The sequence below is a fragment of the Camellia sinensis genome, chromosome 7 (assembly GCF_055761805.1).
Source record: "Camellia sinensis isolate YWXY chromosome 7, ASM5576180v1, whole genome shotgun sequence".
Classification (NCBI taxonomy): Eukaryota; Viridiplantae; Streptophyta; class Magnoliopsida; order Ericales; family Theaceae; genus Camellia; species Camellia sinensis.
In genome coordinates, this window is record NC_138967.1 from 124324759 (window position 1) to 124468937 (window position 144179).

Sequence of the window (144179 nt, forward strand, 5' to 3'; positions counted from 1 at the left end):
ACTAATTAAAAAAGACATAATTATTATGTGAATTAAAACAATAAAGTAGATTAGTGTAATTATATTAAAAATATGATGGCCACTGCATTTTCACCTAATCTCAAGGAATGTGAATGTAATTTATCCTAAAAAGTAGTATCTAAATGTAATTTACCTTAAAAAATACTATCTCTGTTATAAATTGTTGGGATAATTACAAAAAAAATCCTCAAAGTTAGACCCTTATAACAAAATAAACCATGATTTTTTAATTTTATCAATTTAAACCCTAAACTTTTGACTTGCTTTCTATCTAAACCATTTGTCTATTCTTGTTAAGTAAAATTGATTGAAAAAATATTTTTTTAATCATTAAACTCTATGAAAAAGAGTATTTTAGACATTTTATATATACCTACATTGAGTTTAATGATTAAAATACTCGTTTTCCATCGGTTTTATTTATGAAAAATAGGTTAATGATTTAGATTGAAGGTAAATTAAAATATTAGGGTTTAAATTGATAAAATTAAAATTTAGGGTTTATTTTGTTAAAAAAACTAAAATCTACGGATTTTTTTTTTAATTGTCCCTAAATTGTTTGACCAATACCAAAAAGAACTTAAAAATAATATAATTTTTATGCAAAAAATTTAATTTGCTTTTTTCATAAACTAAAAGTACTTTATAAAATCTTTTAATTGATGAAAAACTAAAAAAATTCGACACAATAATACATATATTTTTTGGTTCTTAATTTTATGTCAGCTAAATAATTTGGAATGGTGTAAGAGTATATATATTTGACTAATCTCACTAATAGTATATGCATTAAAAACTTAATTTTGAATATATTATTATGGTGCACATGGTATTGCCTCTCTTATTTATCTTTGGATGACTTGTGTTTAATAATCTGATTCAGTACATAAAATAGAATGTATTAATTGATAATCAATTAAGTCTATTTGATAATTATAATTGATATCACTTAAAAATTGAAATACCACTTAAAATGTAGGTTAAAACTTAAGCAAATTTTAAATCATATGAAACTTACCTAATTCTGACTGAATTTTTAAATACTATTATAACCTCACTACCACCATTACCACCACCGTTGCCACCACCACCACCATCATCATCATCGTTATTGCTACCACCACCACCATTGCTACGGCTACTACCACCATGCCATCGCCACCGCCGTTGTCGTTCCCGCTGCCGCCACCATCACCTCATCACCATTGTCATGGTCATCATATGTATCACCATTATTTTACTACCACTACTATTGCTATCACCACCACCACCACCACCACCACCACTGCTATCAATACCACCACCATCACAATATAAAAATTAAAATATACAATTTGATAATAATAAATTTTAAATTTGATTAAAATTTAGGAATCTTCCATCGAAGGGTCATAGCGATGACGTGGCAAGGATGGCTAAAATAGCTGACGTAGCATGAAGTGGGACTAAAAAGAGAAGGCTACGAAAGATGATAACAAAGAATCTAGAAAGAAATCAAAAAACAATTCCTAAAATACGGGGATAAACATGAAGAGAGGCAGAAAATCAAGGAAGATCAAAATGAAAAGCCAGTCCATGAGTCAAATACAAAAGGAAACTGGAATGAGGATCAAGGAATCATCAACCATCAACCACACTTGTGAAGAGTTATTTAGGAGTGGTTCTAGATTACCTATTTTAGGAGTACATTAAACTAGCAGTACAACAAAAAAGGATTTTTACGGCGCGCAATGCATGCCGTAAAAACCCTTCTACGACGTGCAGGCGCGCGTCATATTATGACCAGTCATGGAAAGTCATTTACTTTCAATGACATGTTTCGTACGCCGTTAAAAACTATTTAACGGCAGATTTTGTACGTCGTCGTTACTTTTTCTACGACATGCTATAGTACGCCTTTAAAAACTATTTAACGACAGATTTTGTGCGTCGTCGTTACTTTTTCTATAACTACTTTTGCACGCCGTAAATTGGTTAGACAAATAACGACACTGATTGCGCGCCGTAAAATATGTAATACAACGACTTATTATGCCTGTCATAGAATATGCAATTATTTATTTTTTATTTTGTTTTAAAATTCAACAAATTCTATTTGACCAATTTGGTATAATCTAACAAATATTACAAACAAGCATTACAAAACATCAATCAACCACCAAAATATTGTTTGAAACATTAAAAAAAAAACTATATCCATAAATTATAAACATTCAACAATTGTCTATACATTCCAAACATTCGAAAACTATATCCTTAAGTTCTAAACTGCACAAAAAAATTTAAACCATCCAAAACTATGCATATCTAACTTTCTAAACATAGCGACAACTATTAAGAGATTATCTAAAACTACCGACAATAGTTCCTATAGTAGTTGCAGTTGCAGTTGCAGCTGTAGCAAATCCACTTGCTCCTATCACAGGGACGAGGGTGCCCAATGTATGTGTCACCTAAACCCGCGTCAATAGCTGGAGCAACTAATCCTATTGCATTTCTTGTCTGCAAAACTTTACATAAGTACATAAACCAACAACTCAGGACAAAAATATTTTTGAGGTATTAAGAAATGATGAAGAAATTTTAAAACAACAACAAAGCATTTCCAAAATTAATAAGATAATTCAATGGCCCCATAAAAGCAATGTCATAATGAAAATTAGCAAAAACTCAATATATCAATAGTCTCAACGTATATGCAAATAAAATCCACATAAAGTAAAACCTTTTTTTTCATACCTCAAATGAAGTTACATCTAATGAAGTTACATCTTTTGTTGCAATGTTTCTAGAGGGAAATGAGTAGGAATCTTCAAACAAACCATTAAGTTTGTACAAGAATAAATAGTTTGCTACTAAATCCAGACCATAAGAAGCTCAAGAGAAAAATTAAATTTAAAAAGAGGAAGAGGTGGAATTAATCTACTTCAATGCAACATACTTGGGACTTACATAATTATGTTAAAGGATCTCTACTTTTCCAACCCTTAAATCCTACAATTCATTGTTAAGAGTTTCATCAACAATTAATTTTAAAAAAATCAAAATCAAAACCAATTCTTAAGACCGTGTGGTATTTATAACCCATTCCTTTTCGGATAGGCATGGAAATTGTATAATTAAGATCAATCACAGAAGATATAAGTTTAGCATCAGTCCATCCACCCACACTTGGGTCCAAAAGCAGCCTTTTTACCACATCCTATTCTACTTTAGATTTATCAGCAGAAATTAGAACCATTCCTTGTCCATGAAAAGCTCGGTTTGAAGTGTCAACTCAGTAAAAGACGAGGCAGGATGAGAAAAAGTCACAGGGAACCCTGTCATTACGAGGCTTTATAGTCATTACTAGGGTACATGTCATTACTAGGGTTGGCAGGGGCCCATGTCATTACTAGGCCATGTGCTTAAAGTTAATAGGGTTTACAGTCCCATTTTTTACTGCTGATGGTCTAAACATAAAGCTTATCAATATTTCATGTCAATTGTTACACATAATTTACAGTAGCTGTAGGCCTACAATGCATCAAGTTAACATGTCATACTACTGAATATGCTGCAGAAGCCTTACAGACATAGCAGTGTCAAATGGAGATCTAAAACTTTAACCATTCAAGGCAGTTTAATGTATTGTTTGCATCACCAAAATATACCAGAAAGAGGATAGTTAATATCAGCTTATTTGACCAAAACTATTTACAAAAACATCAGGTGCAGCTTTTGCTGTGTAAACCTTATGGTAAATATTTTCCCCACTTCCCCCTGATTAGTACATAGTAAACCTTACAAGAGTGTGAACATGCATTCACAGAAGAGCTTGCTTACCTTGCACTTATCCCACAAAGAAGGCAATACCTCCTCTGAGGTTAGGTTCTTTTGCAATTTCTTATACATCGCAGTGATGGACTTGTCAACCTGAACAACACTAGTCTTGCGTTACTGAACCATCTTGATACTAAAGGCAGGAGATACAATAGGTTACACAATGACTTACCCCAGATAAACTGGATTTCACCACCTTCCGTAGATCCAATTTTGACAATCCAAGCTGGAATGGGATCTGCAATTTTTACAAAAGAAAACAAACTATGGGCACAGCATGTAATCCTAATAAATAGCAAGTGAATAAAAATCTTCAGGCAAATACTCATATCAACAATTACTGCAGTACTTATACTGAGTTTAGTGTAAAACAAGTGCTACACCCATCCAATCTCCAAAAAATTCATTACCCAAACTTAAAATGTCAAGACTTGGTAAATGCCTGGGAAAAGAAGGCATTGGCTCTGCTGATGGCATCCAAGCAATCACCAGAAATACAGGCAAAAGAACATCGCCAACAAAGAGAAGAACATCATTTTGGACGGACAGAACATCGCCAACAAAGGGAAAAGATACATGACACTTTTTTTATTTTTTTATTCAGAGGATGTATGTCTGAAGGATCAAAAAGCATAACAACGATGACATATTCAATGGACTTCAAGATCTAAGCTGCCTAAATAAATCCCCAAATGACCACAGCAGCATCAAATTTACTATTTGTTCTTCTAGAAATGTTTCTACCCAATTAAAATTGCTGCAAATTTCCAGCAATGTAAAATTTACTGTTAAGCATTTAACTAGTGGTTAAAATCTTGTAGTAACACATATATTTTTCCAAAGAGTATTATACAAATTAACAAAATTTACATACTTCTGTTACTCATATAAGTTGTGCCTAACATATTATTCTAGTGGGTCCCGCTATAGATACCAAAGTGTCATTACTATATGCTACATGTTTAAGTAAGAAAAGTTTTTTGAGTTTTGTTATTTTGTGTAGCATTTTTCTTTTCCAAAACACTTAAAACACGTTCCACTGAAATCAATGCTAATCCTAACTAAACTGCAAGAAGCTAAGCCGTGGCACAACAGGATCATGGCCGAAGAGCCAAGGAATATTCTAACCGTCTGGCAGAACATCAGTATTACTCATGGGAAGTAAGGAATTATATTCAAAAATAAGAACACTAACCTCTTCTTGGGTGATAGTGTACATCAAATCCTCAATTCTTCAAGCAAACTGGAAAAGCCGTTCAAATTGCTGCAAACAAATTCAATCAAAATGAGCAACTTCAGAAACACACATGTACTATTGTATGCTATTACAGGAAAATTTGTTAAGCTTTTAATAGAAATTAAAATTACTTGAAAAATTGGCAATGACAACAAAACCTTAATTTTTCAATCAAAACCCCCCAAATAAAAACCCAAAATTCTCAATTTAAAACTTAACTTCTCAAAACTTTTTTTTTTTTTCCAATTGAAGTCCCCAAATCACTAAACATATACATGAAATAGAACAAATGGTGATAGAAAAATCTGAACAGAGTTTGGCTAGATACAGAAAAATCTACCTTCGTTCAATCAACACCTCTTGACTGTGGTGGCTTCGAAACCCTAGCTTCATAGAGAGAGAGAGAGAGTGAGTGAGTGAAAGAGAAGTAGTAACAAAAGTAAGAAACTACCATCTTGTTAAAACCTACCACTACACCTACTCCACCCACTTCACCTACTCCACCTACTACTCCACCTACTACATACCTACCTCCTCTAATCTTCTATATATAGGACTCATTGTAAACATAATCAATATAACATACATCAATCAATAATACATCATTTTTAACATGGTATCAGAGCAAGGTAAAACAACTTTGTAATTCCGCTTCACCAGCGGGCGGCAACCTCGCCTTGGCCGCCCGCCAGACAAACCCAAATTTCCTTCATTTCTTCTTCAATGGCAGATTCTTCAACAACACTTTCAATAAACAGATCAAACTGCATAGAGGATCTAAGGCCACAGTGGTGCTTCCAATCCCAAGTCACCAACCCAAAATGGCAGACCAAGCAGCATGGTCTTCAAGGAAGCACATACAGTGATTCCTGCCCACATAATAGCAGAAGCCATATCGACACTCCATGGTCTTGACCTAAGATGGTCAGGCCCAATCACACCAACTGAAATGCAATCTGTTGACCAATATGTCCTAGCCAAGTACCCGGAGTACTCCAATGCTCTAGTTGAAGGAGGAGAGAAGACTGACCTCTACAATCTTTGTATCAAAGAAGAGCCATTCAATCTTCTAATCGATGACAAACGGAAGTCGCCCCGGTGCAGTCTCTCTGCTCATCTTTCTTCTGGTCTCGCTTGTGGCCTCGCTGGCCTCTCTGCTGGAATGGCGATTGGGATCGTCGGCGATGCTGGTGTTAGAGCTAATGCACAGCAGCCAAAACTTTTTGTTGGAATGATCCTCATTCCCATCTTTGCTGAAGCCTTGGCCCTGTATGGTCTGATTGTTGGCATCATATTGTCTTCTCGAGCTGGTCAATCCAGAGCAGACTGAGAAGATGGTTTTCTCAACCCCATTTTCCTTTTCTTCTTTTATTCCTTTTATTCTTATTTTTGTACAAACCAACCCACTGATTTTATATTTTATTTTATCACATACCCATCATGTACCCCACTCTCTCTCTCTCATCTTTCCACTTTCAAACCCACAATCCTTTTTTTTAATCAACCCACTCCCTCACTTTCTTTAAACCCCTCCTTCCCTCACATGGGCTTGTCCCCTCTCTCTCCTCCGTTTGATTTCAAAATCCATTATTTTTATTTATTTTCTCCAAATCACTTTCCTTATTTCCCCCATCTTTCATTTTGATTTCAAATATATTTTTATTATTTCTTTCTTTATTTTTCTTTCACATTATTTTTAATCGTTTTCAAATTACATTCATACCATATAGCTTTGCACACCGAACCATATTTTATTCCTCTCAGGGATAAACCCCGATCACATTTTTACACACAAAAAAAAAAAACAAAACAAAACAAAACAAAACAAAGAAAAAAAAAAAACAACAAAAAAAACAAAAACAAAACGATTTGTTTTCTTTTCTGCAGACCGACCTCACTTCCTCTACTCTGCCGCCGGTCTCTTCTTCTTGCCTCCATCCTGGGCGACCCTTGCCGGTGCTGCCTCCGTGTTTCCCACGCCACCGAGCACGTTTCCTCCCTCCTGCTCCTCCATTACAGCATATGGCGGACCTCCAAATCGGAACATCACGGTGGCCTTCCGCTTCAGCTCCTTGTTTTCCGCTTTCAGCACACATATCTCTGCTCGCGCATCCTTATACATGCGTTGGAGCAGAGCCAGTTGGGCGTTTAACTGCTGCACCTCATTTGTCCTACTCTGCAGCCGGTGCGACAAGTTTGTGACCGCAGTCATGGTTTCCACACATGACTTCAATGTATACTGATTAGCTTCAATATCCGTTTGCACTGCCATTTTTTGCTCCACCGACCGCATCGGAAAGTTCAATGGAGCAAAACCAGAGGTGTTTGGTTGAGGTTCACGGGCCACCGCACCAGTTATCTCTCTTGTTGACTCGTTGAGGTCGGGAAAGAGAGTGAGCAGACCACGGGAAGAAGAGGCCATGTTCTGGGTAGCTGAACGGGAAGAAGAGGCCATGTTTTTGGGTTGCTGAGTGTTTCAGCGAAGCAGCGATTTCCGACTGGTACTTTCAGAGAAGGATTGGTTACAGAGTGTTTACAGAGTATTTCAGAATGCAAATGTTCGGCGGTTTCAGACTGGTTTGCACAGCCTCTGCCTCAACCTTGGTTAAATAGCCAAGGCAGACACGCGCATCATGCGCCGCTCGGCGCTCGACGACAACATGGGCGCGCCTTTTGATGGCACGCCTTTTTATGGATTGGGCACGCCTTTTGATGGCACGCCTTTTGAAAAATTGGGCGCACCTTTTGAGAGTGCGACTTTTTAAGGGGTCCGACAAGACTCTGTAAACTGTCCCGACATTGATTCCGGTTAGTTTCTACAAGGGTCTAGCAAGACTCCGTAAACTGTCACAACAACTGTCACAACATTGTCTGCTACAACGGTCCGACATGACCCCATAAACTGTCTTCTACATCGGTCTGACACGACCATACAGTGTCTCCTATCCTCTTTTCTTTTATGTATTCGTCTATTTTCTTGTTTTGTTACTCTCTCCAAACTCAAGTTGGTTAGTTCCTATCCCCCTTGAGTTTGCGGGGGGCTGTTAAAACCTACCACTACACCTACTCCACCCACTTCACTTACTCCACCTACTACTCCACCTACTACATACCTACCTCCTCTAATCTTCTATATATAGGACTCATTGTAAACATAATTAATATAACATACATCAATCAATAATACATCATTTTTAACACATCTCATATTGCATTATTGCCCCACAGTGAGTAACCCAAGAAGCACGAAACTTCTGGGGGTAGCTGCAAGGCAAGCGTGCACAGAGTAAGTGGGTATCCAATAGATGGCTTTGATTGCCTGCCAAAATCTTATAAATCGTACGCTAAAGATAATAGAAATTAAAATCAATGTGAAAGTTGATTCGTTTTGGCCAGCTTCATTTACCTGTATAAAATAAAATAATAGATCTTCAAAGTTCAAACACGGTGAAGACTAAGTAATTCAATTTCATTTAGCACCCTTTGAACTTTTTTAAATAAAATATGGCAAGTTCCTATTTCTTGTATAAAAATACAGTTAATTCCCAAATTTTGGATTTTATTTAGGTTTGCCCAAGACATAAAATGTAATTGATACAGCAATAAAAAGTTCATAAGCAAAAACCATCCGCTGATCTCGTTCAGGATCAACCTCCGTCTCTACCACTTCTTCCTTTTTCTCTTTATACCGTCTGCTAAAGGAAAAAAAAATCTGAAGTATTATCCCAACTTGATCCATAAATAACAATAAATCTGCTTCAGTTAAAGAAGGGTAAGTCAAAAGAGTTGAACAAACTAAGGCACCATAACTAAGGAAAATACATTTGGTCTTGGAAATAATTAAAGTACGTAAGCAGCAAAATTCCTTGAGTTACTATGCAAAAGAGGAAAAAAAGAATAGAAAAAAAAAGGAAGAACAGAAAAGAACAATCCAAAAAGGGTAGCAAATTTTCTCCAGTATGTGTATAATGAAAGGCCGAACCCATTTAACATAACCCTGTAGGGAAGTGCACCAAGTTAAAATGGTGGGACCAATGTATGCAGTTGTGAAACCATAAACATCTTCTATTAAATTTACTGAGAACCAACCTGGAAACAATTAAAAGAAATTAGAACATTGGGACCAAGTAGTAAACTATGTAATCCAACTTCAGGCAATGAATTAATTACAGATTTGTCCCCTTCTACAAACAACCTAATCTTCAATGGGAAGAACATCATGGGGTCATACAAATGGCACTGTCAAAGGAGGTATTATTAGTTGAAAGCACACCAATGTGGAACCTGTTAAAATTTTGTATTTAATGAAAAGAGACACACTCTTAGCAAGCAATAAGAAGGCCAAAAATTGAATGTAGACATAAAAACCAAAAAGCCAAACATCACTTGATGTGTTTGACTTCTCACCAACCACCACCATAGTGATGTAAAATATCACAATATGAGCAGCTCAACTAAAGGCATCCACCATATTTCCCCTGGATAAATTATTGGAGTCAATAAACAAAAAATCAAAATAAAAATTACACAAAATTAAGCCATAAAGTGAAATTCTTTGTCATATAACACACAACTATTATAGCATCAAGACAATAGAATTAATGAAATTAAGTTCAGAATATCATAAGGAAAATGACCATTGACATTTATGGGCACAATGTAACACAAGATACAATTCTAATCTAATGTTTTATAAACATAAAGAATAACTTGATGCTTGAAAACAAAATGGAAGCACACCTTACATGGGCGCCGGAGGGGGGAGGGGGAATAAGTTTCTTTAAAGTAGTAACCTGACAATTGTAAACCAACTAAAAGCATGCCTTCCAAAATAGTAAAAGTCTCTGATTAAGTTTTGTTAAAACCTATCACCTACTTCACCCACTTCACCTACTCCACTACACCTACTCCACCCACTTCACCTACTCCACCTACTCCACCTACTACCTATTCTTCTCTTCTATATATAGGAATCATTGTAAACATAATAAGATATCAATCAATAATACATCAATATATACATAATTGATTAAAATATATATATATATATATATACATAATTGATTATCTCTCTCTTTCCCTAAACATCAATTTTTACATGGTATCAGAGCAAGGTTAAGAAGCTAGTAATTCTGCTTCACCGGCGGGCGGCAGCCTCGCCTTGGCCGCCCGCCGGACCTCTACACATGCCTTCACTCCATCTCTTCCCTCTCTTCTTGGAGAATTGCAGCCACTTGATCCTCCATTTGGTCAATGATCTGAGACCATTTAGTTGTTGATTGCTCTGTCTCTCTCCAGCGAATTGGAGGGAAGAGAAAGGTTGAGATTAGCTCTCTGGTTCGCATCTCACCCACCCACGTCTCTCTCTCTCTCTCTGTTATATATCTAAGTAAAATTCAGTCTCGACCAACCACCACTGTAGTTTGTCGCATCCGACTTCTCTCTCATCAATCTTTTATGTATATTTGTGTTTATTGTCCTTACATTTCACTTCTACAAACCTCATTTGCATCCAAGTCCTCTCTTTTCTATTCTGGGTTTCCATCACAATGACACACTGATTCAATACCTGATTGCATGGTAGAGAGAGAGAGGGAGTTCAGTTCGATCTTGTTCTTTTCCTTGCAATTTCAACCCGCGTCAAGAAAAATCGGCTACGATGGGTGACGTATCCAAGGACCTAGTTGCTGGGACTGTTGGTGGGGCAGCGCAGTTGATTGTTGGACACCCCTTTGATACGATCAAGGTCAAACTCCAAAGCCAACCCACACCACTCCCAGGTCAACCTCTGAAATACTCGGGTGCTATGGATGCTGTCAGAAAAACGATAGCATCAGAAGGCCCAAGTGGTCTGTACAAAGGTATGGGGGCACCTCTTGCCACTGTGGCAGCCTTTAATGCTCTCCTATTTACAGTTAGAGGACAAATGGAATCTTTATTGAGATCTGAACCTGGTGTGCCTCTTACCGTCAATCAGCAGATAATTGCTGGGGCTGGGGCTGGAGTTGCCGTCTGCTTTTTGGCTTGCCCCATTGAATTGATCAAGTGCAGGTTGCAAGCACAGAGTGCTCTAGCAGATTCTGGTTCAGCTGCCGTGGCAGTGAAGTATGCAGGACCAATGGACGTGGCAAGGCATGTTCTCCGATCAGAAGGCAGTATGAGAGGTCTCTTCAAGGGCTTAATTCCCACTATGGCACGAGAGGTTCCTGGAAATGCTGCAATGTTTGGCGTCTACGAAGCCCTGAAGCAGTACCTTGCAGGAGGGCAAGACACATCCAAGTTGGGAAGAGGTTCTTTGATTATAGCAGGAGGCTTGGCTGGAGCTTCCTTCTGGGTTTCTGTCTACCCAACCGATGTTGTCAAGAGCGTAATTCAAGTTGATGATTACAAAAATCCCAAGTTTTCTGGCTCGATTGATGCTTTTAGAAAGATTGTGGCCTCGGAGGGAGTGAAAGGCTTGTACAAGGTTTTTGGACCTGCCATGGCTCGAAGTGTTCCAGCAAATGCAGATTCATCTCATATTTCCACTTTCAAACCCACAATCCTTTTTTTTTAATCAACCCACTCCCTCTCTCTACTCAAGGACATCCACCACTTTGTCCACTTTCCAACCCTTTACTTCACCTTTTGCACCCCACTCACAGATTCACACACCATCACTGGTTTTTCAAACTATTATTTTATTTTTTATCTTTTCTTTTTGAACATTACACCATCGCCCCTAACATCCTCCACTCAAAAATATTCTCTCTTTTCTTTATCTATTTTTTATTCTTATTATTATTATTAAACACAACAAAACAAAAACAACACCAAACACATTCCACATCTCACAATCTTTGTTTTATTTCTGTTGGGATTAACCCCGATCACTATTTTACACCACAACCCAAAACAACCAAAAAAAAGAGGGCTTTTTTCTTTTCCCTTCTCTACTCTGCCGCCGGTCTCTTCTTTTTGCTTCCGTCCTGAGCGGCCCTTGATGGTGTTGCCTCAGTGCTTCCTCGTCCACCGAGCACATTCACTCCCCCCTGCTCCTCCACTGCAGCATATGGTGGACCTCCAAATCGGAACATAACGGTCGCCTTCCGCTTCAGCTCCTTATTTTCCGCCTTTAGCACACTTATCTCTGCTCGCGCATCCTTATACATGCGTTGGAGCAGAGCCAGTTGGGCGTTTAACTGCTGCACCTCATTTGTCCTACTCTGAAGCCGGTGCGACAAGTTTGTGACCGCCGTCATGGTCTCCACACATGACTTCAATGTATACTGATTGGCCTCAATATCCGTTTGCACTGCCATTTTTTGCTCCACAGACCGCATCGGAAAGTTCAACGGAGCAAAACCAGAGGTGTTTGGTTGCGGTTCACTGGCCCCCGCACCAGTTATCTCTCTTGTTGACTCGTTGAGGTCGGGAAAGAGAGTGAGCAGACCACGGGAAGACGAGGCCATTTTCTGGGCAACAGAGTGTTACAGAGTTTCTCTCTCAGACAACACAGAGTTTTTCAGAGGTTTTTTCACAAGTTTTTTGTCTTCTCCTCTGCCTCAGCCTCAGCCTCCGTCTTGGTTAAATAGCCAAGGCAGACATGCGCATCGCGCGCCACTTGACGCCAGACGACAACACGGGCGCGCAAGCCAATGTGGTGACGCGCCTCGCCATCATGTCCGGCACACCTTTTTATGACTTAGGCTCGCCTTTTGATGGCACGCCTTTTTATGGATTGGGCACGCCTTTTGATGGCACGCCTTTTGAAAGATTGGGCACACCTTTTGAGGGTGCGACTTTTTAGGGGTCCGACAAGACTCTGTAAACTGTCCCGACATTGATTCCGGTTAGCTTTTCCAACGGTCCGGCATGACCCCATTAAACTGTCCCGACATTGATTCCGGTTAGCTTCTCCATCGGTCCGGTGTGACCTCGTCAACTGTCCAGACTTTATCTGCTCCAACGGTCTGCCACAACCATACAGTGTCCTCTACAACGTTATGACACCACCATAAAGTGTCCTCTACAACGTTATGACACCACCATCCAGTGTTTTTACCAACGGTCTGACACGACCATAAAGTGTCTCCTATCCTCTTTTATTTTTATGTATTTTCTTGTTTTGTTACTCTCTCCAAACTCAAGTTGGTTAGTTCCTATCCCCCTTGAGTTTGCGGAGGGCTGTTAAAACCTATCATCTACTTCACCCACTTCACCTACTCCACTACACCTACTCCACCCACTTCACCTACTCCACTTCACCTACTCCACCTACTACCTATTCTTCTCTTCTATATATAGGAATCATTGTAAACATAATAAGATATCAATCAATAATACATCAATATATACATAATTGATTATCTCTCTCTTTCCCTAAACATCAATTCTTACAAGTTTCTTTGGAGCAACAACACAACAATCTAGGGTTCAAGAAAGCACATGTCCCTCTTCCCGAAATAGTCACAGCTAAACATACATAGATGATAGAACAAAAGCTGCTACCCATTACAAATCCACACTTTTTTCTTAAATGATGGCGATGCTAAGGATCTCTATTAATAAATATGTATGTCAATCCGCATCAAGGAAGTCAAATATATACTCAATGCAAGTTATTCGTCATATGTAATTCATACATTTCAAGCATATAAACCTATAATTGAATAAATATACATATAAATATATATATATATATATAGAGAGAGAGAGAGAGAGGAGCTGACCCAACATCGTCGCAGTAGAGACGATTGATGAGGACATCCCCGTGGAGATTCAAAAAGTATATGGCGTAAGCAGCCACTGGCATGGTCTCCGATCCAATGGATCCAATATTCAGAATGCTGAGGCCGATTGAAAACGGATCAACTCAGATCTAGGGTTTTGCCTTGCAGATTCGACAGCCAATGGAGACCTGTCTTCGTTCGATTTTGTGGTCTCGCAATTTAGAGCTTCGCAAAGAATACGAAGAAAATACTACTTACACTGTTTCTTTGTGAAATGAGAGAGAGAGAGAGAGAGAGAGAGAGAGAGAGAGAGAGAGAGAGAGAGAGAACTTTCAAGTCGATTTTTTTTTATCTGCTTCATGGTTTTGAATTAGATTCGAAACAATGGAACTCATATTCGAAATCCCTTATTATAAATTTGGGGAATATCTGAAAAAATCAAAATCAAATAATTTTCATATAAAATAAGGTAGGGAGAGGAAGAAGCAATCTATGAATCTACACAAATATGAGGGGGAAAAAAAACCAAAACCAAAGATGAAGATGAAGATGACTGACTTACAAGTCAGTGAAATACAATCTCAATCGTTGCTTTCAAGGACTCCTTACAAGAAGAACACCATGAAGAAGAGATGGATAACTCTGATTTCAGATACACAAGAGAGATCGATTCGGTCTTACAGAGATTGAAACCCTTCCCCCTCTACGTTCCCTTTCTAAATTAGAACCAATTAGAAGCCAAAGACTTATTCTGGGGGAAAAAAAATATAAGGCATATAAGAGAATTCATTTTACTGCTTTTTTTTTTTCCGAGAGAATTTATATTTTCTCGCTTATTTTTTTTTATCTTATTATTAACGACTTAGATTATGCATCGTAAAAAGTTTAATATTTTTAACAGTTGACTTTTTGTGCGCCGTGAAAAGTGTAATACTTTTTACGGTTGGCCTATGTGCGTCGTGTGTAATTAATGTATTAACGGCACACCATATGCACGTCGTAGAAACTTTTATTATTTACGACATGCATTGCAAGTCGTAAAAAAATCATTGTTATTATCATTCACGGCCTACACAATAGACACGTCGTGGTTGGAAAAGTATTTACGACGTGCAAAAAAAGCAAGTCGTAAAAGTGAGAAACTACGGCGTACATTTATTGTATGTCGTTGATGTGGTGCCGTAAAAAGTCAGTTTTGTTGTAGTGTAGTAGCTTTTCCAACCCCTCATTTCTCTTCTTTTTGTCGATTGCTGTATTTATTCAATTCTATGTTCTTCAAGGGTGAGGTCACCCACATCAGGACCTTGGCCAGCCCCTGTGCTTGGGCCAGTTTTGCTAGCCTTCTGTGAGGTAGTTGGTGCCTTGGAATGAGAAGGAATTTGGTTGGTTTTCCTCCTCAGAGTCTAAATCATAGGCTTTGAAAGAGGAAGCCATGAAGGAGTCATTCAAGGGATTCCTCCTTTTAGGCTTCTTGGCATAGACCTTGGGAGTCTTGTCCTTAGCTTTACCAGAGGTCTGAGCTAGCAAATGAGGCAGTGGGTAAGGGATATTAGCAGCACCAAGCTCTCCTGGAGTATCAGCTGATTAAGAAATAAAAAGAAAAAAAAAACTGTGAGCATGAATAAAAAGAAATTTCCTATAAACAAGGAAAAAAAAAAAAAAGATCAGAGAAAACATGAGTGACTTACAAATTTAACTTTGTCGATGGGAAGGCAAAAGACAGGACAAGTACTATTGGGATGTCCCAGGTCTTGGACTTGATCGGTATTGTGTAGTAAGATAGTTTATTTTACTTTCGGCGTTTTCATTATCATATTAGGTCGCTGAGATTTCTTTTCTTTTATTAATTAATCTCTTTTAACATTTCCGGGTTATAATTTTGAGTTTTAAACGTTGGAACTTGTTTTGGGATGCGAAATCAATTTTTGGATTTGGCTGGCAAAACTGCTCGTGCGGATTTTGTGACGACCAGTTTCGTTGTGCGTTTCTTGTTCCTTTTGTTTACCTTTTGGTTACCTTGTTAGGGTGACGAGTTCCACTTGGGGCATTATTGTTCATTGGAGTTTGTTATGTTTAAAAGTTGTTCTCAAAAGGTTAGTCCTTGTTTGCTTCCATGTCAAGTTTCACACGTCTTGGAGTGTGCGAGGTCAAGCTCGGAGGATCGGGAGTTGAGTAGAGATATTCCCGGGCTGAGGACCAGGGCTGTACGTGCGGATTTCAGGGGTGAGGTGTGCAGCACACTGCTTAATAAGCAGGTGCGGCTGAGGTGCGGGGGGAGGAGGGCCACACGTGCGGGAATAGGCTCTGCACATGCGGGAGGTAGGTGGATCTGAATTTTTTTTCTCTTTTCTCCTCTTTTGGGCTGATTGAGTGTCACTTTTGTGTATTTCTCTCTCTAAAAGACATTTCCTCTCCCTTCTCTCTACATTACCAAAAACCTCACAAGATCTTTGATTTCTCCAAATCCATTGGGATTTAGATCCAAGTTCTTCATCAAAGTTGGTTATCTAGGCGAGGGCTACGTTGTGTGCGGTGGAGATCGAGTTTCATCGTCGTTGATTTTGGGATTTCCAACTCATTTCTTCGTCAAACTTGAAGTAGGGATTTTCTTTGAGTTATATATATGTTTTTGCAAGATCAAGATAATTTTCGAAATCATCCTTTGTTTAGTTTTGAAAATTAATTGTTGACTCAAGAAAAGGAGTGATTTTGAAAGTGGGTTTACTAATTGATCCTTTGAGATAGAAATTGGGGGTTTTGAACCATGTTGATGAAAGAAAGATGTTTTGATGAGATCTTCTCAAATACTTGAAGATGAATGGTTTTTGGTAAGAAAACCTAGAAATTAGGGGGTTTTTAAGAAAGATGTTGAAAATCTTTAGAATATGTTGTTCTATTTATTTTGTGTGCCAAAATAAATGATGGTTGAAAATTGTTTATTTATTACATATAAATGATGGTTTTCCATGGAATAAGATAATTGTTGAAGTTTTGGAAATTATTATTTAAAAGTATTGATATAGTCTTGAAATGACTAAGTTGTTGGAAATGTTTGAAATGTGGGAATTATGTTATCCCTTGGATGAATTGAAATAAAAGTATTTATTCATATTGTGAAATTACATTGAAAGGAGTAATGAGAATTTTGATAACAATGGTAGTATTGTGTGGAAGAATTGGAAATGGAAGAATTGTTGTAATGTATTGATTATTGTTGCATTGGCATATCAATTCATTTGATTATATTGAACTTTGAAAGTTGATTTGAAAACTTGCATTGAGAAAAGAATGTTGGGAAACAAGTTTTCATGAAATGGTTTTGGGGTAAATATAGTGGTAAGTCTTGAAAGGTAGTATAGAGAATAGGTGTCGAGCCTTCCAGTCAATATTGGTAAGAATGACAGATTATGGGTGTCGAGCCCTCCAGTTGATACTGGTAAAAATGACAAATTGGTAGTACTTGTATAGTCTACTTGCAGACACTGACCTAGGGATTACCAGAGTTGTATTTACCGCCCCTCGAATAAAGTTTGATAAATGTTGAGCAGTTGAAATGACATGACATCACTGAGCATGTTGATTTTCAAATGATGGTGTGTTTTACTTTCAAAAAGGCATGGCATGGCATGGAATAAGCATTCCATCTTTTGAGACTCGTGTAAAATGTATATACTTTGTTAAGAATTCTCTACTGGGCTTTATGCTCACCCTACGGGATTTTTGTGCAGGAAAGATGTGGTGATTCCGCCTAACTGAAGGCGTAGAAGTGTGTACAGAGAGCATAATGTGCTCATTTGTTGTGACTCTAATTGCAAGCTAAGGGCTTTGTATGTGTGGGGTTGAATAAATGTTTTGTGTAACCAGGCTCAAGCCTTGGAAACTTGTAAACCCTAGGGGATATTTGTTGTTTAATTAATTGTTGTTGGATTAATTGTATTATTGCATGAAGACTATTTACATCATGTAATGCAAGTATAAGGATTTATTATCAGTTTTACTTTAAAGAGCCATGACTATTGTATTACCATTTGGGCATGAAAATTGGGGCGTTACAAATTTAGCAACCGCTCAAGTGGAATCACATAGGGGTTTTCTAGGTAGAAATCGCTCTTGCGGATTTTAGATCCCGCTCGAGCGGATTTTTGTGAAAAATTATGGGTTTTCTTTGGAGCAAACCGCCCGTGGAGGCACAGAATCCGCTCATGCGAATTTGGGATTCCGCTAGAGCGGAATTTGAACCTCTCGTGCGAATTGCATTATGCATAAGAATTTCAAAAGATAGAGATATGTTTTTTGAGCATGACATGCCATATGCATTCATCTCAGGAGACTATATAAAATGTATATATTTTGTTAAGATCTTCCTACTGGGTTTTGTGCTCACCTTATGGGATTTTGTGCATGAAAAGATGTGGTGATCCCACCGAGTTAAAGGCGTAGAATGTATTTTCAGGGCACAAGGCTCTTTACTTTTGTTGTAAAAATTGTTAACAAGTCAAGGGCTTTACATGTATGAGTTTGACAACCATTTTGTGTAACCGGGTATAAGCCTTGGAACTTGTAGCCCTTGAGAACATTGAATTGTATTTGACTACTTGTGCCACATGCTGTAGATTCATATTCTGGGAATGTTGAATGCATAATTGCATGTGGTAATAATTTTGTAAATCTCTAGAGTATAATGAATACAAATATTAGAGATTTGATGATGATGTTAATGATGTGGCATTATATTCCTTACACATTTATGCAATGGAAGCTATTAAATTGGAAACAAGATTGTTGGTGGAATATGACTGCACTAAGAATAGTCCACCAGTCCTTAAACCTGTTGCTCATACTCGCATTAACAACAAAAGCAAAGAAACTAGGCTTATGCAAAAGCTTTTGGTTTTTTGCCAAAATGGCATAAGCAGAAGGTTGTTTAGTGATTTGGACCCTGGCATTCACATACTCATGAATAGTAGGTGGGACATAAGGGAGAGGAATGCCTTGGATAAGGCCAAATTGCCTGGCCCATTGACTAGGGTTGTAACTCTCAAAACCACAGGTAGAGTGCCTATTATTAGAATGGGAGCCTCCAACTAAGATGTACCTAGGGGTGAGGCAAATGCTCCAGACTGTCTTTTGAGCTTGCCTAAGGTCATCATTCAAAGTGGTAGGATCAACATACATGTAAGATAAAGAGGCAAAAGAAAAGAGGAAGGATTGAAAAGGAAGGGAAGGAATCCTGTCGATGGAAAGGTTCAAAAGAGTAGAGAAGTACTGGGCAAAAGTAACAGTAGGAGAAGGACGATGGGAAAGAAAGAACTCAGCATAGGTTTCACACATGGGTGTATAATCTATTCTCCTATCTGATCTGATCTCTGGAAGATAAGCAAGAAGTCAGGCTTGGGGAAGCCAAAAAGGGCCCTCCATACTATGACTTATTCTTTTGTCATGGAGAGAAAAAAGACCTTTGTACATGGTGGCCAAGAGAAAACGGGCAAAAACCAGTTGTTTGCCCTCTTGGATTAGGAGGGCAAGAGTGAGGTATTCCTTGGTAATTCTAAGGCCACCTACACAAAAAAGAAATTGGCACAACCAACACAAATAAAAAGCAATTTTCTCAGTAACTGAAGGAATGCTAGTTTTCTTTGAGTGATCCGAAATGAATTTGCCATAATTGCCTACTTTGACATCATGCTTAACCTCAGGGGTTTGCAAAATGGCATTGATGTCCAGGCCATAAGTAGGAAGGCCAATCAGGTGTATAATATCAAGGATAGTGGGAGAGGCCATACTAGATTTAAGCATCAGAGAATTGCAAGATGTGGACCAGAAACATATGGATGCACCAATCAGCCAGGAGTCTACCTCAAAGGAGATGGTAGACAATTGAATGGTGTGGTAAATACCCAAATTATCCCACATGTGCCTCTCAAAAGCAGTCATCCTCTTTACCCAAGCTATCCAGGCATTAGTGGGTTTGGGCCATGATCTGGGGCCCGTCAACCAGTTCAGCCATGAAAGGGAAGATTGGTCTAGGAGAAGGGTCTCACCATTAGCAATGGGGTAGTATGGAGGCAGACCATTAGGAAAAGTGTTCAAAACACGGGCCAAGTTCCCTAGCACCGGCAATAAGACTGGCCGTGATTTGGGAGTCGAACTTGTTGCTCTCGATAAGTTGAATGATCTCTTGTGGGAATCGACGAACTAGGTCGGAATCTGAGTCGGAAGACATGGCTGAGAAAGTTGGGCTGTCTTGGTTTCAGGGGAAGAGGAAAACTTTGCAAGAAGGAAAAAGTAACGAAGAGGATGAATTTGAAAAACTTTCAGTACCTTCGTGTGAGGCCCAAAATAAAGAAATAAAAATAGGGAAACTGAAATCCTAATAGGGCTGTGAACTGCTAAGTGGCCCAAAGAAGTTAAAAAATTAAAAAAAACACTAGACCCAGAAGCAAACAGAATTCGAGACCAATATCATTCAAGGCAAAAGATTTTCTTTTTACCTTGAATGAAGGGGGCATTATTGGTACTAAAATTCAATAATCTTCCATCGACGGGTCATAGCGATGATATGGCGCAGATGATGTGGCAATGATGGCTAAAATAGCTGACGGAGCATAAAGTGGGACTGAAAAAAGAAGGCTACGGAAGACGATAACTAAGAATCTAGATTGAAATCAAAAGACAGTTCCTAGAATAGGGGGATATACATGAAGAGAGGCAGAAAATCAAGAAAGGTCAACATTAAGAGCCAAGCCAGGAGTCAACTATAAAAGGAAGTTTGAATGGGGATTAAGGAATCATCAACCATCAACCACACTCGTGAAGAGTTATTTAGGAGTAGTTCCAGATTACCCATTTTAGGAGTAGATTAAACTAGTAGCTTTTCCAACCCTCAATTTCTCTTCTTTCTGTCTATTGCTGTATTTATTCAATTTTTTGTTCTTGCTTAAGTTCTTGTAACTAGTGACAAGTGACAATTTATTCGAATTAATACATATTCTGTTATGTTCTATTTCTTCTTTACTTAATTACCTCTAGGGAAGTCCTTAATCTGTTTAAGGGATAGAACTCAACCACAAAGTTTGATCTTTTTGTGTTTATTTAAAATCTGTTTAAGTCTGTCCTTCAATCACTGTTGATTGGGCCTAAACTGAATTTTTGCTAACATAAATTGGCACGCCCGGTGGGACCATTCTAACTTGGAGTAATGGTGAAGAAGAAAACTGAAAAAATTGAGACTACTGACGCCAGTAGGAAAATTGCTGACGAGTCAGGCCTTTTTGGAGAACCAAGTAAGTGGCCTGCTGAAGAAACAGGTGTCCCTACTGCCTTTCTTGAGTTCGGGGAAGACATGGAGGTCATTGCGGATAGCCAATCAATGGCAGCCAGATACGGTGTAGGACTAAAAGATGGTCAGGACACAACCAATGGAGACCATCACCATGGCCTGGCGGTTGAACAGATGGAGGAAATGATTGCCTAGCTTGGCCATACCTTCGAGGTGAGACCAGAACACCTCACGAAAAGTATGAGGGCCAAGCTCAGGATGCTTGGGGGGTTCAGCCTTACCCCTAGTCCTCCACCACCAGCCAAAGTGGAAGCACAGGCAACTAAGGTACAATTTCAAACTCCTAAGGCAAGTAGGATTCACTAGAGTAGTGCCTCTTTTTATAGGCCTCCAACTCTCCAAGAGGAGGAGCAAGAGAGGTTTCAAATGAACCCTAATCAGACATTTAAAGAAACTAAAATTAACATTAATTATGGAGGGCAATTTGGTCCCTCTAGGCTTGTCGCTCGAAGAGAGACCTTGGAAGGGAAAGCACATTATAACCCAACCTTTGAAATGAATAATAGAACTAAGCAAGGGGGGCAGAGTTGGCCCTTGGAACAGGAAGAACCAATGCACGACATGGTCAAGGCTATGCCAAGGGGCAGTTGAGAACCCCTGAGTTTGAGGAACTCGCCGTCGATAGACCAACAATAGGGCAGTATAACTTTGTTGACCAGAGGCCTATGCGAGGGGGCAGTTTAGAGCCCCTAGATATGAGGAACCTGCCGTCGACAAACCAGGACTAGGACAATACAACTTTGCTGACCAAAGGTTTAGACAACCAAACTATGATAACCCAAGACCAAGGGTCAACCAAAGACCTAGGCAGCATGTAATACCAAGAACAAGGTTTTAGAAATCACGAGCCACAACGAGGACTTGGACCACCCCCTCGACATTTTGAAGAAGAAGGTGTTGGTCTGCACCATCCTCGACAGCAGCACTTCCAGCTATATGAGGGATTTGCTAAACCAAACTTTCAACCACAAATAAATGAAGGGATGGGGTATGGCACTTATCATGAGGAGCCAAATTTCGAACCATCCCAGATCAACAGACATCAGATTATGGAAATAATTCAAGAAATGTATGGCCCAGGCCTCAAGAGGCCTAACAGGCCAATGTTTAGAAAGCCGTACCCTTATTGGGTAGATGAAACCCCTCTTCCCAGAAACTTTAAAATGCCTGAATTCTCCTTATTCACTGGAGAAGAAAGACAATTGACCATAGAACAAATAGGAAGGTTTACCATGCAATGTGGAGAGGCTAATTCAGATAATCTTAAGCTGAGGCTTTTTCCACACTCATTATCAAAAGTGGCCTTCACATGGTTCATTAACCTGCTAGAAAACTTAGTACCCACATGGTAGGACAAAGAAGGCAAGTTCCATGCACAATTTTACAGGATTGAGCCAAACATTAGTATGGTGGATTTAGCCAAGTTTAGTCAAAAGCAGGGGGAGTCTGTAGAACAATACATCGACAGGTTCAAAAAGGCTAGAAATAGGTGCCCTGTCTATATGCCTGAAATAGAGGTGATAAGGTTGGCCCAAAATGGCCTTCACTTCAAGTTAAGAAAGACGTTTGAAGGAATGGAATTTAGAGATTTGTTTGAACTTTCATCTAGGGCAACTAGTTATGAGTCCATCCTTAGGGAAGAGCAGCAAATGAGGGCTGCTGTCCTAGGAACATATTACTAGGACATGGAGCTGGAAACAAAAATAGACATAGATATTGCTCAAGTAATTGGCAAGACACCAATGACTTGTGAAGCCTTGAAAAAGGCAGAAAACCAATAAACATGCCATTTATTCAGTCAGCTAGGAAAAATGTGCCAATAACCCATCAACAGTACTCCTTTGATTTATCAAAGGTAGATGCTTTGTTCGATGAGTTATTAGCTGGGAAATTTTTAACATTATCCCCAGACCATAGCATCCCAAAAGAAAAAGATAGGATTGGCAAAGAGTACTGTAAATGACATAATTCATTTAGGCATTCAACTAATAATTGTGTAACTTTTCACAACTGTATGCAGGACTTGATTCAAAAAGGGATGTTGAAATATGCTAAGAAGGACAAAGGGGTTATGGCTATCGAAGGGAATCCTTTTCCAGAGGAAGTGGACATAAACATGGTGTCTATCAGTCTGAGAGATCAAACCAAGAACCCAAGAGTGCTACTGAGTAAGTTGCAGAGAAGGAACTTCTGGCTGAAGGAAAAAAAAGCCAATGGTCCATCAATCAGGACCACTTTGTATGTTTCAGGTGTGAGACTGAGAGAAAAAGCACAGGCTATTGTGGCCAACAAAGTACAGAAGCAAATGAAGGATTGTTGCCTAAGATTTAATACCATGGGCCAAGATGACTTGCCAATTTTCAATGGTGCAGAATTGTTGTATAACAGGGTAGACGTAGGAGTTTACACAACCAAGATAGCGAATTATGGGGAGCAAGATGGGCCCTTCCTTTACCAAGGGATGCCAATGAATCCTTGCTTGGAAGGGCTAGTGTAGTCAGAGCATATTTGAGACAGTACAAACAGTAGCAATAGAATAGCAAGCCAAGAAGTTTTAGGGCTTAGAGGTCCTACAATCAAAAGGCTAGGACATATTCACATGGCTTGAAAAAAAGGTTAGAGGAAGGCATGGTTGCCAGGCCATACAGTGGCCCAGTAGAACACATGCCAAATAGGGAGTCAGGGCTGGAGTAGCCCAGAATGATCATGCCCCTTGTGCCACCGCATTTTGGTTGGCAGGGGGGGTAGTGCATCCAAATTTCCTAGGGGAGGTTGGAGACCTATGGTTGAAACCAGAACAGAAAAAAGAAGGGAGCAAAGGAAGTTCCATGCAATGACGTCTAGATTGAAGAACCAGGGCTTGAAACCACCAAGGGCACAAAACGTAACTTGGTCCAGAGAAAAGTGGGATAGTGAAACCTATGCACCGAAAAATGCAGTAGTATTAACACCAGGGAACGGCACCAAGGAGGTCCCCAAGCCGTTGATGGCATGTGAGGAACCTATACCAATCACGGAGGAGGCTTTGCTCAGACAAAGAATTAGAGAATTAGAGAAGGAATTACAAGTTGACGATGAGGCCATGAAGGGTAGCCAAGAGGTGGCCCAGAGGTCAAGATGACGAGGCCTGTCAACATGGAAAAAAATGAGCTTAAGTCAGAGAGTTCTGGGGATTTTGGAGAGAATGGCCATCCAGTTTGGTAGTTTTCTCCTCATGGATTGTAATGTGGTGATGGCCATTCCCAAGAGTTTTTCAGGCCAAACCAGACCAACCAACAAACTTGATTAGTGATGTGGAAGACTTCACAGAAGTAGTGGCCCAGATAGCAGAAACTAAGGCCAAAACAGTAAGGTCAATCGAAGTAGTCAAGTCGGTCAATGGAGACCAAGTAGTGCTGCAAAAGCCTGGGGAGGAATTGATTAACCATTTGAGACCTCTATATGTACAAGTACACCTGGATAGAGTGCCTGTCGATAGGGTTTTGGTCGATAATGGGGCCATTGTTAACATCCTTCATTCTAAAACTCTAAGGATTTTAGGAAAAATAGTGGATGATTTGATGCCTACTGACATCTCAATTAGTAACTTTGCAGGAGGCTCGTTCGAGGCCAAAGGAGTAAGTCTTAAAATTGAAAATTGGAGCAAGGGCCATGGGCATAACTTTCTTCGTGGTCGATTCCACCTCTGACCATAATCTATTGCTGGGAAGAGAGTGGATCCATCTGAATGGGTGTGTACCATCCTTATTACATCAGGCCCTCATCTTCCTAACCAGCTAAGAAGGGAGCAAGCCACATGATGGCATGGAGGTTTACTGGGCTGATGCTAATCCCTTCATAGCAAATGTTCATAACATTGAGGCAACACTGTATGAAAAAAGCCTGAAACCAATGGAGGTGGTTTCTGAAGAGCTGAAGACACAAGGGGCATTATTCCTGAAGAGTTTCAAGCCTACATAGACGAGGGATTTCAACAGATTGGCCAAGACATGGCCAAACCCAGCCTGATGCAAAAGATGCAGGGTGAACCAACCATTGAATTGGTGGCTAAACAAGATGGTTGAATAATGAATACAATGGTCGATGATGTGGAGGACATTAGTACAGTTAGGTCTAATTTCTTTAGATTGTTTTGTTTCTTTTTTGCAAATAAGGTCAGTCCTAGAATTTTACCTTTATGTTCATGGGCTGAATGTGTGATTGACAATAGCCCTCTTAGTTATAGAGAAGTCCAGTTTGAACATTTGCAGGCAGCACCTGCTAAGTTAGATGATCTTAGAGCTGATGTACAGGATCCCTTAGAGGAGTTTAACTTAGGGGACGAAGCCTATAAGAGGCCCATTTTTGTCAATGCAAAATTATCTAATAAATACAAGGAAAAGCTTATTGGCCTTCTTCCTGATTATATGGATTGTTTTGCATGGAATTATGATGAAATGTGTGGTTTAGACAAATCATTAGTTGAACATAAGCTCCCAACATGAAGTAATCATATTCCCCATAAGCAGCCTCCAAGAAGAATGACTAATGAGGTAGGGCTGTTAGTTAAAGAAGAAATTGAAAGACTGCTTAAAGCAGGGTTCATATGGACTGCCAGGTATGTTGAGTGGCTATCAAATGTGGTTCCTGTCATGAAAAAGAATGGCAAATTGAGAGTCAGCATAAACTTCAGGAACTTGAATATTGCAACTCCCAAAGATGAGTACCCAATGCCTGTGGCCGATCTGTTGGTTGATTCAACAGCCAAGCATAAAATTTTATCTTTCATGGATGGACATGCCGGGGTAATCAAATATTTATTAGCCCAGAAGACACCCACAAAACAGCTTTCAGGTGTCTTGGGGCTGTGGGCACATTTTAGTGGGTTGTTATGCCATTTGGCCTAAAAAATGCAAGTGCTATTTATTAGAGGGCCATGAACTTAATCTTTCATGATCTAATTGGAAAATTTTTAGAAGTCTATATAGATGATATGACCATCAAGTCAAAAAGTTTTGATAAACATTTAGACCCCCTTCGACAGACTTTTCAAAGGATGAGGTCTTATAAGTTGAAAATGAACCCTATGAAGTGTGCATTTCGGGTGTCTGCTGGAAATTTTTTAGGCTTCCTGGTTCGTCAAAAGGGTATTGAGGTGGACACAAATAAGGCCAAAGCTACACTAACAGCACCACCGCCAGCTAACAAAAAAGAAATGCAGAGCTTTCTAGGGAAGGTAAATTTACTAAGGAGGTTCATAGCCAACTTGGCTGGGAAAACTCGGGCTTTTTCACCTTTGGTAAAAGCCAAAGCAGATATAGGTTTTAACTGGGAAAAGCCTCAACAGGAGGCTTTTGATTTAATTAAGAAATACTTAATGAATCCACCAATCCTAATGCCCCCCATCAAAGGGAAGCCACTAAAGTATATATTTCAGCATGAAGGGTCCATTGGGTGTGTTAAGTGTTAGGGGTAGTTTGGTCTTTATGTATTATTCTTATTAGTATAAGTAGTTGTGTGTAAGGGGAAAACCCTAAGTTTTGAATCAATAATCTACAGAAGCTTTCTCTTGTTCTATTCCTTCTTCTTCTTCTTCTTCTTCTTCTCATCTATACATTTAACATGGTATCAGAGCACTATCTTCCTCCTTGAAGATTGTTCCTTAGAGCCCCATATTGTTCCTGGTACGTCTGTTACATCCAGAAAAAAAAAAAAAAAAATTTACAGTATGCTCGAAATTTAATGGGTAATCACCCTATAATCTCATTTTGATTGTTTGGTCATTATTGATTGAATTTTCTAATTTTTTTGATTTTTCGTCAAAATTGGGTGATTTTTCGAAAATCACTGTTTGACCCTTTTTTTTTTCTGGTTTTGTCCCTTCTTCTCCTATCCTTGGGAGCCGACTGGAACCCTAAGGGGGTTTGTTGTCCCTGGTTTGATGTATTTTGGCCCTATCTTGGATTTTTATCGCTGTTTAGATGCTCTGCTTCGGTTTTCTAACTTGTAGTTGATCTGGTTGCTCTGTTCTGGGCTTCTTTTGGACTGTTTTAGCCTTAAAAGGTGTTTGGTGTGCTGGTTGGGTGATTTGTGAACTTGTTTGATATCCGGCTTGTGTTTTTTGCACCCTCTTTTCTCATCTCATGGCTGACAGCTTGGGTCAGGACTCTAAGGGCAAGGAGGAGAGTGGACTGAGTCGTGGTCTGACTCTTGGTGATAGTCCTTCTCTCCAGATTAGTCCGGTCAAACTTAATGGTCTTAATTACTTGATTTGGTCCCGCTCCTGTAGTCTTGCGATTGCCGCCCGGCGTTTGACTGGCTATATTACTGGTAGTAGTTCCCAGCCACCTACTGAGGATAGTACTTTATCTGCTCAATGGATTTCTGAGAATGCTTTAGTTATGACATGGCTCATCAATTCTATGGAGCCTACCATTAGTCGGACTTTTCTCTTGATGGATACTGCTCACAAGATCTGGATAGCTGCCTCTCAAATGTATTCTCAACAAGGGAATGATGCACAGGCCTATGAATTGCGTAAGACGATTAGGGGTTTGGATCAGAAGGATCGCTCTCTGGCAGTCTACTATGCTGAGTTGAGTGGTTTGTGGCAAGAGCTAGATTTCTACCAGAGTTTCCAGCCAGTTTGCTCCAAGGATGCCACTATGTTTCAGCAGGCTGTGGAGAAGGAGCGGGTGTATGACTTTCTTGCTGGTCTGAATTTGGAGTATGATCAGATACGGGTTCAGGTGTTGGGTCGCTCTCCGTTTCCTACATTGCGTGAGGCTTATGCCCTGGTTCAGCAGGAGGAGAGTCGTCGCAGTGCTATGGTGCATGCTCCTGTTCTGGATCGGTCAGCGATGGTTGTCGGCCCCAGGTCACGTGATACTCCACCTTTTTCTGCCTCCAGGTGGTGGTAAGGGTCCATTGGTTGATCGGGACCGGTTGAAGTGTGAGTATTGTGGGAAAGATAGACATGATAAAGAACACTGTTGGAAGTTGCATGGCCGCCCTACTCGAGGCCGTGGTCGTGGTGGTGGTGTTCGTCCTCAAGCACATGTTTCTGAGACTACTGCTAGTGCCTCGAATGATGCTAGTTCTCTTTCCCCGGATGAGCTTCACACTCTCAGACGTTTGATGGCTCGACTTGATTCTTCATCTGCCTTAGCTCCTTCCTCTTCTGCCTCTTCCAACTTTGCTCACACAGGTATTTCTGCTAGTGCCCTCAGTGTTTCTTCGTCGTCTCCTTGGATCATTGATTCCGGTGCTACCGATCACATGACGGGTACTTCTAGTTTTTTCCATTCTTATTCACCTAGTTCTGGGCGAGATAAGGTTAGAGTGGCTGATGGCACTTTATCTTCTATCTCCGGCAAGGGTTCTGTTCGTTGCACCTCTTTACTTTCGCTTTCATCTGTTCTTCATGTTCCTAATTTTTCAACTAACTTACTTTCTGTTAGTAGCCTTACTACTGCTCTCAATTGCTCTGTAACCTTTTTTCCGACTCATTGTGTCTTTCAGGAACTGGCTACGGGGAAAATGATTGGCAGTGGTAGAGCACAAAGTGGTCTGTACTTTCTGGATGCCATGCCTGCCTCACCTTTGTCCTCTCAGGCTCTGCAATGCTCTTCTGGCTCCTCCCTTCGTCTCCTTCATCAGTGGCATCGCCGTTTGGGGCATCCTTCCTTTAGCATTTTAGAGAAACTTTTTCCTTTATTAGTTCGTGATTGTCCTAGGAATAACTTTGTTTGTGATGCTTGTGAGCTTGCTAAGCATAAACGTACTTGTTATCCTTCAATTAATAAAAGAAGTACTTTTCCTTTTATGCTTATTCATACCGATGTGTGGGGTCCTTCCCCTGTTGTTTCTACCTCTGGTTATCGATGGTTTGTCACATTCATTGATTGTTATTCCCGTGTGACTTGGCTTTATTACTTCGCACAAAAAATGAAGTTTTCTCATGCTTCAAAAGTTTTCATAAAATGGTATCCAATCTCTTCAATGCTACTATCAAAATTTTTAGGAGTGACAATGGGACTGAGTATGTTGATAGCGCTTTCCGGGCATACCTCGACGACCATGGCATTCTTTATCAGACTAGTTGTGTTGGCACTCCTGAACAGAATGGAGTTGCTGAACGTAAGAATGGCCATCTACTTGAGGTTGCTCGCTCTCTCTTGTTTACCATGAATGTTCCTAAGTCCTTTTGGGGGGATGCGGTTCTTACCGCGGCTTATCTTATTAACCGTATGCCCTCTAGTGTCCTCCACTTCCAAATTCCTCTTGAGCTTCTTCCTGTGACGTATCCCACTTCTTCTCTTCCGCCTCGGGTTTTTGGTAGTGTCTGTTTTGTTCATCTTCACCCTCGGCCTCGTGGGAAGCTTGATCCTAAGGCTGTCCGGTGTGTCTTTCTTGGTTATTCTGCTACTCAGAAAGGCTACAAATGCTATGACCCTCACTCTCATAGGTTGTATGTTAGTATGGATGTCACCTTCCGTGAATCTGAGTTTTTTTTTCCTGGTCCTCCGCCATCTCCTCAGGGGGAGCGTGGTATCGATGAGATTGCGGATGAGACGGCATCATATCAGCATGAGTTGTCTTTTTTCCCTCCTCCTCAACGGGCTGTTAGTTGTGGTGAGGGGGAGCCTAGGAGTTCTGTTGATGAGGAGTCGGATATCAGTGGTCGTTTGGACAGAGCTGATCTTAAGACTTATTCACGGCGTCAGAAAGAGCCGGCTTCTCTTGTGCCACCAAGTCAATCATCCTCTCCTATGCCAGTTCCACACCCAGTTTCCACTAACTCTTCAGGTAATGATCCTCATCTCATTTCTTCACCTGTTGTTGATGGTCCTATTACGGATGATTTGAGTCTTCCTATTGCTCTCAGAAAGGGGGTTAGAGCTTGTACTCAACACCCTATTTCTAAATTTGTGTCATATGATTCATTGTCTTCTACGTATCGTGCTTTTGTTTCGTCCCTTTCTTCTGTGTGTATTCCGCAGGGTTGGAAAGAAGCCATCAATGATCCTAAGTGGAAGGTAGCTATGGTAGAAGAGATGCAAGCTTTGAGTAAAAATAACACATGGGAGTTGGTGTCTCTTCCAAATGGGAAACACCCAGTCGGATGTAAGTGGGTGTTCACCATTAAGCACAATGCAGATGGGACGATTGAACGGTACAAAGCAAGACTAGTGGCCAAGGGATTTACCCAAACATATGGAATAGATTATCAAGAAACTTTTGCCCCGGTAGCAAAGATGAATTCCATTCGAACTATTCTGTCATGTGCGGCTAATTTGGGATGGTCTCTACAACAACTAGATGTGAAGAATGCTTTTCTTCATGGGGATTTGGAGGAGGAGGTATATATGGATGTACCTCCAGGATTCTCATCTCAGTCTACAGTTGGAAAGGTTTGTAGATTAAAGAAGGCTTTGTACGGTTTGAAACAATCTCCTAGAGCCTAGTTTGGTAGATTCCTCAAGGCAATGGTGGGATTTGGATATCAGCAAAGCAATGCGGATCACACCTTGTTTGTCAAACGCAATGTACATAAGGTAACAGTGCTTATTGTATACGTGGATGACATAGTTGTGACAGGTAATGATGAGGAGGAGGTGACCCATCTCAAGATGCAGTTAGCCAAGGAGTTTGAGATAAAAGAACTTGGTCCATTAAGATACTTCCTTGGGATTGAAGTTGCTAGATCTGACAAAGGCATCTTTATTTCTCAAAGGAAGTACATTCTAGATCTTCTTGAAGAAACGGGCATGTTGGGCTGCAGACCAACTGATTCACCAATTGAGACTAATCATCATCTTTGTAGTGGAATTGGTGAGCTTGTGGAGAAGGAAAGGTACCAAAGACTTGTGGGAAGACTGATATATCTCTCTCATACTCGTCCAGATATTGCCTAAGCAGTTGGAATAGTTAGTCAGTTTATGCATGATCCTCGTGTACCTCATTTGGATGCAGTCTATCGCATTTTGAGGTACCTTAAATCTGCCCCTGGAAAAGGAATTTTGTTCTCTAATCATGGTCACTTGAGGTTGGAAGCATTCACAGATGCAGATTGGGCAGGCTCTATAGATGACCGACGCTCTACATCTGGTTATTGTGCTTTTGTAGGGGGAAATCTAGTTACATGGCGTAGTAAGAAGCAGGGGGTCGTTTCTAGATCTAGTGCTGAAGCTGAATACAGGGCTATGGCACATGGAACATGTGAACTAATGTGGCTTCAATCTTTGTTGAGTGATATAGGGCTTGATTGGAGTGGTCCCATGACTTTGTATTGCGACAACAAGGCTACTATTAGTATTGCACACAATCCTGTTCAACATTACCGGACTACGCATATTGAGATTGACAGACATTTCATTAAGGAGAAATTGAATAAGGGTGTGATATGTATGCCTTTTGTTAAGTCTGAAGATCAACTGGCGGATGTTTTTACTAAGGGTCTTAGTAGTAAAGTCTTTCACTCTATTTGTTGCAAGTTGGGCATGAGAAACATCTTTGCACCAACTTGAGGGGGAGTGTTAAGTGTTAGGGGTAGTTTGGTCTTTATGTATTATTCTTATTAGTATACGTAGTTGTGTGTAAGGGGAAAACCCTAAGTTTTGAATCAATAATCTACAGAAGCTTTCTCTTGTTCTATTCCTTCTTCTTCTTCTTCTTCTTCTTCTTCTTCTTCTTCTCATCTATACATTTAACACTAGCTAAGGTCAAATGACTGATAAGTTGTTCAGCCATGTTAGTTTTTAGCATATGTTTTGAATAGAAAATAGGCAGGCCAACGAAATGGCCCAGGTAGCTTCAGGATTGAGAATTCCAAAGGGAAACCAAGAAAGAATAATCAGGATTCAGAGGAGATGTTTCGCCAGATTAAAGGATCAACAGAGAAATTTCTTGCCAATAATGCACTTAGAAGTGGCAGAGGGGGATTGGAGATACCCTTTGATTAGATATTTAAGGAATCCTGGAGAAAATGTTGGCAGGCAAGTTAAGTATCAGGCCTTGAATTATGTCATCATGGGAAATGATTTGTTTAGAAGGGCCCATGATGGCATGACATTACTATGCATAGGCCAGGATGAGCAGATGAAGGCAATGGCTGAAGTGCATGAGGGCATATGTGGTGCTCATCAAGCTGGAGAGAAGATGAGGTGGATGGTCAGTAGGTATGGGTATTTCTGGCCAACAGTAAGAAAAGACTGCATAGCTTATGTCGGGATGCCAAGAATGCCAGAAACATGGCAGTTTGCAGAGGGTGCCAGCAGTTGTGTTACATTTTGTGGTAAAACCCTGGCTTTTCAGAGGATGGACAATGGACCTGATTGGGAAAAATTTCCCCCCTTCCTCGAAGCAACACTCTTACCTCTTAGTGGTTATGGAGTACTTCACCAAGTGGGTAGAAGTAGTGCCACTGAAAATGGCGACCCAGAGCCATGTGATTGACTTCGTGAAAAAATACACAATACATAGGTTAGGGTTACCACAATTGATCACAGTGGATCAGGCTACCATGTTTAATGAGGATGAAATCAAGGAGTTTGCCAAAGAATATGGCATTCAAATCCTCAATTCATCACCTTATTATGCTCAGCTAAGTCCACCAACAAAGTAATAAAAAATATGTTGGAAAAGATGGTTAAAGAGAACCCTAGAGATTGACATAATTTATTATCCAATGTATTATGGGCTTATAGTAACTCCAAGAAAAATAGTATTGGGACTACCCCCTATGAATTAGTGTATGGCCCTTAGAAGTAACAATCCAGTCTAGTAGACTGGCTTTGCACTATGACATCCCTATCGATGAATATGCTGAGGCCATGATGACGAAGTTGCAAGATCTGGAAGAACGAACAGTTATGGCCTACAACCATCTCTTGGCTCAGAAAAGAAAAGTCGAAAGAGCTTATAATAAAAGAGTGAAGACCAAAGTATTTTCAGAAGGAGATTTAGTATGGAAAACCATACTGTCCTTCAAAGATCCAAATTTTGGAAAGTGATCTCCAAATTGGGAAGGGCCATTAAAGATTTACAAGGTCCTCTAGGGAGGAGCCTATCATCTTGCATCTATAGAGGGAGTCCCATACAGAAGAATTATAAATGGAAAGTATTTTAAAAAATATTATCCAACCATGTGGAAAAGCATCAAGCATGGGTAAAATAAAGAATGATTTCATTAATAATATTATCGTGGGGTTCATGTACATATCACCATCTAGTCTTAAAAAAAAAAACAAAAGGAAAAAAAAAAAAAGAAAGGGTCTTAATCCCTCTGAAGGGCAGTTACAACGTTGGCCCAAGAAGACAAGATGGCTCTCCTTTTTGCCTTAACCTGGAAAAGTTCCCTTGAGCATCCTTGAGGGCAACTGGGCTATCCTGAGCCAAGAGCTGGTTCATCTGTTGATTGATATGGCTTTGTTCTTCCATCAGAACAGCCTATTGAACCTCACCTGCGGCCAGTTCTGCCTGGAGCTGTTGAATTTGAGCCAAAATAGCAGTCTTCCTCTCATCAATAGAGGCACTGGCCCTAGAAATGGCTTGGGTTCTGGCAGATGCACTGCCCAGAGTATAAGAGACTTGCCTCACAGAGGCCATCCTAGCATTAGTAGCCTCAGTCTCAGCTTCAAACTGTGCCATGGAGGAAATGTGTTGAGGAAGCGCCATGAAGTCTTGAAAGATGTAGAATTGATCAGGATCTAAGAGCCTTTATGCTAATGTCACAAAGCTCTGAAACCCACTAAGAAGTTCTTCAGCCCTGGTGAGGGCAAGATCCTCAAAAGGGAGGCTCAGTAGCAAAAAGAACTAGTCAACTTCCTGTTGTTCAAAGAAGGAGAGTTGCCTAAATCTTTCCTCATAAGTAGTACTGGCAAATGACAGCTGAAAGGCACTGGCTTGCTGAAGCAGGTCAGGAGTTGAGGCCATAGGAGAAATGTCAGCCTACATATATATATATATATATATATATATATAAAACAACAAGGGGTTAGGACATTTAAGATGAAAGGAAAATCAAAAGAAAGAGAAGAATAGTGATACCTACACAGGAGGGGAAGATAAGGCTCAAAAGGGGGTGGCCTGGGAAGTATGGACCTCCACTTCAGGGATGAGAGCTACCCTCACTTCAGTAGGAGAAGTACTGGTGACAGGATGAGGAGATGGAGGTTACTCCGCCCCAGGGGAATGGCCATAAATAGCAAGGCCTGAAAGGACAAGACCAAAAAATAAATTGAGTATGGAGTGGTCGATGGAAAAGGGGAAGGAAACATATGGTATCAAGGACATAGATAAGGTAGGAAATACCTTCAGAAGGATGGTTAGGACTAGGATGATCGCGTTGTTCTAGCATGGATTGGACAGGAAAAGTTTCAGTAGGAGCCCTGGAAGCAGGCTCAAGAATGGTCTCAAAACCAGCAGCTACACACATCCCAATATAAAAGGGGAAAAGTAAGAAAAAAAAAATTGAAGGGAAAAGGCAAGAGACAAGAAAATGATAAAGAAGCACACCTAAGTGTGGCAAGATATGCTCTGAAGAAAATGAAATGGCAAGTGTCCGAGAAGCTTGAGCTGGCTTAGGGGTTAGCTCAGCAGAATCTGCCATAAGTTCCTCAGAAGCAGTGATCGGTGTTACATTAAAGGCAGGCCTTGGAGAATCAATAGAGGGATCTTCAGGCCTAGCCTCAAAGGAAGGATTGTCGGTCTCAGGGCTGATATGGGAAATTTCTTCTTCTTCACCTCCTTCCATTTCAGAAGGGGCAGAATGAACTTCAATGGGTGTTTGCCCTTCTAGGTTCTGCATTTCAGCTTCAACCCCAGTCCCAACCATTGAAGAGGAAGCACCATCTTGTCGACGGAACCTCTGTTGATTAAGTTGAAGGGCTGCACTGTCACGACTTGAAGATTCAGAGCTTGAGTAGTGGTAAGCTTTGACCTCATCATCCCCAACAGGAACAGATTGCAGAGGAGGAACAAGCAAAGCAGTTGCAGCATAATATGGCAGCTTAACAACTATCTCTGCTATAGAATGGACGAATACATCCTCTTGTTGGGGGTTCAGGTCGGAGGATGGAGGAGCAGAGTCCCTAGAGGGACTACTGGTATCCTCAGTCACTAGTAGCTTTCTCCTCTTCAACCGAAAAGAAAAGAGAGGAAGGAGTTCATGTGGTGAACTAAATAAAAAGGGAAAAATAGAGAAAGGAGAAGAAAAAATGGACCTGAGTTATTTTGGCCTTCGTGGCAGACTTTGCAAGAAGGGAAATGATGGGAACATTGTCCTCGTCAAAAGAAGGGGTTTTCTTGGAAGTATCCACATGAGCTGTTAAGGAGGGAGCAGCCTCATAGACCAGTGCTTGCCCCGCTAAGGACAGGTCTTCAAGAAAAAATCTTTGTTCTTCAAGGGTGAGGTCACCCACATCAGGACCTTGGCCAGCCTCTGTGCCTGGGCCAGTTTTGCTAGCCTTCTGTGAGGTAGTTGGTGCCTTAGAATGAGAAGGATTCAGCTTGGTCTTCCTCCTCTCAGAGTCTGCATCATAAGAGTCATCCAAGGGATTCCTCCTTTTAGGCTTCTTGGCATAGACCTTGGCAGTCTTGTCCTTGGCTTTACCAAAGGTCTGAGTCAGCAAATGAGGCAGTGGGTAAGAAATATTAGCAACACCAAACTCTCCTGGAGTATCAGCTGATTAAGAAATAAAAAGAAAAAAAAAACTGTGAGCATGAATAAAAAGAAAATTCCGACAAACAAAGAAGAAAAAAAAACATGAGTGACTTACAAATTTGACTCTGTTGATGGGAAGGAGAAAGACAGGACAAGTACTCTTGTGATGTCCCGGGTCTTGGACTTGATTGGTATTGCGTATTAAGATAGCTTGTTTTACTTTCGGTGTTTTGATTATCATATTGGGTCGTTGAGATTTCTTTTATTTTCTTCTCTTAATTAACCTCTCTTAACATTTTCGGGTTATAATTTCGAGTTTTGGGCGTTGGAACTTGTCCTGGTATGCGAAATCAATTTTTAGATTTGGCTCGCAAAACCGCTCATGCGGATTTAGCAACCGCTTGCGTGGAATCACACATGGGTTTTTTGGGTTTTCTGGGCAGAAACTACTCATGCGGATTTTGGTGAAAAATTATGGGTTTTCTTTGGAGCAAACCGCCCGTGAAGGCACAGAATCTGCTCGTGCGGATTTGGGATTCCGCTTGTGCGGAATTGGAACCTCTCGTGCGGATTTCAACACGTTTGTCTCGAATTTTGAGCCCTTTTCCTCAAAACCGATGCCAAAAACATGTTTGAGACACTTTTTCACTTCTCTCTCTCTCTCTCTATATATATATATATGTATATATATATTCATCTTTTCTCTTCCTTCTCTCTACAAATAAACCCAAATCCAAACTTTTCTCTGAGATTTAGCAAAAATCTTGAAGAATTTGATAGGGCTTTTTACACCAAATCGAAGAGAGCGATGAGGGCTATGTTTGCACCGATTGAATCAAAGTTTTCTTCAACATTAAGTTTTAAGGTTTTCATCTCCTTCATCTCTCAAGCTTGAGGTAGGGACATTGTTAGAGTTATATATTTATATATATTTCAAGTCTATGCTTGTTTGGAGTATTTCTTACATATTTGGACCATGATTTTGGGTTAATGAACCCTAAATGATATTAAAAGTAGATTTTCTCTATTTTTTCCAAAGCTTTTGAGAGTATAAGCTATGTTCTAAAGTGTGGGTGTTGTTTTGGAAAAATCTTTTCAAAATGGAACAAAAACCTAATTTTGGTGGAAACCTTAGAATTTGGGGATTTTGAGAAAATGTTGAGATGTTGTGAAATTCATGCTTGATAAATTGTTCTGTGAATAAATGATGGAGAAATTTCTATAGTTGTATCAAATGAGGGATTTTATGAAAGAATGAGAATTGTTGATTTGGAAACTTTATGAATAGCTTATTGTTGGTTTGTCTTGGAAAGATCAAGTTTAGAAAATGACGATTAATATGTGGCGAATACATGTAAGGCGATATTGTTATATTATCTCTTGGAACATATAATATGATGTTATATATATATATTTTTTGGATAAATAACCAAACTTTATTGAGAAAGCATCATGAAGATGCAAAGAATACAAAAGCGGCCCCGAAAGCCCGACAAAATTAACAAATCAAATTCTCCACAAAATCTACGAAAGCCAATACATCCGGATCTACTAAACCTGTCACCCAACTATACAAAACTATAAGAAGCCGTCTCTCTAACCAAGGAATGGAGTGAGCCACCCCCTGAAACACCCGCCTATTACGCTCCAGCCAAATCAACTACATTAAACAGTGTGAAGCAAGAAGCCAAGCCTTTCGACGCCGCCGTACCCACCACCGTACCCAGCTTTGCACAACTGCGAACACCGAGCTTGGTTGTACCCAAACTAAACCAAAAACTGCAACCATAAGCATCCAAAGACGAGACAAGACCGGGGTAATGAATAAGCAAATGGGCAACCGATTCAGCTGCCCTACCGCACAGACAACAAAAATTCACCAAAATATGCCCACGACGAATCAAATTATCAATGGTCAAGACACTACCCAAGCTTGCTATCCAAACAAAAAAGGCAACTTTTGATGGCGAGCCCGGCATTCAAACAGCTCTCCACGGATAAACCCTAGCAACATCCTATGTAAACGTATCCTGAACAAGCCTCCCATAGAAAGAGGACATAGTAAAAATACCTTTGGATCTAGGACAATCCCAAACCAAAGAGTCCTGACCTTCCCTCACAAACTTCCAACCATATAAAAAACCCAGAAGTTCCACCAACTGATCTTGCTCCCAATCTTGAACATTGCGATGCAACTGCACATTCCACACCATCGATTGCCCCTCCCCAAGCCTGACAACACCCGCCAGCACCTCACAATCAGCAGCAATAGCAAAGATCAAAGGGAATCGAAACTCTAAAGACAAGTCACCACACCACCTATCCCATAAAAAACGAACTCGATCCCCCACACCAACTTTCTACCACACCCTTCTCCAAAATGCCTCCCGACCTAACCAAATCCCTTTCCACACACCACAACCATGAGAATAACCCACCGTTCCTAAACACCAATCCCCCTTACCCATACCAAACTTAGCAACCACCACCCTTCTCCAAAGCCGCTCCCTCTCTGCCACAAAACGCCACAACCACTTCCCCAACAAAGCCAAATTGAACAAGACCAACCCCCAAGCCCCCGCTCTCCTTTGGCAGACAGATCTGATCCCATGACAGTAAATGATAATGAGCACCCTCACCCCCACTAACCACAAAAAGTGCCGCTGCAGCTGCTCTATCCGCCTGGCTACTGACACCAGGATCACGTGAGCAGACATAAAGTAAGTCGGAATACTCGCCAAAACACTTTTAATCAACGTAAGCCGACCACCCTTTGACAAATATTGCCGCTGCCATCCTGCCAATTGCCGTTGCACCCTATCCACCACACCATCCCATACCCGTTTGGCCTTCAAGGAAGCCCCCAAAGCCAAGCCCAAATATGTGACAGGCAAAGAGACCACTTTACACCCCAAGATAGCGGCCAAAATCGAAGATCTCTCCACCTCCCTCACCGGAATCAATTCTGACTTTGCTAAATTCACCCGAAGCCCGGACACTGCCTCAAAACACAACAGCACACATCTCAAATACCCAATATGCTCCTCCTCCGCATCACAGAAAATGAGCGCATCATCTGCATAAAACAAATGAGACACCTCCACCACCCCTGGAGCCACCCCAACCTCAAACCCTTTCAACAAACCTTCTTGCACCGCTCTAGCCAACAAATGCCCCAAAACCTCCATAACCAGGATGAACAACAAAGGAGATAAAGGATCGCCCTGCCGCAACCCTCGATGAGTCGGAAAAAACCTTTCGAAGACCCATTTACCATCACCGACATTCGCACAGTAGAAATACAAAACAAAACCCAACGCCGCCACCTTTCCCCAAAACCCAGCCTCTCCAACATGTACATCAAGAACTGCCAATTCACATTATCATATGCCTTTTCGGTATCTAATTTACAGATTAGCCCCGATTTTCCCTAACGCAACCGCAAATCCACACACTCATTCGCCACAAGCACCGCGTCCAAGATGTGCCTGCCCCTCACAAGCATTTTGAGAATCCGAAACCACCCATTCCAGCGCTTCTCGCAACTAGTTTGCCAAAACCTTAGCCAACACCTTATACACACTGCCCAAAAGACTAATAGGACGGAAATCTCGAATATCGTCCGCCATACCCTTCTTTGGAATCAAAACAATAAATGTGGCATTAAGGCTCTTCTCAAATTCACCTGTTTGATGAAACTGGTCGAACATAGCCATCACCTTTGTCTTAACAACCCCCCAACACTATTGGAAAAAGGAAATAGTGAACCCATCTGGACCAGGTGCCTTATCTCTAGGCATACTGTGCAATGCCGCAAACACTTCCTCTTCTGTAAATGGCCTCTCCAATAACGTGCAATCTGCCTCTGAAAGGACATCAAAAATTACCCCATCCAAGCTCGGCCTCCACCCTTCCCCTACATTCCGAAACAAATGCTTATAGTAACCTACAAGATTGGCCTTGACACCCTCTGAAGACGAAAATTCCACCCCATTCACTCGAATTCGACCTATCGGATTGACCCGGCGATAAGCATTTGCCATATGGTGGAAAAACTTTATGTCTCGATCCCCATCCTTCAGCCACAAGCATCGAGACTTCTGACGAAAACTGATCTCCTTTATGCGAGCAAGATGGCCAAACTCCTTACGAACCTCCTCCTGGATAGACATATCAGCTGCAGACAACACCCCAGCACCTTAATGCGGCTAAAACGTTCGCCTTCTGATCCTCCAGGCGACCAAATACCTCCCGATTCCATTTTTTTAGGTCTAATTTGAGAAACTTCAGTTTCTGCGCTATCTGAGAACTAGGCAATCCTGCCACACGATAACTTTCCCACCACCCTTTAACCATCTCCACAAAGGCCTCAGACCGAAACCACATGTTCTCAAACCGAAAAGGTGTTGGTCTACGTCTGATGCCCCCACTATCCAGCAAGATAGGCCAATGGTCCAAAGTGGGCTGCTGTAAATGCCATTGGGTCGCCTGTAAGAAATGCTCCTCCCAATCCCCTGTGGCCAGAAATCGATCAATTCGAGACATCACTCCACTCCTGGACCAAGTGAAACTACCACCCTAAAGCGGAAAATCTACCAACTCCATCTCATCAATGAACAAAGAGAAATGTCTCATTGAACCCAACCCTGAATTAGCCCCCAACTTCTCCACCATACAGCGAACCACATTGAAGTCCTCGCCCACACACCAGGGAACCCCCCATCGATAAGCAATGCTCTACAACTCCTCCAAGAAAGAAGACCTCTCCCCTCCACGAACTGGACCATAAACCCTGGTAAAGGCCCAACGAAAATCATCCTCTACACACCGAACTAGGCAAGATAACGAGAAACCCCCCACTTCGACATCCTCCTTCACTGCCACCCTTCGATCCCAGCAAATATGAACACCCCCAGCCACCCCTAGGGCAGGGAGAAAGTCCCAATCCACAAAACGGCCTCCCCACAAATCCCTCATAGTCTCTCCCTCAATACAATCCATCTTTGTTTCCTGTAGACACACCAAATCTGCCTTAGCGCTGTTTAACACTGATTTTACCAACACCCTCTTCCCCCTATCATTCAGTCCTTGCACGTTCCAAGACTATTTTTAACTGCATGATAACAACAATGGATCACTGCGCCCCATTCTTGGACCTCTCACATCTCCCCCCTTAATTCGATCATAATTTATAGAACATTCTAGCTTGCGTAATTCCCTAGCACTCTTCACATTAGGACTTGCAGATGCCACCCCTGGCTAGTAAGGAACATTCCCCCGCCATGACTCCTCAATGGCCAAAAATAATTGCAATGCCTCAGCTTCATGACCCTCAAAGGAAACACCTAATAATGGACTAACCTCATTAATTCGAGACAATACCCAAGCAGAAACCTCCTCTGGCTACGGCATGCCATCCCCTGAACAGAAATTTTCCTTGTCAGGATCATCCTCTGGATCATCATCATGGCTCACACCAGTGTCCAACGCCACCACATCCTCCACTACTTCAGGTCTGACCACCAGAGCCAAACCATCTACCAAGTCAACCCAGAGCTCGATGTCCCCCTGCTGCAATCACAGGTCCGAAAAGCCCATTGTGACAGTCCCTATAACAGGAAATTGCTTACCACCACCTTCTCTGGAACTAGGTGCTGATCAGAACCGACGCCTGAGGACTGCCGAGGACCAGTCAACGACCGCTCGGCAAGCCCCATTGACGCGCATGCCAACGGCGACAACCCATCGATCGGGGTAGGGCCAGACCCATCCCTCAACGTCGAGAAGACCCGATTGACAGCTAGGTTTGCTTGGGCTAACTCAATTTGGGCCCCTCCATCCCTTCTTAGGCTTAGAACTTCATCTAAAAAAGGCCCACGTTGGTTTAAAATTTGTTTAATGGCCCCTCCATCCCTTCTTGGGCTCAGAACTTCATCTAAAAAAGGCCCATGTTGTTTTAATATTTGTTTAGTAGCCCACTGCTGTTTAGCCCCACCTATAACTGTAACGCCCTAAAAAAATACATAAATCAATTATTCACGAGATCTGTAGGCATAATAGAAAAGTTATGCTTTCATTCACCAGAGTCTGTATTATAAAAGATATTACATGCCTTACACTTTCATAAATATTCATCTTGAAACTATAACATGTAAATCTAACTGATAATCAACAAAATAAATGCCCTACGGGCTTACAGCTTTCCAAGTTATCACTTGGTTACAACAAAAGAAGAGTCCTAACTCTTTTACATATAAAGCCCTCGGCTTGAATTTACATTGATCACAAAACAACATATACAAGAGTGGAGCCTTCAGCCCCTAAGCCTCCCAAACTATAACCTTGGAGGTGGCATGTCACTTGTACCTGAAAATAGTGTCCCAAGTAAGGTGAGCCAAAGCCCAATAGAGATATGCTAAAAAATATATGAGAATTAACTAAAATATGAGCATTTGATAAATGTGTAATATTCGTAGTCAACACATGATCTTTCCAAGACCATTCAATATAGATAATCAATACTTCAATTCATTTCCATTTCTATTCACTTATCCAAATCAGTCCATTGACATAATTCATTGTTATCTAACAATTCAAACGAGGCTACAATTCATTTATCAACACTTCAATATCAAACATTATTCAACGCTTCCATTTTCTTGCCATTTTACGGAATTACATCCAAGGGAACCAGCACCCAAATATACATAAGATTTCGGGACTTTCACCCTGGACACTCCAGCCAACTTAATTATCAATGGAGTCCATCCCCTATCTCCTCCTAAACAATGGAGTACATCCCCTATCTCCTCCCAAACAACAATACATATACAATGTATTTAAACACTTTGTCGTATACAATGACTAATCAAAACACATATTCAATGGTTTAATCAAACCGTCATATTCAATGACATAATTCAATTGATTAGTTTTAGTCATCCTAATTCTCATGCAGTTTCTACAACAATCATAGCTATCCTTCACCGATAGCCCAAAACAGATATTTCTAAACAGATAAATAAATCTATCAACAAATAATTTATCAATTTCTTCATAGGTATGTGATTTATCAAATCGAACTACACCAATCACATTTTCCCCCAATTTCATAATCTTCAAATCGATTTCATTATTTACACAAATAGTTGATTCAACTCAACTTAGGGCAATTTTCCCCCTATTCCAAAACACCAACCCATAGATCTAAATCTCACCATTTCAACAATAAAGAGCCTCATACACAAACCCTCAAGGTTATTTTGTAAATCAACATGAAAACCCCTCTTTAGTTTAGAGCCCAAACCCTAACTTTTACCCAAATCACTCCCAAATCTCACCATTTATACAAAATGACAAGTATCTAGGTTAAAACTCATATTAAAGAATAGAATATCCCTACCTCAAATGGGAAAGCTCAAAGAGGAAGAAGGAGGAACTTGAAGATGCTCCAAACTTAAACTTTTTCGGATCAAAAGGAAGCCCACGCGATACTCTGCCTTTTTTACAAAGGAAGTAGGGTAGAAGGACTATAGATCAAGGAGTATTTGTAGAGAGAGAGAGACAGTCGGATTAGGGTTTCTAGGAAAGAAGAAGATCAAAAATGGTGTAAACCATCTCTACTGCGAACTGATATATGTGAGGCTCGCTCGAGCAAAGGAGTTGTCGCTCGAGCGACCAGACACAACAAACGCCCTCACTCAAGCCCAAGAAGTGTCGCTCAAGCGCACAATTCAAAGCTTCAGGTCTGCCACAAACGTAGACGCACGCTTGAGCGCAAGAGTTCTCGCTTGAGCGACGGAACGAATGCACAGGCCTCGCTCGAGAGCAAGAAGGCTTGCTCGAGCGGAAGCTGCGTCTGAGAAGGAAATCTGAAGATCCTCAATCCTCGCTCGAGCGCAAGAACCCTCGCTCGAGCGAAGAATCAAATACCCAAGGCTCGCTCGAGCGCAAAAAGCCTCGCTCGAGCAAAAAAGCCAAAACCTTGGCAGCAACCATTTGTACCAACTCACCACCAACCTGTTCCAAACTCACCCAACACCACCCAAAACTCAATTTCAACGAATTAAAGGGAGAAAACAAGATATAGACAATAGTATACAATCACGGAACCCGAGTTCGGAACACAACAAAGGTCGAGGTAAAACCGAGATCACTATAAACTCTCCAAAACTGGGCCTTAGCAAGGCCCACCCGTCCCTTCTGTTGTCCCCCTATGAAACCCTGATCTAGGCCCACATGGGTTGGACCCACTTGACCCCGTCCACCCATAACCCTAGCCTCTTCCCAAAATCTCAGTCATCCCTAATCTCTGCAAATTTCTGCGATTCGATTGCACCGAATCTAGCCCGTCCTTATCCGCCCCATTCTTAGCGCCACCCGCCCTCGCCTGCACAACCAGGTCCACCAATGGCCCCTCCTCCACCCACACTGGTAAAGAGAACTTCCACGAACAGCCACTCGCGACGGAGTACCTTCAAAGCTGCAGATACGCAACCGAACGAAGCCCAAGTCCATGGATGTCTCATCCGCTTCCACAAAACCACCAAACTGATCACCAATAACACGATATACGTCATCCCCACGAAGGTGAAGAGGCAAACCCATCACCCGAATCTGGACACTCTTCGCCGGCGACAATATGTCCTTTGAACGACATGGGCCAAGAGGTGACCACCACTCCAAACACAAATCCCGCCCATCAGCAATCCATCTCTGGCGCAATAACAACTCCGCCTCTTTTTGCTATGTAAATACAAATAATAATGCCTGATCTCCTAACAGACACACCTCCACCTTCCCAGACGTCTTCCACCAGCACTGAACCCAGTCAGACATTGCTACGAAACTCATCCCTTTTCCATCCAACTGCCCCACTTTACCCACCAACGATCTGTCCAACATTCGGAACCAGTCTATCTTTGTAGTGCACCGTACTGCCGTAGCCCCTCCAACCCCTCCCCGCGTTGCCAGTTGCAAGGGAGCAAGTTTTGATGTAGCCTTGCCATACATTGGACCACCATTCTCCAACCAAAAGCCTTCAAGGACTAGGGCCACTCCATCCCAACCATCTCCAAAATTCGACATAGGACTGAAAATTTGCTCACTAGTTGAACCACTGCTTTTCTCTCCACAAACCCAGATAGCCAGAGTCCAATTACCACCACTTAGCCGACCTAGAAACTGCAAATTGCCAGGGTCTTGCGAGGCCATCCTCAATCTCGCCACAAACCAGTGCACATCATGGCCATACACCACTACAGCCCGACGAAGCCCAAGACCTCGCTCTACAATCGACACGCCACGACGGCCAAGCGACTCCACCGACAAATCCTCAAACTCAAAAGATCGATCACCGAGAAACAGAATCCGCTGGCGTGGACCACTATTTTCCTCCACCGGAAACATATGTCGCTCTCCACTCAATCACCCAAACTGATATCGATATGATGTTATATTGATAAGTGATGTGGGAATTTGATCACAATGGAGGATTGTGTGGTGGAATTGAAAATGGAACTATATTAATGCATTGTTACATTTTGCATTGCCATTCCATTTAATCATTGTTACAATTAATTTTGAATCTTGTAAAATTATTGCTTTGAGAAAGGAATAGTTTTGTGAAACAAGACCATTTTGAATTGTTTTGGGATAAATACGTTGATAAGTTTGGATAAGGAGTGTAGTTGGTATTAGTTAAGTTGGCCTGAGTGTCCATGGCGAAAGATCGAAAACACGCGTGGAAGAGGTACTACGTGCCTTCCGGTTAGCAATTGGTAAAGTGGTGATTGGTAGTGCTTGATATGCCTACTTTCAAACACCAACCTAGGGATTACCTCAGTCGTTTTTTCACCCCTTGAACTACATTGAAGTTATTGAATTGTTGTGTTTTCAAATTGCATTATGCACAAGAATTTCAAAAGATAGAGAAATGTTTTTTGAGCATGACATGGCATACGCATTCATCTTAGGAGACTGTATAGAATGTATATATTTTGTTAAAATCTTCCTATTGGGATTTGTGCTCACCCCATGGGATTTTGTGCAGGAAAAGATGTGGTGATCCCGTTGAGTTAAAGGCATGGAATGTATTTTCAAAGCACAAGGCTCTTTAATTTTGTTGTAATTATTGTTGACAAGTTAAGGGCTTTACATGTATGAGTTTGACAACCATTTTGTGTAACCGGTCATAAGCCTTGGAACTTGTAGCCCTTGAAGGCATTGAATTGTATTTGACTTCTTGTGCCACATGCTATAGATTCATATTCTGGAAATGTTGAATGCATAATTGCATGTGGTAATAATTTTGTAAGTCTTTAGAGTATAATGAATACAAATGTTAGACATTCGATGATGATGTTAATGATGTGGCATTATATTCCTTATACATTTATGCAATGGAAGCTATTAAGTTGGAAACAAGATCATTGGTGGAATATGATGAGTTTATTTATTTTAATCTCTTCGGGGCGTTACAACTCCTCCAGTGACTTGTGGAAAATGACTGCACTAAGAATAGTCCACCAGCCCTTAAACCTGTTGCTCATACTCACATTGACCACAAAAGCAAAGAAACTAGGCTTATGCAAAAGCTTTTGGTTTTTTGCCAAAATAGCATAAGCAGAAGGCTGTTTAGTGATTTGGACCTTGGCATTCACATACTAGTGAATAGTAGGATGGACATAAGGGAGAGGAATGCTTTGGATAAGGCCAAATTGCCTGGCCCATTGACTAGGGTTGTAACTCTCAAAACCACAAGTAGAGTGCCTGTTGTTGGAAAGAGAGCGTCCAACCAAGATGTACCTAGAGGTGAGGCAAATGCTCCAGACTGTCTTTTGAGCTTGCCTAAGGTCATCATTCAAAGTGGTAGGATCAGCATACATGTAAGATAAAGAGGCAAAAGAAAAGAGGAAGGATTGAAAAGGAAGGGAAGAAATCCTGTCGATGGAAATGTTCAAAAGAGTAGAGAAGTATTGGGCAAAACTAACAGTAGGAGAAGGACGATGGGAAATAAAGAACTCAGTATAGGTTTCACACTTGGGTGTATAATCCATTCTCCTATTTGATTTGATCTCTAGAAAATAAGCAAGAAGTCAGGCTTGGAAAAGCCAAAAAGGGCCCCCTACACTATGACTTATTCTTTTGTCATGGAGAGAAAAAAGACCTCTGTACATGGTGGCCAAGAGAAAACAGGCAAAAGCCAGTTGTCTGCCCTCTTGGATTAAGAGGGCAAGAGTGAGGTATTCCTTGGTAATTCTAAGGCCACCTACACAAAAAAGAAATTGGCACAACCAATACAAATAAAAAGCAATTTTCTCAATAACTGAAGGAATGCTAGTTTTCTTTGAGTGATCCGAAATGAATTTGCCATAATTGCCTAGTTTGACATCATGCTTAACCACAGGGGTTGGCAAAATGGCATGGATGTCCTGGCCATAAGAAGGAAGGCCAATCAAGTGTATAATATCAAGGATGGTGGGAGAGGCCATACCAGATTTAAGCTTCAGAGAATTGCAAGATGTGGACCAGAAACATATGGATGCACCAATCAGCCAGGGGTCTACCTTAAAGGAGATGGTAGACAATTGAATGGTGTGGTAAATACCCAAATTATGCCACATGCACCCCTCAAAAGCAGTCAACGTCTTTACCCAAGTTATCCAGGCATTAGTGGGTTTGGGTCATGATCTGGGGCCCGTCAACCAATTCAGCCACAAAAGGGAAGATTGGTCTAGTAGAAGGGTCTCACCATTAGCAATGGGGTAGTATGGAGTCAGACCATTTGGAAAAGTGTTCAAAACACAGGGGCCAAGTTCCCCAGCACCGACAGTAAGACTGGTTGTGATATGGCAGTTGAACTTGTTGCTCTCGATAAGTTGAATGATCTCTTGTGGGAATCAACGAACTAGGTTAGAATCTGAGTCCAAAGACATGGCTAAGAAAGTTAGGGTGTCTTGGTTTCAGAGGAAGAGGACAAGTTTGCAAACAAAGAGGGAGAATTTGAAAAACTTTAAGCACCTTCGCGTGGGGCCCAAAATAAAGAAATAAAAATAGGGAAACTAAAATCCTAATGGGCCTGTGAACTGCTAAGTGGCCCAAAGAAGTTAAAAAATATAAAAAAATAATAATAAAAATAAAAACACTAGGCCCAGAAGCAAACAAAATTCAAGACCAACATCATTCAAGGCAAAAGATTTTCTTTTTACCTTGAATGAAGGGGGGCATTATTGGTACTAAAATTCAGGAATCTTCCATCGACGGGTCATAGCGATGACGTGGCAAGGATGGCTAAAATAGCTGACGCTACATAAAGTTGGACTGAAAAGAGAAGGCTACGAAAGATGATAACTAAGAATCTAGAAAAGAAATCAAAAAACAGCTCCTAAAATAGAGGGATAAACATGAAGAGAGGCAGAAAATTAAGGAAGATCAAAATTAAGAGACAGGCCAAGAGTCAACTATAAAAGGAAGCTGGAATGAGGATCAAGGAATCATCAACCATCAACCACCTCGTGAAAAGTTATTTAGGAGTAGTTCTAGATTACCCATTTTAGGAGTAGATTAAACTAGCAGCTTTTCCAACCCCCCCACTCCCCCACCTCTTTCTCTTCTTTCTGTCGATTGCTGTATTTATTCAATTTTTTGTTCTCGCTTAAGTTCTTGTAACTAGTGACAAGTGAAAATTTATTCGAATTAATACATATTATGTTCTGTTCCATTCCTTATTTACTTAATTACCTCCAGGAAAGTCCTTAATCTATTTAAGGCATAGGACTCAACCACAAAGTCTGACCTTTTTGTGTTTATTTAAAATCTATTTAAGTTTGTCGATCAGTTACTATCAATTGGGTCTAAACTGGATTTTTGTTAACAATATCAAACAACTTATTTTTAGTTTAGCACTTAAATTTTTATCAAACAATTTTTCAGCTTAAAAAATTCAGCATTCAATTTTCAGTACTTAATTTTTTGTCTCTAGTTTTCAATTTTCAACTTTATCAAGCACCAAACTTAATTCAAACCCTTAATTATTAAATTGTCTAATACTTGTTAGTTTTATTTTTCATTTTTTGCAAATAGATAAGATATTAATTACAAATATGAAATAATTATATCAAACTTGACAATTGTAGTCCAACAATACATATCTACACGCCTAACATTTAACACAAAGAAATCATCTAACCTAACCCAACAATCACCCAAAAAAAAATAATAATAATAATAAAAAAAAAAAAAATTTAAACACCCATCAAAGGCCAACAATCACTTAATACAATATTAGAGAAATAAGGGTATCAAACTCATCTCCATCGAAATTGAACCTGCAACACGATACTACTAAGTGATGCTACAAAATCATTAAGACTAAGGCCCTAGTTACTTGCTTCCTTGTTAATTGGAGAACATTAAAGATAAAATTATTAACAAATTGAATGCACAATCCATTACTCTTTACGCCAATTGATTATACAATCAATTTAACAATATCAGGAGTGCTCGCGGATCGAGTTAAGTTGAGTGGTCTTCCTTTCATCATCCGTTCGAACTTAAGTGGATTGAAAAAAATAATCCGCATCCGTCCGCTTAATTAGCGGATGCATATTAAGCAGCCATGCGAGTAATGATGGATGTAGATCGATTTGGCGATTTGAACTTATTTTATATGTTTTTTTTAAAACTATTTTAGAGTAACTTTTTACTATTTTGCGGAGTATTTGAGTCCAAAAGTTTTTATTCTTCATTTTTTATAATAAAAATAAAAGAAAAATATTCATATTTCATAAGTAGCTAATATTATTATTAAATAAAATATTTTTTTAACACACAAAACATAAAAATATAAAATCATTTTTTTAAAGGGAGTTGGCAGATCGGGTTGGGTTGGGTGACTTCTCATCCACCATCCGTCCAAATATAGGAGGATTTGAAAAATCTTCATTTGTATCTGTTCACCCATACTATTGAAACCGCGTAAAAGCGAATGGATTAGGTCGGGTCAGTCAAATTTTCCAGATCGATCGGGTCCATAAGCATCTTTATCATAAACATATCAATTGAATAATTGAATAAAGAAAATGAAATATAAGTCGACATCCAATCGATTGCCCAATAAACAAAAGTTTATAATTTATTGGTAAAAGTTATGAATTATTATGGTGAAGCGCAATTCAAAATGTTATGATTTCAATGTGAGAATTATGATTTATACTGATAAGTTATGATTTTTTAAGATTCTTATAGGCAAAAGTTTTGATTTGTAACAATAATATAAAATGTTATAATTTCAATGTGAAAAGTTATGAGTCATTGTGGTGAATCATTTATAATCTATAATGTTATGATTTTAAATTGAAAATTCGTAATTCATACTGATAAAAGCTATGATTTGTTCTGACTTTTTTTGGTAAAATTTATGAGTTGTTACCACAATTTAAAATGTTATGATTTTAACGTATATAGTTATGAGTCTGATAAAAGTTATGATTTGTTGTGGTGAATCACAATCCAAAATGTTAAGATTCTACGATAATTTATGATATTAATTACATTAGTTAAGAGTGGCTGTGGTATTATTATGGCATAGTGGTGTATGTAGTGGCAACTCTATAAATGATAATTTTCAAAAACTATTTTTCAAAACTATTAACCAAACAAAATAATTTAAACTTCTTAAACAGTAGATCTGGTAATGATGTCATATTAATAAATACATGTGAAATTTTACATGTTTTGTATTAAATGGTTATTTATAAATAATGAGTTCATATTATGTTTATGTATAGTTTGTTGATTTATTTTATTTTTTTTGCAATGTGTGCTCATGAGTTGTCTCTGGTGTGCTCTGCATAATCAGGGCCCGCCCTGAAATTTTCTAAGGCCAAGGGGAAGTCCGAAAATTGAATAAAGCTTTGTAGCTCGTATTTTAACCCCGAATGGCCCTAATTTCAGCACCCTCTCTCCCCGATTTTGGACCTGACGTGCACATACAGCTTTTCTCTGCTCTCTATCTCTCTCTCTCTCTCTCTCGGACCCACCCAAAGTATCTGAATATCATGCAAACTGTTTCAGTCTAAAATTCAGTCTGTACATTCAGTCCAAAATCATACTGTTGGCTTTTTGGCTTTTCGAAGGGTATTTTTGTGAATGTGAGCGTGCCAGCAAGGATCAATCAGTCCTTACAGAAATTATAATTGCCAACCAATTATCAGACGATTGTGTTTTAGTTCTTTTCAGCCTCAATGAAGAGGACTTTTACTGGTGGCTTGACTTAGGAGAAATTAAGAGAAATAACAGTAATATGAAGAACAATTGAAGTATTTCATAAAAATGAACACTTACAATGGTCCGAACTCAGCCTCGGGGAGGTTTACAACAACAATCTACTTGAATCTACTTGAAGCTACTCCTATGAATCGAAGTGCAGTGCGAGTATTTAAAGTGCAGGTATTTAAAGAACAAGTATTTAAAGACTGGAAATGTAAATGACTGGAAAGAAAATATATGAAGTAAATGACTGGTTTGTATGATCTGAGTCCTCCTTTTTTCTGGGGGCTGTCCTGCTATTTATACTCGTCAGTGATGACCTTCGAACTGCACTTCGAACCGTCGAACTGCTCCTCCATGATCGCTGATCGTGCTTCCTTACAAGTAGCTCCATTACGCCATTACTGGCAGTTGAGCTTCCCTCTTGTACTTAGATTTGAATATGAGTAACCGTTGAGGACACGTCATCTTGCATCCCGTTATTTGATCTAGTGTTACTCAGATCATGTGAGGACCAATATTTATTGCCACGTGTACGACCAGGATTAAGGGCTTGAATAACCTTCCTTTATTACCCTTACTATGCCACGTGTCGAACTGTAACTGGCTTTTACAAAATATGTAGCCAACATTACCCCCCGCACTAATATACCCAATACTTGGTGATATTAGTGGATTGCAGTTTTCCCGCGCTTCCAGAACGTGAATGGAGTCCATATTCTGGAAACACAACCGTCATCCATTTGGAGATCATCTGCATTAACTCGTCGAACATCCCAATACCTTAGTATTCGAACAGGCTATGGCTGCATCAACTTCCCTTTCTATTGATCAAGCATATGAAGAGCCTTTGAGTGATGTTGTTCCCCCTCGAAAGAACCTCCACGCATTCATTAGCCACCTTTACCCGCCCTTCTATATTCAGGTAATGGAGGCTTTTGCAGATTATAAACCTTTGGGCTATGAACACATTGCCTTTAATCCCTTGGTTTACAAACTTACAGATACAAAGAGTTCTTCCCCTAAGCTCCCTTTGTATTCTGACCGAACTACCCTCGAGCCTTTGCTTCGACAAGTTGCAAATATGGATCTAGGAAACTCTTCTTCACAGACCTCTGCATGGGATGAAACTGTGGCCTCTTCATCCTCTGGAGCTTCTGGTTGGACAAACTGGTCCACTCCTGAGACTTATGATCTAAGGGAGCGAATCAATCACCATTTTGTTGAGTTTACTGACCCCTTGGAGTTTCCCTCCTACGCTCGAAGCTCAGTGGTCTACCCTTACGTGCCCATTGACCTTCGACGTAGCTTGGAGGAGAATCTGCTTGTGGCTTGGTATACTTCTTCCATGCCTACGAAGATAATGCACTCTGCCCAGCGTCCAGAAGAAGCACAAGGGTACACCCCTTCCTTTTTAGCCAAAAAGGCGAAGATTTGTTCTTCTGATTGGCTTGACTACATTAATGCCTTTGTTCCATCTGCCATAATAGAAGCATCCACACCTTCTTCTGCATCTTCTGAGATAGAGACACCTGCTCCTTCCCCTTTGTCTTCTGAAGCAGAACCATCTTCTCCTTCTTCTTCTCCCATCCTTTCCTGGACAGAGAAACTAAGACTTGCCCTTCCAATGGACAAAGTCTTTCCACCTTACCAACCTCCGTCACCCCCTTCTCCAGCCGAGCGAAAGCAAGCTCAACTTTTACTCGCGGCTTTCTCCCATCTGCCCTTCAATGTTCTTGAGGATGACATTCCTCTTAAGAACTTTCAATGGGCTTGTGATATCCTCACTAGGGGTCATGTCCTCAACCCTCTTGCTCAAGCAGAGCTCCATTTGTTTTTGGACCAACTCCCAGTACTCCTCTACTGGCATCAGAATTCTAGGATCACCATCCAAAATCTGGATGAACTTTTATCTCTCCGAATTCATGCCCAATATGAAGCAGAGAATTTTATCGAAGAGTTCGATGACTTCAGGAATAAAGATTCTGCGTACTGGGATGATTTGGTTATAGATAAATTGGAACAAAAATCGAGGGAAGAGGCCTTCGAAGCAAGGGCTGAAGAACTCTATTATGAAGTGAGAGCTCATCAGCTTATGCAATCAACTTTAGAAGAAATAGAAGAAATAATAAAGAAAGAACAGAAATTTATTGACCATTGCTGGACAAAATTTCATGACCTTGTTATTTATTCTATTCCTTATTTTTATGAGCTTGAATTTGTACCCAGATAGAGTTACTTAATGTAATCATCTTGGCTTTAATATAAACAAAGTCTTTCTGTACTTAACGTTGTTTGACTCTGTTTCCTTTCATCTCTAAAAGCTAACTCATAACTTCAAAATGAACAATCTCATCCTTCGAATTAACTGTTTAATGCAGAACTAAAAGAACCAATCATGTCTTTTTCCAATTCATGGAGTAAAATTGACAATTCTGGCAGATATTGTTTTAGTACTTCAATTTTAATGACTTTACTTTTTCAATACTAACTGTAACCAATATATGGTCATGGTTGATATAGCCAATCAATTTTAAACTGATCTCTTTTGGCTTCGAACCAATGATTGGTCTTGGATGTTTCGAACAGTGCCCCTTTTCCTTAAAGAGTCCTAGGGCTTGCTTCGAATGTTGTCACTTTGACTGATAACCTTCGAACAGGTCTTTAGATTTTTTGAAGTAGACCAATACTTTGAGTATTCAAGCATTTTTAAGCATGCAGTATGCTCTGAACAGCGCTTCTCATACTCAGAGAATACTAGGGTTTGCTCCGAAGGTCGTTACTTTGATTCCTAAACAGACCCACAATCAAACAATTTAGCACCTTTAAGCAGATACTAGGCTTCGAAGCTGACTTATGTATTTCGAAGCCATTGTTATTTGATTTTCTGACGCCAAGATCTTGTTTTCGAAGCCAAATAGTTCATTTCGAAGCTGGCCCCAATCCCCGGAATAAGTTCTTCCCTCCAAAACTATCAATTTGGAAGAAATTCTTCGCATTCGTACTTTTTGTACTTAACGACTTAAGGGGTATAATTTCGGACACAAAGGTTTTAAAACCCTCTCGTTTTGTGTTCCGAAAACTCTTGCCTTTTTCAAACCCTTCTCTCTACTGGTTTTTCTGATCTTCTTTGCTCTTCTTTTCCTTACTACCAATGGATCCCTCCTCTCTAAAAGTACTTGCTGGCGACCAAATCAGTCCAACCATGGCTTTGAAACATTGTATTGATGAAAAAATCAGCAAGCTGACATCTGGTGAGTCAAGTAATATCGATGGTCGTCTTTTCGTTCCTCGCCACAGCAACAAACAGGAGTACATCCTGGGTCCTATCTTCCGGGAGGTTCCTGCTCAACTCCCAGCTCTGTACCCTCGTTTGGAGGACCACTTCCTTCTTTACGAAGAAAGACTTGATTGGGGAACTTGGAGGGTAAACCGTCCTCATCGTTGCTGGCCGACATTGAGGACTGAATGGGAGGAATGGTACGACAGAGTGGTGCCTGCGAGAGAAGATGATCTACAAGAGCTTTATATCCTCGATGCCCTTCGACTTTCCAGGTTCATTATTCCTGAAGACCCCTTTTTGATTCCTGCTGCCTTATGCTTTTGGAATATGGCTTTCAATTTCTTCCAGTTTCGGTGCGGTATGATGGCCCCTACCGTTCTTGATATTTGCCATCTCCTAGGGCTTTCACCCCATGGTTCTCCTTTTACTCCCAACTATCCAGACCTTCCTGTCAAATTTTCTCTCCCAGCCCTAAATTCTTCTTATAGTGACTTCGTAAAGGCTGAAAATAAGAGAGAAGGTCCTGTGAGGGACAGAGAATTCTTTTCCTTCATATTATACTGGTTATGCAAATTCCTCTTTTGCACCTCATCTCAGAGGATTATGCCTGAGTTTGCTCCACTTGCGAAGGCACTCGTCTTGAAGAAACATATCGCTCTTGCTCCTTATCTTCTAGGTCATGTCTACAGAGCCTGCTCCCAATTTTGCGAAAAACCCCTCGATGCTAACCAAGGAGGTCCCCTCTGGGTGCTCCAACTCTGGCTCTTTGCTTATTTTACTGACCTACATCCCAAGTGTTTAGGATTCCTTGTTCAGGATCCTAGTACCTACGGGGAAAAATATGCTAGGATTGCCCTTTATCCTGCTTCCTTTGCTTATTACTTCACCTTCTTTTATCAACTTCCTATCTCTCCATCTGCTTCCTTCTTTTGTCCTTTCGAAGCCAATAGAGGGCCAACCTGGCTACAATCTTTTCTGGCTGATAAAGAATGTTCCACTTCTCCCCACAAAGATATATGGGCCTCTATATTATTACCAAGGGAGCTGTTCATTGGCACTCTGAACCCTCGAGCCTATAAATGCATATCTGAGGTATACTGTCCTTCTCAATTTGCAAGGCAATTTGGGCTCTCTCAAGGGATACCTGTCCCTCTTTGTAGTCTTTCAAATGTCCATCTTACTGCCAGAGATTTGAGAATACCCAAATCCAAACCAGAGGCAGCAATACTCAGACTGTTGAAGGAATTGAGTGAATTCCAATTTATCCCCTTTCGCCCTTTTGGCTCAGTCTTAAAAAGGTTTAAGAACTGGTGGACAGCCAATATGGAAGTGCGCCTCTCTGCACATCCTCATGACTTATTGGTGGGGTTGGGATTGCCTTCGAAGGATAAGTCAACAACAGCCCAAAGCACTTCTCCCCCTCCTGAAGTTGTCACCACTACTCCTGCCACTTTACCCCTTCTAGCCAGGGTTACTAGAGCTGCTTCGAAGAAGGGTGAGTATCTTCAAGTTCTTCTCCTCCCCTTTCATTTCTGAATCTTTTGTTGGTTTTCTTATACTCATGTTTTTGGTGTAGGGTCTCCACAAGAAGAGTCTCCCAAGAGAGCTGAGACTTTAGCTATTCTCAAGAAGAAACAACAACAAAAAACCAAAAGGAGACTAGTCCTTCCTCCTGAAGTATCTGAACCTTTTGAAGAAGAAAGAGAGGTTGAGTCAGAGAAGGAAGTGCCCTTACAAAGAACAAAGAGACAAAAGGTAGCTGTGTCTTCATCTGATGCCATTGAAAATCCTGCTAGCGAGGCAATCGTCATAATAGCGGAGAAAGAACTTATCTCTGGAGAATCTGAACCCCGATCTGAAGAAGGGGAGGTTGGAAAAGAACTGGTTGTATCTCTGCCGAGGGAGAAGAGAAGGAGAATGACTGTTCCTGTTATTGACCATGTTGAGGATTCTACTCATAAGGCAGTCGAACAAGAACATTCCAAGGCAATCGTTGTATTTGAGAGAGCCAAGAAAAGATGGCAAGAACAAAGAGAGGAAGCTGCTGCTGCCGATGCAGCACAAGGGGAAATGGTAAGAAGGCAGCAGACTGCTGGACATTACTCTCTTCGCAGTTCTCCCATCAGTACTAGCGCCTCTAGAACAAGTAATTTCTTTCATACCTCTGCTGTTTTTACTTTGTCAGCTTGTGGTATTGAAGTTTAACTTTGTTCTGCATTTCTTCCTTTTACAGCAACAACCACTGCACTCACCTTTCCAACGAGACCTTCCTCAATTTCGGTTGAGGTTGACCAAATGCAGAATGTCAGGGTTGTTCGAGTCATGCTTCCACTTCAAAAGCCTATATTTGTCATATCTTCTTTAGACTCCAGTATTCCTGCATCTCCTTTTCTTGGATTAAGGCCATACCTCTCTTTTTTGGCTCGTAACCTACCTCAATCTATTTTTCCTTCGAGCCTTGCTCTTTCTCCATCCTTTGTAGAAAATCCAACTGCTACTCCATTCCCAATGGCAGTTGATTCTTCCACAGAAAACACTGGTAGCCCTTCAATTCATGGTTCATCACCAATGCCCACTTCCAGTCCCTCTTCTCTTGATTTGCTGGTGGCCAGGACCATAGAGGCTGCCAAAGATGCTCCATCTGTTTCTCCCATCCCTATGCAGCCCTTTGCGTCTTCCACCACAACACTCTCTATGCCCTTAATGTCAAGGGATGAGGTAGACATTTTTGAAGGAAGACTAGCTAGTCTTTTTGACATACCTTCTACCTCTCCCACTTCTACTGCTGAAGCTGAGCCATTAGCCTTGGCTCACTCCCTTTTGGAAATCTTCGAGAGTTCTCCTTCCTCCAGCAACAAGCCTTTTGTACCTTCAGTAGATTTAGACACATGCTTGAAACTGTTGACTTCCTTTTCAAGGATCCCCTTCGAGGCTCTACAAAGGCCTATCATCAGGAATGGGTTCCTTCAATGCTGTAACATTGCTGAGCAGTCTGCCATAAGTGTTTCAAGTCATCTATCTCAGGCTGCAGCTACTATTGATTTTTATCTCAACATTTGCCATGCTGCTAAAGCTGCGAATGATAAGCTGGCTAAGGACCAGAGTTTTGTTTCTCAGGTGCATACTGAAGTATCAACTCTGAAAGAACAACACTCTTCTGCCTCCCACTTTCGAGTCCAACTTCTGGAGAAGAAAGCTCAGCTCGAAGAGGAGTTAGCTGCAGTAAACCAAGCCTTGGTTCGAACTGATAAGAAACTGCACATCACCAATCAAGGACTGGCTGATCGAAAAGAAAACATGGCTGCAGCTATTCAATTATTTCCTTCCCTTAGTAATAGGAAAGCTATTGTACAAAAACAATTAAAGCATTGTAATGATTTTTGGGCCAATTTGTGGCATAATGTACTTGATTCTTTATGAAAGCATACTATTTTGAATATCATTTGAACAAGCTTGTGTTTTTGCATATGGTGTTCACTCTATCCCTTGTGTTTCCCAAATGGTTGGAAAATAAGGTTTTAGATATCTGCCATTAATCTTTTTGGGATGTACATAACCATTCAAATTTCTTAAATGGTATGCTCCAAAAGGCAGAACCCTATGAATTTGATATGGTCCTTCCCAATTAGGTGACCATTTGCCAAACTTATGGCTTTTAATCCCAATTGGGAGTATTGTCTTCCATACCAAATCACCTTCATCAAAGCCAATGTGTTTGACTTTCTTATTATAATTTTTGGCTGCTTTCTTCTTTTGGAAAAGAATGCTATTTAATGCCAAAATTCTGGCTTCATCTATGCCTTCTAATTCTAAGCACATACTTTGATGGTATTGTTCAGGATTCAATTGATCTTGACATCTTACTCTCAAAGATTTAACATTAATCTCTACTGGTAAGACTGCATCATGTCCATACACCAAGGCATAGGGAGTGACCCCTGTGCTTGACCTCGGTGAGGTTCTATATGCCCACAGAACATCCAACAATAGGTTATGCCAATCCCTGGGATTGTCATCCACAACCTTTGTATTCCTTTTTTCAAGGACTTATTGGATGACTCAGCTTGACCATTAGCTTGTGCATAATAGGGTGTGGAATTAACAAGGCTAATTCCAAATTCTGCCACAAAAGCCTTCACCATCTTCCCATCAAACACAGTTCCATTATCAACTGTTATGGTTTGCGGGATTCCAAATCTATGGATCAAATCTTTAATAAAACCAATAACCTCTGTTTGGTCTACAGCCTTGTATGGCTTAGCTTCGACCCATTAAGTGAAGTAGTCAGTGGCCACTAGAATGAAACAATGATGTTTCGAAGAAGGTGGGTGTATTTTTCCCATCATATCCATGGCCCACCCTCTGAATGGCCAAGGCTTCACTACTGCATGTAGGTCAGTTATGGGCACATGCCTTATTGTGCCATGCTTTTGACATGCCTGACACCCCTTTGCATATTCTATGCAGTCTTTAAGGATGGTTGGCCAATAATAGGAATGCCTTCGAAGCAACCATCTCATTTTTACACCAGGTTGATGAGCACCACAGATGCCTTCATGAACCTCAGCCATGGCTGTTAATGCTTCTTTCGGGCCTAGACATTCCAACAATAAGCCATCTCCCCCCCTTTTATAGAGAGCATTACCATATATCATATATTGCATAGACTGCAATTTAACTTTTCTACTGGCCTTCGAAGATGGACCAGCCAAGTACTGCATTATTGGATGCCTCCAATCTTGTTCTTGTAAGTCATTATGATTGACTTCCAAGATCACATTCCTTTTATTCAAAGGTTGTATTAATCTCTGATATGTTGTTTGGCTTATGTCCCTTTGGGTATTATCCCTTCTCTTGAAGTTCGAAGCCTTTTGAGCCACATCATTGGCTCTATTGTTCAAGAATCTTGGAACATGGGTTACATTTGCTATTTGAAACTGAGAAAGCAAATGTAATGCAACAACATAATATGGCAGGATACTTATGCTTTGACACTTGAAAATTCCTTTCACTTGGTTAACCACCAATTGAGAATCCCCAAATATGTCAACTGCATGTACTTGTAATCCAATAAGAATCTCTAGTCCCACAATTAAGGCTTCATATTCAGCCTGGTTATTGGAACAGGTAGCTTCATCCACTCTAAAACCATGGGTAGTTTCTGTCCCCTGTGGAGACTTGATTACAATACCAATTCCAATTAACCCATTTGCTTTCGACCCATCGAACCACATTTGCCATGGCTCAACACTGGTCATACCAAGTTCCATTATCTCCTGGCTCTCAGTTTGAGATGGATGATCTGCCAAGAAGTTGGCTAAAACCTGCCCTTTTACTGCCCTTTGAGGGACATATTCTAGATGATATTCTGATAAGGCAAGTATCCATTTGCCAATTCTTCCCCTCAACATTGGTCTAGATAACATATATTTAACCAAATCTGTGGTTGCAATTACCAAGACAGTTGTAGGCAAAAGATAATATCTTAATTTTATTGCAGCAAAATACAAAGCAAGACACAGCTTTTCAACAGCTGAATATTTACATTCACAAGAATTTAAAAACCTACTAAGGTAATAAATAGCTTGCTCCTTGCCTTCTTCATTGTCTTGGGCTAAGAAAGCTCCCAATGAATCCTCTGCTGCAGCTATGTATAACTTCAAGGGCTTGTTCCCCTTTGGTGGCATCAGCACTGGAGGGTTAGCCAAGTAGGCCTTGATACCTTCGAAAGCAAATTGATGCTCTGCTGTCCACACGAATTCCTCTTCATCTTTCAGCCTTAACAAGGAAGAAAATACTTTAGTTTTCCCTGCAGTGTTAGAAATGAACCTTCGAAGAAAGTTGACCTGCCCAAGGAACCTTTGTAATTCTTTCTTACTTGATGGGGGTTTGGCTTCGATGATTGCTTTGGCTTTATTCTGATCAATCTGTATTCCTTTCTTGTGAACAACATAGCCCAAGAAATTTCCAGATGATACACCAAAAGCACATTTAAGAGGATTAAGCTTTAATTTGAACTTCCTCATCCTTTCAAAAGCTGCTTCTAAGTGAAGCAGGTGATCCTCCATGGACTGGGACTTAACCACAATGTCATCAATATAACATTCCAAATATCCTCCAATAAGATCATGAAAGATAGTGTTCATGGCTCTTTGATATGTAGCTCCAGCATTCTTTAGACCAAATGGCATTTTAACCCATTCAAAGGTGCCAATATTCCCAGGACATCTGAATGCTGTCTTGTGGATATCTTCCTCTGCAATGCAAATTTGGTTATAGCCGGAATGCCCATCCATCATTGACAAGACTTGGTGACCTGCTGAACTGTCCACCAGCAAGTCCACTATAGGCATAGGGTACTCATCTTTGGGAGTTGCCAGATTTAAATTTCTGAAATCGATACATACCCTCATTTTGCCATTCTTCTTGACTACAGGCACAATATTAGATAGCCACTCAACATACCTGGCTGTCCTAATAAAACCTGCCTTGAGTAGTCTGAGGATCTCTTCCTTGACCTTCTGAATTACTTCTGGACTCATCCTTCTTGGTTTCTGCTTATATGGCTTGAAGTTAGGCTTCATAGGAAGCCTATGTTCCACTAATGACCTGTCCAATCCTGGTAGTTCATTATAAGACCATGCAAAGCAATCTTTGTATTTCTTCAGAACAAACAATAGCTGGTTTCTGTCCAGAGCATTCAAACAAGCACTTACATAAGTGGGCTGTTGTACAGAACCTTCCCCTAGATTTACTTCTTCTAAAGGGTCTTGTGCATGAGAACTCCCCCTGGTTTTTGCTACCTTTGAAGTGACCTTCGAGCTTGGTTCTGCCCTCAGGTTCTTTAGTTCAATATCTCTGCCCTCCTCCTCATAGACAAAATCTGTCCACAAGGCTTCCTCTTCCTGTATTTCTTGGACTTTTGTTTCAATGTCCAAGGCACAGTACTTACCAAGAATCAAGACTCTAGCCTGTTGCTGCTGCTGTTTGCAGCCAATTATCATGGCCTCTCTCTCTTGCTCCCGAACTTTCTGGACTATTGCTTTTATATCCAATGCTGAAAATTTAATCAAAGCCAAGTACTTGGCTTCTGGTGGTTCCTCTCTTTGCCTATAACCAGGCATCATTGTCATCTCTAAGGACAACCTCTTCACCAGCACTTTTTTGGACTAAGTGCTTCAGGTGTGTCACCTCCTCATCAGCCGTCACTTCGGCTGAACTGTCATCTTTCATCAGTATACTGAGAGGTGTCACTCCCTCAATATACAATTTAGCCTCCGCAAAGTCTGCACAGGCTATGAAGGGTTGAGGATCTGCGTCGATCTCCTCTGTCTCTCCATTGCCTAAGGCCATCATGATTTTCTGATGTAAAGAAGAAGGCACACACTTGTTAGTGTGGATCCAGTCCCTTCCAAGCAAAGCATTGTATTTAGCATTACTGTCGATTACGAAAAATGCTGTCATACAATCCCTGGTTCCCACACTTAAATTAATGGGTAGAATCCCCTGAGCCATTTGTTTATCTCCAGCAAAACCAGCAATGGTTGTGCTGGTTGGTATCAACCTGGGATTCTTTTTTCCTAGTTTCTTCAAAGAAGATTTCGGGAGTAGGTTCACTGCTGCCCCATTGTCTACTAGGACTCGGTTCAGCTGTACCCCATCAAAGAAAGCCTTGATGTACAAAGGCCTGACGTGCTGTGTCATCGAATCCGAGGGGTACTCAAATGGATACGATAGATTGATGCTTACCACCTCTTCGCTCTCATATCCATCTTCCATCGGGATGACCATTTCAAAGTTATCTTGCACCATACTTGCTTGTGAGTCTTCACTGGAGATCTGAACTGGGTCAGCTTCCTGCCCCTCTTGCTTCTCATCTCCAGCTTGAAATTCTTGTGGCAGTATGTGTACCATGTTTACTGATACTGGGGGAAACGAGCCAAACTGGATGGCTGGCTGTACTTGTTTCCCCTCTTGGTTACTTTGGTCGACTCCCTCAGAAACATCCTGCATGATGCATTCTGGTATTTCATCACTAACTGATCCCTTCGAAGGATCTTTCTCAACTGGCTCTTTAGTCAGAAACGTTTGCTCAGCCATGAAGGCTTCAAACATCTCTTCCTCCACAACCTCTTTCTTCTGACTTACGCTAATCTCTTCTTCAGTCTCGCTATCTGTCTCCATCAGAGCTTTCTCCAACCCTACCAAACTAGCCTTTTCTCTGGTTTTCAGTTCAGAATGAACCTTGGCCAACTGTTCTCGGCTGCAGACCACTGTGCTCTGTGGAACTGGCTTTGGAGCATGGTCTGACTTTGGGTTTTTCCTTCCTTCCGTTTTGACTGATGAAGAATTTTCTCCACCTTCCTTCAGATCCTTTTGGTACTGGGTGTACCTGCGCTGAATTTTTCTCCTCTGTGATCTTGAGATGACTGGGACCATGTCTGGTTCCCTCGTTTTTGGGTGTTTAAGCAGCACCCAGTTGTTCGGAGCCACCATAGGAGGCTTGATCATCCTGCCTTGGTTTATAGTATCTTCATAAGCAAGCACCTCCCTAGGTTTGTTTTGCATTACAAACCAATCCGGGACCCCAGGTACCCATGAGCTTGTTGATTCAGACGCTGATCTGCCCTTTTCCACCTTCGAAGCCATCTTCGAAACTGGCCGTGAAGGTAAGTGCCTGGTTTTGTCCTCATATTTTGAATCTGATTCAGACCTTCGATAAGGGTGACCATTTTCTGTCCTGTGTAAAACCGGTCTAGGGGGCCACTCTCTGGCTCTGATTCCATGAACTGAACCTCTCTCCAGTTTTCTTTCGGAATGGCTACTCTCCACTCTATAATAGTTATGTGGCCTGGATTCATGCAAGAACTTCTTGCCTTTGTCATGCATTCTGTTTACCATAGGCTCAACCACTGGTGGTCTCTGCCTATCACTAGCCGGATACGGCCTTTTGTTGTAAGCATTGGTTGATTTAGGACGTCTCTGAACATCCCTGTAGTATTGCTTCCCATCAGTTGGAAGCCCCTTCAACCATTTGTAACTGAGTCTGCACCTGGGGCACATTCTCTGCATCACCGCTGCTTCTAAAGAATCATCATCCAGTGATTCTTCATCAGAACGTTCCATCTGGTGTGAGGAACCCTGTTCAATAACTGGTGGTCTTCTAGTGTTCTTCTTGACGTTGGTTTGATTAGCAACATGCATCTGCACATTGACTTCCTCCAATTCTGTCAAGGACAAGTTCTGGAAATCTGATGTAATGACATTGGCTGCTGCCTCTCCAACTTCTGGAAAGGGATCACTGTCAATTCCCATGGCTTTTTCTGTTTTAGCTGAGAACTTCAAACTTCCTTTCCGAATCTGTTCTTGGATCCTGTCTCGAAAAACAATGCAGTTTTTAGTCGAGTGAGACCAAGAATTATGCCATTTACAGTATACTTTTCCTTTCAGTTCATCTGGAGATGGTAGTTTTACTCCTTTAGGTAACTTAAGGAAATTAGCCGGGAGCAAATGATCAAAGATGTCATCTGCTTTTGTTAAATCGAAAGAGTATTTTCTGTGAAAGTCTTTCTTTTTAAACTGCTGGTCTATAGTTGTATCCTTACGAATTAATGCTTCACAGATTACAGGTTCTTTGCCTACAATCTCTGCTGCATCTATTTCATAATTAGGATCTCTATAATATGTCTTATATGATGCATTATTTCGATCTTGTTCCTCTTCTAATAATGTTTCATATCGAGACACCTTATAGGTCAGTTCGACCAAATCTCTGAATTCAGTTGAATCAAACTTCTTTCGAAGCCTGAATTCTAAACCATTTTGAGCCAATCTGACGAATTCTGGCTCTGGCAGGATGACTCTACATTTATTTCGAGCCCTTTTAAATCTGGCAATAAACTGAGTAGCCTTTTCTTCAGGCCTTTGACTCAACCTAGCCAAATCTGCCATAGATACTTCTGGCTCTGATTGGAAGAATTGGGCATGAAATGCCTCTTCCATTTGTTGCCAATTTTGAATGGAGCCAGGTGTAAGGTTGATGTACCATACAAATGCTCCTCCCGTTAGGGAATTTGGAAATAATCTCAGTTTCATATAATCATGGTTAGTGAATTCACCGCATTGAGCAGCAAATCTAGCAATATGCTCTATCGTTGATTGATTTCCAGTCCCATAAAAAAGGGTAAAATCTGGTATCCTGAATCCCCTTGGGTATTCATGTACCCTATCTACCCATTCTGGGTATGGTTTTCTGTATATAGGAGTCTGGACCCCCCGAGCCATTGGTCCACATATCTCCCTAACAATATCAACAATCTGGTCTCTAGGGACCATATTTTGTGCCTGCTGAACCACTACTGGAGGAGCAAACACAGGATTTGGTGGATAAACTTGTGCTTGTGGTCCTCTTGGTCCATAAGGTGGTAAATTTGGGGCTGGTTGTCCTTGCGGTGCAGGTTGCTGTTGAGGGTATGGGTAACCCCTTTGAGCATGACCTGCGAAAGGACCTGCAAAAGGTGCTGGAACAGGTGTTGTGTCTCTACCATTTGTAGGAAAACCCTCCAACCCCCCGGGTGTAAATTCGAATAAGGGATTAGTGTACCCCCTTGTGCCAGGTATGGCTTCGAACATGGGATTTGTAACCATTCTTACGCCAGTTTCTTGTACTTGGCCAGATCCACCAACTTGTGTGGCTTCATTATTAAGTACTGAGGCATTTTGGCCTGCTATAGGCCTTGAAATGGGTTCATACCAAGACTGAGGTGATGGTCTTTCAAAGTTTTGGGTACTAGTTTGACCATTAGTATGTCCATTAACTTGCATAGCCTGTTTTTCTCTAGCCAATCTTTGTTGGGGGACATTTACAACTTCCTCCGTTTGTCTTGTGTTTGTTGGTTGGTGGTTATTCATTCGATCCAAAAAGGATGTTGCCCACCTTTCCATTGTGTTCATTAGTTGTTGTCCCATGGCATTCACTAAACCATCCCATGGATTTGTTGGTTGAATAAATGGCATAGCGGACGGTCCAATTCCTTGGTTTTGTCCAATAATATGAACATATGGTTCTTGTCCAGAAGTACTGGTCCGTTCGACCATGGGTTCTGACAATATAGGAGTTTCCACAGGATGTGTTACCACATTATCCTCTGGATTTGGTATTTCTACCTCTCCTTCCACGCCTTCTTCGAAGCGTTCATTTTCTCCTTGTCATTGTGGTGAATCATTTATAATCTATAATGTTATGATTTTAAATTGAAAATTCGTAATTCATACTGATAAAAGCTATGATTTGTTCTGACTTTTTTTGGTAAAATTTATGAGTTGTTACCACAATTTAAAATGTTATGATTTTAACGTATATAGTTATGAGTCTGATAAAAGTTATGATTTGTTGTGGTGAATCACAATCCAAAATGTTAAGATTCTACGATAATTTATGATATTAATTACATTAGTTAAGAGTGGCTGTGGTATTATTATGGCATAGTGGTGTATGTAGTGGCAACTCTATAAATGATAATTTTCAAAAACTATTTTTCAAAACTATTAACCAAACAAAATAATTTAAACTTCTTAAACAGTAGATCTGGTAATGATGTCATATTAATAAATACATGTGAAATTTTACATGTTTTGTATTAAATGGTTATTTATAAATAATGAGTTCATATTATGTTTATGTATAGTTTGTTGATTTATTTTATTTTTTTTGCAATGTGTGCTCATGAGTTGTCTCTGGTGTGCTCTGCATAATCAGGGCCCGCCCTGAAATTTTCTAAGGCCAAGGGGAAGTCCGAAAATTGAATAAAGCTTTGTAGCTCGTATTTTAACCCCGAATGGCCCTAATTTCAGCACCCTCTCTCCCCGATTTTGGACCTGACGTGCACATACAGCTTTTCTCTGCTCTCTATCTCTCTCTCTCTCTCGGACCCACCCAAAGTATCTGAATATCATGCAAACTGTTTCAGTCTAAAATTCAGTCTGTACATTCAGTCCAAAATCATACTGTTGGCTTTTTGGCTTTTCGAAGGGTATTTTTGTGAATGTGAGCGTGCCAGCAAGGATCAATCAGTCCTTACAGAAATTATAATTGCCAACCAATTATCAGACGATTGTGTTTTAGTTCTTTTCAGCCTCAATGAAGAGGACTTTTACTGGTGGCTTGACTTAGGAGAAATTAAGAGAAATAACAGTAATATGAAGAACAATTGAAGTATTTCATAAAAATGAACACTTACAATGGTCCGAACTCAGCCTCGGGGAGGTTTACAACAGCAATCTACTTGAATCTACTTGAAGCTACTCCTATGAATCGAAGTGCAGTGCGAGTATTTAAAGTGCAGGTATTTAAAGAACAAGTATTTAAAGACTGGAAATGTAAATGACTGGAAAGAAAATATATGAAGTAAATGACTGGTTTGTATGATCTGAGTCCTCCTTTTTTCTGGGGGCTGTCCTGCTATTTATACTCGTCAGTGATGACCTTCGAACTGCACTTCGAACCGTCGAACTGCTCCTCCATGATCGCTGATCGTGCTTCCTTACAAGTAGCTCCATTACGCCATTACTGGTAGTTGAGCTTCCCTCTTGTACTTAGATTTGAATATGAGTAACCGTTGAGGACACGTCATCTTGCATCCCGTTATTTGATCTAGTGTTACTCAGATCATGTGAGGACCAATATTTATTGCCACGTGTACGACCAGGATTAAGGGCTTGAATAACCTTCCTTTATTACCCTTACTATGCCACGTGTCGAACTGTAACTGGCTTTTACAAAATATGTAGCCAACACATACAAACTGTTTTTCTATGTGGACTTTCAAAAAAACACCTAGAATACCGTATCAAATTTGAGCTACAAAGCTTTATTCTTTCTATGTGGACTTTCAACAAACACCTAGAATGCAACAACACAAAAAAAATTGGCCACACAACCAAATAAAAAAAAAAAACACAAAGCCAATCTCAATGAATCCTTTTGCAATTGAATGGACAGAATGATGAATCACAATGAATCATTATCAGCAAAATTCAAACTGGAAATCAGAACACAAGCGCGATTCAACCTTTATCAGCAAGATTCACAATGAACTCTAATGTGTTTTTTTTTTGGCAAAATAAGCAAAATCAATGAACTCTAATGAATGTTGTAATGCTCTTATAAATGTTGCCAGAAAAAACACATTCAAAGCCAATCTTTACTTTGCCAAAATCAACAAAATCAGCAAGATTCAACCTTTACTTACATTGCCAATCTCCTATGAATGTTGTTGTAATGCTCAACAGCAAGAGAGGTGCACGGTGGTCTACCTAGGTCGGTGGTCAGTGGCGGTCGTCGGTGAACACCCAAGTCGGTGGTCATCGTCGTCGTCGGTGAACACTCAAGTTGGTCGCTCGACGCAAGGTCGCTCGACGCAAGGTCGCTCGACGCAAGAGCAGCCCAACCCAAGATCGTGTTCCTCTCTCTCTCTCTCCCTCCTCTTTCTTTATTTTGTAAACTCGTGGGTTTCACGCATGGTTGAGGGATCTGGCCCAAAGGCTACAACATGGATGCCAACACTTTCAAGCCAATAGGAGCAACCTAGCAAAACTGTTGAAAATTAAGGCCATTCACGTATAAATAATAAACAAAATTATTTATTTAATTATTTTACTCCAAAGATATATAATGTAAATTCAAAATTAATGTAATAAGAGCCCTACCTAGAATCAATGAGATCTACAAATATATATACATATATATATATATATTTATTTGGTCTTTAAGAGAAACTTTGTTTTTTAATATCAAATTTAGAAATTATCAAATTTGAATTTGATAAAAATTTAAAACGGAATTTTTTTGATAAATCCATTTTCTAAGAGTTTTATTCCACTCAACCCATATTCTTTTTGACTATTCCATTAGGTCCAATTTGAGATAAGAAGATCAAAATACCATTTTCATCTACTTATGTTCTATTTAGTTCACATTATTTTCTTATATTTCAATAAGTCCTATGGGTGACATAATTACCAAAATACCCCTAATGCGAATGTTCACACTGTCAATGTGAATATTCAGATCGTCTATGTGTAGAGGCCCGGTCTATGTCGATCCTCCTCGGTGCCCGGAAAAATTCGAGTCGGGCCGGGCCGGCCCACAGGCCAAAAAAATAGGCCCGGCCCGTTGATAATCTGAATATTCACATTGACAAGTTAACATTCACATTGATAGGAGTGTAAAATTAGCCCGTGGCCCGTGGGCTGCCCGAAGCCAGTCCGCCGCCCAGGGCGGGCCTGGACCGGCCCGTTCATAATGTAAATATTGACATTGACATATTAACATTAACATTGATAAGAGTGTAAAATTAGCCCGTGACCCGTGGGCAGCCCAAAGCCCGGGCCCCGGCCCGGCCTCGGCTGAGCCGAGCCCGGCCCGTTGACAATGTGAATATTCACATTGACATGTTAACATTCACATTGATAGGAGTGTAAAATTAGCCAGCGGCCTGTGGCCGGCCCGAAACCCGCCCGCGGCTCATGGGCTACCCTGGGCAGGCCAGGCCCGACCCGTTGATAATGTGAATATTCACATTGACGTGTTAACATTCACATTGATAAGAGTATAAAATTAGCCCACGCCCCGTGATTGCCCGAAACTAGCCTACGGCCCGGCCTGTTGACAATGTGAATATTCACATTGACATGTTAACATTCACATTGATAAGAGTGTAAAATTGACTCGCGGCCCGAAGCCCGTGGGCGGCTCGGGACGAGCCCGGCCCGTTGACAATGTGAATATTCACATTGATATATTAACATTCACATTGATAGGAGTGTAAAATTGGCCCGTGGCCCGTGGGCGACCTGAAGCCCGTCTGCTGCCCAGGGCGGGCCCGGCCCGGCCTGTTGACAATGTGAATATTCACATTGACATATTAACATTAACATTGATAATAGTGTAAAATTGGCCCGTGACCCGTGGGCAGCCTGAAGCCCGGCTCCGGGCCGGAGCGGGCCCAGCCCGTTGACAACGTGAATATTCACATTGACATGTTAACATTCACATTGATAAGAGTGTAACATTAACCCGTGCCCCGTGGCTGCCCAAAACCCGCCCACGGCCCGTGGGCGGCCCGAGGCGGGCCCGGCCCGGCCTGTTGACAGTGTGGATATTCACATTGACATGTTAACATTCACATTGATAAGAGTGTAAAATTGACTCACGTCCCATGGGCGGCCTGGGGCGGCCCGGGTTTGGGTCCGGGCCTACCCCGGGCCGCGGGCGAGCTTCGGGCAGCGGACAAATTTTACACTCTATCAATGTTAATGTTAACATGTCAATGTGAATATTCACATTGTCACAGGTCGGGCGAAGCCCACCTTGGGCTGCGATCTGGCTTCGGGCCGCCCACGGGTTGCGGGCCAATTTTATACTCCTATCAATGTGAATGTTAACATGTCAATGTGAATATTCACATTGCCAACGGGCCGGGCCTGCCCCGGCCCGTGGTCGGGCTTCGAGCTGCCCACGGGTCACGGGCCAATTTTACACTCTTATCAATGTGAATGTTAACATGTCAATGTGAATATTCACATTGCCAACGGGCCGGGCCTGCCCCGGCCCGTGGTCGGGCTTCGAGCTGCCCACGGGTCACGGGCCAATTTTACACTCTTATCAATGTGAATGTTAACATGTCAATGTGAATATTCACATTGTCAACAGGCCGGGTCGGGCCCGCCCCGAGCCGCCCACGGGCCATGGGCCGATTTCGGGCAGCCATGGGGCACGGGCTAATTTTACACTCCTATCAATGTGAATGTTAACATGTCAATGTGAATATTCACATTGTCACGGGTCGGGCTAAGCCCGCCTTGGGCTTCGGTCGGGCTTCGGGCTGCCCACGGGCTGCGGGCCAATTTTACACTCTTATCAATGTGAATGTTAACATGTCAATGTGAATATTCATATTGTCATCGGGCCGAGCCGGCCCTGGCTTGTCCCGGGCTGCGGGCGGGCTTTTGGCTGCCCATGGGCCGCAGGGCAATTTTATACTATTATCAATGTGAATGTTAACATGTCAATGTGAATATTCACATTGTCAACGGGCCGGACCTGGCCCGCCCCGGGCCGCCCATGGGCCGCGGGTGGGTTTCGCGCCGCCACAGGACGGGGGCCAATTTTACACTCCTATTAATGTGAATGTTAACATGTCAATGTGAATATTCACATTGTCAACGGGCCGGGCCGGGTCGAGCCCGCCTTGGGCTGCTGGCCAATTTTATACTCTTATCAATGTGAATGTTAACATGTCAATGTAAATATTCACATTGTCAACAGGCCAGGCTGGGCCCGCCCTGGGCCGCCCACAGGCCATGGGCGGGTTTCGGGCAGCCACGAGGTGCGGGCTAATTTTACACTCCTATCAATGTGAATGTTAACATGTCAATGTGAATATTCACATTGTCAACGGGCCGGGTCGAACCCTCCCCGGGCCGCGGGCGGGCTTTTGGCCGCCCATGGGCTGCGGGCCAATTTTATACTCTTATCAGTGTGAATGTTAACATGTCAATGTGAATATTCACATTGTCAATAGGCCAGATCGGGCCCGCCCCGAGCCGCCCATGGGCCGCGAGCAGGTTTCGCGCCGCCACGGGACGCGGGCCAATTTTACACTCCGATTAATGTGAATGTTAATATGTCAATGTGAATATTCACATTGTCAACGGGCGGGGCCCGCCCCGGCTCGCGGGCGGGTTTTAGGCCGCCCACGGGCCAATTTTACATTTCTACCAATGTGAATTTTAAAATATGAATGTTCACATCATTAAATTGCTAATCGTTCAAAAAATATTTATAAAGGTATCAAAATTGAATATAAGGGCATGAGTGAGAAAATAGTGTAAATCAAGAAAATGGACTTTATGGAATAAAACTATATATATATGGGACTAAATGGGTTAAAAAATTCCTTCATGGACTTCTTGGGTTAAAACACTTCTAAATTGGACTTATCAATAAAAATCCCAATTTAAAAAGATATTAAAGATATATTTTTTTTCATCAAATTTGATAAAAAGGAAAACTTGAGACATGAAGAGAATTTTTAGAAAGATTTTCATGAAAATTTAATGAAAGAGTTAGAATAATTTATATCTGACGTGTATAAGCCCAAAAGGCCACGACTCACCTATGGACAATCCAAGCCCATCACTTGGAGCCCAATGCATAACCCAGCTGGTGAGGTCCAAGACAACTGGAGTCCAACATGGCATAAAGAGCCAATGACATTCAGACACATGGCAGGAGAAGGACGAGTCACATCAGCAGACAAAGATCTACAAAGTTATTGCCACTACACATCACCATTAATGCAGCCCATCACAGCATTTATTACGACAACACCTCTCCATCGGAACAGGACCCCCTTACCCTGAACAAGGTAAGCTACAACATAGACTTTCGGCGATGAGGGCAGGTCGGAAGGGACAGCGAAATGATTACCAAAGGATATAAGCAAACGTTGAAGACAAGAAGAAGGTTAAGCTTTTCTATCTCTAATCTCTCCCTCTATACTCTACTTCCCTTCCTAACTTGCTCGTCGGAGAGTTCACTGGGGGACTATCCCGTTCACCGTTGAACTTGTTTGCAAGTTATCCGGTGAGCTTGATCATTTGGACCTGGGCTTGAGAAGGTTGGACCAGTCCGATCCATTCACTGGGACAAACTGTATCATCAGTTGGCGCCGTCTGTGGGAAGTGGTTCTTAACCGGACGTCAGTTGCGCTCATTGTCGCCGGAGACCCTGTCCTAACAACCTTTTCCTCCTACCCATCCAAGTGTATGGTCACGACTAGATCCATGGCTTCTCACCATAATGCTGCCGACCATCAAACCGACCCTCCCAATTCAAACAACCCACAACAGTATATCGTTGAGCTTACCAACAGCATTAACCGCATGGTCGAACAAAACCATGCCCTGATAAATGCTTTACTCCAAAGAAACCTTCTGATGCCTCTTCCACCACCTCCAGATATTCCACCTAACCAAGAAAGACCCCCGAGCCATACTGTTCCGCAACCCTATCCACCCAACTTGGAAGGTTTGCAACCTCCTCCCCCGCATATAAATCTACCACCCTCCCCCCCCACACCCTTCGGTCGTGGCACTCACCCCTGAAGGGGAAGCCAGCAACGTCCAGCCCCCATTGACTAACCATGGTGACCACATTCCCCTCTGGGATGCTGAACTCCGAGCAATGAAGCTCCAGCTCCAAGGGGTCATACAGAACATTCAGTATAAACCCTCTACCACGGCAAGCTCACCATTTGTTGCCTCCATCCGGGACAAACCTTTGCCCGCCAAGTTCAAAATGCCCACCATTGACTCTTTTGACGGTACGACGGACCCAGTCGATCATCTGGAGACCTACCGTACCCTTATGATCCTTCATGCCTTCCTTGATGAGATCATGTGTCGGGCTTTCCCCGTGACACTGAAGGGGTCAACTCGACTGTGGTTCAGCCAGTTACCAGCAGACTCTGCCTCCACTTTCCAGCATCTCAGCGACTCCTTCCTTAGCCATTTCATTGGAGCCCAACGCCAACGCCGCCCTGCAACCCAACTCCTCAACATCCGTCAGACCGAGGGGGAGTCGCTGCGCAGCTTCGTTACCCACTTCAACATCGAAGCCCTGCAAGTAGCGGAGAATGACGACAAGGTCATCCTCACGGCTTTCATGGCCGGGCCACGATCGTCCGATTTCCTCTTCTCCCTCTCCAAAAACCCCCCGACCTCTATGGCAGCCCTACTCTCCAAAGCCCAGAAATACATGAATGCTGAAGATTCACTAGCTGCTCGGCAGGATCCCATATCTAAAAACCCGACCCCCAGAGAAAAGAAAAAAAACTCAGAACCCAGAAACACCTAGTATAACAGCCAAACACCCCATTATACCGACCGACCTCCTCGCAATGACCGGTCGACACCCGCCCAACCGCCCAGTCGGTTTGAGCGGTACACGCCCCTTAACTCTCCTATGGAACAAGTCCTCCACCAGAGCCAACGGGATTACCCCCTCAAATGGCCCCTACCCTCACGGACCCCTTCCAATCGGAAAGACCAGTCCAAATATTATCGTTTCCACTAAGACCATGGCCATAACACTGATGACTGCATCAACCTCAAGGATCAGGTCGAGACCCTCATTCGTCAAGGGCGTCTCAGCCGGTTCACGGACACCCGCCCACAACAGAGGCAAAGAACCGAGCCCCTCAGAAACAACCGCTGGCGTACCCTACTCTGGCAGCCCGCCCAACATAACCAAGGCTATGATCGCCCCCCACAACAGCCTCAGCCGCCAGGTAATCCCTCTCCGCCAGTTGGTGAAATCTGAGTCATTTCAGGTGGCCTTGCTTGTGGCAGACCATCCCATTCCGCTCAGAGGGCAGAACTCAAGAAGATAAGGCAAGGCTCGAACAGAGCAGTTGCCACGGTAGACCGACCCTCCAAACAGCCCAAGCACTGGACAGAGCCCATCACCTTCACGGACGCCGACTGTACAAGTATCCGTTATCCTCATGATAACCCTCTCGTCATTTCTGCCCTCCTCTCCAACTATAAGGTCAGACGGGTTCTCATCGACAACGACAGTTCTTCCGACATCATATTCCTCAACTGCTTCCGCCAGCTCAAGATTGGGGAGGAAAGCCTGTCTCCCCTCCAAACCCCTTTGGTCGGTTTCACTGGTGACCGGGTGACCTCCATCGGCTCCATCGATCTCCCCCTCACCATCGGTGAATACCCACGGCAAACTACCAAGTTGGTCACTTTCCTTATGGTCGACTGTCCCTCTGCCTACAACATCATCCTTGGCCGCACCGCCCTCAACACTTTCCAAGCTATCACTTCAACCTACCACCTCGCCATAAAGTTCCCTACCGACCTAGGCGTCGGGACAGTAAAAGGAGAGCAGACTGTAGCCAGGGAATGTTATGTCACCTCACTCAAGGAAGTCAAGCTGAAGGAGGTGATGATCAATGAAGGACTTGACGTTCGAGATGAGGACGAGCTGGTTAAAGGAGAACCGGTTAAGGAGCTCGTTGAGGTTCCCATCAATCCCACCAACCCTCTAAAGACTACCAAGATCGGTAGCCAACTATCCCCCCAAGCTAAGGCCGACCTTACCGCCCTTCTGATCGAGCACAATGATGTATTTGCCTGGACCCATTCAGACATGCCGGGCATTGCCCCCTCTTTCATAACTCACCGCCTCAGCATCGAACCCCATTTCCGACCTTACCGCCAGAAGCAGCGCATCTTCCATCCAAAGCGCAATACACTTATAGCCGCAGAGGTTGACAAGCTTCTTGAGGCCCAATTCATCAAAAACGTGAATTACCCTAAGTGGTTGTCAAACGTGGTCCTAGTCCGCAAGAACAATGGCAAATGGCGACTCTGTGTCGATTACTCTGACCTAAACCGCGCTTGTCCCAAAAACAGCTATCCTCTTCCCCGCATAGATCTGCTGGTCGACGCCACGGCCGGTTATCAAATGCTCACCTTCATGGATGCTTTCTCTGGGTACAACCAAATCCTGATGCACCCGTCCGATTAGGAACATACATCCTTTATTACCGACCGAGGTACCTACCACTACCGTGTGATGCCATTCGGACTGAAGAATGTTGGGGCCACCTACCAACGGTTGATCAATGCCGTTTTCCATCATCAGATAGGTTGGAATTTGGAAGTCTACGTCGACGACATGCTAGTTAAGAGCAAACTCTCTACTGATCATTTGTCCGACCTGCGAGAGACCTTCGCCACCCTACGCAAGTACCAAATGAAGCTCAACCCAGAGAAGTGCGCCTTCGGCGTAGGATCTGGGAAGTTTCTGGGTTTTATGGTCAGTCAGCGGGGCATTGAAGCTAACCTTGAAAAGATCAAGGCCTTGATTGAGATGCAGTCACCCAGAACGGTTAAGGAGGTTCAAAGGCTCACTGGCCGAGTTGCGACCCTCAACCGTTTCATTTCCCGCGCAACAGATAAGTGCCTACCATTCTTCAAAGTTCTTCGGCAAACTTTTGAATGGACAACTGAATCTGAAGAAGCTTTTCAGCAGTTGAAGCAGTTCATGGCAAATCCCCCCTCCTTTCACAAGCAATTACGGGCGAGCCCCTCTTCCTCTATTTAGCCATCTCAAGCACCGTAGTCAGTGCAGCTCTTATCAGGGAAGACGACTCCGTCCAACGGCCGGTCTATTACATCAGTCAGGCTCTTAGGGGAGCAGAGCAGAATTACCCGCTATTAGAAAAATTGTCCTTAGCCTTGGTCACCGCCTCCAGACGGCTCCGTCCGTACTTCCAGGCCCATTCTATAGTGGTTCTCACCGACCAACCCTTGAAGAAGGTCATGCAACAACCAAAACTTTCCGGCAAACTCATGTAGTGGTCAGTGGAACTCAGTCAGTTTGACATCTCCTACCGGCCTCGAACAACAATTAAGGGACAGGCTGTCACGGATTTCATCCTGGAATTCACTAATCCTACCCCAACCGCTGCGCCCCTACCCCCACCAACCCTTACCGAGCCAGAAGACCCGCATTCATGGACTCTCAACGTGGACGGATCATCCCGCAGGGAAGGTAGTGGGGCTAGCCTCATCCTCACCGCCCCTGAGGGCAGCTATTTCAAATGTGCTCTCCGTTTCTTGTTTAATGCCAGTAATAATGAGGCCGAATATGAGGCATTGATAGCAGGGCTCCGCCTCGCCAAGAACATCGGAGTCAGCCACATCCGGGTGTTCAGCGACTCCCAGCTCATCGTCGGCCAGATTACGGGGAATTTGATGCCAAGGAGGACACAATGCGGGCTTACAGGGATATGGCCCTCCCCTTTGTTCGCCTCTTCAATACCTTCCACATCAAGCACATACCTCGGGCAGAAAACACCAAGGCAGATGAGATGGCTCAGTTGGCCTCTACAGACCAGTCCGACCTCAGCCACGGTGTCCGCCTCGACTACCTAGCCCACCCGGCCATCTCACCCGACTTACAAGAAGTACAGTTCCTCCAAAACGAACCCATCCCTTGGGCCTCTGATATCTTCCTATTTTTGACAACGGGGGAACTCCCAGATGACCAACAGCAGGCCGCTAAAGTCAGGGCCTGGTCGTCCAATTACATCCTGGTCAGTGGCGTCTTGTAGAAACGTGGTTTTTCACGCCCATACCTGCGATGCCTCAATTCAGCTCAAGCAACCTATGTAATGCGGGAAATCCATGAGGGAATTTGTGGTAATCATTCGGGAGGCAGGTCTCTGGCCCACAAAATACTCCGTACCGGTTATTTCTGGCCAACTCTTAATCAAGATGCGACTGATTTCGTGCTCAAATGTGATAAGTGTCAACGTTTTGCCAACATCCCCCATGCTCCTCCTACAGAGTTGATCACACTTTGCAGCCCTTATCCGTTCGGCAAATGTGGAATCGACTTGGTCGGTCCTCTTCCCACCGGCCGAGGTCAGACCAAGTTCGCGATCGTCGCCATTGATTACTTCACCAAGTGGGTAAAGGCAGAACCCCTTGCCACCATTACCGAACGGAACACAACCAAGTTTATCTGGCTGTCGATCATTTGTAGATTTGACATCCCTAAGGCCATCGTCTCTGGCAATGGCAAACAATTTGACAACGCCAAGTACAGGAAGTTCTGTGCCGACCTCCAGATTCAACCATGTTTATCTTCCCCCGGTCATCCCCAGGCCAATGGCCAAGTCGAGGTCACTAACCGTTCTCTCCTGAAGATCATCAAAACTAAGCTCGAGGCTGCTAAGGGACTTTGGGCTGAGGAACTACCGAATGTACTCTGGGCTTACCGAATTATAGCTCGGACTCCCACTGGGGAAACCCCTTTCCGCTTAACATACGGCGCTGAGGCGGTTATTCCAGTAGAAGTCGGTCTGTCTACTCCCAGGGTTTTACATCCGGATCCAGCACAAGTGGAAGAGCTCCGTCGGGCAGACCTGGACCTAATCGAAGAACTCAGAGAGACCACTGCTGTCAGACTGGCCTCATACCAACAAAAAATGAGAACACACTATAACCGGAAAGTCCGACCAAGGGAGTTCGCTGTAGGGGACCTTGTCTTGAGAGAAGCAACTCTTGCCACCAAAAATCCGACTGAGGGTAAACTGGCAGCCAAATGGGAGGGACCTTATGTTGTGAAAGCCCGACCACGTCCGGGCACCTACTGACTTCAGGACATGGAAGGTCGAGACCTCCCCCACCTATGAAACGCCGAACACCTAAAACGTTACTTTCAATAAGCTCCTACTTTTGTATTGCTCAATTATTGTATTTTCTTTTCGGTAAATTTACACATTCTTGATATCTCCTTACGCAATGTAACTTTTCAATTAACTGGGTTACGCTTCCCCTGCCATCCATTATATATTTCAGTTATCCGTATGGTGTCTCCATGACGTTTTTATTGCAGCCTTCACGAAAAGCCTCAGCCAGACTGAGCATCATAAAGCCTCAGCCAGACTGAGCATCATCAAGCCTCAGCCAGACCGAGCATCAAAAAGCCTCAGCCAGACTGAGCATCATAAAGCCTCAGCTAGACTGAGCACCAAAAAGCCTCAGCCAGACTGATCATCATAAAGCCTCAGCCAGACTGAGCACTAAAAAGCCTCAACCAGACTGAGCATCATAAAGCCTCAGCCAGACTGAGCATCATAAAACCTCAGCCAGACTGAGCATCATCAAGCCTCAGCCAGACCGAGCATCAAAAAGCCTCAGCCAGACTGAGCATCATAAAGCCTCAGCCAGACCGAACATCAAAAAGCCTCAGCCAGACTAAGCATCATAAAGCCTCAGCCAGACTGAGCATCATAAAGCCTCAGCCAGACTGAGCACTAAAAAGCCCCAACCAAACTGAGCATCATAAAGCCTCAGCCAGACTGAGCATCATAAAGCCCCAACTAGACTGAGCATCAAAAAGCCTCAGCCAGACTAAGCATCATAAGCCCTAGCCAGACTGAGCATGAAGCACTCGGCCAGACCAAGCCTCAGCCAGCCTAAGCATAACAAGTCTTAGCCGGACCGAGCGCCACAATTTCAGGTTCAGACTGAGTTCTTTACGACGTCAATGAATCATAGCTTAGCCCCAACTGAGCACGCGTACATGGCTCGGTCAAAGCCATCTATGCAAACTCCATGCTTGTGGAATTAGTAGACACACTAAGTCACAAGTCCAGGTCCGAGTCTTTACACCACTCTTTGCTTAGCCAAATTCCAAAGACGTTCGTACGCGTTTTCTTTACAAGTCAGATTATTTTCTTCTCAATCCAACTCTTACAAGTCAGCCTGTTTCCTTACAAGCCAAGCCTCACTCCAATAAACCACTAATCTACTTCAGTAGTGTGGCAAACACAAACTTATAATTTTATTACATTTTAAATTTCACTCTGCATTGAGGAGTTCCTAACTTTACTCTGCATTGAGTCTTTATTATAAGTTGAATTTCACTCTGCATTGAGGAGTTCCTAACTTTACTCTGCATTGATTTTTTATTACAAGTTCAATTTCACTCTGCATTGAGGGGCTCTTAACTCCACTCTGTATTGAGTTCTTATTACAATTCCAACTTCACTCTACATTGAGGAGTTCTTAAATTTAGTTCTTGTTACAAGTTTAACTTCACTTTGCACTTCACAATGAGTTATACACCCGCTTCGCACAAGCACAGACAATCAAACGAAAACATAATTGCAATTTTATTTATTCAGAAATTTGTACATCGGTTCATTACAACCATTCAAAAAAAAAAAAAAAAAAACTCTTATTTACAAACTTTATTCTCTTCACTCATTCCTCCTCACTGGAGACCAGGTCTTCTTCTTCAATACCCTCATCCAGGGGGGTCTGAGCCACATCATCTTCACCAATTGTTACACTACTGAGGTCTAAGTCTGGGAACAGTTCTTCAGCCCTACGTTTGAACATTTTCCAGCCACTGTCCCAGAACTCAGCCATCTCGTGTTTATAGAAGTCTGACTGCTGGAAACTCTCAATCACTTCCGCTTCAGTTCTGCCCCCAGCGGTTGTCCTCGATGGGCCCGCCCCCCAGACTCCTCCCTCGTCAAGCTGCTGGCGACCGCGGCATCCACTGCCATCTGAAGCTCAGCAGACCCCTTGAATTGATCCACTGCTGCCACATACAGATCGGGGTAAGCCGCCCTTTCAGAGGCTGCCTTCGCCCTCTCTTCGTCCAGCTCCTTCTGCAGGGTCGCCGTTTCAGAGGCTGCCTTAGCCCTCTCTTCCTCCCACTCCTTCTTCAAGGTCTCCCTCTCAGCAGTCGCCTTGGCTCTCTCTGCCTCCAACTCCTTCCGAAGGCTCTCCCTCTCTTCCAGCACCTTTGCACGCTCGGCCTCTAGCTCCTTCTGTAGATCGCTAACCTTCACGTCTGCCTCATCCTTCTGTCTGACCAGCTCTTCATTACTGCTCATCGCCTCTTCATGTCATTCGACCGCGACCGCGCAGGCTTTTTGGGCCTCATCCAGCCTATTCTGCTCGCCAGCCAATTGGAACTCGAGTGACACAACCTGACGGCGTGTGTTCTCCAGCTCCATCTTGACCGTTTGCAGCTCAGCGTCGGCACTCTCCCAGTCTGCGCTCTCCTTCTTCAACCTTGCAAGTTGAGCCTTGGCCTCATCTGCCTTGAGCTTTGCAGCCCCAGCCTTCCTCAGCAGAGCCCCTGCTAAGGTGGTTACCTCCATTTGAGCGGAGCATAACCCCCTCAGCAGTTCAGCCTCATTAAATCTGGCTGCTGAGCGCAAGGCTGCCTCATCTACAATCCCCACAAGGCGGTCTGCCCCTACCCTAGCTGGGCCTTCTTCTCCCTCCAGCCGCCCAGCCACTGTACGAGCATGGTAGATCACAGTAGTCAGACTGACTCCCCCTCCTTAGGGTGCAGGAGCCCCCTGGGGCTGTTCTTTCCCCCTTGGCTCAGGGCCAGTCGCCCCACCTTCTACTTGCACTTTAGGGGCGACCCTCGCGACCCCCGTTGCGATCGCCGCCGCTACTGGAACAACTTCCATGCCCTCTGAGGCAATGTCCACCACTTCTGGGGCAATCACTCTTCCTGGGGTCCCCTTTACTTCCCCCCCTCTGCCCTCACTTCCCTCTTTCTCTTCCAGGCGGGCTCTTCCTCACTCCTCCTCACTCTCCTCTTCTTTTTCACTACGCCCAACACCTCTATCTCCTTCAACGACCTCTCATTCAGAGGATCTATTGGGGGCGGTCGTGGTACAAATTCACCCAAGTCTTTTTCCCCCAAGGGTTTGGGTCGCGATCGGATCCTCTCTATTACAACTGGCTTTGGCGGTCGGTCTGCCTAAGACTCTTTGAATTTTTGGGCTTTGGCAAGAATGGCCTGATCCTCCGCTTCTTGAGCTTTCCTCTTCGCCTCCAACTCCGTTCGGTCGAGGTCCCCACCACTTGGCTGTGGACCTAACCCTGCCTCAAACAAAGCAAACGACTGAACGAGCTCGTCCCACCTGGCCCCTTCCTTCTCCCTCCATTCCTTTACCCTATTCACCCTCTCTTATGCCGCTGCTCCCAGCCTTGGCTCCACAAACTTGGTGGGTACTTTCCAAATGGTGCGCACTCCAACCCCCCCACTGGCAGATACATAGAACCACCGTGGTCTCCATCCCTTGATCGATGACGGTAGCCCCGCCACCAGCCCTTTCCCTGCCGTTGCCTGCAGAGTGACCCACGTCTCTTGCTGCCCTGAGGCCTTACAACATGCGAAGAATTCGTCCACTGTCATGGCCGCCCCGTCGTTCGCCTTCGGCCACGCACTTGCACAGGCCAGTAAGATCTTCCACACATTGGGCATTAGTTGGCCCGGCGCTACCTCCAAACGATTCAGGACATCTACCACCACTTGCGGCAGGGGCAGCCTCAGTCCTCCCTTTGATGCCTCCTCATAAAGGGCAAACTCCCCTAGCCTGGCGTCTGATGGCCTCTCTGTCGACGTTGGCAACAACAACTCTATTTCAACAGGCACCTGGTATTTTTCGCGAATGGCCTCCAACTCCGCTGCAGTAACCGTTGATCTATCTACCTTTGTATGCTAGTGATCTGGTTCTGTCTGGCTGATTGGCTTTGGAGCCGCTATCATAGTGGAACCATGGGATCGAACCACTGACTCCCCCACCCTCTTCATCCTATATTGTTGTGCTAACTCCACTGCATCATCATCACCAAGTGGATCCACCCTGACATTCGCAGTTTCTTCTTGGGCCATTTCTGTGGAATGCCTGCGAATCGCTTCGGATGCAGGTGCAAGGAAGTTGAAAAAGTGCTGCAGAGGTGTATCGCGAGCAACAAAGGAATTCACACTTGGAATATTTTGATTTTTCGTAAACAAGTAGGTGAATTGAATGATGCCAAAAGCCCACGGTTTGCCTGTATTCCAAGGATCCCAATTAATTTCCGCCAGTTTGAAAACTTTTCAAATCATCCGCCAAAACTATCTTTTCAACACCCATAATGACCTATCGTTTCATTTCTGATCTAACGTCTAATCTCCCCCCCGGCGGGATGTTGCCACGTGTACGACCACGATCCATTGTCCCCTTCCCTTACCCTTTCTTTTCCACTTCAAATCACCACGTGACATGTCGCGTCTCGAGCCCCACGCCCCTCCACCTCACCCTTCGGGGTCAGCCCTCCTCGCGGTCGACCCTCCCGCTCGGCCAACCACCGCGGTCGGCCCTTCTTGTTGTCGACCATCCCACTCGGCCAACCTTGCCGTCGGTCCTCTCCGTAATCGGCCCTTCCACTCGGTCGCCCTGCACAGTCGGACCACCTCCGGGTCGGTTCACCCCCTCGATCACCCCTGCCGATCGACCTCCATCTGCCAATCCCTAACACACTCATCTATTTCATTAATATTCCCTTCGTTAGACTAAAACTGCACTCGAGAATGGGAGACTACTGACGTGTATAAGCCCATAAAGGCCACGAATCACCTATGGACAATCCAAGCCCATCACTTGGAGCCCAATGCATAACCCAGCTGGTGAGGTCCAGGACAGTTGGAGTCCAACATGGCATAAAGAGCCAATGACATTCAGACACACGGCAGGAGAAGGACGAGCCACATCAGCAGACAAAGATCTGCAAAGTTATTGCCACTGCACATCACTATTAATGCAGCCCATCACAGCATTTATTATGACAACACCTCTCCGTCGGAACAGGACCCCCTTATCCTGAACAAGGTAAGCTACAGCATAGACTTTCGGTGAGGAGGGCAGGTCGGAAGGGACAGCGAAATGATTACCAAAGGATATAAGCAAACGTTGAAGACAAGAAGAAGGTTAAGCTTTTCTATCTCTAATCTCTCCCTCTATACTCTACTTCCCTTCCTAACTTGCTCGTCGGAGGGTTCACTAGGGGACTACCCCGTTCCCCGTTGAACTTGTTTGCAGGTTATCCGGTGAGCTTGATCATTTGGACCTAGGTTTAAGGAGCTTGGACCAGTCCGATCCATTCACTGGGACAAACTGTATCGTCAATATCAAATCAAGTTTTTTACTCAAATTTATAATCAAATTTAATCAAGAAAGAAATGAAGAGTTGGAGATACTCTAAAAACCTTTAATTTAAATTGTGAAATTACATGACTTGGTTTAGATCTTTATTTTTATACCTCCTAACCATAATAGTTAAAATTATTCGGAAGCCCTTATTCGAACTACCTTACTCGCTTAGGGCCAAGATCAGCTCTGTGCATAATGCTGCGAACTTTCGAACATAGACTAATGTTTTTCTATAATGGCTTGACTTGGTTACTTAGCCTAAAAGTAGGCCTATTGGTCCTTGATTCTTTGAATGAAATCTCTTAAAATTTTAGTTACTTAGCCTTAAATTTGATAAAAAGGAAAACCTAAGATATGAAGAGAATTTTTAAAAAGATTTTCACAAAAATTTCATGAAAGAGTTTGAGTAATTTATATCAAATCAAGTTTTTTACACAAATCTATAATCAAATTAAATCAGGAAAGAAATGAAAAGCTGGAGATACTCTAAAATCCTTTAATTTAGATTGTGAAGTTACATGACTTTGTTTAGATCTTTATTTTTAAACCTACTAACCATAACAGTTAAAATTATTCGGAAGCCCTTATTTGGACCGCCTTACTCGCTTTGGGCCAAGACCAGCTCTATGCATAATGCTGTGAACCTTCTAACATGGATTGCTGTTTTTCTACAATGGCTTGACTTGGTTACTTAGCCTCAAAGTAGACCCGTTGGTCCTTGATTCCTTAAATGAAATCTCTTATAATTTTAGTTATAATTTTTTAAGTATTGTGAAAAAGTAATTAGAATTATATAATAGTTGAATTTGGATCCAACTATTTTATTTTTGAGTAGCTAAAGTTAAATTTATTGATTTTTTTATATTATTGCTAGAAAAGCCAGTTTTTGGCTATTTAAGCTATAAAAATTTCTCGTTTTATTTTATCTTATTTAGATGACAAAAGAAAAAAATAATAATAGGAACAATCCCTAATGAACAATCCCTATTTCACAATTGCTAAAAACGTCATATCATATTTTATTTTATCTTTCGTAAAAGATTTTAATTCTCAACTCAAATGCCTTCATTTTTTTTAGCAACAATGTAGGAACCCACACTTTATGTCCTCATCATGTTCATGAGCATCGGTATGATTATGACTTGTTTAGCTTGCATGTGTACGTTGTGATTTGTTTCGCTTGAGCTAATGCGATCCATGTCTAGATTTGAAGCCTTGTGGTTTGTCTAAGTGTAGTATGCTTGTCTTGTTCCTCCCTTGATGTGAAACTTAGGTTACGCCTTGCTTGAGTTATGCTAGCCGATGTTATTCCAATGCCGAGGTCACCCTTAGTCTAGTATTAGTATCTTGAAACCCCTTGTCGACCTCAGTCCTTACCTTGACCACATTAGCCGAGATGTTACCTTGCACCCAAGTGATCTCGTCCTGGAAGTGGTATGACCTAGGCCGAGGTGTGGCGCATCTAGGCCAAGATGTGGCACAGCTTAGTCAAGTGTTGTCCTTCCTAGCTGAGGTCATTGTCACCTTAGTTGCCGAAGTCTTTTGTTAGCCGATGTCACCCCTTGCCGGAGTGCCACTCCGTGTAGCTTGTTAGATATGCCTTGTTGTTAGCCGATGTCATAGCCTGTCAGAGAGCCCATACCGCTTTGCTTGTTGAACACCCTTCCACCATGCTTTGTCTGGCCTGTCAGCCACCTTTTCAGGATGAACCCAACCAGTCGCCGCCACGTGTCTCAGCAGAGGGTTAACCCCAGAACCGGGTATAGGAAACTATCATTTGGTGTCGTAAGCTTGCCTTGTAGAGAGAGAAGCTCTAGGAGGAAGAAAGAGTTTTAGAGTGAAGAAGTAGATCTTCAAGCTTGGTTCCTAGAGATCGAACCGTTAGATCCGCGTTCTAAGGTTAGATTCTTGATCTGCTCATGATGTTCTTTATGTTTATGTTATTGCATTACATGATTAAAAATGATTTGTAAGCCATGCATCGTTTTGAAGCTCGATTTTAGAAAGAGAAAATGACATTCGTGTGTTCTTCAAGGAAGTCTTGTTTTGATCCGAAAGCTTGCATAAAGGATCATGTTTTTGTGTTTATTTCCGCAAGGATTTCGAGTACGGGTACCCAGGTCCATGTTTTCAAACTCATAGCACGAAAACCTCAGATTTGTGATGACAGATTATGATCAAACATTCGTATTTTTCATGTTTTCACACTCATGTTCTTCATGTTCATCAACAGAGGGAAACCCAGAATTTCCCGACCTCTTTCTCTTGCATGTGGCCCTCGGGGACACATCTCGGCAAAAGAGGTGTGGAACCTCGGCCTAGACCTGGTTAGTGCCCAGCATGTTTTCCGAAAACATTTGTGTACATACGAAACTTGTTGAAGGTGAATTCAATAGGCTTTGCCCTGTGTTTGTAGGACTTGGGCTTGTCTCGACCCCGACGTGTGAAGAAACTATGTGAGTGGTATTTCTAATAAAGCTATGTTACACTTGTTTTGATAAATCTTGTTTTGCCTTGTCTTGAAAAGTATTTGATTTAGCATGAATGACTATCCCTACTTGTATATTAAACACTATCTTGTTTTGATGACATACCTTGAAAGTCCTTAGTTGCAGGGGACTATAATAAAACTGCACTCTTGTCTTGACAGTCCTTAGTGCTAGAGGACTATAAACTTTCGCAGCACAGCTTGTCTTGACAGTCCTTAGTGCTAGAGGACTATAAACTTTCGCAGCACAGCTTGTCTTGAAAGTCCTTAGTTGCAGGGGACTATAATGCAACTGCACTCTTGTCTTGATATGTCATCACCCCTTGTAATAAGTAGATGTTATTAACATCCAAGGAACTTGAGAGCCGGCAAACGAACTTGACTTTTCTTGATTGTAAAGTATACTATGTATTGTTTTGTAAGAAATCTTGGATATCAATCATGCAAACCTTTATTTCTAATATCATTCACTGAGTATCCAAGCTCACCCTCTCTATATATATGTAGGTGATGAACAAGAAGGCATTGAGGCCTAGACGTGATTGCCGATGTGTTTTGGGCGCATAGCCGACATGTTTTGGATTTGTGTTTTGCATCGTCTTGAAGATTATGCTTCTCGGCTTATGTTTTCTTTTGTTTGTTTTGACATATATCGGCTTGAGAAGCCTTTTGGTCAGGATGTATTTTGGTATCTCATTCTTGTTGTATCTAAATTGTAAGACTTGTAAGGATGCTTGATGTATGACATTCCATTGGACTTATGCACGGCTCTTACGGACTATTTAGATTTTGTATATGTATATATATATATATTGCTTCCGTACTTGTAAGCCCCATATTTTATACTCTGATTGTGTGTGATTTTGTAAGTCGGCCTCCGGTAACCTCGGGTTACTGGCCATCACGGCACCAAACTACTAGGGGCGGTTTGGGGGCGTGACAAACAACATTCTTCTAAAAAGGTAAAGGAGCTACTAAAAGAACAATTGTCAAATCAATCTTGAATGACTATATATGTACAAAAATAAATCACACAATAGGTCACATAATACTCACATAATAATTTTACACATACTTACAAGGGTATTTATCTTGTGGTGAAACATTGCTTGCAAGTATTATGTGATTCATTCAAGATATGTATCTATGAAAATATCTTTTTCTATGGCTAAATTTGCCACCAATCTCCATGTTGAGTCTTGACTAACATGGACTGTAACACTTGTGCTTCTTTGGTTCTTGTGATGGATTTAATTTCTTTCCATCTTGTCATGTAGATCCCTTGAGAGGCGTATTTGGTTGTTGGTTGAGTGAATTATGAGTTAAACTTTGTTTAGAATTGGTGTATCATAGGTTTGGATTGTTAAAATCCAGTCTAAACTTGATTGGGTAGTTTTATGCACTTGTTTTGTTTGTTTGGTGCTTTGGAACCTTTTATTTCTACCCAAGGTGTTGACCCTTTGCTTCCTGGGCTTCGACACTTGCCTTTATTTTCTTTTCTCTCTGGTTTCTACCTTCAGGATTCGGCACCAGCTCTTCTTGGTGTTGACACAGCTGGACTTGGGTTGTGCATGTTGCAGCACTGCTTTTTGGTGTCGACACCAGGGCTTCTAGGTGTCCATACATGGTCAGTTTTGTGTAGGGGTATTTCACCTCTGGTTAGTGGTGTAAACGCCACCTATTGCAGGTATAACGAGTTGAATTAAATTGAATTTATTTATTTATTATTCTTTTCAATATCTATGTAGTAAATTATTATTATTTTTTAAATATGTTTGTAGGTTTGGGTATTGATTGGAGTTGGATTGGTTTGAATTTCCAAATTGCTTGATTGTTTAGTTGTTAATATTATAGTTGTGGTGTCGTGGAACATTCTATTTAAATTGGTAAAAATAAATTATATTACTTCTTGATTTCAACTTCGTAAGGCCCGCTTGACAATTTTTTTTTTAGTTTTAGTTATGGTAATTCTTGGGTCTTGAGTAATAAATGAGATATAAATTTAATTTTGGGAACTTATTTGATTAGCCCATACTTAATCGTTTTGGTTCATATTTAATTATGTGAATGGTGAGGACCACCTTAAGTCTTTTAAAATTTATTTATACTTTAATCTGAGTTGGAAATTTATTTTAAATTATTAAACTCCATTCATTTTGGACCCAATAGATTGAATCATGACCTGTTTGTAACCATGTATTATTGTTGTTGTTATTATTATTATTTATTTTATAATCTTGAGAGAGTTACAAATATTTATGGCATGTGAAAAATCTAGAAATCCCCTACATGTTGATTTGTGATTATGTAACAATTTTAAGTAGTATATAACAATCCCAATTAAACAATCAAGACAAATTGACATAATGATTTTATGTGGAAAAACCACAATTGGATACCTCCAATTGTGATAAAAAAACCACGGGCAAAAGCCATAAAACAATCTACTAAAAAGACATAAAGGAATTACACAGGTATACTCTCAATTACCTAGCGAATCCATGCCCGAATTGAACCAACCCCTATGTGCCTCTTCCAGCTCCGTCTTCACCTCGGAATTGTCTTGACGATGAGCCACTCAAGAATCCACCAAAGCTTCAGGCTCGAATTCTTCAGAATCTACCGAAGAACAACTCTCTCTTTTGTGCAGAATAAACAAACAATCCTTTGATGTATACTTTTTAAACCATGAGTTGAATACTCAATTAAACATCAAAGAAAACCAGCAAACTAGCCCTAGATATGAACCCTAATATCTAAGAAGAAGATCTCAAAAACGTAATCCTAGTTTTGGACTAAAACAAGTACTTATAGAAATCTGGGACTGCGAAGCTAGCTTGAGCGAAAACTCTGTCGCTCGAGCGAGGAACCAAAAACGCGTGTTATCCATAAGTGGCTTCGCTCGAGCCACGCAACCTGTGCTTGAGCGTACAATAGTCCTTCTCAGGTTTTCTACAGATGCAACCTTCGCTCAAGCGAGAACTCCTTCGCTCGAGCGGGCAGCTCGATCCCCGTCATAGTCAACGATGTGGCAATCTTGAAAGCATTAACATCACAAACTTCTCTGCAAGGCACAATTCGGGTTGGATTCGCATCTAAAAACTCATAGCCTCACTGAAATAAAAAGTGCGAATACAAGTACAACTGAAAGGAGTTTTGTCAAACGGGATTGCCAAGAATAAAAACCTAACAGTATGTACCATCAAACAAAATATATTTTATGGTGAGAAAAAATATTATATCATTTTATCATTTATGTTACAAAATATTATGATGGTGTGAAAATATACTTGAATTGATATATATATATATATATATATACATTTTATGTAATGGAAGGCAACCCACGTGGGGGGCTGCCCCTCCACTCCTTTCCGTCATTTCTTTTTCTTTCTTTTATTTCTTCTTCCGCCTCTCTGCTCTGGGCTGACTCTCTCTTTCATTTTTTTTTCTTTAAACATTCATCACACAAAATCTATGATCCACCAAAATCTATTAGGTTTTAGACCTATGTTCTTGAGACCAAAGTGAAGAGCTTAGTGAGAGCAACGTTTTGACTGGTGGAGATCAAAATCCGACGAAGTAAAAAATTGGAATTTTTGCTTGTTTCCTCTTCTAGCTTTTGAGGGACGGATTTTCTAAACATTGTGTATGTGTTTTAGCCTTATAATGTGTTATTTTGATAAGGGATTAGGGTTTTTATTAAAAATATATTTAATGTACAAAAAAGGAAAGATTCTCAAATATATATATATATATATATATATTTTTAAGTTTTCAACTTGTTAAATGTGGTTGTTGTGGGATCCAAGAATTTGAGAAATTTATTTTTTGAAATTTGCAAATTTTGATAAAACCCTAGGAACTTCAAAGGTCAAAAATTTAGATGTTTGACTAAACTTATGAGAAATTTATAACTTTTTGTTAGGTTTTATTCTTGGCAAACCCGTTTGACAAAACTCCTTTCAGTTGTATTTATTTTCGCTCTTTTATTACTGTGAGGCTATGAGTGTTTAGTTGCGAATCCAATCCGAATTATGCATTTCAGAGAAGTTTGTGATGCTAATGCTTTCAAGATTGCCACTTCGCTGATTATGACGGGGATCGAGCTGCCCGGTCAGCTCACGGGGGTCCAGGGGGCGGGAGTCCAGGGGGCAACGCCCCTTGGCGGGTCCGGGGCAGCGCCACGGCGGGGTCGAGGGGCAGCGCCCCCCAAGCAAAATGCAAAAATGCATTCCAAGTTTCCTGTCCGCTCAAGCGGACATTACCCTGCTCGAGCAGATAATCCCTGGTTCCAGAAGTTTTGGTCACCTGTAAAAGTACCGAGCTGTGTGATTTTGCGCTCGAGCGGATTCTCTAGCGCTAGAGCGGACCTCTGTTATATCACGCGCATATTTTGTTGAAGTCGCTCGAGTGGGCTGCTGGGCGCTCGAGCGGAGATCGCAGGACAGATTCTATAAATTCGCGTGTTGGGTCAGATTTTAGGATTACTACTCCAGATCTTCTTTTTGGGTTCTAAGGTTTATATCTGAGGATACTTTGTGAGTTTTCTTTGATGTTTTGATTGAGTATTCAACTCATGTTTTAAAGAGAGTACATCAAAGGTTTTGTTTGTTATACACAAGAGAGAGAGTTGTTCTTCGGTGGATTCTGAAGAATTCGAGCCTGAAGCTTCGGTGGATTCTGGAGTGGCTCATCGTAAAGACAATTTCGAGGTGAAGACGGGGTTGGAAGAGGCACATAGAGGTTGGTTCAATTAAGCGTGGATTCGTTAGGTAATTGAGAGTATACCTGTGTAATTCCTTTAAATCTTCTTAGTGGATTGTTTTGTGGCTGTTGCCCGTGGTTTTTTAATCATAGTTGGAGGTGTCCAATTGTGGTTTCTCCACATTAAAATCGTTGTGTTGATTTGTCTTGATTGTTTGATTGGAATTGTTATATACTGCTTAAAATTGTTATATAATCACAAATCAATATCTAGGGGGGATTTCTAGATTTTTCACTGTTGAAAGCATGTATTTATTGAGCAAATGAGAATGTGAAAGTGGATGTTTAAAGGAAGTGAGATTGATGAGAATGTTGTTGAGAATATTAGAAACTATTGAGATTCCTTTTAGAAATTGTTTAATTTAAAAAATATTGAACTCTTGAGAAAGATGAAAAATATTTTTCATGTTGTGGTATTGAGAAATGTTGAAAGAAACTTATGTTGAATTTTTATTTTATTATTATTATTATTATTTATTTTTTTTTTTTTTTTTTGCATTATGAAAATTCTTGGTGAATTCTTGAGTTTGAATAAAAGGGGATAATTGATGAAATTTTTGGAAGAATATTATAATTCTTGATTGAGTTGGAAAAGAGGAGATTGAACATGTGATTGTTACTCTCATGTTGAAATGATTGAAAACATGAGATGATGAGTCATATTTGTCTCTTAAAATTTATATTTTGTATAGAGATAATTGTTTGGGCAACCGTGGAGGGTTGTATTGATTATTGTAGAAATTGCATTTGAAATATGTAAGTTGAAATATTTGCAAATTTATGTATAAGATTGAACATTGCATACTCTCATGATTTAATTCTTGCATTGGATTTGAGAAATTAATTTTTTTTTAAAATTAATTCATTGAGAATATTTGAAATGTGTTGAGTTATAAGGTAAATACGTTTGGTAAGTCCGAATAAGGGGTGTAGATTGGAATTGTTTAAGTTGGCATGAGTGTCTGGAGTGAAAGACCAAAAACATGCGCGGATGAGGTACCAAGTCCCTTCCAGTTAGTCACTGGTAAAGTGGGGGTTTGGTAGTGTTAGTTATGTCTACTTGCAGACATCAGCCTAGGGATTACCAATGTCGTATTTACCACCCCTTATTATATGAAATGGATAATTGAATTGGTTATGCTTTTGAACAAGTGCATGGCATGAGAGTTTCAAAATGAGAAAACCTATGATTTTTGGCATTGGCATTTCATATGCATTACACCTCATGATATTGTTAAATTGCATGCACTTTATTTAAATTATCTCTGCTGGGCTTTATGCTCATCCCTTAGTGAAAACCATTTTTCAGGTGATTGTGGTGTGCCTCCGCCAAAGTGAAGGCGTGGAGGATCTTTTGGAGCACAAGGTTCAATTATTTATTTGTTTTGTTTCCTTTGTAAGCCAAGGGCTATCTATGTATAGGTTTGAAAACCACTTTGTTGTAACCGGGCAAAGCCTTGGAACTTGTAGCCGTTAAGGCATTAATTTGTATTTTGTTACTTTAACTTGTTATTATCACATGCTATAAAAATTCATATCTTAAGGATGTTGAATGTATTAATGCAAGTGGTCTCTCTTTTGTGAAATCTCATGTTGGATATCGTTAATAGAAAAATGGTGATTTAGTGTGAATGTTGACTATTGAAATGTCTATATTGTTCAATGTCCTTGTATGTGATAATGAGAAGTAATGAGATTTAGATTATGCCTATGATTTAATCTAGATATATCAGAGGTCAATATTTTTTGGGGCGTTACAGCAGGTGTCAACACCTGGCATATTTTCAAATCTGTTTGGGTTGCTGTACGGGAAAGAAATAATCCTTCTCGTGTAATCCTGTTGACCAAGTCCGCGCTCCTCCATACGACGTCGCTTTATTCACCTAAAAACACAAACGTGAGCTAGCCGGCGGGTGTGTGCCAGAAACCTCTCCGATGCCTAAGTCAGAAAACTTGACAAATAGACAAAGCTCTGGGTATTCAGAAAGCAAAGTTGTGTGTTACCTCTCCAAAGGTGATGTTTGTGAGCTTTTAAAGGTTTTGTGTGGCACAATCCAAGTAGGACTTCTATTCCTCCATGCAGAGTCCTCCTAGGATTCATACTCCTGAAAGATAATGCTTATCCTTCAACACCCCCCTCACTGCTTAAGCCAAGTGAGATGGTTATTATCATGGTCGAACTTCCATACGACCGAAGTACCCACGGCTATGCTGAGCCACAGAATAAGCCGTACTATCATTAGTTCGGTTCTTCCTCTCGTTACACCTTATCTCGGTTCTCTCATGCACGAACCATGGTGTGTTTGGACCGAGCTACCGAGTAGCAAAGTTCTGACCGATCTATCCAGAATACATCATGACCGGACTAACTCTGAGACCGGCCTAACTCCAAGTTGCCCGGACCGAAGTAACTTAACATTTCTTCTGGGCCGGAGTAACTTTATCCCTCTTGGGCTGGAGTAACTTTTCGGCCCTTTTTACCTAGTCCTTCGTACTTTGGGCCATAAAGTCCATCTCATAGCTCGGCCCAATTTTCACCAAAATTACCCTCTCAATTGCCCCTTAATTCCATCTGCACAGCATGATTGGGATTACCTGGCTACCAGCCGAGCTGAAGTTTTTAAGCCTTTCCAACTGGGCTAAAAACCCTTTAGCCTCTCCAGCCGAGCTAAAAACTCTTTTGCTTTCCGGCCGAGCTTATTTCACTTCGGGTTCTACTTGTCCGGTCAAAACGTCTCTTCAATCACAGCGACTGTAACGCTTCCCATTCTAATGACACGTGGCACGCTCTGATTGACCGAGGACGACTGTCACGCCGTCTTCGTACTTTGTGAAATTTGAACAGTCCCGCCCTTTTTTCTTTCGTCTTTTTCACAAAACAACCCCTCTGTCCTTGAATTATTCATCTACACTATTCTTCGTCTTCTCTTTCTGTGCCTCTACTTCTTCAACTACCAAGCTCGTGCTCTTCATTGCTGCTACTGTTTCCATCTCCAGTTCCCTCTTCTTCAATCTGGTAAGCAAATCCATTTTTCTTCCTCTGTTTTGCTTTCGTATCTGTATATTTTGTTTTGTGTGCTTTTTGCAAACACTTTTTCTATCTTGCTTTGCTCTGTACTTTTATGGAAAAAACTTTAACAGTAGAACATATGAGCATATGATACATCCTGTAGAAAACTAGCTTTTGATCCATAATCATGATGCAACCGAACTAGGATACTGTTTAAGCCAGGTAGAAGAGTAGTTGGCTTACAACCGGACTAACACTTCATGTTTACCCCAACAACTTTAAATAAGAAATCACTTCTTGATAGATCTTAGCCGAGGTAACCAACCGAACTAGGTTTGCACTTAGCATACTGAGATACCTGAACCCCAACCGATTTAGGCCTTTGGGGCTAAACCAGCTTTCTTAGTTTTTTAGACCGAACTCAGAAAGCTGCCCCTAGACGATGAACCGGTCTAACAAAATTGTTTCCAAAGCCAGTATGCCGAGACGCTTGCCAAGGTCTGGCTAATAAAAACCCTGCTCAAACTGAGCTACCAAGCATTTTGCTGAACCGAGATAGAACCTGTCCACAAAGCCGAAGTAGGGCTCTTATTTTTGCTTTGATTTTTGTAGCACGGTCTGCGATCTGTGCTTAACACCTTTGTTTTCCACTTTGCAGACTTAGGTTGCCCAGGCACTCTTCTACGCGCTCAACCGAGCTACTGAACACATTCATTCGTCCGAACTAATTTATTAATAACTTATAAAATAAATGGGGAAGTATAGGTATCTAGTAGACACTCCAGGCGGCCTAGACGAATTCAGAAAAGACTTCAATATACCCGATGACGTCCACCTGATTTTGGCCGAAAAAGATGTCGTTCCTTGGAACAATGAAGGCTTTGTCCCCTTCACCCTCTTATCCATAATTGAAACCGGACTGCGATTTCCAGTCCAACCTTTAATTTGCGAGTTTCTTAGGCAAACTAGACTATGCCCTACCCAACTATCCACCAATTCATACCCGCATCATAATGGGAATAGCCGAACTGAACCGCCAAGCCGGACTAAACCTTGGCCTGGCCGAAATCTTCCACCAATACTCCATTAGTTCAAAAGAAGATGGGTGGGTCTACTATTTAAGAATACGACGCCGCCGAGAGAAGATAATAAAACACACACCGGATAAAGACTTAAACGACTGACGATTTTTTCTAGGTGTCTGGGAACTTTGAGGATCATCAAGCCCAGATTCCTGGCCGACGTATAAATTGGAAAAAAGGAGAACCTGGTATATTTACTTCGGTTTTCTTGCTTGCTTTATGATATTTCGGTTTTTCAATCTGTCAGCCGAACTAACAGTTGTCCATTTTCGCAGATTCTGCCCACCTTCATTCTTTATACAGCTACCCAAACCTAGCAACTTTGCGTGCCGCACTACGGTATCCAGAACGTAGTTGGGCCAAGCTGCTCAAATTCGAGCCGACCTACAGATACAGTGGTCACCGAAAAGCTAGAGTAACTGATTTTCTTCTTGAAGACGCACCAGAGCCGGACCCAACTTTACCACAAATTCGACTAATTCCACTAACTGCTGAAGAGGAGATGGCTAAAAAGAACAGAGTAAGGGCGCTTCTAACCGAAACCAACAGGGCCGAAGTACCACTATCAAGTCAAACCCAAGAAGCGGTGGTGGCCCTTCCTATGCAACAACCGTCCTCATCCCACCGAACCAAGCGTGCCCGGACTACTGAAACTGAACAACGCTTGGTTGATGAAGACGAAACTATTCTTCCACCGAGCCCGCCTCCGAGCCCCCAACCGGAGCCTTCTGACCGAATTACCAGTAGCTGGGCATCAAAACTTACCTTCAACAATCGAGATATCCAAGACTCTGACTCGGTTGTTGCTGAAAAGGACCACCAGTTGGCCTTCAACTTGGCCAAGAGTGTGTGCCTCCTCAAAGATATGGAGCACCACCAAAAGCAACTAAACACCGAACTGAAGGCCATCCGGTCTTCAACAAAATCAATGATCCTGGTAAGTAGCTTCGTCCGTCTTTCTGTCTAATTTTTTCAACTTTTACTTCAGTTCAAGGAAAGTCTTTGTTTTGTCAGGCCATTCAGAAAAACAACATCACTCACAGGAAAGTGTTAGAGCTCAGGAAAACAACAAGGCAAGCCATGGCAGAAGCCGAAGCGAAGACGGCCGAGCTAGAGGAGGCCAAGAAGCAAATGGCCGAGCTACGAGCTGAGAACGGCCGACTGGTCGGACTGGTTAGTTTGGCCGAAGCAGAAAAGCAGAAGGCTGCCATTGTGCTAAAGGATAAGTATCTGCGCGAGCTGGTGAAGCTCGAAAAGAAGAAAGATACCGAGATAACCCAGCTGAAGGAGAGCGCAAAAGGAGCCGAAAAGCAAGGCTTCAAGAAGGCAGAGGATGTTTATATCAAGCAGTGTGAAGCCGCCAAGGAACTCTTCTTCAAGTGCGGCTGGAGGGCAGCTGTTGAGAAGCTCGGTCACAATCCACAGACCGAGATTTTCAACCCTCCAGCCTACTTCATACCGAACTCCCTAATGGAGTATGCTAATGCCATGCAGCAGCAATTTCTTGAAGGCTCAGACTCTGACGAAGACTCTGCCTCTGAGGATACTCCGGTTGTCAGTGCGGACCAGTCAGTTCGGTTAGAGCCCACGGTGGAAGGCCTGACTATTGAACTACCAGGTGAAACCGTGGTTCCGACCGAAACCACCCTTGAGAGCGAGCTCCCGCCTGAAACCGGTCTTCGTGTTGATGCCGATGCTGCGTTTGATGCCGAAATTGATGATCTTTTCAACTGATTGTCTTTTTGCTTTTCTTTTTTGTTACTTTTTGCTTTTGTAACCAGGCTATGCCCCTCCTTTGTAATTGCCTTTTGATGAATGAAAATGAACTCTTACTTCGGTTGATATGTATGTTTGTACATGTAATGATTTTTCCATAATCTTTTCATTTCCAACTTTTATCTCGGTTTTTTCTAGTCAAACTAACCATGCTTACCAGCCAATCACTCCTTAGCTGACATAATTACTTCGGCTGAGGAGTACACAGAGTTTGTGTAATCCAGCCAACCACTCTTCAGCCATACCCTTACTTCAGCTGAAGAGTACAAAGAGTTGGTTTAATCCAACCAACCACTCTTCAGCCATACCCTTGGTTTAATCCAGCCATCCATTCTTCAGCCATGACCTTACTTCGGCTGAAGAGTACAAAGAGTTGGTTTAATCCAGCCAACCATTCTTCAGCCATACCCTTACTTCGGCTGAAGAGTACAAAGAGTTAGTTTAATCCAGCCAACCACTCTTCAGTTATACCCTTACTTCGACTGAAGAGTACAAAGAGTTGGTTTAATCCAGTCAACCACTCTTCAGCCATGCCCTTACTTCGGCTGAAGAGTACAAAGAGTTGGTTTAATCCAGCCAACCACTCTTCAGCCATACCCATACTTCGGCTGAAGAGTACAAAGAGTTGGTTTAATCCAGCCAACCACTCTTCAGCCATGCCCTTACTTCGGCTGAAGAGTATAAAGAGTTGGTTTAATCCAGCCAACCACTCTTCAGCTATGCCCTTACTTCGGCTGAAGAGTACAAAGAGTTGGTTTAATCCAGCCAACCACTCTTCAGCCATACCCTTACTTTGGCTGAAGAGTATAAAGAGTTAGTTATTCCGACCAAATGCCCTGCAGCCTGGATCCTTATCCTGGGCTTAGGAGGGGTGTTGGTTTATTCCAGCCAACCTTTAAGTTAGTTTTTCCAGCTAACTTAGAATAAAATGTTTGGTTATTCCGACCAAGCGTCCTGCAGCCTGGATCCTTATCCTGGGCTTAGGAGGGGTGTTGGTTTATTCCAGCCAACCTCTAAGTTAGTTTTTCCAGCTAACTTAGAATAAAATGTTTGCAATGTACCTAAACTTCACTAAAGCTAACTTTTACAGAGAACAACTCATGCTGAAAAGAATCGCTTGTTTTATTGAGGAAAGAAAAAATTACATATGTTTGAAAGAGAAAAGCTAAAAGTAAAATAACTTAAGATTGGCCGTGTTCCATGGCCTAGGGATTGCTCTGCTGTCCTTGTCTTCTAGGTGGTATGCCCCTTTGCCTGCTAACCCAACTACTTTGTAAGGACCTTCCCAGTTTGGCCCTAACTTGCCATCTCCTGGTATCAAGGTGTTTCCCATCACTTTACGCAGTACCCAATCGCCGATCTTGAATTGTCTTGGATGCACTGTTTTGTTGTATTTCCTGGATAACTCTTGTTGATATGAGGCAATGTGAACCAGAGCTCTTTCTCTTCTTTCTTCCGCAAGGTCGAGTTCCAATGTTATGGCTTCTCCATTCAAGTCTGGATCAAAATTTTCGCTTCGAATTGTGGGGAGGCCAACTTCTAGTGGGATTACTGCTTCCATTCCGTATGCTAAGGAGAATGGTGTCTCTCCTGTTGATCGTCGAGGTGTGGTGCGGTAAGCCCATAAAACATGAGGAAGTTCGTCCGCCCACTTGCCTTTTGCCTTCTCTAACCTTTTCTTCAGTCCATCCAAGACGACTTTATTTGATGCTTCTGCTTGGCCATTTGCTTGAGGATATGCCGGTATAGAATTGTAGAACTCTATCTTGTATTCTTCACAAAAGCCTCTGAAGATTCTGCCGTCGAACTGAGTGCCATTGTCTGAAATTAGGGCTTTTGGTATGCCAAACCGAGTGATGATATTCTGCCAAACGAACTTCTTCACATCTTTTTCCTTGATTGATGCCAATGCTTCTGCTTCTACCCACTTTGTGAAGTAGTCTGTTGCTGCGAGAAAGAACTTCTTGTTGTCGGGTGCTATTGGAAGTGGTCCTACTATGTCCAAGCCCCACATTGCGAAAGGCCATGGGCTAGTTAATGGTAAGAGTTCTCTTGCTGGTTGATGTATTTGGTGTGCGAATTTTTGGCATTTCTCACATTTCTTCACATACTTCTCTGAGTCTGCCTGCATGTATGGCCACCAATATCCTTGCGAAATGGCCCTGTAAGCCTGTGATCTTCCACCTTGATGGCTTCCGCACACCCCTTCGTGTATTTCGAACAAGAATGCTTCCACTTTGCTGGGATGAACACACTTTAGGTAAGGTCCTGAGAATGACTTTTTGTATAATGCTAAAGATGGGGAGAGCCAAAATCGTTGCGACTTCGCTCTTATTCTGTTGGCTTCTTTTTTCTCCTCTGGTAAGATGCCGTCTTTTAAGAACAGGATGATGGGATCCATCCAAGAGGGGCCTAGTTCTACGCAACATACCTCTTCTGCTTCGGGGTCTTCTATGCTTGGTCTTGGTAAGTAGTCGATGAGCAATGGATGAGGGATGGATGCATCTGCCATTGAGGCAAAGCCTGCTAGTTCGTCTGCTCTGCTGTTTTCCTCCCTGCCAATTTGTTCTATCCTTACTACATCAAACTTCTTGATCTCTGTTCTGACCAATTCTTGATACTTGGCCATCTTATCATCTTTTGCTTCATAGTCGCCAGAAATTTGGTTTACCACCAGCTGTGAGTCGCTGTAGACCATTAGTTCGGTGGCCTTCATGTAGTGTGCTGATTTGAGTCCTGCGAGAAGCGCTTCATACTCCGTTTCGTTGTTTGATGCTGGGAAGCCAAGGTTGATTGCTTGCTCTACAACCAGGCCGTCTGGTGAGATGAGGACTATGCCAAGTCCTGAACCATGCTGGTTGGATGCTCCATCCACAAAGAGCTTCCACATCTCTCCAACGAACAACTTCCAGCAAGTGGAGGGGTCAGATGATGTCGTGGGGTCAAGAATGTTGCTAGTGTTTTCTTCAAGGTCCATGCTTGCTGTCTGCCCCTCGCCATCTGATTGTACTGTTGGTGAGTTTTGGTTTGTTTCTTCCTTGCTGTCTTTAGTTTGGTCTGCCTTTGAGTCTGACCGAGTGCTTTCTGCTAGGGGTTGCGCTATTCCGACGTCAACTTCCATCCCTAGTTCGGTTGTATCAGTTAGGTCGACTGGGCAGATATGATGACTTCCAGGAGTAAACTCTGCGACGAAGTCTGCCAAAGATTGGGCCTTTACTACGGTTCTGGGTTGGAACTTGATGTCGAATTGTCCCAACTCTACTGCCCACTTCAAGATTCGCCCAGAAAAGTTCGCCCTCTCAAACAAAGCTTTTAGTGAAAAAGCTGTGAGGACGACTATGGTATGGGCATGAAAGTAGTGTGCCAATTTCCTGGAGGCCATCATTAAGGCCAATGCTAATTTTTCCAATGGCAAGTACCTTGTTTCGGCTCCCAGCAATGTCTTGCTGACATAAAAGATGGGCAGGTGTTGGATTCCTTCTACACGAACCAACACTGCGCTAATTGCGTGCTGAGAGACTGCCAGGTACAAGAAGAGTTCTTCACCAGGTACTGGGGTAACAAGCAGTAGTGGGGAAGACATGTATTCCTTCAAGCTTTCCAGAGCTTGGTCGCATTCTTCATCCCACTCAAACTTGGCCTTTAAAGTTTGAAAGAATGGTCGTAGTCTGTCTGACGACCTGCTTATGAACCGGTTGAGCGCAGCTGCCATGCCGGTGAGATGCTGCACTTCTTTGACTGAGTTTGGTCTCTCCAAATCCTGGATTGCTTTGATCTGGGAGGGGTCTGCTTCTATACCCCGGTTGGTCACAAGGAAGCCCAAGAATTTGTCAGATCCTACTCCGAATGCACACTTGGATGCATTGAGGCGCAACTTGTGCTTCTTCAGGATTTCAAACATCTCGCCTAGGTCCTTAAGATGGTCATTCTCATCCTTGCTCTTGACCACCATGTCGTCGATGTAAGCCTCCATTGTTCTGCCTAACAATGGTTCAAACATCTTGGTGACCATCCGTTGGAATGTTGCCCCTGCATTTTTCAGGCCAAAGGGCATGACCTTGTAACAGTATAGCCCTCTTGGAGTTGTAAAAGATGTGACCTCCTGGTCTGGTTTATGCATGGCGATCTGGCGGTAGCCTCTGTATGCATCCAGAAAGCTAAGTCGATTGTGCCCCGTCGTTAGGTCTACCAGTTGATCTATCCTTGGTAGAGGAAAGCTATCTTTTGGGCACGCCTTGTTGACTGTTTTGTAGTCGACGCAGACACGCCATTTGCCATTCTTCTTTGGCACTACGACCGTGTTGGAGATCCATTTTGGGTAGTGAACCTCTCTAATTGCTCCTGCCTCCAGCAGGTTACCTACTTCTTCTGCCACTATTTCGGCGTGGTGAAGTGCCGATCTGCGAGTGCGCTGAATGACTGGTCTGGCGGATGGGTGGACATTGAGTTGATGACAGATGAAGTTTGGATCAATGCCTGGCATGTCGTAGGGTGTCCAGGCGAACACTTCGATGTTAGAGGTCAAGAATTCCAAAACCTCTAATCTCTCAGTGCTGGACAACAACGAACCGAGCAAAAAGAACTTATCCGGGTTCTTTTCATCTATTTTTACCTCTACCAAGTCCTCTACTGCTTTCTGATTCACCACTTTGCCGACATCTGCGAATAGCTCATTACTTTCTGGTTCTTCCACCGAATGAACGTATCCTTTGGTAGCGCGGCTCCCATTCACCGTGGCGAAGCATTGTTTTGACATGATCTGATCTCCATAGACTTCTTCAATTATACCGGTGTCGTTGGGGAACCGCATCACTTGGTGGTAGGATGACGCCACCGATCGCATGGCATGCAGCCATGTTCTGCCCAAGATGATGTTGTAAGTGGAGGGGACCTTCAATACCCAGAACTCCACTTGTTTTGTCACGCTTCCTGCTCTGACTGGGAGAATTATTTTGCCGACAGGCCATTTTGGCATGGAGTTGAATCCAATTAGGGGAGATACGGCAGGTGCCAAGTCTTTGTCTTGCAGCTTCAATTGTTTAAATGTTTCATAGTACATGATTTCACATGAACTACCCTGGTCAATCAGAATCCGCTTGATGTCAAAATCCTTGACTCAGAGAGTGACGACCAGGGCGTCATTGTGAGGGCAGTAAATCCGTTCCAAGTCTTTATCCGAAAAGGACATGACGTTTGTTGCCTCTGTCTTCCCCTTCTTGATGGCAGGTTGGGCACTTAGCATTTCTCTAAAATGCTCAGCCTTTTTGATCGATCCCCTAAGCTCGCATACATGCTCAGGTTCAAAAACTCCATGTATCACATTAATGATGCCTTGAGGTGGGGCGTCGATTGGCATCCCATTGGGGTTATTATGGTCCTGGGGGGCTGGCTGCGTCCCTCCTTCAATGTACTTATCCAGGTGTCCTGCTGCCACCAATTCCTCCAAGTGCTGTCTCAATGGCATGCAATTTTCAGTGCGGTGCCCCTTTTCTTTGTGGAAGGTGCACCGTGATCTTTCGTCATAGTCCTTCTGAGCTTCTCCTAACTTGGCTGGCCACTTGACGAAAGGCTCATCTCTTATTTCGCTCAGAATCTGATATATCGGTTTCTTGAACACCGTGGTTATGGCAGTGCGGATTCTCAACCATCTTTTATCCGGGTCTTCTCCGTTATCTCGTCTGCCACGTCCGTTTCTGTTCTGACGATCTACTGCATTGACCTTTGCTAAGGTTTTCTTTTCTAGTACTGTGGTCGCACCAGATTTTGCTTTGGCACGCGCGCCATCCTTTTCTACCCTGATGTGCTGATGCACTCTTTCCATCAGGGCTTCCATGGTGAGGGGTGGCGTCATGGTGATCGAGTCCCTTAGTCTGTTCCCGACTAGAAGGCCTCTTTTATATTGTGCAATGGCAAGATTGGTGGGGCAGTCCCCAATCTGATTGAATGTCTCCCAGTAGCGACTGTTGTAGGATCTTAGGGTCTCTTTATCGCCCATGTCGATGGAGAGTAGCTGGTCGATCTCCACCGGGGTTTTAGTGTTTGTTCGGAACCTTGTTACGAATGCTTCTGCCAATTGTGCCCAGGAGGCTATGCTGCCCTCTGGAAGTTTCTCGAACCAAGTCAAGCCTAGGTCGCCAAGGCTTGATGGGAAGAGTATACACATCAAGGCCTCGTTTCGCCTGTACACAGCCATGACCTGGCGAAAGTGGCTTAAGTGTGAGTAGGGATCCGTCTTCCCTTTATATGTAGTGAATTTCGGTTGAAGGAAGCCTGATGGTAGGGGCACGTTTTCAATTGTCGGAACAAACGGAGAAGTCTGCAGCCTTGCTAATGCTTTGTCCGTTGGTTCGTAGGCTGGGCGCGGTATTGGCATTCCAACCTCGACGCTTCCATGCGTCCAAGGAGCCAACCGCTGTAAGGCAGAAACTCTGTGTGGATCCCTTGCCCTGGCATCCTCCTTGCATCGTGCTTTTTTTTCGAGCACGGTTCGTAAGTCGGATGACCTGGGTAGCTCCGTCTGTCTAGATCTGGTTTGGTGCGAATGCGAGGGCCAATACGTGCTTCCTTCAGTGTATGATCTTTCAGATCTCGTCCTCTCAGACCTGGAGTGACGAGTTCTGGAAGACCATGATTGAGTATCGCCTGTCCTGAGGCTTCTGCTCTCTCCCTGCGAGGGTGTGGTATTCTTACTACGATTCTCTGAGTGGCAAGGGGGCGTCTTGTTTTTGCGCCCCTCTCCTGTCGCCACTTTTTTTTTCTTCATCTGGCGGTTCAAGGCCTCCATGTCCGCCGCCATCTTCCTTATTAATTCATCTTGCTCCTTCACGCGATTCTCCAGAGCTTGAGGATCAATCCTCCGCCTTTGCCTATCAGGACTTTGCGAACGAGAATGACGGGGGCTGTTAGTTCGCCTCCCCCTAGTATCCCTCCTGGTGTTATGTCGTTGGGGCTCCAAGTCCGCCATGGGAGGGACAGAGGGTAATCCTTCACGCCTTGCCCCCCCATCTGGAGTTAGCCCGTCGACGGCGGACTGCGGCAGTTCTTCAATGTGTGCCATTGTTCGAAAAAATGAGAAGCTTAGTCAAGAGGTTTTGTTCTGTCTGTTTTTCCCACAGACGACGCCAATTGTACGGGAAAGAAATAATCCTTCTCGTGTAATCCTGTTGACCAAGTCCGCGCTCCTCCGTACGACGTCGCTTTATTCACCTGAAAACACAAACGTGAGCTAGCCGGCGGGTGTGTGTCGGAAACCTCTCCGATGCCTAAGTCAGAAAACTTGACAAATAGACAAAGCTCTGAGTATTCAGAAAGTAAAGTTGTGTGTTACCTCTCCAAAGGTGATGTTTGTGAGCTTTTATAGGTTTTGTGTGGCACAATCCTAGTAGGACTTCTATTCCTCCATGCAGAGTCCTCCTAGGATTCAAACTCCTGAAAGATAATGCTTATCCTTCAACACCCCCCTCACTGCTTAAACCAAGTGAGATGGTTATTATCATGGCCGAACTCCCATACGACCAAAGTACCCACGGCTATGCTGAGCCACAGAATAAGCCGTACTATCATTAGTTCGGTTCTTCCTCTCGTTACACCTTATCTCGGTTCTCTCATGCACGAACCATGGTGTGTTTGGACCGAGCTACCGAGTAGCAAAGTTCTGACCGATCTATCCAGAATACATCATGACCGGACTAACTCTGAGACCGGCCTAACTCCAAGTTGCCCGGACCGAAGTAACTTAACATTTCTTCTGGGCCGGAGTAACTTTATCCCTCTTGGGCCGGAGTAACTTTTCGGCCCTTTTTACCCAGTCCTTCGTACTTTGGGCCATAAAGTCCATCTCATAGCTCGGCCCAATTTTCACCAAAATTACCCTCTTAGTTGCGGTTTTGGCATCTTTTTGGGGGATCTTTTGAGTTATTCTCTTGTTTTACTTTGGGTTAGCAATTGTGTTTAACCTAGTACTATAAATAGGGCCTCAAAACACCTTTCTTTTTACTTTTTCTTCTCTCTCTCTCTCTTTCCCTTTTTACTGTGAACATCATTTTCTCTTTCTCCAAGCTCTAATTTTCTTTAGATCTACTCATATCGAGTAATCCCCTCACCTTACTCCTTTGGGACAGATTGTTGAGCGTATTGAGGGCTTCGTATTTATCTAAGCAAATTCTGTTTTCGTCACAGTTGAGTTTTTGGGTTTCTTCTTTCCTTCTCGTCTTCGCATCAAGAGGTAGGAATTTCTTGCTTTTTCACAAGATAAATAAAGTGGTAGTTTTTGTTGCATTAAAACCCATGATTTGTCTTGAGATTTTCTAAAGCATGGTTTTGAGAGTTCAGGTTTTTGAGTCGCGGAGCTGAATCTCATGTTTTTGTTGTTTTGGAAAATATTGGGTTAGAAAATCTTGTGTTTGAAGATTTTCTTGAAAGCCCTAGATTTTGTTATTTGTTTTGGGTTGTGGAATTTAATTTGCGTTGTGTATTTGTTGTGTTATGAGTGTAGATCAATAAAGTTGGGGTTTTTATAAGTTAAAAGGGAATTTTTGAACAGGGTTATGGATGTTATAGATTTGAGATAATGGGTTTTGTTTTTGAAGTAAAAAGGATGTTTATAAACTCTTTTGGTAAGTTGAGAAAAAAAAATGGGTTTATACCTTGGGTAAAATGTTGTTATTGTTATTTTAATTGTTATGGTATTGTTAACGTTGTTATTATTGTTGATATCATTGTTAAGCTTAATGCCTTATGAGGATTATATTATTTTATTATGAAAGTTGGATATTCGTTGCTTAGAGGTTTTGCCTTTGGCTATTGGTGGAGGATGGTATTGATTGTTGTTGAATAGAATATACGTGTTATGTCATATAGAATAAATGTGTAATTTGGAATTTATGTGGAATTGTGATGAGTTGATGATGTTGATGCGTTTCGCATTAGAAGTACCAGGCGTTTCGAATCAGAGGTACCACTACCTTCCAACAAGCACTTGGTAAATTAGTATTGTTATATAGGTGTAACATGCCCGGGGGGTACCCGACCGCGCTAAACAACTCGGGTTCTCGATTTCTTTGATCTAGTTTCACTAGTGCATAGATGAGAGTCTAGATTTGGCAACTTTTATAGAAAATCTATTTTATTGCAAAACTTTTGCCAGAAATGGACTGCGTTATCAGATCTGAAAGACGCCACCTAATATTTTGAGAAAATTAGACAACCCATGACTCTTGCTAAAGCCACTATTCGTCGCAACCAAGGTTACTTGGTTTGGAACCTTAGGTATGAGGGGAAAGTTATTAATTGAGAACCCCCACTCACCCGATCAAAAGATCGGCCTCTACTAAACCATGATATAATTTTTATTCACTTTATATGTTCATATTCCGATTATTTAATAAATCTAAAATTTATTATGTGATGCAAACAAGTATAGACTGTGTCATTTATTTTGGAACAACTTGATTTCATGTATTGTGAAAGATTTTTGACGATGTATAACTTAAAGAAATTTATAACATGAAAATTAATATCATTCCAAATTAAGAGACACAATCTCCATCCATCGACATGCATAGAGTTATATCAAATAAGCAAATAGCCTCATGGTAGAATGCTAAACATAGTAAGCAAAACACACACAAGTGGGATGCTAAAGCATAAAAACTTACATATTTACCAATGTCCCGTGAACAGTTACAAACAAAGTAAAACATGCATGATCCTATATACAAAATTCGAATGCAATTCACTCATGAAATGCAACTAAAATCTGGCTTCTAATATATGTCATGTAAATCATCTCAAGACATGAGGTAGCGCACAAAATCACATAATAATCGATTAAACTAATACATACAAATTTGGCCTAATCTTAATGCATGAAACATGGATGCAAAGTATGGATATGATGAAAAGCAAAATATACTGCATATTTACGAATAAAAAAAGCAAGTAAAAGAACAGGATAGAAAAGAAGCGAGGCCGGAAATTAGTACAACACTTGAATAATTACATATCCGAATAAGGAAGGAAAGGAAAAAATATTACAACAAATGAAGACCTCATAACTCTCTCAAATTAAAAGAAAAACATTAACTTCATATGCCTCGGAGATCTCTGGAAATTGTTCTGCTCATCATCAGAAGACTGCTTTATTCTATCTTAGAAGAAGTTGGTTGGTCAGCCAAAAAGTGAGCTAGCCAACCAATTAATTAGCCGTCCAACTAATAAATTGGTCAGCCTGGCCAAAAAACTATGTTTTGTTGCAACACCAAAAATAAATAAATAAATAAAAAATAACGGGGGATATGTATGTGGCTCAAATAACCACTTTCAGTTAGATTACAACAAGTTTATAATATGAAATTGAAGTAAGAAAACCAAATATAAGATAGAAAATGCAAGAAAAATGACAGTTTGCAAAATTCATCTTCTAAGGAAATGATGAACTTCTTGATTTCTAAATTTCCCTTTGATCACTCTCAAGGTTGTGAGTTATATTCTCAATCCTTAATTCAAAAACTTGAAATTTTTGCTAGAATGGTGTTTTCGGGTTGTCTAACAATGTGTATGGGGGGGGGGGGGGATTTTTTAACTCTCTAATTTTCTCACTTTCAACAACAATCACTCTTCATTTGATCAAAGCTACTAGAATTTGAACATAATGGAATTTCTTAGATGGCTTTGATATATGAAAGATAGTATATCATTGTATATGGAAAATGGAAGTTTTGGCTAACTTTTTAATTCAAAACTTAGACTTCTCTCTTTTTCTTTATCTCTCTGTTCTTTTTTAAATCCTCCCCCCTCTCCTAATAATCTGATGATCTTTGTATAGGCAATGGTAGAAGGCTAAGTCAAAAAGATTGTGGAAGGCAAGGTGGAAGACATCGGGCCATGAGGTGACAAGGATAAAGCACTTGACCCTTGCTTTAGCTACTCCTTTTTTGAAGAGGCAAGTGCTTTTGACAATGGAGGTTGAGTGTACATGCATCTCGTGCATGAATGTATCAGAAATATTTAAGGTGGCATGTTCCGCACGCATTAAACAAGAATTTTGCCAAAAATGTCCTGTTCTTGAACTAATTAGCCAACAGGCCAATTTCTTGGCTGGCCGGCCAAAAGATTAGCCTTGGCCTGATTATTTTGTACGAAATAGGATTTTTCGATAGAATTATCATCCTTTCCTCTTATTTCCACACTATTCTTTGCTCAATTTCTTGAGAAAACATTTTATTTTGAAATTAAAAAAAAATAAGCCTCGGAAAAGTATGGAAATGCTCGGAACAAAGCGCGAAAAGAAAGTTTAGAAAGAGAAAACAAGCTTAGGGTCGAGGATAAGACTTGAATTCCATCTTTCTTAGTAAGGATGTTGTGAGAAACACATTTTTATTTTTTTTCATCAGGTAATCAAAAGAAAGCGCCCAAGTCTTAGAGTTGGTCAAAATTGGGTGTCTATAATAGGGTGTACCATTTGCCTTCCATGCTTATGGCCAGTAAAGTACGAATTATGTTATTATTGCCGTGAAAAAGTGTACCATTTACCTTCCGTACCTTTGTCCGGTAAAACAAGAGAGTATTTGTTATTACTTTATTAATTATCTTTTGGCTCTTTACATAAATATATATATATATATATATATATTGTGGTAGATGTTTCATTTGCCTTCGTACTTTAGGCCATAAAATATGATTGATGTATTGGAAGTGTAATTGGGATTGTGTTGGTAACGTTTGGTAACGTTTACGTTTCTCATATATGTTGACAAAAATTTTATAAACTGGTTTTTGTTTATTTTTACAAAAATATAAATTACAAACGCGTTTAGTTTGAACAAAATGTTTAAAAAATTTTAAAAACATAAACTAAAAAATATGCTTGTTCAGGCCTAAAATATTTATATTTATTTTTATTATTTATGACAATGGGATCATACACATTATAATTGAAAAAAAAAATATTTGAAAAAAAATTTAATTGAAAAAAAATGAAAAAAATTAATTAAAAAATAATTGAAAAAAAAATTTAGTCGGGAAAAAAAATATTTGAAAAAAAGATTAATTGAAAAAATTAATTGAAAAAAAAATTAATTGAAAATATTTGAAAAAAAAATTAATTGAAAAAAAAAATTATTTGAAAAAAAAATAATTGAAAATAAATTATTTGAAAAAAAATTAATTGAAAAAAAAAATTGAAAACTAAAAACATAAACTCATTTTTTGAGTTTATATTTTTTTCTCAAATTTATAAACTGAGACAACCATTTATAAACCAAAAAAATTATCAAATAAATTTTTATGACAGTTTTTTAAATTTTTATAAATATAAACTAAAAACGGAATGGTTATCAAACAAGCCAGTTATAAACTGTGTTTTGAGTTTTGAAAATCTTTTGAAATGGAGATGATGAATTGTAAAGATAAATTAAAATGAGGTTTTTCTTTGATTGCTGAAGAAGATTTTTGGGGAAAAATATACATAGGTATGCATTCTTTGATTATAAAAGCCATATTACTTATATAGTACGAGGCAAAGCATTCATGTTCTTATCTATCTATTTGTCGTTATTGCCTTGAGTCATTGGAATTCCTACAGAATATATGTTCATCTCACTTTGATAACTTTTCAGGTACAAAGTTGAAGAGTAATTTAAGATTAGAGGATCTCCCTAATTTATTGGCATGCCTTGTAATGTAAAGAGGGTTAAGCCCTTGTCTTTATGTTGTAATGTAAACCTATTGGCAACTTCATTTAATTGTACTGTATTTTGTATGAAATGTATGAACTGAGAGGGAATCCTTATTATTCATTAATGTAAATGATTATTGCTTTTACATATATCTTTATGAAAAGGGTCATATTAGGAATACAAAATTTTTTACCAAATGAATGACCAAATGTCTCACATAGGTGTGGGGTTCACAAAACCACACCTATATGAGACATTTGGTGAAAAATTTAAGACCTATAGCATTTTCCTTATGAAAATTAATTAATAATAACGGATGCGGTAATGTTTTACTTGAGTAGTAAAAGTCGAGGCGTGACATGTATTGAAAATAGTTTTCCCTAGCCTAGTCAGGTTACCCACCTAATTATAAACCTGTTCATCCATATTTTTTTCACAAGAAAATTGGTAAACAATCTACTCTAACAATTGTCTAAGATATTAGGTCTAGTTATTATTTTTTGTTGTTAGTGATAGGTTTACATTTTTTAAAATAGTTTGGTAAAAAGTCTTAGAAGACATTTTATTTCTAATTTTATCCCTTGATTTTTTTTTATCTATTTGACTTTTCGTTGACTATCTGTTCAAATTCATATCTATCTTTTCAAGTTTTTTGTCTATCTGCTCAATTTTTTTTTTGTTTATCTGTTCAATTTTTTATGTGTAAATTTTCTATCTATCCATATTTTATCTGTGCAAATTTTCTATTTGTCCAAATTTTACCTGTCCAATTTTTTATCTGTACAAATTTTCTATCCAAATTTATCTGTACACCCGCACTGGTTGGTAATTAAAAAAGAAAAATGTTGATACTCAAATGAATGTAAAATGCTTCATATCACAACCAGGACAGAACTTGGTTCACAAGCCTTTTTTCCGAAGTAAGAACTGACAAGAATTGGAAATAGTTATAAATTATTAAAAGTGGTTCTTTTAATCTGAATTGAGCCTAAAGTTTTGTGTCCATATAGCCAAACTGAGCCTAAATTTTCCACAATTGTGTTTTTTTCTCAAACCATAATTCACAACAAAATACCCCACAATATGTAAGATATCTCCTTCGATAGTTCCTTCGATGACATCTGCCAACGATAGTGAAAAATAAATCTATTTAAAAAAAAATCTCAAAAGTGCTCTGTTTGGTTGGTAAAAAAAAAAAGTTAGCCAAATTTCGTTAGTTCAATCAGATTTCCAAATTTTCTCGGCAATCAAACAAGTAATCTCACAAAAGAGTAGTCAATACGAGAAAAATGCACACCAGAATGGGGACATTGCCTTCGAACTCGTTGAAATGAAGATCTAAGAACTTCAGACTCGGCAATTTTAGAAACACCCGAAGGAATTTTGCGGCGAACCTGTTGTTGCTGAGATCGAGCTCGAAGAGAAGCTTCAGGTTCTTGATCTTGTGAGGGCCAGTGCCGCAGAATCGATTCGAGTTGATGTGAAACAATGCGAGATCTGTGAGGAGTCCGAGCTCCTCCGGGAGGTACCCGGCGACGTCGCCTTGGTTGGGATCGATACCGGCAACGGTGAAGATCAAGGAGTTGTCCGGCGCCGGAGCGCAGAAACTCCGGTGTAGTTGCAAACACCAGATCCGACCCAATCGGCTGTGAGGTTTTGGGGATCGGAGAATATGGCTTCTTTCCAAGCTTGGAAAGCAATGTAGGCTGTTCGGAGACGAGGGTTTGGGAAGACCAGAGATGGATTAACGGTCACAAACTCGCCTCTGTCTCCGAACTCGTCTCTGTAGTACAAGAGCTGTCTTTGCTTGATGTACAGACCTCCGGCGTCGGTGAGGGCGCCATTGACGGCGAAGTCGTAATGAGAAGTAGCAGAAGAGATGAAGAAGAAGAGAGAGAAAAGAAAGAAGTGTAGAGAGAGAACGTGGGAGAAGAAATGGTGGGTGGAGGTGGTGGTTTTGATTTCTTCAGCAAAGAGAAATGAATAAAAGCGAGAGCGGAATTGGATAGGTATTTTGGTCATCGTAAGATAGTTTGGGGGTGTTTGACAAAAAAAAAAAAAAAAAAAAAAAAAAAAAAAAAAAAAATATTTTTTAGGTTGAAATTCATAAAAATAAATAAATAAAATATATTAAAATTATTAATAAGATAAAATATCACATCAAATTTATAATTATTTTATTTTTTTTTCTTACAAATATCATATTTAACTATAAAAAAATCTAATAATCTTTCTAAATATAAAAATTTTAATCTACTAAAATAATAATTTCTCAAACACCCAATTTGTCTTTATAGGCCTAACAAATAAACGTGAATCTTTGGCAATTTGATCCGAACATCCTTTTTTAAATAGAATTATGATTATAAAATTCTAATAAAAATAATTAAATAAACAAATAAAAAGCCTTGCGAGTGTATATCTCACATAATTAGCATGCATGACATCTAAAATCATACAAATTATATCATCAGCACGTCCAAGAATCAAGATAGAGTAATATGAAAATGCATTTCAATTTATTACGACCTCACATGTTCAAATATATATACGTCATTACTTATACAACTATAGGTAACTGAATAGTTTTTCAATAAACACACTAATGAAGTAGTACACACACAATTAGAAATCATACAACAATTTATTATTTATTATTTATTTTTGCTTTTTAACTAATTGGAAGAAGCAATAAGTTTTGTCATTGGCCATAAGGAGGGTAATCCATCATACTCCAATCTCATCAACTTGAACTCAATAATGTATAACTGCACACCAAAATATTGATGGAGTCAAATAAAATAAAATAGGCAATTAAAAAAATTATTAGAAGATGCATGGAGATTTATAATTGTAAAAAGCATTTTGAATTTAATCATTTAAGAAAATAAAATTCAAAATGTTTTTAATAGGAACTTTTTGATTTTAAAATTGAGAAGCAATTTGTGAAGGAAGAAACTAATGAATAAAATAAAAATTCAAATAATTTCTTGTATTGAATGAATATGTACAGGTGACTTTTGATTAGTTTTTTTTTAGTAAATTCTTAGTAAAGGGACTCAAATCTTAATATTATGTTTTGATTTTGAATTTTGTTGTGAGGTGTCTTTTGTTTTTTACTATATGTTTAGATTTATTGTCAGGAGTTCTTTATAAAGGGAGAGGACTAAGAATGTATCATGTATATCTTGTGTTCTGTATGATTGTTTATTTATTTATTTTTTTATAATTGGAATGATTAAATTTACATAACATATTTGTCAAGAAAAAAAATTGAAATAAATAAAGGGAAAATTAGTCTAGGGTCCCTCTCCCACTTTTCATAAGGGAAGAGATCCACAAAGTTATTTTTTGATGTCTAAGGTCCCTAAACATATATCAGAGAAATTTGACTCTTTGTCACTACTCTACTCTACTCTCTCTCTTTTCTCCTCTCACCCACTGTCTTCCAGATCCAAGGTAACAAGCTCTGCTCCTCCACCCTCCTCTACGACCTCTTCCTCAACACCTTCTCCTCCGACTCCTCCTTCTGCTCCGCCACCGTCGCAGACCTCCGTCGTTTGTTCCCAGAAATTCTCTTTGTTCTGGGTTATGTTTCTATGCTGGTTTGTGGCATGTCCTGTGGGGTTGTTTGTTTCTAGGTGGGCTCGCCGTTCACCGTGGTGCTTGTGGGTTTACCGGTCACCATGGATTCGTGGTCCGAGATCCAGCTCAAGAAAATGGAGTCTGGAGGTAACGAGATCCATCAACGGTTTCACCTTCAGTCTCTCCCTCAAATTCACCATTCTCATCTTTTCCATTTCCTCCATCAGGATCTATATCATTACTACCAGATTCTCCACATGCTTCCCCACCAAATTCTTTGGTCCCTTCACCATCACCTAGGCCACCAACAAGTCCACCTTCACTTTCTCCATCAAATCCACCACTTGATTCTAAGCCACCAGTGCACCATCCTGCTCTTTGGCCTTCTCCTGCTTCAACTTCTAGCCAAAATGAACCACAGAGTTTCAATTCGAAGCATCATACAATTTTGCTATGGTCTGGAGTGACGGTGGGATCTTTATTCATATTTATTTCGGCCCTTGGCATTTTTTACTTTCGAAGCAACAAGGTCATTACTGTCAAACCTTAGGCAACAGGGTTAAGTGGGCAGCTGCAGAAAGCATTTGTAACAGGTTATTCCTTTTTCTTACAAGAATGAAGGTTTATTGCTTGTTTATACTCTAGGGAAGTGTAATGCTTAGGACCTAATGTCCCCTCGTTCATACCCAGAGCATTGAACTTGTCAATGTATGTATTTATATATATTATTCATGTTTGAGCGTTTGAATTCTAGGTGTACCAAAGCTCCAGCGATCAGAACTAGAAGCACCTTGTGAAGATTTCAATAATATAATTGGCTCTATATCAGATGGTACAGTGTACAAAGGTACTCTTTCAAGTGGTGTTGAAATAGCAGTAATCACTGTTTGAGCACTGGGTTTGAACTCCAATAGTAGAATAGTAGTCCAGATTTGTTGAATTTATAATGGCATATGTCAATGTTTAGAATTTGGTATATAAATTTCTTGGCTTTCAAGAAGTCAATTTATTCCATGCTATTTGATTACTGTTTTCTTTAAGAAGATTTTATGGGTATGTTTCTTGTTTCTTATGTGCTGGTCTTGGATTGGGGCTTATTTTGCACCACAAGACTATCAATGATTCTCTTTATTTTGAACATCTATTTCAATTTTTTTTTTTCATTTGAACTGAATTTTCTCCAGAGAAATTTTCAACCCAGAGAAATTTCCTTTTCACTTCAGCTTACTGTTTGAATAAATTTCTCTGGGTTTTTAAGGGAAATTTCTCTGGTTTTGAGGAAATTTCTCTGGGTTGAAGTGAGTCTAGAGAAATTCTTTCCTGGTCCAGAGAAATTCTCTGGATTTCTCTAGTTTAAACTCAGTTTGTTTAATTTTCTCTAGTTTAAACTGAAATTTCTCTGAGTTGATCCAGAGAAATTCTCTGATTTGGATTGGAAATTTCTTTGGATTGCCTTTGCTTTCTCACTGATCCTGGGTGACCTCCTTGGGGTTTCACCGGTTTCATAATCAAACTCAGATATGGCTGGATTTCCAGGATGTGATTTCAGGTGTTGTTCCAACTGTTTTTCTGTTGATGATCTCCTCACTTGTTGGGGCAGTGAATATGATCTCATTCTTTTTAGGGGTGCCTGCTTTCTTGGGCATGAACTGCAGACGAAGACAGCTTTGTTTTACACAAATCTTTTCTCAGGAGAAAAAGGACAAAAATTCAAAAAGCAGGCTAAATGGTATTGAAGTATAAGGTCGGGAAATGAATGAGAATGAGTAAGTTAAAAGTGAAAAGTTAGAAGTGGAACTAAACTTCTGAAAAATAAACACATCATATTTATGAGAGCATAGGAAATAAGTAGATCATTGTTAAACTACCTAATGTCCATAAGAGCATGTGATTGCATATGGTCAGGACAATCAGTTAATACATCAGAGAAATTCTAGTAAGGATTGGGCCAGAAAAATTCTGAGAAGAATTGGACGAGAGAAATTCAAAATTTCTCTGGACTCAGCCAATGCATTAGAGAAATGCTGAGAAATTCTAGGAAGAATTGGGCCAGAGAAATTATGAGAATAATTGGACCAGAGAAATTATGAGAAATTCAGAATTTCTCTAGACTTTCCAGAGAAATTTGGTCCACTCTGGACCAATTTTCTCTGGACTGAAATTTCTCTGGACTGAAATTTCTCTGGATCAAGGTTGAGGGACCTTAGACATTATGAAAATATTGTTGAGGAACCTTAGACATTATAAAAATATTGAGTGTCCTTTATGCTCTAAAATCATAATACCAGGGACCTTAAAAAAAAAACCCATAAATAAATTTAGCTTATTTTACATCATTTTCTTCTTATTTTTTCTATTTCCTTTTTATTTGAATTCACAATCCCTTCACATATTCATGATTTTTTAAGATAGCCTAAAGTAAGAGAGTTATACCTGAGCTTAAGTTGCACCAAGGTAGAAGAAAGTGTCCTAAACAGAAAAAGGTTTTGCTGCTTGCCAATGATTTCATCAATTACCTGTCCAAATATATAAACATACATTAAAAAGTTGTTAGTCATACTCATCAGGAATTTAGCAATGCTGTAATGGGATTGTTTGGTGCAAATTATTTGAATTTTTTATAATTTTTTTATTATTTTAAAAATGTGTTAGATTGTTTAGTGAACCTTCCATTTATAGATTACAAAATAGAAATAGTTTAAATAAATTGGAGAAAAAAGAAAAAAAGAAAAAAAAAAGAATAAGACTATTTAGGATATGGAGGAGGGGTTTTTTTAATTTTTTATTATCAACTTTAACTTACAATAAGCTGTACCAAACATACCAAATAAAAAGAGCTTTTACAATACACACTCCTATTTTGGGGTGTATCACATGCAATTTAAGACAATTTGTTTGTGATTTTAATACCACTTTCAGTCATAATGACCGCAATAAATTATAATTAAATATCGCTTTAGATATAACTAATAAATTCTTTGGTTAAACCAAAATAATAATTATAGTAAGTCATAAATACATTATAACCAACACTACAACGAATTATAACTGTCACGACCCGCTCCCCGTACCCAAGGGTTAAGTATCGTGATGGCCAGTAACTGAGGTTACCTACGTCCAATTCTTAAACAAATCAAATAACGCGAGCGGAAGAATTATTTAAATAAGGGTACCAAAATAATCATTGGAGCTTCTATTTTTATTACAAAATATATTGACCAAAAAGGCTGATATTTACATATAAATAATATCATAAAAATACTGTGTGTGTCTATTCCGCAACCTGACTTTCCAAAAAGCTATTTCTGAATTGCACGGTTTTCTGAAAATTGGTAAACAACTATAAGCACATAGCAGAGTGAGAAATATTATACCAAGAGTATAAGGGACACAAAATAACCATGGATAGTTATGTAGCCAAAACATTTACATAAACAAATCATTTGAGTAGCAGAAATTGTTTAAGTAGCAGAAACTGAAATACAGATATTATATAAATAGATAACCATAACCACGGTACAGAACAGAGGTCACAGAAGTGACAGTCAGAACAGAGGTACGGATTCAAGAGGTGGCTCGTACGGATTCTAGAGGTGGCTCCCACAATAGTGTAGCACTTAGTTCCGCACAGAACAGAAGTCAATGGATTCAAGAGATGGCTCGTATGGATTCTATAGGTGGCTCACACAATAGTGTAGCACTTAGTTCCGCACAACATTTTGGTCCGCACAGAACAGAGGTCAATGGATCCATGACAAACAGAGGACCACAAAGTGGTCAAACAGAGGCCAATGGTTATTTAAGTCCCCCAAGGCGTGAGACTCCCGTGGTGGTACTTACAAAACATAATTGTTTATAAGGTCATAGTCAAATATTCTTTAAAATATAAACAGACATATCCATAGATTTCCTTTTAAGCAAATAGGGTTCAAAAATAAACCCACGTAACTGAAACCTTTATAAAATATAACTTTTATTAATATACTAATAAAACATAACTTGTGTAAAACAGATTTTGGTAAGTCAAAATATACATAAAATACATTTTGGTGACTCAAAGTATAATATAACTCACATTTACTGTAATACCTTACTCTTTCTTTCCATTATTAAAGATCCTTTCAACTTCCATTATTTTTTCCTTCTTTTCTCTCTTTCTTTTCCTTCTCTCCTTCTTTCTTCTTTTCTTTTCTTTCTTTTCTTTCCTTTTCTTTACGCAGGTTGATCAACTCCTCCCATAAATAGGAAGGAGGAAGCCACAGGCGCTCAACACGTGGCAACACGTCGCTTTCACTCAAATTTAATTCATAATTATATAGATTCAATCTTATCCCTAATAGATATTTAAGATAATTATTTTTTGACCTAATATTTTAATATAATTACATAAATAATTTAATTTCTAATTAAATTATACTTTATCATATATTAACCGAAAATTAATTATTTATTTTAGTACCACACCCATTATTATTATTATTATTATTATTATTATTATTATTATTATCTATATTATTATTATTTATATTTTGACCCCTAAACTTTTATTAATTATATTGTTTTACAAAATTACACATAATAATATATAATAAATTATATATTTTCCGAACTGAGATTAAATAATATAAGTATAAATTCTACAGAATAATTAAAAATCTGGGTTGTCACAATAACTAACACCAAAATGCGTCATAATCTAATACCACTTGAGGTATTATCAAAGATCTTTTTGGTTATAACAAAATGAGTCATAACTAAAGACCAAAAAAATCGGGCATATAATACATCATTTTTTTTTAAAGTGTGATATAGAAATCCCCTATAAATATTATGATATATATATATATATATATATAATGTAGGACAATTCTATGCTTTGGTTATGACATTTAGTGTTGCTAGTTATGACACATTGTGATATCAGTTATAACATTATTTTAGTTATGATTTAAGAGTTGTTTGGTTATACCTCATATGATATTTAGTTATAACTCAATTTTTATTTATTTATTTATTTTGGGTTTAAATTATGACTCCCATTGTATTGGGTTTTGCCATTTGTGATAGTCAAACTCACAAATGACATAACTCACATATGGTAGCATTACCGTATATATATACATTTTTTTTTTAAAATAAAGGAGTATCAACTTACTATATTCAGCCGATAAATCATAACTGGACATATGATACACTTTTTTTTGGAAAAAAATATCATTTTACCCCACAAACTATTGCCGAGAGTACAGTCTGAAAGAGAAAGATAGAAATTGTAAGACTAATAGATGAGGGGCGCAATCGCAAGACTTGACTTTGGAAGGGAAGACTCTCTCTATGATCTACCAAGCCCCGCACCCAAAAGAGATACCTTGGTTAGGGATCCCCCCCAAAGCCCTATTGCTTGCCTAAGAGAGCTTTTTCTGATCTTTTGATCGAATTACATGCTCTTTCGATACTTGCAGATTACCTTGTTCTATTCTATTCTATATCCTTATGCGTGCATCTAGGAGAGCAGCTACTTCTTGACTTTCAACCTAAGACCGAAGTCAAGGACTTAACTGGACAAAAATTAATTCAACCCCTATACTTTCAATTATATTAATTTTATATTTAAACTATTCAATTTTGGATCAATTTTACTCCGACATCAGTTGCCATCTAAAATAAGATAGAATTTGTTGACGTGGCATTGAACTTCATTTTACCCCCAAACTATAACTCAAAAATCAATTAAACCCTCAAATATAAAAAAAAAATTAAATATTTAATTAATTATTTTTTATCTAAAAATGAAAAAATAAATAATCTTCAAATAATAAACTTTGCAAAAAAAAAAAAAAATTAAAATCTAAAATCTTCATTTCAAATTGTCTCTTTGAATCATAAATTATTTTGAGTTGATCCTAGATAAACTAATTGAGTAGAAATTTCCTTCGCTACTTTATGTGTGTGTCGCGCAATTGTTGCTAGCATATTTCCCAAATTACTTTCAATAAAATTGATCGATTAATAGTAATTTCAAAATTGAATTTAGACCATGGCCTTGTTTGGGAATATGCTATTTTAGTAACTTTTTGCTTTTTATGGAAAGATATGCAAAAAAGTAAAGAGAGTGATGTGATAATTTATAGTGACCTTTTGACTAAAATATTTAGTACCCAAATGAGTGAGAGTAACATCACTTTTTTGACATTTGAAAATTATATTGAACGATGAAAATGAATATATCGAGATGTGTCTACAAAATCGAGATTAGTACCTACTCAGTCGTATCACCTATTGAATGACAATTTAACGCAAAATTTAGCAAGTACTCTCTAAAGAACACTCAGCATGACTAATCCTCAATTTTTTTTTATTTAAAATTTATTTTCATTTAAACCGAACATGTATGGTTCCTGTTCAAACAGGTTTGCCACCTGTTTAATTCAAATTGAAAGGCCACCATTCCATCTATAAATAGGCAGTTCTCATTTGGTTTTTTTCGCTGAATTTTCGTCCAAAAAATCTGATTTTCCTCTCTGCAAGTTGCTGCAAAAAAAAAATCTAATTTTCCTCTCTACATTTTGCTGCTTTATTTTCTTGTGAGAAAGAGTGTAAACACAAAGTGCGTTCGTTGTGCGAATAATTTGTAGTGCTGCTATTATTCGTACTTGATGATTTTATCCTGAGAGATAGACGTCCACAATCTGAAAGCGCCGTGGAGAGGACGAATCTATCTTAAGGACATAGTGTTAAACACTAGACTTGATTAAAAAAAAAAAATTTTGTTCAAGAAATTAATTTGGTAAGTAATTAATTTACTTTTTGTTTTATTCTTTTTATAGCGACCCTGGTTTTGACCCGTCTCTTGTGGTGTTTCGAACTTGGGTTTGTATGGTTTGGAGGGTGGTTTATGTCTTGCTTCCCTTATCTTCCCCTTAATGTTGGTTATTGGGTTGTAGTTGTGTGTTTGGAACAAGTTGGTTGCTTGTTTTTCCAAAACCTTGTTGCCCAGATTTTGGCCTCTTCGCTCGATCGAGGCTTCTTGCGCTTGAGCAAGCCTTGTGTAAACTATTCTTCGCTTGAGCGAGCACTTTTGCGCTCGACCGTCCGCCTGCATCTCTGTAAAAGCTAAAGGGTGGTATTTTTCGTTCGAGCGAGCATTCTTGCGCTCGAGCGAGCCCTGTGTTTTGAGTTCCTTCGCTCAAGCGAGCACTCTTGCGCTCGAGCGTACTTCTGCGTTGCAGACCTGAAGCTTTGCATTGTTCGCTCGAGCGACGCTTCTTTCATTCGAGCGAGGCGATCTTTTTGTGTCTGGTCGCTCGAGCAAGAACTCCTTCGCTCGAGCGAGCCTGGTATACATCAGTTCAGAGCAACGCCGTTTTGGCTTCATTTTTGATCTCTTTCTCACCCACAAACCCTAAATCTGCAGCTTCTCTCTCTAGAAGCCACATTCTCTCTAAGGTTTCATCTAAATCCATTGTGTTCTTGACCCCAGTGTCTTTGAGAATAAGGTAGAGGGCTTCAAGAGCTTCGTATTGATCTAAGTAAAAGTGGGTTTCGTCATCTTTGAAGTTCCACCTTGTTGCTTGGGTTTTCTACACTTAAGGTAGGGATTTTCTACACTCTAATATGATTTTTAGCTTAATTATTTGCTATTGTGTATAGATGATGATATTTGGTTGTGGTTTGGACGAATCTAAGATTTGGGTGTAAAATGAAAAGAGGGGTTTTTGATGTATAAGAGATAAAAATGAGTATGGGGTTTGAATATAAGATCTTGGTGTACCAAAATAGTTGATTTTGGGTATTTGGGTCAATATTGGAAAAAATGGGGATTTTTGCCCTAATTTGATAAAATGATTATTTTGTATAAATAATTGGAATTAACATTGAATATGTTAAATTGGTTGGTTATTGATATAGATGGTGATATTGGATATGTATTATCTCACCTATGGAAGTTTTGAATAAACTATTAAATCCGATATTGAATATATCTTGGAAATAATTGCATTGGGCTATCGGTGAGAGATAACTATGATTGTTGTAAAAATTACATGAGGTATAGCGATCCCGGTTTTCTCTCATTTGGTTGTTGTATTCCGGACTTGGTTCCGTGGATGTCAGTTGTTGTATATGCTGCTTTTCCATCCTTTAATTCCTTATATTTGAGTTTTAGGATGCATTGGGCAGGTTTGTAACAGGTTGGTTGTGTTTGGAAACAAATGGTTGCTGCCCAGATTTTGGTGTCTTCGCTCGAGCGAGGCTTTTGTCGCTCGAGCGAGCTCTGTGTTTTAGTTCCTTCGCTCGAGCCAAGGTTCCTTTGCTCGAGCGAGAGTTGAGTTTTGTATCTGGTGGCTCGAGTGAGAAGTCTTGCGCTCGAGCTTGCGTCTGCGTCTGGTTCTGGACCTGAGAGTTGAATTTCTTGGCTCGAGCGAGCTTTCCTTCGCTCAAGCAAGCGAGCGAGCTGTATGTTTTGGACTTCGTCGCTCGAGCGAGCGTTCTTGTGCTCAAGCATGCTTCTGGGTTACAGACCTGAAGCTTCGAATTGTTGGCTTGAGCGAGGCTTTCTACGCTTGAGCGAGGTTTCTTTGTATCTGGTCGCTCGAGCGACCACTCCTTCGCTCGAGCGAGCCTCGAATATAGCAGTAGGCAGCAGCGGGATTACACTTCACTTTTTCATCTCTTTTATCTTCAAACCCTAGATTCGGTTGCTCCCTCTCTCTCTACATACCTTCTCTGTAGGGTTTCATATAGTTCTAGTGGTCTTCTACCCTAGTCCCTTTGGAAGAAAGGTAGAGCTTCGCGAGGGCTTCACTTTAATCTGAAAAGTTGTGGATTTGGAGCACTTTGAGTTTCACCTCTCTTCTCCTTGAGCTTAGAAAATTAAGGTAGGGATAACCTACTATAATCTATGAGTTTTGACATAAATTTTAGTCATTTCGATTAGTTGGTGTTGTTGGGTAATTTTGGAAAAAGTTAGGGTTTGTTGTGTAATTTATAAAAAGGGGTTTTCAAATGTTAAATTCCATATGTATGTGAGACCTTGGAAAATGGTATTATTTTTGTTGAATTAGAGAAATTGAACCTTAGGGTTGATATTGAAAAATGGGAAAGATGCCCTAATTATTGCGATAAATTAATTTGTATAATTAATTTGGAAAAATATGAAATTGAGTTGGGAATTGTGAAATAGGGAAATTATGAGATTGAACGGTGTAGTTGGATAGTTTAATCAATCACCTATGAAAATGTTATTATTTATCTGTTTGGTAAATTGATTATCTGTTTAGAGATAAGTGCTTTGGGCTATCGGTGGAGGATGGTCTTGATTGTTGTAGACACTGTATGTTGATTAGGGAAAACTGAAACTAATTGAACGAGTTATGTCATTGAATATGACGGTTGAAATAATACATTGAATATGTGTATTGATTGATCATTGCATGTGACAAGTGTTTAAATACATTGTATATGCATATTGTTTGGGAGGAGATAGGGGATGTACTCCATGGTTTGAGAGGAGATAGGGAATAGACTCTCAAACCTGTTTGTGAGGAGACAGGGGATGGACTCCATTAATACAGCGAATATGTGTATTAATTGTGAAATATGGAAGTGTTTTTAACATGAGTTGTAATCTCATTTGAATTGTTGATATTGGAGGTGTTTTAATATGAGTCGTTGTCTCATTTAATTGTTCGGCCAGGTTCTGAGTCATGTTTATATAACTTGAAAACTTGATAAGTAAAGGAAAGTGAAATGAAACATGGACTTTTATCATGGACCTGAATTGTGTTACAAGTGGTTTTATAAGTGTTAGCCATTTATCAAATGCTAATGTTTTAGTTAATTCTCATACTTGGTTTAGTATATCTTTACTGGGCATTGACTCACTCTATATGGGACATCATTTTCAGATTCAAGTGACATGCCACCTTCAACGACGTAGCTTGGGAGGCTAGAGGCTGATAGACATTTTTGTTGCTCTCTTTTTGGTATTACATGTAAATTCAAGCCAAGGGCTTAATGTGTATTTGAGTTAGCACTCTCTTTTTGTTACCAAGTGTTGGCTTGAAAAGTTGTAAGCCCGTAGGGCATTTACTTTTGTTGTCAACATGTAATACTTTTGTAATGAATACTCTAATGAATAGAAATATCCTTTATTCTCTTATGTCTATGCATGTCAAGAATGAGGGCGTTACATGAGGATTAGGCGATTTAATGCTAATCCATTGTTAGTGTCATTGAATATGACCATGTTATAAATACATTGCATATGTATGTTTATTGGGAGGAGAAAGGGGATGTACTCCATAATTGATGATGTTATAAATACATTGTGTTAGACTTATTTATTTTTATGATTTAATTAATTATATTTTAATTTATTTGAAAGAGAAAAATAGAATCCAAAATTTATTTTGATGATTTATTTAATTATATTTTAATCAAAATTTATTTTGATGATTTATTTGAAAGATAAAAATAGAATCAAATTTATTTTATCCCATTATTTCTCACCTAAACCTTTATCCTAAATGTTGTTAGAATGTATTTAATATTTGATTAAATCAGGAGTTCAAACAGCCCAAAATAAAAGTTCAAACAGCTTAGCACAGCAACAAGCCAAAATGTTCAAAAGGTTCAAGTGGAAGATATTCAAATTAGTAATGATGGAAGTACAACGGCTATAAAGGTTCAAAAGGCCAAAAGGTTCAAAAGGCTCAAGTGGAAGATATTCAAATTTGTAATGATGGAGTGGAAGATATTCAAATTGGTAATGATGGAAGTACAACAACTATAAACGGCTATAAATTCAAATGACTACAACGGCTATAAACGGCTATAAATTCAAATGAATACAACGGCTATAAACGGCTATAATTTTTATTATATATACCAAAGCCTCTAATGTAAACAAGTTACAAAAAAATCTGAAAATATTCTTTGATCTATAATCACTCACATCTTTTCTCAGAAATTATACACTGAGCCTTATAACTTTAAGCCTATCTTTCCTATGTGAGATTTACAGAAAAATTAAAGCTTCATTTTATATATCTATCTTTGAGAGATATTTATTGTAAGCTTTCTTTGAAAGTAAAAATACCATTTCATCTTGTAAAAGTGTTGTAAACACTGTGTTCTTGAAATCTTGAGAGTGATTCTGAATCACCTAAGATTTGCAAGGGTTTGGGTTTGTGAAGTCTGTGTAAAATCCGTGGAGGATTGCTTTATTTGTAAAGAGGTTGCTAGCACCCTTGTGAAGCTAGAAGATAGTGGAAAATCTCAAGTGAAGCTTGAGGAGTGGATGTAGGCTTGGTTGAAGCTGAACTACTATAAATCTGTTCGTCTTCTCTTCCCTAATCTCTTTACTTTCATACTACTGCTATAGATATCTAATATTCATGTGTTAATCATTTGATTTACCCTGTATGTTAGTTATACTTCATTGTTATTCTGCTTGATCATTTACTGCTAAGTTCATCATTGTGCTTGTTAATAATTTGTTGTACTAGTAGTTAATTTTATTGTGGTATTATTAATTTTATTTTGTAGAAACATAATTCATCCTCCCTCTTAGGTTGCTTTTTGGGTAACAATTGGTATCAGAGCCTGGGGCTCTGGTTTAGATTTAACAATCTTGAGTTTTTGATCCATAACAACCATGTATTCTACTTACTCTACTGTAGGACAAGCCAGCAATAGGCCACCTCTCTTTGATGGTAGTAATTACATTCATTGGAAAGAAAAAATGACTTTGTATCTTCAAGCTACCAATTATGCTTTGTGGCTCATTATCACTAAAGGTCCTAAAATCCCTACCAAGGTAGTAGACCATATCAGTGTGCCTAAACTTGAGGATGAATTTGATGAGCGTGATTATAAACTCCTTCAAGCTAATGCTAAAGCCAAGCTTATTCTTGTGTGTGGACTAGATGCAAATGAGTACAATAGAATTTCTGGGTGTATTACTGCTAAAGAGATTTGAGATAAACTTGAAATCACCTATAAAGGAACTAGCCAAATAAAAGAGTCTCGGATTGACATGCTTATTCATGATTATGAACTCTTTACTATGGAATCATTTGAATCTATTTCTGAGATGTTTTATAAATTTACCAATGTTATTAATTCTCTAAAATCTCTTGGTAAATCTTATACTAATGGTGAGATTGTGAGAAAAATACTTAGGTCTTTGCCAAATGAATGGGAAGCTAAGGTTACAGCTATCCAAGAAGCAAAAGACCTAACAAAATTAGGCATTGAAGAACTTCTAGGCTCACTCATGGCTCATGAACTTTCACTGATGGATGAAAGCAAAAAGGAAGCCATTTGGGGAGAAAATGATGGAGTAGCTAACCTGTGTCTCATGGCTCTTGGAGAAGAAGAATTCACTCAAGATGAGATAATTTCTAGTTATGTAGAATTTGAAAGTGCTTTCAATGAATTACATGACATATTTAGAAATGTTTGTGTTGAGAATTCTAAATTAAAAAAATTAGTTACTTCTCTTTCAAATGATGTGGATGTTTTAAAAATGGAAAATGCTACTTTGAAAAATGACTTTACGCCTATTGCCAATGAGAAAAATATTTTGAAAAACAATATTGAGGATTTAAACAAAACTCTTGAAAATTTTATAAAAGGAAAAGAAAACCTCAACAAGTTTCTTGGAAATAAAAAATGTGTTTTTGACAAAGTAGGCATTGGTTTTGATCATCCTAAACCTTTTATGAGATTAAATATTCTTGAGACTAATCCCTATGGACCCAAGAAAGTATGGGTACCAAGAAAGAAATCAAGATATTTTGTAGGTGGAATCTCAAAGAGCACCAATGACTTCGAGAGAAAATGCACAACAAGAGTGTTCAATCTAAAGAGCAAAATCAGCTCCTACAAGAAGAAGAATAATGAAATGACAATCACCAAAATAAACAATAGAGGTAATATATGGGTGAAGATTCCAAAGAGGTAAATGAAGGTATAACTCCTAACACACCTTTAAGCTTAAAGTTCTATATTCTTTAAGGTGTGATTTGTGTACAAGAGGTTGTGTCTAATCATTGCTTCTATAGCGATCCCGGGTTTACCCCTTGTTGTACAGTGATCCGGACACGTGTCCGTGGATGTTGGTAGTTGGTTATTATCGTGTTTGCATCCTTTTTACTTTGTGTATTGAGTTATAGGATGTGTTGGGCAGGTTTGTTACAGGTTGGTTGTGTTAGGAAACCTTGTGTTGCTGCCCAGATTTTTGGTCCTTCACTCGAGCCAGGAGTTTGTCGCTCGAGCGAGAGTTGAGTTTGTGTCTGGTGGGTCGAGCCAGAGTGGCCTCGCTCGAGCGAGAGCTTGTACCTGGTTCTGGACCTGAGAGTTGTGTTTTCTGGCTCGAGCAAGCTTTTCTTGGCTCGAGCGGTCTGGTTTGTTCTTCGCTCGAGCGAGTAGTTGGTCGCTCGAGCGTGCTTCTGGTTGCAGACCTGAAGGGTCGAGTTGTTGGCTCGAGCGAGCATTCTTTGGCTCGAGCGCACTTTTGAGTTTTTGGCTCGAGCGAGAGTTCCTTGGCTCGAGCGAGAATTTCTGTGTCTGGTCGCTCGAGCGACCAAGTCTTCGCTCGAGCGAGCGTGTGTTATATCAGCGGGCAGTAGCGATTTTAAACATCACTTTTTCATTTCTTTTTGATCTAAACTTAGATCCGAGACTCTCTCTCTCTAAACTTACACTCTCTCTAAGATTTGATCTCCCTAGGGTGTGAATCTAGCCTAGAGCCTTTGTTAAAAAGATAGAGGGCGTTGAGAGCTTTGTTCTAATCTAAAAAAGATTGGTTTTGGAGCACGTTGGTCTTCGAGTCTTCATCTCCTTTTGGGCTCAAACTTCGACGTAGGGATATCCTACTCCTCTCTATGGATTCTGTCTTTAAATTTTGGCATTTTGAGATGTTGGGGTTGGTTTGGTAATTTTGAGAAAGTTTGGGGCTTTTGTGTAACTTTACAAAGGTTGGGGTTTATTCATAATAAACCTAGATGCATGTTTGGCATAGAAAATAAATGTTAAATCATTGATAAAATGGGACCTAAGGGTTGAAATGGTAATTATGGAATTGGCCTAATTACATTGTTTGATTAATTGGAATAATTAATTGGGAAATGAGGAAATGTAATGTTGATTGAATATCCATTGTGCATTTATTTTCTGTTTAGAAATAACTGCTTTGGGCTATCGGTGGAGGATAGTCGTGATTGTTGTAGACAATGCATGATGATTAGGCAAACTGAAACTAATCAATGGAATGTGTCATGGGACTTGACGGTTGATAGAATACATTAACTGTATGTATTGTGTGATTGTATATAGAACCAATGTGTTTGTATACATTTTGTGTAGAGGAGGAGATGGGGGATGTATTCCGCGGTTTAGGGGAAGATAGGGGATGTACCTCTAAACCGGATAGTGTTGGGAGAAGATAGGGGATGAACTCCGTGGATAGAGCTCATATGCTTATCTAGAAAAGTGAAGATAGAGCTCATATGCTTATCTTTGTGGAGTGTGGATATAGCTTATATGCTTATCTGTGGATATTGTGGTTATACATATCTGTTGTAGAGTGTGGATATAGCTTATATGCTTATCTGTGGATATTGTTATTATATATATCTGTTGTAGAATCTGGATATAGCTTATATGCTCATCTGTTGAAAAAGGGAAAATGAAAAGAAATTTGGACTCATAAGTCGTATGACATAAATGTGTGATTTATGTGAATGTATCTGTGTTGACCATCTATCAATTGCTAATATTTTAGTCATTGTACATGGTTGGTTTAGTGCATTTCTACTGGGCTGTGACTCACCCTATATGGGAATATCATTTTCAGGTACAGGAACCATGCCACCTCCAAGGACATAACTTGGGAGGCTAGAGGCGGACATACTTTTGTCGTATTACTTTTTGATGTATTACATGTAAATTCAAGCCAAGGGCTTAAGGTGTATGAGTTAGTACTCTTTTTGTTGTAACCAAGTGTTAACTTGGAAAGCTGTAAGCCCGTAGGGCATTTGCTTTTGTTGTTAACATGTAATACCTATGTAATCGAACTCTCATGAATGAAAGAATGTGGAACTTTTGTATATCAATGCATGACTTATTTAATGGGTTTAATGTTATTATTTTGGGGGCATGACAACTTGGTATCAGAGCGTACCGGGTTCGAATACTTTGGGTACGTGGGAAGTGATTAGAATCACAATGGGTTCGTCTCGCTTGGTAGAGACTTTGATGTAGTATCATATGCTATGTGTTTAATTGATAACATGTTTATGTGACTATGTGGGTATGGGATTTAATTTCTAGGATGTTGATTGGATCCTTGGATTTCTGGGAGTCTTGTTGGAAAGGCACTTGATCAATGCTGTTTCCAACCGGAACTCTAGTAATGCCTCGGGACTATCATTATCCGGAAATGAAATTCATAAGTGCTTATGTGTTTATGTGCTTACGTGGAGTGAATTACAATTGTCCATGCATTAGGACGTGAGTGTTTCGTTTCGGCACATTTATGAATGTGCTAATGTTCTGTGTTACCTTTATTAGGATGTCAGGACGAGGAAGAGGTGCTAGGCGCGGTAGACCTGCGAGGCAGGGAGTATCGTTACAGGGTGAGATTTCGGCAGTGCAGGAGGGAGTTGGCCAGGCCAATGTGGCCGAGCCAGTGGGTCAGCAGGCCATGGGTGCTTTGGCCAGAGAGATAGTAGGAGCTTTGGGTGTTCTCAGAGCGGGGACTCAGCCAGCTGAGGCAGGGCCTTCATTCTTGAAGAGCGATTTTTTCCGGTCAAATCCGGATGAGTTTGTCGGGGATCCGAAGGAGCCACTGAAGGCTGATGAGTGGCTAGAGCAAATGAGTAAGACGTTTGAGATGCTTGGCATCGAGGACGGAGCACTGAAAGTGACCTTGGCATCCTTCCAACTGAAGGGAGATGCTGGTCAGTGGTGGAAGTACGAGAAGGCTCGTGTTGGTGGTACTTGGGAGGCGTTTGTGAATGCTTTTCAGGAGAGGTTTTTGTCTGCTGCAGCTAGGGAGAAGCTGAGGGATCAGTTCAGCCGGCTTAATCAGCAGGGCTTGTCAGTGGCCGAGTTTGAGGCTACCTTTACTAGTCTGTCCAGGTTCGCACCTGAACTGGTGGCGTCTGAGGAACGCCGTTGCTATGAGTTTGAGCGGAAGTTGAGGCGGGGCCTCAAGTTGAGAGTTGGTGGGTCTTACATTCGAGAGTATAGACACCTGGTAGATGCAGCTGCTCATATGGAGATTATGATGCAGGAGGAGGATGAGGGGCAGAGAGGCTCCAAGAGGGGCCAAGATGGCCAGGGTGATGGCAGGAGGCAGAGGAGTTCTAACCCTCAGCAGTCGCAGGGTGGTGTTGCTAGATCGACCTTCCCAGTGCCGAGTGCAGGCTCCGGGAGAGGTGGTCAGGGGGAGTTTGCTTGTTACAAGTGTGGCCAGCTGGGTCACAAGGTTTCTGTTTGCCCGCTGAAGGGTGGAGGTCAGAGAGCTGCTTCTTCTTCAGCTAGACCGCAGAGTCAGAGTTTGGGCAGGGGGCAGCCCTTGTCTTGTTATCAGTGTGGACAGCCTGGGCACCTGAAAAGGTTTTGCCCGCAGTTGAGTGCCACTTCGGGAGCGTCTGGTTCTAGGCAGACGCAGGTTTTTCAGCCAGCTCAGTCTGTGCAGGCCTCGAGGGCCAATCCGGGAGCTTCGTCATCCCAGTCTGTGCAGCAGTCTTTTGCTCCTAGAGGTGAGCAGGTAGACCAGGGGCCTACGGGGCGCATGTATGCTGTTACCGCGCCGGATTTGGTACCGGCTCCATCGGTAGTGAGAGGTACTTTTCTGTTTTGCAACTCGGTTGCTGATGTGTTGATAGACACGGGTGCATCTCATTCTTTTGTATCTGCTGCATTTGCATCTGTTTTGGAATTGGAGTTAGCACTGTTGGCATCTCCTATTTGTGTGGTATCGCCTTTGGGTGGTGAGTTGATCGTGAAACAGGGTGTTAGAGGATGTGATATAGAAGTTGCCGATTATAGGCTTGCTTTTCCGTTTGTTGTCATGCCCATGAAGGGTTTTGATGTTATTTTGGGTATGGACTGGTTATCGTCATACCGGGCTGTTATTGATTGCTACCGCCAGAAGGTTACGTTATGTACCTTGAGCGGGGAGTGGTTCCATTTCTTGGGAGACCGGGTTGGTAGTGTTTTGCCACCGGGGTATGATTCGCGAAAGCGAAGTGAGCTTCGTAGTCTACTTGCCAGCTTTGAGAGTGGTGAGTGTGGTGAGACCCAGCTTGTGTTGCCGAGGGTGGTTTGTGAGTATTCGGATGTCTTTCCCGAAGATCTTGTTAGTTTGCCACCTCATCGGGAGATAGAGTTTTCTATTGATTTAGTGCCTGGTACGGCGCCGATTTCCATGGCTCCTTACCGTTTTGCTCCAGCAGAGTTGGTTGAGTTGAAAGTTCAACTCCAGGAATTGCTAGATAAGGGCTTTGTTCGCCCTAGTGTTTCGCCGTGGGGAGCACCGGCCCTCTTTGTTAAAAAGAAAGATGGTGCCTTGAGATTGTGTATTGACTATCGGAAGTTGAATCGGGCTACGGTTAAGAATAAGTACCCTATGCCCCGTATAGATGATCTGTTTGACCAGTTGAAGGGTTCCCGTTGTTTCTCTAAGATAGACTTGAGATCGGGTTACCACCAGTTGAGGGTCAGGGAGGAGGATATTCCGAAGACGGCATTCCGTACGCGGTATGGCCATTATGAGTTTCTGGTAATGCCATTTGGGCTTACCAATGCACCGGCAGTCTTTATGGACTTGATGAACCGGATTTTTCGGGAGTTCTTGGACCGTTTTGTGGTCGTCTTCGTGGACGACATTCTTATCTATTCGCCTTCTGAGGAGGAGCACGAGGAACACTTGAGAGTGGTGCTTGAGTTGCTTAGAGCCCATAGGCTGTATGCCAAGTTTGGGAAGTGTGAGTTCTGGCTAGGAGAGGTGAAATTCTTAGGCCACGTGGTATCCGGGAAAGGGGTGTCTGTTGATACATCCAAGGTTGAGGCAGTGCAAGATTGGGCACAGCCTAAGAGTGTGTTTGAGATCCGCAGTTTTCTGGGATTGGCTGGGTATTACCGTCGGTTTGTGAAAGATTTCTCCAGGTTAGCGTCACCGTTGACTAGGCTGACTCGGAAGGGAGTCAAGTTTGTGTGGAGTGAGACTTGTGAAAAGTCGTTCCAAGAGCTGAAAGTTAGATTGACCACCGCTCCGGTGTTGATTATTCCGGAGAGAGGGTTGGGTTATGCGGTTTACTGTGATGCCTCACGAGAGGGTTTGGGTTGTGTGTTGATGCAGGAGGGGAAAGTGGTAGCTTATGGCTCACGTCAGTTGAAAATACACGAGAATAATTACCCCACACACGACTTAGAGTTAGCAGCTGTGATCTTTGCCTTGAAAATCTGGAGGCACTACCTTTTTGGTGAGAAGTTCGAGGTGTTCTCGGACCACAAGAGTTTGAAGTATCTGTTTACACAGAGAGACTTGAATTTGAGGCAGAGGAGGTGGATGGAGTTCATCGAAGATTATGATTTTGAGTTGCATTATCATCCGGGAAAGGCCAATGTTGTGGCCGATGCCCTTAGTAGGAAAACCATTAGTGATGTGGCTTGTATAGCCATCCGGGAATGGGAGATGTTGGGAGCTCTCGGCGAGTTTGATTTGCTGCTGGGCGAATCTGTTGAGGCTGCGGCCTTGTTTTCTGTTATTGCGCAACCTATACTTGTGACTAGAGTGTTAGAGGCACCGAGAGGTGACCTTGAGGTAGAATCCCTTCGAGACAGGATCTCCAGTGGGAAAGTTGAGAAAGGTTTGACGGTGTATCCCGACTTGAGTGTGAGATACCGAGACCGTTTGTTTGTGCCTGAGTCTTGCCGAGAGGAGGTACTCCGAGAGTTTCACCATTCGCGCCTTGCGGTGCATCCGGGAGGTACTAAGATGTATCAGGATTTGGGTCGCCAGTTTTGGTGGCGGGGTATGAAGAGAGATGTAGCTGTTTTCGTATCGAAGTGCCTTACTTGCCAGCAAGTGAAGGCCGAGCATCAGAGGCCAGCGGGTTTGTTGCAACCCTTGCCTATTGCCGAGTGGAAGTGGGAGCATGTCACTATGGACTTCGTTGTAGGTCTTCCGAGGACTCAGCGGGGTAGTGATGCTATTTGGGTGGTTGTAGACCGGTTGACTAAGTCGGCGCACTTTATTCCTATGCGCGTGAGAGATTCGGTAGATCATCTAGCCGACTTGTATATTCGGGACGTAGTGAGATTGCACGGGGTCCCAGTGACGATCGTCTCAGATAGAGATCCTCGTTTTACTGCTAGGTTGTGGCAGAGTTTGCAGAGTGCCTTGGGCACTAAGTTGACCTTTAGTACGGCCTATCATCCTCAGACTGACGGGCAATCCGAGCGTACTATTCAGATCCTCGAGGATATGCTTCGGGGTTGTGTCCTGGACTTCAGTGGGACGTGGGAGAGGCACTTGCCATTGGTAGAATTTGCCTACAACAACAGTTTTCAGTCTAGCATCGGTATGGCACCGTTTGAGGCCTTGTATGGCCGACCGTGTAGGTCTCCAGTTTGTTGGGCCGAGGTGGGTGATGCACCTTTGTTGGGTCCGGAGTTGGTTAGGGAGACGACGGAGAAGGTTGAGCTTATCCGTAGGCGGCTGGTTACAGCCCAGAGTCGGCAGAAATCTTATGCTGACCGTAGGAGGAGGCCTTTGGCGTTTGAGGTGGGTGATCATGTCTTTCTGAAGATATCACCTAGGCGAGGTTTGTTGAGGTTTGGAAAGAGTGGGAAGTTATCCCCTCGGTTTATTGGTCCTTTTGAGATCCTTGAGAGGATTGGCGAGGTTGCTTATCGGTTAGCCTTACCGCCGCAGTTGTCCGGAGTTCATGACGTGTTTCATGTGAGTATGCTTCGGAAGTATGAGCCAGATCCATCACATGTATTGGATTGGACTGATTTAGAGGTAGATGAGGATGCCTCGTATGAGGAGAGACCGGTTCGGGTCTTGGATAGGCGGGATCAGGTCCTGTGTGGCAAGACCATTCCTTTGGTGAAAGTCTTGTGGAAACATCACGGAGTGGAGGAAGCCACTTGGGAACGTGAGTTGGGAGTCCGCGAGAAATATCCGGACTTGTTTGTTGATATGTAATCTTGTGTTTAAATTTTAAACTATGGTTGAACTTAAGAGCTTTTATATGTGTCTTGAGTTGGGAAACATTGAAAATGTTTTGGTTTATTGGAAGTATGTTTTGGGACTTGCCTCATAAGGAAGTTGAATGTGACACTATATGTGTTGAATGTGTTGTTGAAATTGGAAAGATAATGCGTCATGTTAATGCATGTTGAGAGTACATATGTTGTTTTCATATTGTGAAATGCCTCTTGTTAAATGGAGGGGATGACCGGTAATGGGTCGAATTGTTGAATGTTAAAGTGTAACATTGTTTAACATGGAAGGAAACCTGTTTTTGAAAAAAAAACTTGTTTTTGAAAACTTATGCTTAATTTCGGGGACGAAATTCTTTAAGGGGGGGAGGTCATAGCGATCCCGGGTTTACCCCTTGTTGTACAGTGATTCGGACACGTGTCCGTGGATGTTGGTAGTTGGTTATTATCGTGTTTGCATCCTTTTTACTTTGTGTATTGAGTTATAGGATGTGTTGGGCAGGTTTGTTACAGGTTGGTTGTGTTAGGAAACCTTGTGTTGTTGCCCAGATTTTTGGTCCTTCGCTCGAGCCAGGAGTTTGTCGCTCGAGCGAGAGTTGAGTTTGTGTCTGGTGGGTCGAGCCAGAGTGGCCTCGCTCGAGCGAGAGCTTGCACCTGGTTCTGGACCTGAGAGTTGTGTTTTCTGGCTCGAGCAAGCTTTTCTTGGCTCGAGCGGTCTGGTTTGTTCTTCGCTCGAGCGAGTAGTTGGTCGCTCGAGCGTGCTTCTGGTTGCAGACCTGAAGGGTCGAGTTGTTGGCTCGAGCGAGCATTCTTTGGCTCGAGCGCACTTTTGAGTTTTTGGCTCGAGCGAGAGTTCCTTGGCTCGAGCGAGAATTTCTGTGTCTGGTCGCTCGAGCGACCAAGTCTTCGCTCGAGCGAGCGTGTGTTATATCAGCGGGCAGTAGCGATTTTAAACATCACTTTTTCATTTCTTTTTGATCTAAACTTAGATCCGAGACTCTCTCTCTCTAAACTTACACTCTCTCTAAGATTTGATCTCCCTAGGGTGTGAATCTAGCCTAGAGCCTTTGTTAAAAAGATAGAGGGCGTTGAGAGCTTTGTTCTAATCTAAAAAAGATTGGTTTTGGAGCACGTTGGTCTTCGAGTCTTCATCTCCTTTTGGGCTCAAACTTCGACGTAGGGATATCCTACTCCTCTCTATGGATTCTGTCTTTAAATTTTGGCATTTTGAGATGTTGGGGTTGGTTTGGTAATTTTGAGAAAGTTTGGGGCTTTTGTGTAACTTTACAAAGGTTGGGGTTTATTCATAATAAACCTAGATGCATGTTTGGCATAGAAAATAAATGTTAAATCATTGATAAAATGGGACCTAAGGGTTGAAATGGTAATTATGGAATTGGCCTAATTACATTGTTTGATTAATTGGAATAATTAATTGGGAAATGAGGAAATGTAATGTTGATTGAATATCCATTGTGCATTTATTTTCTGTTTAGAAATAACTGCTTTGGGCTATCGGTGGAGGATAGTCGTGATTGTTGTAGACAATGCATGATGATTAGGCAAACTGAAACTAATCAATGGAATGTGTCATGGGACTTGACGGTTGATAGAATACATTAACTGTATGTATTGTGTGATTGTATATAGAACCAATGTGTTTGTATACGTTTTGTGTAGAGGAGGAGATAGGGGATGTACTCCGCGGTTTAGGGGAAGATAGGGGATGTACCTCTAAACCGGATAGTGTTGGGAGAAGATAGGGGATGAACTCCGTGGATAGAGCTCATATGCTTATCTAGAAAAGTGAAGATAGAGCTCATATGCTTATCTTTGTGGAGTGTGGATATAGCTTATATGCTTATCTGTGGATATTGTGGTTATACATATCTGTTGTAGAGTGTGGATATAGCTTATATGCTTATCTGTGGATATTGTTATTATATATATCTGTTGTAGAATCTGGATATAGCTTATATGCTTATCTGTTGAAAAAGGGAAAATGAAAAGAAATTTGGACTCATAAGTCGTATGACATAAATGTGTGATTTATGTGAATGTATCTGTGTTGACCATCTATCAATTGCTAATATTTTAGTCATTGTACATGGTTGGTTTAGTGCATTTCTACTGGGCTGTGGCTCACCCTATATGGGAATATCATTTTCAGGTACAGGAAGCATGTCACCTCCAAGGACATAGCTTGGGAGGCTAGAGGCGGACATACTTTTGTCGTATTACTTTTTGATGTATTACATGTAAATTCAAGCCAAGGGCTTAAGGTGTATGAGTTAGTACTCTTTTTGTTGTAACCAAGTGTTAACTTGGAAAGCTGTAAGCCCGTAGGGCATTTGCTTTGGTTGTTAACATGTAATACCTATGTAATCGAACTCTCATGAATGAAAGAATGTGGAACTTTTGTATATCAATGCATGACTTATTTAATGGGTTTAATGTTATTATTTTGGGGGCGTGACAGCTTCCATGTAACCTAATTGTACTAAGTTTGCTAAGTCATGTTCTGCTAGTTTCTTTCAAACATTCATTGAACTCAAAAATGAGAATTATATTATTTTGATGAATGCCTATTAGAATATGAATGATTCATGTATTCATTAACATTGTATATTATGTCATCCATTGCTATGAAAAAGAGATAAGAAGTGATAAATATGTTTTGTGAGCATACTTTTCACATCTTATATATGACTTCATACTAATATGTTAATTCCTTTTTGAGTCATATCTTTGTGGAATCAATTTTGATGTCATAGCATGTTTTTGAGATGTATACTATCTATATTTTGAATTGTACATTTATGATCTCAAGAATATGCACAATATGGAAATTTCATGCTTATATGCTTTACATTGGAATATTTGAATGAGTTATGAAATTCGTTGATTATGATCCATCAACAATGTCTAAATGAAAAGAAGTATCATACGCTTGTAGAGACATTGCATCTATCCTATTGAATATCTTTTGAATATGGATTATATTGGCATACATCTTATGAAATGCTTTTGATTGATAAATTGTTGAATTAATTGTTTATAGCATTTATTTTGTGTTCCACATTGAGTAAAATGTTTATCACACTTGAGTATGTGGATTGAATTGATGAAAATGCCTCTTGATAATGTTATGTGATTAAATGAGACTGTTGCATCATTTTTAAAACAAAGAGCATAACACTATTTTCTTATGCATATTATGCTATGTGCTACAACTTGAAAATTCTGAAAAATAGCATTCCAAATTCTTGTTTGATCATTGAATTATTTTTCACTTTTTGAGTTTGTGATAAGAAGTGATTTGTGCTGTATTTTTATTGAGTAATAGTGATTGTTCTATGAATGCTATATTTACACAAATCACATTAGAAAAGGGTAGCACCAACTTAGGGAGAGAAATCATTTTGCTAACATACTTGTTAAACCCTTTTGAGATGAACACCTTATGAAAGAAAACTGAAGATTGAAAAGCTTCCATCTCTTGAACCTAATGTATGCCTCATATACTCTCTTAAGCTTTTGAGGTAAAAATTCTATCTTATAACCTTTGAGCTAATACTATTACTACTTTGATATGAAAAAGATTGATTATGCTTCATATAATTTGCAATGTATACTATTTGGTGATGCTTTTGCCTAAAAATCATGCATATGCTTAAAATATGTGCTATATATTGAAACTCATGATTTTTCTTGGCATATGGATTGCTATACCTTGAACATGCTTCATTTTTTGGATTTACATTAGCTCCATGAGATTATATTGAGTTACCTATTATGAGCAATATTTGGCATTCTACATAATGCTTGAGCTATGATTGTTTAATCTTCTAGATTGCATATTAGTATCCTTGGCAGATTGCATGTTGGTATCATTTTGGCATCCTATTTGATATTATTGACGAGAACATTTCAGTTATGAGCTTTCATTTATCATATCTCCTATTGATTTTGCCAAATGAAACAAGGGGAAGAATTTAAACTTGATTATTTTTTAAAATCCCTTCAGTTTCTATTCTGTTTTTGATATCAAACTTATGGGCTTGCACCTTCACATGTTACTATTTTTTTGCCCATTATTGTCAAATGGTATGAACTTCAATTGTATGATCATTATGTGCTATCATGTTTTTGGTATCATAGAGCTACCTTGATATGGATGATTATTTGTGCTATAATGAGACTTACATTCTTTCATCCTATATGTTGTACCATACTTCCTCCTTGTACTTGATTTTGTTGAAAATGTCATCGGGGGAGAAAAAGAGACTTGATTGTTTTAGTATCTCTGATTATTTTGGTACCTATATGCTTTTGGTATCTTAATTCTTACAACATGACCTTTGAGCTGATTAGTTGTTGATAATGTAAGAGGAAGATCGTTTTCCTCAAGGAAGAGTGACTTGAACTTTAGCTCCATATTTATGCTCTTGCTTGGCAACCTTGTTTGTTCTATGCACTGTTATGTCTATTATAGTCTTGAGATTGGTATGCTCTTGCTAAGAAATTGAGAATTAGATCATGCTCAAATGTTTCTCATATACTCATTAATAATTTGGTCTCTCATTATTATTTTTTGTTTGGACTTAATTTTCTTATTTTTTTTTCTACTTTTTAATTTCATTTTCAATACTTAAATATAAAAACAAAAACAAATCAAAATACAAAAAAAAAAAAACATTCATTTTTTTTACGGCCATACGCCGATCTTACTTACTCGCCTCTTCCACTGCTCTCTTCTTCTTTTTATCACCTTGGGCGACCCATGACGCCCCTACCCCCGTGCTTTCGTCGAGAGTGACAACTCCCCGCTAACTATCAAAGGCCAAGAACGACGTTGCTCCAAATTGGGCCATGAAGGTGGTCTTCCGTTTAAACTCTTTATTTTCGGCCTTCAGTGCACCTATTTCTGCTCGTGCATCCTTGTACAAACGCTGAAGCAGAGAGAGTTGGGCGTTGACCTGATGGAGCTCAATTGTCCTGTTCTGCAATTGGTGAGCCAATTTTGTGACTGCAGTCACCGTCTCCATACAGGACGTCAGTGTGAAATGATTGGCTTCAATGTTTGATTGAGCTGCCATGATTTGCTCAATCGACATCATAGGAAGGTTAGGCAGAAGAATGACAGGAAGAGTAGGAGTAGGGGCATTCAGTCCAGCAGAGCTTATGGGATCGTTTAGGTCCGGAAACAGAGTGAGGGGACGGGATGAGGAAGCCATGGATTAGAAGTGAGAGGTGTCAAAGAAACGAGTTGTAGAGAAATAGAAGCGAACAGACTGAGGTTTGGCCTCCTCCGTTCAGTTTCTTTGTCTCTTGATGAGGAAGAAAAAACAGAAGAGAGTGGTGAAGAAGAGATAGAAGAGAATGGTGAAGAAGAAAATAGAAGCGTGTGTGATTAAGAAGAAGACGGAGGAGAAGACAACAAGGGGGAGAGAGAGTTGAGGCAACTGATTGACTGATTGACCTGTCTCGCTTTTGTCGATCGGCTGGTGCAAAAGCGAGGACGCGTGTCCGACGCGATTTTCGACGAATAAAACAGAGACGCGGGCGAATCATATATATATATATATATATGTATGTATATATCTGTTTTGATTATCTATTTTTTGGTGCCATTTATCACTATCATTTTCCTCCTCCTCCAGATTCTGACCCATGATTTCCTTTTGATAATGTCACAGGGGGAGAAAACTTATGATGTTATGATGTTATGTACTATGATATTATTTTCAAACTAATCTGATGTTATATATTTATAGTTTGATATCTTAATCTTATATCATGTTATTGATTAAAGATTATTTATTACACATGTGACAACCTATGTATTTAGAAATGAATTCAGGGAGCATGACTTGAGGGGAAGCCTTTCTTACTCCCAAATCAAATCAAAACATCATTGTGTGCCATCATAAAAAATGAAGAGATTGTTAGACTTATTTATTTTGATGATTTATTTAATTATATTTTAATTTATTTGAAAGAGAAAAATAGAATCCAAAATTTATTTTGATGATTTATTTAATTATATTTTAATCAAAATTTATTTTGATGATTTATTTGAAAGAGAAAAATAGAATCAAAATTTATTTTGTCCCACTATTTCTCACCTAAACCTTTATCCTAAATGTTGTTAGAAATGTATTTAATATTTGATTAAATTAGGAGTTCAAGCAGCCCAAAACAAATGTTCAAACAGCCTAGCACAGCAGCAGGCCAAAACGTTCAAAAGGTTCAAGTAGAAGATATTCAAATTAGTAATGGTGGAAGTACAACAACTATAAAGGTTTAGAAGGCCAAAAGGTTAAAAAGGTTCAAGTGAAAGATATTCAAATTTGTAATGATGGAGTGGAAGATATTCAAATTGGTAATGATGGAAGTACAACGGCTATAAACGACTATAAATTCAAATGACTACAACGGCTATAATTCAAATAAATACAATGGCTATAAACGGCTATAATTTTTATTATATATACCAAAGCCTCTAATGTAAACAAGTTACAAAAAAACCTGAAAATATTCTTTGATCTATAATCACTCATATCTTTTCTCAGAAATTATACACTAAGCTTTATAGCTTTAAACTTATCTTTCCCACGTGAGATTTACAGAAAAATCAAAGTTCCATTTTATATATCTATCTTTGAGAGATATTTATTGTAAGCTTTCTTTGAAAGCAAAAATACCATTTCATTTTGTAAAAGTGTTGCAAACATTGTGTTCATGAAATCTTGAGAGTGATTCTGAATCACCTAAGATTTACAAGGGTTTGGGCTTGTGAAGTCTGTGTAAAATCCATGGAGGATTGCTTCATTTGTAAAGAGGTTGCTAGCACCCCTGTGAAGCTAGAAGATAGTGAAAAATCTTAAGTGAAGCTTGAGGAGTGGATGTAGGCTTGGTTGAAGCCGAACTACTATAAATCTGTTCGTCTCCTCTTCCCTAATCTCTTTACTTTCATACTACTGCTATAGCTATCTAATATTCATGTGTTAATCATTTGATTTACCCTGTATGTTAGTTATACTTCATTGTTATTCTGCTTGATCATTTACTGCTAAGTTCATCATTGTGCTTGTTAATAATTTGTTGTACTAGTAGTTAATTTTATTGTGGTATTATTAATTTTATTTTGTAGAAACATAATTCACCCCCCCTCTTAGGTTGCTTTTTGGGTAACACATTGTATATGTATGTTTATTGGGAGGAGAAAGGGGATGTACTCCATATATGATTATGTTTATAAATACATTGCATATGTATATTTGTTTGGGGAAGGGAAGGGGGATGGACTCCATTTAAAGCAAGTTGGCCTGAGTGTCCTGGGTGAAAGACCCGAAATCTCTTATATAAATGGGTGCCGGTTCCCTTAGATGAAATATCTGTAAAATGGAAAGTTTGAAGTGTTTATGTGTGTGTTTTGCATAATTGGAGAACTATTGAGTTGTAGTCTCATTTTGGTTGTTGAAAGATAATGAATTTAACTCATGAATTGAGTAGCATATATAAAGTGGAAATGAACTGATGGAAAATGGAATAAGACTGGCCTTAGTGGCATATGGATATGTAGGCCTTATGGATGCTTCCATATCGGTATTGTTTATATATGTGGTATTTATACCTTTGCTAAACTTCATAAGTTGTGTTAGATTATTTCTACTAGGCTGTGGCTCACCCTATAAGGTAATATCATTTTTCAGGTGCAGATGAGGTGTTTCCTCCAAGGCAATAGCGTGGATGGATTTTTACAAAGCAAGAGCTTCTTATCTATGTCTTGTTGTGTTAATGTCGATTATTTGTAAAGCCAAGGGCTTAAGATGTAATGAGTGAGACTCAATTTGTGTAACCAAGCAATGACTTGGAAAGATGTAAGCCTACATGGCATTTAATAGTTTGTTAAACAGTAAACTCTGATGTATGAAAGTATGTTACTTTCACATATTTATTTCGCATATGAGTTATCTTTATTGTATGATTTTGGGGGCATTACAACTTGGTATCAGAGCATACCAAGTTTGAATACTTTGGGTACGTGAGAAGTGGTTAGTACCACAATGGGTTTGTCTCGTTTGATTGAGACGTTAGCATGTATTGTATGCTTATGTGATAACATGCTTATGTGCTTATGTGAGTATGGGATTTGGTTCCTAAGATGTTGATTGAGTCTATGGTTTTCTGGAAGTCCTATTGGAAGAGTACTTGATCACTGCTATTTCTAATTGGAACTCTAGCAACGCCGTGGGACGGTCATTATCTAGGAAGGAAATTCGTATGTGTTTATGTGATTACATGTCTATGTGGAGTGATTTACTGTTGTCTATTGTATTAGAACACAAGTGAGTTAGTGTCGTCACATATGTGAATGTGCTAATCTCCTGTTGTTACCTTTATTAGGATGTCTGGACGTGGACGTGGACGTGGTGGTGGTAGACGTGGTAGACCTATGAGGCATGAAATGCCAATACCAAATGACATTCCAGCACAGGAGGAAGGAATTGGTCAAGCCAATGTGGTTGAACCAGTTGGTCATCAGGCCTTGGGCGCCTTAGCCCGTTAAATGGCCGGAGCATTGAGGGAATCTATGGACATTCTCCGAGCTGAGAATCAAGTCCAGGCCCAAGTAGTTAAAGTAAGGCCATCTTTTCTGAAGAGGGAGTTCTTCTAGTCGAATCCGGATAAGTTTGTGGGTGATCCTAGGGAGCCACTGAAGGCAGATGAGTGGCTAGAACAGTTAGTGAAGACATTCGAGATGCTTGGCATCGAGGATGATCAATTGAAAATGACATTGGCGTCTTTCCAGTTGAAGGGGGATGCGGGTCAGTGGTGGAAGTATGAACGTGGACGTATTGGAGGAACTTGCGAGGCTTTTGTTGAGGCTTTCCAGGATAAATTTCTACCTCCCACAGTTAGGGAGAAGTTGAGAGATCAATTCTCTAAATTATTGCAGTTAAACACGCTAGTGGTTGAGTTTGAGGCAACCTTTACTAGTCTGTTGAGGTTTGCACCTGAGTTGGTGGCGACTGAGGAGCGCCATTGTTTGGAGTTTGAAAAGAGGTTAAGGACCGGGCTAATGTATAGAGTTGTCGGTTCCATGACTAGAGATTATGAGCGCATTGTGCAGGCTGTAGCCACCTTGAAACTATTATGCAGACAGAGGATGAAAGGATGAGGGGCTCCAGGAAGAGTCGGGATAGTCAAGGAGATAGTAAGAGGCAGAGGGGTTCCTATCATCAACAGTCTCAGGGAACTCAGTCGAGGTCCACTTTTCCAATACCGAGTTCAGGTTCTGGGAGATGTGGGCAGGGAGTTTTTACTTGCTTTAAGTGTGGTCAGTTGGGCCACAAGTCTCCAGCTTGTCCTCAGAGAGAGGGAGGACAGCGAGCAGCATCATCTTCGGTTCGTTTTCAGATCTAGAGTCAGGAAAGAGGCCAGCTGCTCATTTGTTATCAGTGTGGGCATGCGGGGCACCTGAAGAGGTTTTGCCCACAGTTAGGTGGTACACCTAGTGCGTCTGGTTCCAGACAGACACAGAGTCACCAGCCAGCGCAGTCAGCACAGGCCTCAAGGGCCAATCAGGGAGTTTCTTCGGCTCAGTCTGTGTATCAGGCTTATGCTCCGAGGGGTGAGCAGGTTGAGCAGAGGCCTACTGGACGTATGCATACAGTTGTAGGGCCAGATCTTGTACCTGCTCCTTCTGTAGTGAGAGGTACCTTTTTGTTTTGCAATTCGGTTGCTAATGTGTTGATTGATACGGGTGCCTCCCATTCTTTTATTTCATATGCGTTTGCATCAGTTTTGGGTTTGGAGTTAGCACAGTTATCATCTCCTATTTGTGTAGAGTCACCAATTGGTAGTGAGATTATCTTAAGACAAGGATGTTGGGGTTGTGACATCGAGGTTGTTGGTCGTCGATTACCTTTTGCTTTTGTATTGATTGACATGCATAGTTTTGATGTCATATTGGGTATGGACTGGTTATCGTCATACCGGGCTGTTATAGATTGCTACCGTCAGAAGGTTACTGTATATACCTTGAGCGGTGATTGCTTTTATTTCTTGGGTGATCGTGTGGATAGAGTTTTATCACCGGTGTATGATTTGCGTGGGCGGAGTGAACTTAGTTGTCTCCTTGCTAGCTTTTTGAGTAGTGAATATGATGAAATTCGGGTTGAATTGCCGAGGGTAGTTTGTGAATACTCAGATGTTTTTCCCGAGGATCTTGTCAGTTTACCATCTCACCGAGAGATCGAGTTCTCTATTGATTTAGTGCCTGGCACGGCACCGGTTTCTATGGCTCCATATAGATTTGCATCCGCTGAATTGAGTGAGTTGAAGATTTAACTCCAGGAATTGTTAGATGAGGGTTTTATTAGCCCTAGTACTTCACCTTGGGGAGCGTCGGCTCTCTTTTCTAAAAGAAAGATGGAGCATTACGGCTTTATATTGATTATAGAAAGTTGAACCGAGTTACTATTAAGAATAAGTACCCAATGCCTAATATAGATGATCTGTTTGATCAGTTGAAGGGGTCTTGTTGTTTCTCTAATATGGACCTGAGATCGAGTTATCATCAGTTGAGGGTAATGGAGGAGGATATCCCGAAGATGGCATTCCGTACGTAGTATGGCCATTATGAGTTTCTTGGGATGCTTTCTGGTCTAACTAATGCTCCAGCAGTGTTTATGGATTTAATGAATCGATCTCTCGTGAATTCTTAGATCGTTTTGTGGTTGTCTTTGTGGACGACATTTTGATTTATTCACCTTCTGAGACAGAACACGAGGAACACTTACGAGTGGTACTTGAGTTACTTAGAGCCCATAAGCTGTATGCTAAGTTTGGGAAATGTGACTTTTCGCTGGAAGAGGTTAAATTCCTAGGGCATGTAGTGTCAAGGGAAGGGGTGACTGTCGATTCATCCAAAATAGAGGCGGTGCAAGATTGGGCACAACCTAGGAATGCTTTCGACATTCGTAGTTTCTTGGGGTTGGCCGGGTATTACCGTCGGTTTGTGAAGGATTTTTCGAGACTAGCTTCACCTTTGACTAAGTTGACTAGAAAGGAAATCAAGTATGTGTGGAGTGAGACTTGTGAAAGGTCGTTTCAAGAGCTCAAGATTAGACTCACCACTGCTCCAGTATTGATTATACTGGAGAGAGGCTTGAGTTATTCAGTTTATTGTGATGCTTTACGGGAAGGTTTAGGTTGTGTATTGATGCAAAAGGGTAAAGTGGTAGCCTATGACTCATGGCAGTTGAAAACACATGAGAGAAATTATCCCACCCATGACCTAGAGTTAGCAGTCGTGATATTTTCCTTAAAGATTTGGAAGCATTATTTGTATGGTGAGAAATTTGAAGTGTTCTCTGATCACAAGAGTCTGAAATATTTGTTTACACAAAAAGACTTAAATTTGAGGCATATGAGGTGGATGGAGTTCATAGGGGATTATGATTTTGAGTTGCACTATCATCCTGGGAAGGCCAATGATGTGGCCGATGCTTTGAGTAGAAAGCCAGCTAGCAGTGTAGCTTCTATCGCCATCTAAGAATGGTAAATGTTGGGTACTCTTAATGAGTTTGACTTGCAACTGGGCGAGTC

General features: G+C 40.8%; 1 protein-coding gene and 1 pseudogene across 10 annotated transcripts; one reads left to right on the forward strand and one right to left on the reverse strand.

Moving 5' to 3' along the window:
* Positions 1-2187: 2187 nt before the first annotated feature.
* Positions 2188-68023, reverse strand: LOC114322103 (exocyst complex component SEC3B). 10 transcript variants are annotated; one of them, XR_014336006.1, is made up of 9 exons: positions 67578-68023; positions 14354-15371; positions 13792-14220; positions 8706-8772; positions 5421-5467; positions 5039-5107; positions 4016-4081; positions 3847-3936; positions 2188-2531 (listed from the first exon to the last, which is right to left on the reverse strand). XR_014336006.1 is itself a non-coding variant. In XM_082879296.1 (7 exons), the coding sequence occupies exons 4-7, from the start codon at positions 5060-5062 to the stop codon at positions 2374-2376; spliced, it is 330 nt and encodes a 109-aa protein (XP_082735422.1). In that variant the 5' UTR covers positions 5063-5107; positions 5421-5467; positions 8706-8772; positions 67578-67916; the 3' UTR covers positions 2188-2373. The 10 variants fall into 10 exon arrangements, 3 of the variants coding, with proteins under 3 accessions (XP_082735422.1, XP_082735421.1, XP_082735420.1); XR_014336009.1 differs by having other exon boundaries at positions 5421-5463; positions 13792-15371; XR_014336008.1 differs by lacking the exon at positions 67578-68023 and adding an exon at positions 15480-20166 and having other exon boundaries at positions 8706-9558; positions 13792-15371.
* On the forward strand, positions 10694-11636 carry LOC145794904 (mitochondrial carnitine/acylcarnitine carrier-like protein pseudogene; annotated as a pseudogene).
* Positions 68024-144179: the final 76156 nt, after the last annotated feature.

Bases quoted from the DNA above. Each gene is read 5' to 3' on its own strand.
- LOC114322103 (XM_082879296.1), bottom strand. From the start codon at position 5,062: ATGTACACTATCACCCAAGAAGAG. The intron at 3,937-4,015 runs GTAAGTCATTGT...AGTGTTGTTCAG, and splicing joins TGAAATCCAGTTTATCTGGG to GTTGACAAGTCCATCACTGC. The intron at 2,524-3,846 runs GTAAGCAAGCTC...AAAGTTTTGCAG, and splicing joins CTTTGTGGGATAAGTGCAAG to ACAAGAAATGCAATAGGATT.